At 47.3% G+C, this 144,179-nt stretch overlaps 3 protein-coding genes across 3 annotated transcripts in view; 1 reads left to right on the forward strand and 2 right to left on the reverse strand.

Annotated features, from left to right (window-relative positions):
* Positions 1-3,180: 3,180 nt before the first annotated feature.
* On the reverse strand, positions 3,181-20,298 carry LOC137324342 (interferon-inducible GTPase 5-like). Its single transcript, XM_067988531.1, has 4 exons — positions 16,788-20,298; positions 10,242-10,386; positions 8,696-8,764; positions 3,181-6,730 (listed from the first exon to the last, which is right to left on the reverse strand). Exon 4 carries the CDS (start codon positions 6,722-6,724, stop codon positions 5,498-5,500), a length of 1,227 nt encoding a protein of 408 aa, XP_067844632.1. The 5' UTR covers positions 6,725-6,730; positions 8,696-8,764; positions 10,242-10,386; positions 16,788-20,298; the 3' UTR covers positions 3,181-5,497.
* Positions 20,299-24,322: 4,024 nt separating this feature from the next.
* Positions 24,323-102,060, reverse strand: LOC137324288 (tripartite motif-containing protein 16-like). The gene is made up of 13 exons (XM_067988429.1): positions 101,998-102,060; positions 83,357-83,430; positions 80,374-80,721; positions 79,779-80,063; positions 53,326-53,417; positions 52,661-52,702; positions 51,505-51,700; positions 48,812-49,446; positions 45,857-45,952; positions 43,393-43,626; positions 38,596-38,767; positions 35,841-35,936; positions 24,323-26,620 (listed from the first exon to the last, which is right to left on the reverse strand). The coding sequence occupies exons 2-13, from the start codon at positions 83,424-83,426 to the stop codon at positions 26,091-26,093; spliced, it is 2,796 nt and encodes a 931-aa protein (XP_067844530.1). The 5' UTR covers positions 83,427-83,430; positions 101,998-102,060; the 3' UTR covers positions 24,323-26,090.
* A 25,092-nt stretch (positions 102,061-127,152) lies between these two features.
* The window catches only part of LOC137324344 (CD276 antigen-like), a 23,810-nt gene continuing 6,783 nt past the window's right edge, over positions 127,153-144,179 (forward strand). Inside the window, exons 1-3 of the mRNA XM_067988535.1 lie at positions 127,153-127,338; positions 129,037-129,098; positions 140,419-140,766. Coding sequence (XP_067844636.1) covers positions 129,038-129,098; positions 140,419-140,766 — 409 coding nt within the window. The 5' untranslated portion in view covers positions 127,153-127,338; position 129,037. The remainder of the gene's footprint in view (positions 127,339-129,036; positions 129,099-140,418; positions 140,767-144,179) is intronic.

The raw sequence follows: 144,179 nt of genomic DNA on the forward strand, positions 1-144,179 counted from the left end.
TTAGGGGGCAATTGTGGGTGTGTTGGGGGCGGGGGAGGTTCTGAAAATCGTGCAAATCCCGTTCGGGTTCAGAAGCCGGCTCCAACCCGCCGACTTCCGAGTTTCCCAGGGACCCACCTGTGTGCTCGCGGGTGACCCGAAAACGGAAGTCCCGCCGGCAATTAAAGCCAGCAGGGTGACAGTTAAAGAGCCAAATGTACCTCATTGAGGTCCTTGAGGCATTTTACCTGTGACAGAGTAAGTGATTAGAAAGATTTTTAAACTTACCTGGGCGGCTTGCCCATCGCTTCTGATTCACGCCGGGCGAAACCAGGCATGAAGGGCCGGATCAGGGAAAAAAAAACTAAAGAAATTAAATAAAAAAAACATGCAAGGAAGTGAAAACACTAAATGTCTTTGAAATCTGCTCCGATGTCCGATGTCTCCGGCTCCGATGTCCCCTTCTTCACCCTCCCGATGTCCCCCCGATCTTCCCCTTTCCTCCCCGATCTTCCCCTCTCCCCCCCCTCCCCCCCGTCTTCCCTTCCAGCTCTGGATGACGTCTCGCTCTCTCTCTTTCTCGCAAGCCCCCCAATCCCGTTGCAACTCCTGTCGGCAGCCAGTCCGTCAATCAGGCTAACTGCCGGGCGTGAAACCCGGAGAGGACGTTAATCATCATCGATCAACGTGCGATCGCGTCGGAAACGGTAAGTTTGGTTCATGCGGGTTTGCCACGCGCCCAATCGCCCCCCCGCTGCCGTCCCACCTCCCCCGCTAATATCGGGGCCACAGACACATAATCCAACTCACAAACTTGAACCAAACTCACTTGCTTTTGAACTGCAGCCATGGTACACTGTGATCAGATGGACAAACAGAAAGATAGCACGATTCATTCCGCTGTGTTCGGACTGCACAAGGACCCTGGTTCACATTAAATGAGCCCAGTCTCTTTCTAAGACTGAGAGCACCCTCATGCAGGCAGTGTAAATCAGCCCTTCCCAGTGACGTACCCCAGCTTTATAATCCATTTAGTGTGTAATTACTGCAGCCTCTTACACAGGGTGAGTCCTGCTGTGCTCAGAGGATTATAATGTGCTGATAGTGATGTCAGCGGACAATTGTTTACAGTGAGTGATGTCAGCGGCTATAGGTGAATAAAGCTGGCATCTTGTGTGGCCCGGACTGGTCTCTGGAGAGACCCCAGGCTGGCGCAGGAGGTGGAGAGGGGCATCTGTTGGTGTTCAACAGGTCACATTCCACAGCCACAAGTTTCAAGCTGCCTACTGTACAGTGGGCAAAATATTGCCACTTCAACTGAGTCTGACCTGTGCACAGCACGCCTTTAAATAATAATCTTTAAAAAAAATCAAGGCATAAGAGTGATCCATTTATCTGTCTGTTAATATTGGCCTGTTCTGTCACCTATAAACACTTCCTTTGGACATTACAGTGTGTCCACAGCCTTGCTGCAGTTGTAATTGCCTGTGCTGCCTGTAAGTGGTGCTGGAATAGGGTCTCCCATTTAGAGCACTGAGCCCTTTGTCACATTTTTCCTGTCACACGGATATGGTGGGTGTGGGGGTTCTGTTACTGGACCAGTAATCCACAGGCCTGGACTAGTAAACCAGTAGAACGCAAGTTCAAATCTCTCGATGGGTGGTTTGAGATTTAAGTGGGAGTGAATATTGGGTTGGACATATATCAGGCGGCCCATGTGAGATCACTTGTCCTGCACTACCACAGAGAAATTTACATAGAAATTTATTTCGATGAACCGCAAAGGCTTCCGTTCCCTAGATGTGAAGCTCATTGGTGATGACGGGCAGAGCTTCTACAGGTGAAGTCACCAGATTCAAGGAGATTCACAATGCTTTCCTGCTTCATCAGTCCAGTGTCTCAGCTCAACTCTGACAACAGAGGCAAAGGGCAGGACGGGCGAGAAGGAATACTCACTACTCCCAATGCTCACAATGCCTCTTCATGGGAAGAGTGAAGCACTACATGGAGACATGGAGAACAACAAGTTGCATTTATATAGCGCCTTTAAGGTAGTAAAACGTCCCAAGGCGCTTCACAGGAGTGATTATCAGACAGAATTTGACACCGAGCCACATAAGGAGATATTAGGACAGGTGACCTTGGTCAAAGAGGGAGGTTTTAAGGAGCGTCTTAAAGGAGGAGAGAGAGGCGGAGAGATTTAGGGAGGGAATTCCAGAGCTTAGAGCCTAAGATCCCATGACACTATTTCGAAGAAGAGCAAAGTTCTCCTCAGAGCCCTATCCCTCAAACAACATCACTAAAACAGATGATCTGGTCATTTATCACGTTGCTGTGTGTGGGATCTTGCTGTGCACAAATTGGCTGCTGCGTTTTCTACATTACAACAGTGACTATATTTCAAAAGTACTTCTTGGCTATAAAGCGCTTTGGGACGTCCTGTGGTTGTGAAAAGTGCGATAGAAATGCAAGTTCTTTCTTTAGATAATCTCAGAATTGGGTTTAGATAATTATAAGAACAATGTGAGGAGATAGGGCCAGAGTTAGTCAACTAAATACAACATTATACAGAAAACTACTGAGAGACGAGTTCACTATAACGTGAGGAATGCAGGATTCAGCAGCCTTGAGGACGGCTGTAGATAAGGATTGGGGACTTTAGTTACCACAGTTTCACGCCGAAACAGTCATGTGACGTCTCCTGAGTCAGTGTGACAGTTGCAGACAGAAACAGTACAAGTAGGTGTGTAACACGGAATATGGAATGAAACCTCCTGTTCAGTGAATTCAGCATTAGGAACAGTCAGGATTAGTGATGCGCCCAACCCCCCGATGAGCTAGCACAAACACGAAGGAGCGATTGGCCTCCTTCTGTGCCATAAATTCTCTGATTCGATGATTCTCCTACGGGTGAGTATATAGACGTATCGCTTGCTTGTATTACTCACTTGTACTGTCCAATAAAATCTCCGCCAAGTTGATCTGACCCCTGGCTCTCGAGCTTTTATTCACAGAGCGCGGTTCACTGCGGCAAAAATGTATCTACAGTCTGGGTAAATATGTATAGTGATCTCAGTAAACTGAAGAGGTGGATTACTGGACATCAGTAATGGTGTCAGTAATTTACATTCCCACCGATTCACACTCCGATCTGCCAACAAATTCCCGGTAAAGGATATTAACAATGGCAGAAGGCAACTATTGGTTTGTTGTGTGTCTGAACTTTATTGTTGATTCAAAAATACATCAGTTTTTCAGTTTACAAGCATAATAGAAAAGGTGGTAATTGAACAGTCATTACATATACTGGGGGACAGGTACCACGATATAATTGTACATAGGACGATATAGATGGGTTACATGTTCTAACTAAGGATTATTTTGTTAATTTGCCTTTTTTTATGTATAAAACATGTCTTAAAGAACCATAATTATCACCACCAAGTCTCATTCTTCTCACAGTTTCCCCTCTCCTTATCTCCTGACGGTATTGAGGGGGAGGGGGATGATTTTAACTCTGGTGGGCTGTGGGAGGAGGTCTCAAAGACCCCGGTCATGAGGCCCAAACCATTTTGAGGACCTTTCCATTCATTCCCATTCCCTGGCAGGGGTGTGAGTGATGAACCAGTGCTAACAGCCAGCTCACTGGTCGGTGGTGATGGGGGAGGGGGCGGGCGCTGGGAGTCCAGCAGCTCTGAGGTGGAGTCAGGCCAGAAATGTTATCCTCGGGGGAGGTAATCGCGGGGGGCGGGGGGACGGGGACGGGGGACGGGGACGGGCTGGCAGTGGGGCTCCATATCATGGTGTCCTGCCCAAGTGACCGATACCCATGTTAAACAGTAACAGTATCAGGCAGGAGAAGGCCATCTAACCCGAGGGGTGACCTTTGGCACTGTGTATCCACTGCTGACTGATCATGGGGTGCATCGCAGCCAGATCCAATTGTGTTTTCACTCAGTGTCAACACACCCACACTACTTTCAGCAGGGATTGGTGGACAGTGACCAGGAGCAGGGACCCGTGACAGCTTTTCTATTCTTAAACCCACTGGACAGTATGGGCAGTTAAAGCACCATTATCATTACCCCGCCAAATTAATTCAGTACAGATATCGTACTTCAATATCAGAATTCCAATATCAGAACTACAATCCCAGGATTATAATATCAGAAATTCAGTATCAGATCTAATATATGAGGCCAGAAGACCTGAATTATAATCTCAGACCACAGTATCAAAAATATAGAATCAGACAACCCACTCCTCGGGACACTGAGTAACTGACAGTCCTCGGGACATTGAGTGACGGACAGTGAGTGACGGACAGTCCTCGGGACACTGAGTAACTGACAGTCCTCGGGACATTGAGTGACGGACAGTGAGTGACGGACAGTCCTCGGGACACTGAGTAACTGACAGTCCTCGGGACATTGAGTGACGGACAGTGAGTGACGGACAGTCCTCGGGACACTGAGTAACTGACAGTCCTCGGGACATTGAGTGACGGACAGTGAGTGACGGACAGTCCTCGGGACAGTGAGTGACTGACAGTCCTCGGGACATTGAGTGACGGACAGTGAGTGACGGACAGTCCTCGGGACAGTGAGTGACGGACAGTCCTCGGGACATTGAGTGACGGACAGTGAGTGACGGACAGTCCTCGGGACAGTGAGTGACGGACAGTGAGTGACGGACAGTCCTCGGGACAGTGAGTGACGGACAGTCCTCGGGACATTGAGTGACGGACAGTGAGTGACGGACAGTCCTCGGGACATTGAGTGACGGACAGTGGGTAACGGACAGTCCTCGGGACAGTGAGTGACGGACAGTGAGTGACGGACAGTCCTCGGGACAGTGAGTGACGGACAGTGAGTGACGGACAGTCCTCGGGACAGTGAGTGACTGACAGTCCTCGGGACATTGAGTGACGGACAGTGAGTGACGGACAGTCCTCGGGACAGTGAGTGACGGACAGTCCTCGGGACATTGAGTGACGGACAGTGAGTAACGGACAGTCCTCGGGACAGTGAGTGACGGACAGTGAGTGACGGACAGTCCTCGGGACAGTGAGTGATGGACAGTGAGTGACGGACAGTCCTCGGGACAGTGAGTGACTGACAGTCCTCGGGACATTGAGTGACGGACAGTGAGTGACGGACAGTCCTCGGGACAGTGAGTGACGGACAGTCCTCGGGACATTGAGTGACGGACAGTGAGTAACGGACAGTCCTCGGGACAGTGAGTGACGGACAGTGAGTGACGGACAGTCCTCGGGACAGTGAGTAACTGACAGTCCTCGGGACATTGAGTGACGGACAGTGAGTAACGGACAGTCCTCGGGACAGTGAGTGACGGACAGTGAGTGACGGACAGTCCTCGGGACAGTGAGTAACTGACAGTCCTCGGGACATTGAGTGACGGACAGTGAGTAACGGACAGTCCTCGGGACAGTGAGTGACGGACAGTGAGTGACGGACAGTCCTCGGGACAGTGAGTAACAGACAGTCCTCAGCTACATTTACTGGTATTTTGGTTTGAGGGCCGTGGTTGAAGCAAGTTTCTGCGCATTGTGCAGCACTGTTTTTGCCGATTGCACAAATTGGTCCAGTGCTTCACTCAACATGAAGTAAGTCACCCCAAAGGACGATGCTGCCCCAAAGACAGAACCAACAATTGGCACAAAGTCGAGGGCCAGCTCGACTCCTGTCAGTGCCATTGCGATGCTGCTCCGTTTCAGCATGGTCATCACTAGGTCTTCATCTATGTCTCCGAGCACCCATGGATACTGAATGTTTGCTTGCAGGTCAGCCTCAGGTTTGCCCACCCTTTTGGCCACTTTTTGAATAGAGGCGCTATCCAGACCCAGAACGGCCCGCATGGACAGTAATCCTGAACCCATCAAGGCCAGATCACAAACCAAGGACAAGCCTGGGATTGGAACAGCACCAACACATCCAGAGATTGTAGCAAGAATGTGGATGAATACCTTCAAGGCCCTTTGTTTGCTTTCTATGACATCTATAGATGTGTTTGGGAGAGTGAGCAGAAACAAATTCTTCTTCATTTCTGGTAGCTCACGGTTCAGAACTTTTTTTAATTCGGGGAAATCGTACTTCTCAAACCCATTACTTGATAAGAGAAAGACATGAGGGTTTTTTATCCCCACCTTGTTCAATGAGCTGGTACAATATTCCCTGACATCCTGAAACATTTGCTCTTGGTTGTAACTGGCTTTCTTACTTTCTGTTAGGATAGCTTGGTCAATCTTGGAGCGCACAAAGTAGAAAGGTTTACCTGCCTTCTTCGCCTTTTCAGAGAGGATTGCATCGTTTTCTGAGAAGCAATTGTCAGAAACGATGATGCAGGTGTCGTACAGTGAGAAGTCCAACTGTTTCAGGTACTTTTTGGCTTTTTGCTTGACAGTACCGATCCCGGGGAGGTCCCAGTAGGTCACGTTGGGTAGACTGGGATGTGGGTAGGGGGTGGGTTTCATTGTGGTCTCAGTACAACCAGTCGGGGCAGCTCGCTTATCGTTTACACCCAGGCCTCTCAGTGCATTGATTAAACTTGATTTCCCTACACCTGCCTCACCCATCACTGCAATATCAAGCTTCACATTGTTAAACTCTTTTACTTTCTCCTCTATCTCTGATTTAACAGCTGTAAACCCGCCACGGCGATAAGTTATTGCCAGATGTTGAATATCTGTGGCACTGAAGTGCATGTGGGACCTAAACATATCCATCGATCCCTGAAAGGAAAAGGAAACAGTAAGCAGGAGTTCTACTTTATGAATTATTGATACCACACTGTGCCGAGCATTGATCAAATACAGTCAAAAACATCTCTTTAACTGTCAACCATGGGTGGGTCAGCCCGCTCCAGAGTTCACTGGGGGGTCATTTTAATTTTGGGCGATGGCGTAAAATGACTGACATGGAATTAGTCGCTCGTTATTGGCCACGCCCGATTCCCCCTCCCATTGACCTCAACAGAGAAGGAAATCAGACGCAGCCTATAGAATCATAGAATGATACAGCACAGAAGGAGGCCATTCGGCCCATCATATAATGGGCAGCCATTTCGATATCAGCCATTTTACACCATCGCCCAAAGTTAAAATCACCCCCAACAATCCTGGGCTCTTCAACTTTTCGTTCAGGTGCCTTAAGTCGGCTATCACTTTGGTTGCCCTTCCTCTGCACTGCCTCCAATTCCTGGATATTCTTGCAATAGTACGGTGACCGGAATTGTACACAGTTGATGTCAGTGGAAATGAAAATCGGCCAGTTGCTATATAATCTGCGGACAACCCGCAAAACCCGGGCAGTAAGTTGGAAATCTTCCCCTTTGGATTTTTCTGTTCTATCTAAGTTCCAGCCCTCCGCAGAAGCTTTCTTCTTATTCCCTGTCTTTCTCACCTTCTGGACTAATGGTTAAAATCTAAATGTATCACCACCCACATCATTTCAATGGTCATCAGGGTCCATATCCTTCCCATAAATCCACCCTGACCCTTCTTACCATGCCATGCCTATCCAGATGTTTCATTATCCTCTCTTTCGGGACAACATTACCCACAACAGAAGCTAAGCCCGTTGGCCTGTAATTTCCTGCGTTGTCTCCACGCCCCTTTTAGAAAGACAGATGTTCTGTCGGCTGGTTTCCAAAGATCAGGCACTACTTCCAAATCTAATGATTTCCTAAAGTCAGTGGGAGCCACATGACCAGTTGTGCTAGGCACTTCTTTCAGTGCCCTCGTCCGCAGTCCATCTGAACCTGATGCCTTTCTCCTCCTTTAACATCCTCAGCCCATCAGTGACTGCATTATCTAACATTTCGATTTACTTTTTAGCGGCTCCTCCTTCACCCCCTGAAATTCACCTTCCCGATGGGGGAGCTTATCCGTGAACAAGGAGAAATGTTCTGTGTTCCTATCCCTTGGTCATTTGATGTGGTGTCACCTTGGGGTCTTTTAATCAGCCCACATTTCCTTTTTTCAACTGCTTGTTGTGAATATATTTATTGAAATGCTCATCATTTCTTTTGCTGCTCCCTGCTTTTCTAATCTTAATTTCTAGTTCATCTTTCCTGATCAGTTTCTTAACCTCCTTTACCTGGTTTATATATAAGTTCAAAACAATGTATATCTGTACTACAGTACTAACATGGGATGGTATCTATATAATTTACATGTATTTCTGTACCACAGTGCAGATATAGGACGACCTGTATATAAATTACATGTACACCTGTACTACAGTACTGGCACGGGACTGCCTGTGTACAATTTACATGTACACCTGTACTACAGTACTGGCACGGATCTGCCTGTGTACAATTTACATGTACACCTGTACTACAGTACTGGCACGGAACTGCCTGTGTACAATTTACATGTACACCTGTACTACAGTACCAGCACGGGACTGCCTGTGTACAATTTACATGTACACCCGTACTACAGTACTGGCACGGAACTGCCTGTATATAATTTACATGTACACCTGTACTACAGTACTGGCACGGGACTGCCTGTGTACAATTTACATGTATACCTGTACTACAGTACTGGCACGGGACTGCCTGTGTACAATTTACATGTATACCTGTACTACAGTATAGACAGGATACAGGTGTACTTTTCAACCATCCCATTTTCATTTTTCCAGAACTATTAATATCACATCACTGAATGATGAACATTATCACTAACCTCTCGGTGTTCCTGCTGCTCTGGGATGCAGGGATATATAAGGACCAGTCTCAGGGTGTCAGGAGCAGGCTGAAAAAAGTCAATGCATCGAATTGATGTTTGGAAATATTCTGAGTGGAATCCGTTTAAACACTGAGAAAAGAAAGCTCGGATTTGGACTCAATTCTGCCCAGTTTCTGCCCCCCCACCGCTCTCTTCTCGAGGGCACTGATCCCTTGCTGGGGCCTGGTTCTGCCAGTGGCATGTACTCTCCAGTAGCCATTATTGACGTGCAAGCTTTGCCTGTAAGTGTGGGCAGACTATTTGACCATGGGAGGTGTTCACAGCCGAGTGCATTCACAACCTTATTCAAAAACCATGTCCTGCAGTGATCACTGGGCAGTGACTGGGAGGAGAAGGCTCAGGAAGCTGCCCCTTCCCCAAGGCTACAGGCCAATGATGCCTCTCCTATCACGGCCCCCGGTGGAGTACAGCTCACTCCACACAGACAAGGGATAAACCTGGGGACCTTCTGGCTCCGTTTGCCTCAATTACCCAAGAGGTGAACTTGCTGAGCCTGAGGGGAGCACCGTGGGATATTCCCCCGCATTTCACACTCAGCCGCTGCCTGGAATCTGGCTGCAGATTTGCTTTAATTAAAAGCCTCAAATCTCTTCAATGCTCCCCCCGCCCAGAGTCCCGATATCCTTTAGGAAAGTATCAGTGTAATCAGACTGCGAAATGGATGGGAAGGGAAATGGATGGGAAGGGCGAGACTCAGACACTCCAGTCGATCGCCACCGCACTGCCCCAAACAACTCACTCCTGACCAAATGTGTAACGGCAGCACTCAAAATAAATTCAGAGAAACGAGGATCGAGACAGATTCAGTCACTCAGAGTCCCGACAGTCGAGCAATCAACGACAGCTGAACCGCGGAAGAGTTTGAGAAACAAATAGAGAGAGAAAAGGACAGAGAGAGGGAGAGATACAGAGAGAGAAGGACAGAGAGAGGGAATGATTCAGAGAGAGGGAGAGATACAGAGAGAGAAGGACAGAGAGAGGGAGTGAGACAGAGAGAGAAGGACAGAGAGGGAGTGAGACAGAGGGGGAGTGACAGAGAGAGGGAGATACAGAGAGAGAAGGACAGAGAGAGGGAGAGATACAGAGAGAGAAGGACAGAGAGAGGGAGTGATACAGAAAGAGAAGGACACAGAGAGGGAGTGATACAGAGAGAGGGAGTGACAGAGAGAGGGAAATACAGAGAGAGGGAGTGACAGAGAGAGGGAGAGATACAGAGAGAGGGAGTGACAGAGAGAGGGAGTGATTCTGAGAGAGGGAGTGACAGAGAGAGGGAGATACAGAGAGAGGGAGTGACAGAGAGAGGGAGTGACAGAGAGAGGGAGATACAGAGAGAGGGAGTGATACTGAGAGAGGGAGATACAGAGTGAGGGAGTGATACAGAGAGAGGGAGATACAGAGAGAGGGAGTGACAGAGAGAGGGAGATGCAGAGAGAGGGAGTGACAGAGAGAGGGAGTGACAGAACGACACTCAGATGACCCATACCCCGAGATGCTCTCCTTTAATTTGAAGACTGCTCAGTTCCTGGGACACTCCGCTCTCCTCAGATTTCTGCGTATTTTATACACAGGCTGCACAGGATTAGGAAGCTTCCGGGCTTTGTGTAAACAGGATGTGGAGACGGACAACCCTGCAACATTCAACAGCAAGAAATATTGATCGAAATTAAAAACTGGAAAGCACCTTAATGTGGATAAGTGTGAAGTGATGCACTTTGGGAGGAACAACATGGCGAGGCGGTATAATCTAAATGGTCCTATTTTGAGGGGGGTGCAAGAGCAGAGGGACCTGGGGGGGCATAGTCACAAATCTTTGGTGGCAGGGCAACTTGATAAGGCAGTTAAGAAAGTGTATGGGATACTTGGCTTTGTAAATAGGGTTATTGAATACAAAAACATGGAAGTCATGCTAAATCTTTACACATCACTGGTTAGGCCTCAGCTGGAGTATTGTGTAAAATTCTGGGCACCGTACCTTAGGAAGGATGTTAAGGCCTTGGAGAGGGTACAGAGGAGGTTTACCAGGATGATACCACGGATGAGGGACTTCAGTTGTGCGGAGAGATTGGAGAAGCTGGGATTTTTCTCCTCAGAGCAGAGAAGGTTAAGGGGAGACCTAATAGAGGTATTCAAAAGAATGAAGGTGTTTGATAGAGCAAATAGGGAGAAACTGTTTCCTCTGGAAAGTGGGTCGGTAACCAGAGGTCATAGATTTAAAATAATTGGTAAAAAACTAGAGGGGAAATGGGAGAATGTTTTTCACACAGAGGGTTGTTAAGACCTGGGACACGCTACCTGAAAGGGTGGTGGAAGCAGATTCCAGAGGAACTTTCAAAAGGTAATTGGACATGTACTTGAAGAGGATTAATTTGTAGAGTTATGGGGAAAAAGCTGGGGTATGGGACTAAATTGGACAGCTCTTTCAAAGGCCAGCACAGGCACGATAGGCCAAATGGTCTCCTTCTGTACTGTAAGTCTCTAAGATTCAGCTTTTGTGGAAATGGAGAGAGTTTCGTTTTGCGTCTGAGGCTGAACCAGACTGTTCGCAACCTCAGCATCCTATTTGACTCTGAGCTGAGCTTCCGACCTCATATCCGCTCATCGGAACATAGGAACATAGAAACAGGAGGAGGCCATTCAGCCCCTCGAGCCTGCTCCGCCATTTGATAAGATCATGGCTGATCTGTGATCTAACTCCTTATACCTGCCTTTGGCCCATATCCCTTAATACCTTTGGTTGCCAAAAAGCTATCTATCTCAGATTTAAATTTAGCAATTGAGCTAGTATCAATTGCCATTTGCAGAAGAGAGTTCCAAACTTCTACCACCCTTTGTGTGTAGAAATGTTTTCTAATCTCACTCCTGAAAGGTCTGGCTCTAATTTTTAGACTGTGCCCCCTACTCCTAGAATCCCCAACCAGCGGAAATAGTTTCTCTCCATCCACCCTATCCGTTCCCCTTAATATCTTACAAACTTCGATCAGATCACCCCTTAACCTTCGAAACTCTAGAGAATACAACCCCAATTTGTGTAATCTCTCCTCGTAACATAACCCTTGAAGTCCGAATATCATTCTAGTAAACCTACGCTGCACTCCCTCCAAGGCCAATATGTCCTTCCGAAGGTGCGGTGCCCAGAACTGCTCACAGTGCTCCAGGTGCGGTCTAACCAGGGTTTTGTATAGCTGCAGCATAACTTCTGCCCCCTTGTACTCCAGTCCTCTAGATATAAAGGCCAGCATTCCATTTGCCTCATTGATTATTTTCTGCACCTGTTCATGACACTTCAATGATCTATGTACCTGAACTCCTAAGTCCCTTTGGACATCCACTGTTTTTAAATTTTTACCATTTAGAAAGTACCCTGTTCTATCCTTTTTTGATCCAAAGTGGATGACCTCACATTTGTCTACATTGAATTCCATTTGCCACAGTTTTGCCCATTCACATAATCTATCAATATCCCTTTGTAATTTTATGTTTTCATCTACACTGCTTAAAATGCCACCAATCTTTGTGTTATTGGCAAACTTAGATATGATACTTTCTATGCCTTCATCTAAGTCGTTAATAAATATTGTGAATAATTGAGGCCCCAAGACACATCCCTGCGGGACTCCACTAGTCACATCCTGCCAATGTGAGTACTTACCCATTATCCCTTTCGCCTTTCGCTCAGCCAACTTCCTAACCAAGTCCGTACTTTTCCCTCGATTCCATGGGCTTCTATCTTAGCTAACAGTCTCTTATGTGGGACCTTATCAAATGCCTTCTGGAAGTCCATATAAATAACATCCATTGACATTCCCCTGTCCACTACTTTAGTCATCTCTTCAAAAAATTCAATCAGGTTTGTCAGGCATGACCTACCTTTCACAAATCCATGCTGGCCCTCTCTGATTAACTGAAAATTCTCGAGGTGTTCAGTCACCCTATCCTTAATTATGGACTCCAGCATTTTCCCCACAACAGATGTTAGGCTAACTGGTCTATAATTCCCTGGTTTCCCTCTCTCTCCTTTCTTAAAAAGCGGAGTGACATGTGCAATTTTCCAATCTAGAGGGACAGTTCCTGAATCTAGAGAACTTCGAAAGATTATAGTTAGGGCATCTGCAATGTGCTCACCTACTTCCTTCAAAACCCTGGGATGGAAACCATCTGGTCCTGGGGATTTGTCACTCTTTAGTGCTATTATTTTCTTCATTACTGTTGCTTTACTTATGTTAATTTTATTGAGTCCCAGTCCCCGATTCAATATTAGTTTTCTTGGGATTTCCGGCATGCTATCCTCTTTTTCTAATGTAAATACTGACGCAAAGTAATTGTTCAACATGTCCGCCATTTCCCCATTGTCAATGACAATATCCCCACTTTCAGTTTTTAAGGGGCCAACACTGCTCCTGACCACTCTCTTTTTCCTAATATAACTGTAAACGTTCTTCGTATTGGTTTTGATATCCCTTGCGAGTTTCTTTTCATTCTCTCTTTTTGTAGCTCTTACTATCTGTTTTGTGATCCTTTGTTGATCTTTGTATCTTTCCCATTCGCCAGGATCTGTGCCATTTTTTGCCTTTTTGTATGCCCTTTCCTTGTGTCTTATACTGTCCCTTACCTCTTTAGTTGTCCATGGCTGTTTTTTTTGGCAAGTAGAGTTCTTGCCCCTCAGGGGTATAAACCGATTCTGTATCACGTTAAATGTTTCTTTAAACATTTCCCACTGATCATCAGTCGTTTTACCCATTAACAGATTTGCCCAGTTCACTGTGGACAGTCTCTGTCTCATCCCATTGAAGTCGGCCTTACCCAAGTCTGGAAAATTAGCAGCTGATTCACTTTTTTCCCTTTCAAACATTACATTGAACTCGATCATGTTATGATCACTATAGGACAGATGTTCACGCACAGTTAAGCCATTTACTAAATCTGGTTCATTACTCATTACTAAATCTAGTATGGCTTGCCCCCTTGTTGCCTCTGGGACATACTGCTGTTGAAAACTATCCCGGACACACTCAAGAAATTCACTACCTTTCTGACAGTTGCTAGTCTGCTTTTCCCAATCTATGTGAAGGTTAAAGTCCCCCATTAAGACCACTATGCCTTTCTTACACGCTTGTCTAATCTCTGCATTTATACAATCTAGCACTTCAGAGCTGCTGCCAGGGCTCCTATACACAACTCCCACTATAGTCTTAGATCCTTTCCTATTTCTCAATTCAACCCATAATGTCTCTGTTGGCTGCTTACCTCTCGTTATATCCCCCTTTGTCATTGAAGTGATTTCATCTCTAATCACTAAGGCTACTCCTCCCCTCTTCCATTTTCCCTATCTCTCCTGTCGACCTTATAACCCGGTATATTTAGTTCCCAATCCTGACCATCCTTCAGCTATGTCTCAGTAATAGCTATCATGTCATACCCTCCAATTTGAATTTGAACCTGTAGTTCATTTAATTTATTCCTTATACTCCGTGCATTTGTATATAGAACTCTTAGTTGGGCCACACACCCTAGCCTGACCTTCAGCTTTGATGCTGGGTTAATTGCCTTACGCCTTCTAGTTTTCAATTTATCTGTCGTGCCTAAAGTCCACTTTCTTTCTGCTGCTCTACGCTTTTCCCTTTCACTTGTCCTTGAACAACTGTTTGTACTATTTGTATTGTAAATTTCCCCTGGGTCTTCCCCTCTCTTGCTGCTCTCAACTTTACTCCCTTCTGACTCCCCGCTCAGGTTCCCATCCCCCTGCCACTCTAGTTTAAACCTTCCCCAACAGCACTAGCAAACACCCCCACGAGGACATTGGTCCCGGTCCTGCTCGGGTGTAACCCGTCCCGCTTGTACAGGTCCCACCTTCCCCAGAACCGGTCCCAATGTCCCAGGAATCTAAATCCCTCCCTGCAGCCACACATTCATCCGGTCTATTCTCCTGTTCCTATACTCACTGGCACGTGGCACTGGTAGTAATCCTCCATCACCAAGACCGCCTTCTTCCACCTCCGTAACATCGACCGTCTCCGCCCCTGCCTCATCTCATCTGCTGCTGAAACCCTCATCCATGCTTTTGTTGCCTCTGAATTCGACTATTCCAATGCTCTCCTGACCAGCCTCCCACCTTCTACCCCCCATGAACTTGAGATCATCCAAAACTCTGCTGCCCGTATCCTAACTCGTTCCAAGTCCCGTTCTCCCATCGCCCCTGTGCTCACTGACTACATTGGCTCCCGGTCCGGCAACGCCTCGATTTTAAAATTCTCATCCTGGTTTTCAAATCCCTCCATTTCCTCGTCCCTCACTATCTCTGTAACCTCCTCCAGCCCTACAACCCTTTGAGATCTCTGCGCTCCTCCAATTCTGGCCTCTTGCGCTCCCCAATTTTAATCGCTCCACCATTGGCAGCCGGGCCTTCAGCTGCCTACGTCCTAAGCTCTGGAATTCCCTCCCTAAACCTCTCCGCCTCTCGCTCCTCCTTTAAGGTGCTCTTCTTTGACCAAGCTTTTGGTCACCTGTACTAATATCTCCTTATGTGGCTTGCCATCAAATTTCATTTGATAATCGCTCCTGTGAAGCGTAATGCGACAGCTTACTATGTTTAAGGCGCTGTATAAGTGCAAGATGCTTTGTTGTTTTGTTAACAGACAGGTGACTTATGAAGAAAGAAATAAGAATTCAATATATTAAATAATGGGAAAATTAACAATTCTCAATTTAATGTTGTAAATCCTGAATTGTGAACAGTGACGGGTTAGATACAGAGTAAAGCTCCCTCTACACTGTCCCATCAAACACTCCCAGGGCTGGTACAGTACGGGTTAAATAGAGAGGAGGGTTCGAGGTGTGCGGGCAGCAGGCTTATAAAGATTGCTGGGGATGTGTCAGGGTGCAAGGCGTTATTGATGACAGTTAAGATGTGGTCTGGGTCACAAGTATTCCGGAGGGTCAGCACAGGAAGCGAATGTCTGTTTAACACTGTTACAATTTGGGCTGGGTTTCCAAACACTCTGAAGTTGTCTTCACAACAAAGAGGCATTTACTATAAACAGACCTGTGCATCGTGTGAACTGAAACTCAGGCTCTTATACGTGTTGTGAATCGGCTTACGTGGCACAGAAGTAACAATTAGCCTTTCACCTTGGCATTACACACTGGAGATCACATGGCATGTCTACCATGATCTCCTATTCACTCTGAAAGGCAAGAAAGCTCACACCGTCAGAGTGTTACATTCAGGATAAAAGTAACATTCAATTTTATTTACAAGTAAGATAATCAGACAAAAGCAGAAGTATACAGCAGAAAACCAGTTGTACAATACTTGACTTGCACAATACATAAATGGTTCCAAAACAACGTGGGTCTAAATCTTTCTTTGAGTAGGTCTTAACTGGATCTCAGACGATGATAATATGCGAGAAGCGATTCCGTGGGACCCCTGTTAACTGCCTCGTGTGGAACAGGCAGTGTGAAACAAGGGACCGGGGTCCCCAGAGCTGCTGTACATTTATATTCTTTGATGTTAAAGCAGGTTAATTGGAAGGTCAACCAAAATCTTCTCAATGATCAGGCAATTCCGATATTAACGATTTCTAGCAGTGATAAACTTGATCTCATCCAAAACTCTGCTGCCCGTATCCTAACTCACACCAAGTCCCATTCAGCCGTCACCCCTGTGCACGCTGACCTACATTGGCTCCCCGTCCGGGAACGCCTCAATTTGAAAATTCTCATCCTTGTGCAGCTGGAGTGTAGCTCCAACAAGACTCAAGAAACTCGACACCATCCAGGACAAAGCAAAGTTTTCAAATCCCTCCATGGCCTCTCCCCTCCCTATCTCTGTAACCTCCTCCAGTCCTACAACCCTCCCAAATCTCTGCGTTCCTCCAATTCTGGCTTATTGCGAATCCCCAATTTTAATCGCTCCACCATTGGTGCCCGTGCCTTCAGCTGCCTCATCCCCAAGCTCTGGAATTCCCTCCCTAAACCTCTTTGTCTTTCTACCTCTCTCTCCGCCTTTAAGAGGCTCCTTAAAACCTACCTCTTTGATTGTGCTTTTGGTCACCTGTCCCAATATCTCCTTACGTGGCTCGATGTGAAAGGAAGTTGGTTGTGGTTGTTGGAGGCTAATATCCTTGCGGGGACATTTGCTAGTTCTGTTGGGGAGGGTTTAAACTAGTATGGCAGGGGGATGGGAACCAAAGGGCAGGTACAGATAGGACAAATTCAGACCAGGAAACGGGAAGTAGAAAAGTAGTTAGTGACGTAGTTATTGACTCAGAAAGGCAAATGAAGCAAAGGTTAAATAGTGTTCAGCACAGGAATTTGACGGGGTTAAAGGGTATATACTTCAATGCAAGGAGTATTACAAACAAAGCAGATGAGCAAAGGGCACAGATTGACACAGGGCAGCATGATATCATTGCTATAACGGAAACCTGGCTCAAAGAGGGGGATAATTGGCAGCTCAATATCCCTGGATATAGAGTTTTCAGGCAGGATAGAGTGGGTGATAAAAAAGGAGGGGGGGTAGCATAATTGGTTAAAGAATCAATTACAGTTGTGAGAAGGGATGATATGCTAAATGGATCATCAATCGAAGCCATATGGGTTGAGCTAAGAAATAAAAAAGGGGCAGTCACACTACTAGGAGTGTACTATAGACCCCCGAATAGTGAAAGGGAGATAGAAGAACAAATATGTAGGCAAATTTCTGAGTGCAAAAATAAGAGAGTAATAATAGTCGGGGACTTCAACTACCCTAACATCAACTGGGATTCAAACAGTGTGAGGGGCACAGAGGGTGCAAAATTCTTGATCGGTGTCCAGGAGAACTTTTTTAGCCAGTACGTGACAAGCCCAACAAGAGGGGATGCAATTCTAGATTTAGTCCTGGGAAATGAAGATGGGCAAGTGGGTGAAGTGACAGTGGGTGACCATATTGGGGATAGTGACCACAATTCAGTTAGTTTTCGCATTATTATGGAAAAGGACAGAGTTAAATCAGGAGTAAACATTTTAAATTGGGGGAAGGCAAATTTTACAGAACTAAGAGGTGATTTGGCAGAAGTGGACTGGACACAACTACTTGAGGAGAAATCAGTGGCAAGCCAGTGGGAGGCACTAAAAAGTGAAATTCTACGGGTACAATGCAGACTCGTCCCCTCAAAGAAAAAGGGTGGCACTGTCAAATTTAGAGCCCCCTGGTTGTCTAGAAGTATACGGGGCAAGATAAAGCAGAAAAAGAAAGCTTATGACTGTCACAGAAAACTAAATACTGCAGAAAGCCTAGAGGAGTATAGAAAGTACAGGGATGACATAAAAAAGGAAATAAGGAGAGCAAAGAGAAGGCATGAAAAAATATTAGCCAGTAAGATTAAAGAAAACCCAAAGATGTTTTATCAGTACATTAAGAACAAGAGGATAGCTGAGGAAAAGGTGGGACCTATCAGGGATGATAAGGGTAACTTGTGTGTAGAAGCAGAGGATGTGGGTAGGGTTTTAAATGAATATTTTGTCTCCGTATTCACAAAGGAAAGGGATGATCCGGACATAGTAGTTCAAGAGGAGAGGTGTGAAATATTGGATAAGATAAACATAACGAGAGAGGAAGTACTAGAGAGACTGGAATCCTTGAAAGTTGATAAGTCACCAGGGCCGGATGGATTGTTTCCTAGGCTATTGAAGGAAGCCAGGGAGGAAATAGCGGATGCTCTGAGGATCATTTTCTAATCCTCACTAGATACAGGGGAGGTACCGGAGGACTGGAAGACTGCAAACATAGTACCATTGTTTAAAAAGGGTACGAGGGAAAGGCCGAACAATTATAGGCCGGTCAGTCTTACCTCGGTGGTGGGCAAATTATTAGAATCAATACTGAGAGATAGGATAAACTGTCACTTGGAAAGGCATGGTTTAATTAGGGATAGTCAGCATGGATTTGTTCAGGGAAGGTCATGCCTTACAAATCTGATTGAATTCTTTGAGGAAGTGACCAGGAGGATTGATGAGGGTAGTGCAGTGGATGTTGTCTACATGGATTTTAGTAAGGCATTTGACAAGGTCCCACATGGCAGACTGGTCAGAAAGGTAAATGCCCATGGGATACAGGGAAATGTGGCGAATTGGATCCAAAATTGGCTCAGTAACAGGAAACAAAGGGTAAAAGTCGATGGATGTCTTTGTGAATGGAAATCCATTTCCAGTGGTGTGCCACAGGGCTCAGTGTTGGGTCCCTTGCTGTTTGTGGTATATATTAATGATTTGGACTTGAATGTAGGGGGCATGATTGGCAAATTTGCAAAATTGGCCGTGTAGTTGATAGTGAAGAGGATAGCTGTAGACTCCAAGAAGATATCAATGGGTTGGTGGAGTGGGCGGAAAAGTGGCAAATGGAGTTCAACCCTGAGAAGTGTGAGGTAATGCACTTAGGGAGGGCAAACAGTAAAAGGGAATACGCAGTAAACGGGAATATATTGAGAGGGGTAGAGGAAGTGAGAGACCTTGGAGTGCATGTGCACAGGTCCTTGAAGGTGGCAGTACAGGTAGATAAGGTTGTGAAGAAGGCATACGGAATGCTCTCCGTTATTAGCTGAGGTATAGAATACAAAAGCAGGGATGTAATGATGGAACTGTATAAAACGCTGGTAAGGCCACAGCTGGAGTATTGTGCGCAGTTCTGGTCACCACATTACAGGAAGGACGTAATTGCTCTGGAGACAGTGCAGAGAAGATTTACAAGAATGTTGCCAGGACTTGAAAATTGCAGCTACGAGGAGAGATTGGATAGGCTGGGGTTGTTTTCCTTGGAGCAGAGGAGGCTGAGTGGAGACTTGATTGAGGTGTACAAAATTATGAGGGGCCCAGATAGAGTGGACAGGAAGTACCTGTTTCCCCTAGCGGAGAGTTCAAGAACTAGAGGACATAGATTTAAGCTGATTGGCGGAAGGATTAGAGGGGACATGAGGAAAAACTTTTTTTACCCAGAGGGTGGTGGGTGTAAGGAATTCACTGCCCGAATTGATGGTAGAGGCAGGGACCCTCAACTCTTAAAGTACCTGGACCTGCACCTAAAATGCTGTAAGCTGCAGGACCGGGTGCTGGAAGGTGGGATTAGAATGGGCACCTGGTTGCTCTTTGAGCCAACGCGGACACGATGGGCCGAATGGCCCACTTCTGTGCTGTATCTTTATGGTTCTATGGTTCTAAGTCACACACCATCCCGAGTTGTGAAGAAGGCATACGGAATGCTCTCTGTTATTAGCTGAGGTATAGAATACAAAAGCAGGATTGTAATGATGGAACTGTATAAAATGCTGGTAAAGCCACAGCTGGAGTATTGTGCACAGTTCTGGTCACCACATTACAGGAAGGACATAATTGCTCTGGAGAGAGTGCAAAGAAGGTTTGCGATGAGGACACATATACCGTTGGAAATATATCGCCGTTCCTTCATCGTCGCTGGGTCAAAATCCTGGAACTCCCTTCCTAACAGCACTGTGGGAGAACCTTCACCACACGGACTGCAGCGGTTCAAGAAGGCGGCTCACCACCACCTTCTCAAGGGCAATTAGGGATGGGCAATAAATGCCGGCCTCGCCAGCGATGCCCACATCCCATGAATGAATAAAAAAAACCCTTCTGGTAACATTCTGGTGAATCTGCACTGCTTTCCTTCCAAGGCCAATAATCCTTCCTCAGGTGCGGTGCCCAGAACTGTACACAGTATTCCAGATGTGGTCTAAGCAGAGCTTTGTATAGCTGTAGCAAAACTTCTTCCCCTTTATATTCTATCCCTCTAGATATAAAGGCTAACATTCCATTAGCCTTTTTGATTATTTTTTTGTACCTGATCACTACAGTTCAGTGATCTGTGTACACGGACCCCTAAATCTCTTTGGACCTCCACTATTCCGAGCTTTTCGCCATTTAAAAAATAATCGGATCAATCCTTTTTTGCTCCAAAATGGATGACCTCACACTGACCTGCGTTGAAATCCATCTCCGAGTTTTATCCACTCATTTAATCTATCAATGTCTCTTTGTAATTTTATGGTCCCGTCTACACTACTTACCATGCCACCAATCAGCAATTCTCATCGCCATCTTGGATATATGGCTCTCTATTGTGTTATCTAATCATTAATAAATATATTGAATAGTCGAGGCCCCAGCACAGATCCTTGAGGGACACCACCAGTGACTTCCTTCCAATTCAAGTACATCCCCATTATCCCTACTCTCTGTCTTCTACCGCCTAACCAATTTCCTAACCAGGTCGATAATTAGCCTTCAATTCCATATGGGTGCTGCTCACCCAGTGTACTTTGTAAATGAGTGACTATTCTTCCATCTTTACCTCATATCAAAGAATCTATCTCTCAAACATGCATTTTCCCCGTTGCTAACGTGCCTGACTCCAACACCTCCTTTTGGGGGTCTCTGAAAATGTATGTAAAGACATTGTCTAATATTCCAATAGACAGTTCCCCCTCATTGTGTCTCCTTAGCAGGGCTACAGGCAACTCAATCCACTTCATAGAAACAGGAGGAGGCCATTCGGGGCAACTAGGGGATGCCTAACATCCCTAGAACAAATTTTTCTTAAAATTCAGTTTTGGTCAGGGCTCCAACCTGTAGAGGGAACCAGAGATCAGATGAAAGTGAAAGCAGTAAAAATATAATGTGATTTCCCGGAATACAGAGGAATTCCTGGCCCCTCACTGTGGTGAAAAACAGATTATTTATACAACACAGGAAGGGAGTTGCTGGGAGTCAGCTGAGAGAGGGGCCTACAGCCTGAAGCGGACCAGGAACGAGCTCCAACCTGATCACACTCAACACCTCACTGACAGATCAGAGTTTTTAAACACTCCCGTAGCAGTAAACCATTCAACCCCTCAAATCTGTTCTGCCATTTAATTAGATCATGACTGATTTGCACCTTAACTCAATTTACCCGCCTTTGATCCATATCCCTCGATACCCTTACCCAACAAAAATCTGTCGATCTCAGTCCCACTAGCTCCAATTGACCCCCAGCATCCACAGCTTTTTGGGGGAGAGAATTACAGATTTCCACTCCCCTTTGTGTGAAGAAGTGCTTCCTGATTTCACCCCTGAATGACCTGGCTCTAATTTTAAGATTTTGCCCCCTTGTTCTGGATTTCCCACCAGAGGAAATAGTTTCTCTGTATTTACCCTATCGAATCCCTTTAACATTTTAAACACCTCAATTAGATCACCCCTTAACCTTCTAAACTCAAGGGAATACAAGCCTAGTCTTTGTAACCTTCCCTCCTAATTTAACCCTTTTAGAACATAAGAACAAGAAATAGGAGCAGGAGTAGGCCATTCTGCCCCTCGAGCCTGCTCCGCCATTCAATTAGATCATGGCTGATCTTCGACCTCAACTCCACTTTCCCGCCCAATCCCCACATCCCTTGATTCCCCTAGAGTCCAAAAATCTATCCATCTCAGCCTTGAATATATTCAACAACTCAGCATCCACAGCCCTCTGGGGTAGAGAATTCCAAAGATTCACAACCCTCTGAGTGAAGAAATTCCTCCTCATCTCAGTCTTGAATGGCCGACCCCTTATCCTGAGACTATGCCCCCTAGTTCTAGACTCTCTAGCCAGGGGAAACAATCTCTCAGCATCTACCCTGTCAAACCCTCTCAGAATCTTATATGTTTCAATGTGATCACCTCTCATTCTTTTAAACTCCAAAGATTATAGGCCCATTCTACTCAACCTCTCTTCATAGGTCAACCCTCTCATCCCAGGAATTAATCTAATGAACCTTCATTGCACTGCCTCCAAAGCCAGTATATCCTTCCTTAGATAAGGAGACCAAAACTGTACACAGCACTCCAGGTGTGGTCTCACCAGCACCCTATCTAATTGCAGCAAGACCTCCTTACTCTTATACTCCATCCCCCTTGCAATAAAGGCCAATATACCATTTGCTTTCCTAATTGCTTGTTGTACCTGCATATTAATTTTCTGTGATTCATGTACAAAGACACTCAAATCCCTCTGAATACCAACTCTTCTTAGTCTCTCACCTTTTAAAAAGTATTCTGCTTTTCTATTCTTCCTACCAAAGTGGATAACCTCACATTTCCCCACATTATACTCCAACTGCCACCTTCTTGCCCACTCACTTAACCTGTGCAGACTCTGTGTCCTCCTCACAGCTTACTTTCCCACCTGGCTTTGTATCATCAGCAAACTCGGTCCCTTCAACTAAGTCATTAATATAGATTGTAAATAGCTGAGGCCCAGGCACTGATCCTTGCGGCACCCCACTAGTTACAGCCTGCCAACCTGAAAATGACCCGTTTATTCCTACTCTCTGTTTTCTGTCCTTTAACCAATCCTCTATCCATGCTAATATGTTACCCCCAACCCCATGAGCCCTTATCTTGTGTAACAACCTTTTATGTGGCACCTTAGTGAATACCTTTTGAAAATCCAAATATACTCCATCCACTGGTTCCCCTTTATCTACCCTGCTAGTTACATCCTCAAAAAACCCTAATAAATTTGACAAACATTATTTCCCTTTTGTAATACCTTGTTGACTCTATATTAGCCATATTAGGCCCGGTATCATTCTGGTGAATCTGTGCTGCACCCCCTCCAAGGCCAATACATCCTTCCTGAGGTGCGGTGCCGAGAACTGAACCCAGTCTCCAGATGGGGGGTCTGACCAAGGCTCTGTAAAGCTGAAGCATCACTTCCTCCCCTTTGTATTACAGCCCCCTCGAGATAAAGGCATTAAACTTTTTGATTACTTTGTGTGCCCCACATTGCGTCAATCACTCCAGCTGTTGCAAGCATTAGGACAGGAATTTCCACACCTGGGAGGGAAGTACAGTTTGAGGGAGCATAGTAAGAATGAGGATGGGCAGGTTCAGGAGGCAGCAGAGAAACAACCTGAAACCGGCCGGACTGCAAGTCCCAGGCACCATTGATTCATAGAGTCCTTTGACTGTAGGCAAAAGACCCGATACAATACAGTACGAGGGCCAATATGGAGGGGTCCACTACTTGAGCCTTCTCTCACTGCTTCTGCTCCTCTTTATGATGCACTTTAAAAGATGGCCGCTCGCATTGCGTGACGCACTGCCGACCGGCTAAACTGTTGTATTTTGGGAGGGTCCAGCCGCATAAAGATCCACGGCTGATGCCACCTTCTCTGCAACACGCAGGGCAGCGCCAGTCCTGGAGGCGGTCTGCAGGTTTCCCTGGAGGGGACGGCACAGCTCCACAACTGCCTCCTTGGTGAACCTTAGTCCCCCGAGGCATGGCTCCTCCGACATCTGCGGGAATCTGTGCCTTGTATTTGGGTAGTCCAAATATCCATGTATTTTGGGTAGTCCCTTCTGCACCACACCCTCTTGTCATACAAGGGCACATTTCCTCATTTTCACACTCTCCAAAGGATCAAAGGAAGCCACTGTGGAACACCCAGGGTGTTGGAACAGTTCTCTAAGTCAGGCAAGGTGAAGTAACTTTGGGAGTGCAAAAATAGAGTTCTCTAAAAAGTAAACTAATGATTGGCCACAAAATTAACAACAAGGGCTGGTTCAGCACAGCAGAAACCCAAAGACAAACAAACAGTTTAACTTTAAGAGCTCTGGCTGCTGTGGCCACTGTTCCAGCTGTTTATGGAGCAGCAGAATGATGTAGCACCAATTGTATAAGTCAGTACACCCCAAATACATATTGTTATTAGTTCTGTACACGCCCCCGGTACATGATATTAACTCTGGACACGCCCCCGGTACATGATATTAACTCTGGACACGCCCCCGGTACATGATATTAACTCTGGACACGCCCCCAGTACATGATATTAACTCTGGACACGCCCCCAGTACATGATATTAACTCTGGACACGCCCCCAGTACATGATATTAACTCTGGACACGCCCCCAGTACATGATATTAACTCTGGACACGCCCCCGCTACATGATATTAACTCTGGACACGCCCCCGGTACATGATATTAATTCTGGACACGCCCCCGGTACATATCGCAATGAAGCCTAGTTAGAGCCCAAGAGCCCCTAATACAAGGTAAAATCTCCTGTGTTCTGAATGAGAATCTCTCTCTATTTCTCCCATCTTCCTCGTGCCCTCTCCGAGCTGATCTCATCCACCAGACCGACCTCCTGCTCTCTTGACCCCAGTCCCACTAAACTGCCGACCTCCTGACCTCCCGAACTGGCTCCCATGCTGGTGGACATTGTAAAATGTTTGCCTCTCCTCAGGTACGTCTACATTCGAGGAGCTATTTAATTGCAAACTGTTGCTGCTGAAAGGCAGCCTGCTCTGTGACTCAGTGTGAGCTTCCTGTGCTTCTACGCAGACCCAGTGGGAATCCTGGCGCCAGCGCAGAATCAGAGCAGAGATACGAGTCGCGGTTCCCCACTCTCTGTGCACCAGAGGCTGTACCAAGAGTGCAAGAGAGAGCAAAATTTCAGGCCCTCCATGAATTGCCTTGCAGTTCTGTAAATGTCCAGATGTGAAAAAAATTGCACCAGTGACAAAGTGTCTGCTAACATTCCATCCCTTCCTTGAATGAGTGACTGAGACTCGTTTAGCTCAACGATTCTGCTGAAACCCAACACTTTAGTGGGATCTTCCTGCACGGAAACATTGGCAGTACAAGCACGACACCTGCTGGTGAGGTGCTGAAATTGAGTCCATCCGACAGGCGAGTGAAGTCCAGGCCTGTTCCCACTCCACACAACTGTGCTCGTGCCCCTCTCGCCAACCAGGGGGATCAGTTCCGTATTCAACAACTTTCCACCGAGTCGCCTCTTTTTATTTGCTAAGTACAGCTTCACCTCAGCGTACAGGGTATTTGGTGTCAGCCGTGTCTCAGCGGGCAGCACTCTCGCCCCTAACTCAGGAGGTCTGTGGGTTCCAGCCCCATTCCAGAGACTTGAGTTCCTAATCCAGGCCGACACTCCCAGTGCAGTACTGAGGGAGTGCTGCACGGTCAGAGATGCCGTCTCTCAAATGAGATCTTAAACTGAGGCCCCGTCTGCCCTCTCAGGTGGACGTAAAAGATCCCACGGCCACTATTTCGAAGAAGAGCAGGGGGAGTTCTCCCTGGTGTTCTGGCCAATATTTATCCCTCAACCAACATCACTAAAAACAGAGTATCTGCTCATTATCTCGTTGCTGTTTGTGGGATCTTGCTGTGTGCAAGCTGGCTGCCGTGTTTCCTACATCACAACAGTGACCACACTTCAAAAGTACTTCATTGGCTGTAAAGTGCTTTGGGATATGGTGAAAGGTGCTATATAAATGCAGGTCTTTCACTCTATTCTGGGCAGATGCTGAGAGTTGTGTCGCAGTAAATCCAAAAGGCAGGGTGCATGGGCTCAGTGAAGATTGCTTGGAATTGGTGTATGAGGGAGATCTGGTCGGTGATGCCATAAAAGGAGAGTGTGCCAGCCAGGCAATTCAGGCACAGGCCTATCCTCCCGTACCTCCCCACCTGCAGCCGAGTCTCCTCATTCTTGTGCCAAGCCGACACGTTATTGTACCAGAATTCGACGCACCAGGAGAAATCGTTCCGCCCGAGGATGCAAGAATTGTCCGATCCTTTCCTCCTGATCCGCTTGTGAGTGACCCCGATCATAGCGTCCCCATCGTTCAGCTCCATCTCCCAGTAAAACTGGCCAGCACTAAAACTCTCCCTGCAGAGTACCTGGGAGCACAGGTCAAACCTCTCGGGGCACTGCTCATAGGCCTCGGACCGTGGGTAGGTGCTGGTCACCCGCTGGTTTCCGTCGCTCAGGGACAGCTCTCTCTGGACCGTGTTGGGGTCAAACGTTATCCGACAGGAATCTGCAGGAGACACAACAGGTCAGGCCTGTTAGGAATGGTGTATTTTGTAATATCGAGAATGGCTGCTGTCCTGGGTCTATATACGAACAATGACAAACAGGAAAAGACCCTCTGGTCCATCCAGCCTGTCCCACACAATCGTGATACCCTTGTGTATCACAATATATACACTCCCCACCCCACCCGAAACCAAGTGACCTCCTGCGAGCGACAAAAAAAGATATAAACCCAGGGCCAATTTAGGGGGAAAAAAATTGGGAAATTCCTCTCCGACACCCTTAGGTGATCGAAACTAGTCCAGGAGATCACACTGGCCCTGACTGACGTTATCAGGTATGAGGTGAGCTCCACCCCATCTAGAAACAGGTCCAGCTCTCGCTTGAATTAATTCAGCGAATCGGCGTCCAACGGACGAGCCGGCAGCCTGTTCCAGAGATCCGCCATTCGCTGGGAAAAGAAGAACCATCTCCTGACATCCCAGCGGTCCCAGCGGATTGGAAGGTAACAAATGTAACCCCGCTATTCAAGAAAGGAGGGAGAGAGAAAACAGGGAACTACAGGCCAGTTAGCCTGACATCAGTCGTCGGGAAAATGCTGGAATCTGTTATTAAGGGCATGGTCATGAGACACTTAGGAAATCACAACATGATCAGGCAGAGTCAACATGGTTTTATGAAAAGGAAATTGTGTTTGTCAAATTTATTGGAGTTTTTTGAGGATGTAACTAGCAGGGTAGATAAAGGGGAACTATTGGGTGTGAAGGGATTCGCAAAATTTCACATGTTCCCCCCACCCCGAAGATTTATTGGAGTTATTAAAGAAACCCTGGTGTGACTGTTTTAAAAAATCCAAGGTCTCTCAAAATGGCTGCAGTCAGACACATGGCCAAGGACTGGCAGATTTGAAATTGCATTTTTCAACAACTTGGCAGGTTTTCGTGTCTAGACAGGTTTCTTTAAACAATGCAGCTGCATTCTAGCCCTGAGGCAAGCTATCAACATGGCCGGCCAACACATCAAAATTCGAGCAGGAAGTGATCGCAGGACAAAAGGTGAACCATCAAGGTACATTCGGAACAATGGTAAAGCAGTTCGCAAACAGATCGATACAGGAAACGGCCATAATGTAAATGGGCCAGAGTTGGGGTCCTTTGTCTTACGTTTCGTGCTTAAATCAAACAATGAAGCAAGCTGATAAGGTATGAAAAAACCTGTTACCAAGAGGGTATAACTGAAGCTGCCCAGTATATTTCTGGCTAGTAGAGTAGCTGCTCTCTTCGCCTCTTGGCCCTATCCTGTCTGTCTGCTAGCAACTAAGAAGGAAGCCATCCAGTAAACCTCGCAACCACATGTCGACGGCAGCAGCAGGCACAGGGGCCAGGCCTTTTCATCTGTTTTCACCGGTGAGCATTAATTTTCTGGCTGCCACAAGACAACCTAGCATAAGTGTAAGGTTGGGGGTTAAGGGATATTGCTAAACTTGTGATTTTAGAATTTTCCCTCGATGTGTCTGTTTCTTTCAACCCGATAAGTGTAAGACTGTATTACATCCATAGCGATTTCTTTATCTTCTGTATTATACTGTTTACCTTGTGGTTTTAGTTTTCTTATTAATAAACATTGGTTTTCCTTGTACCAATCCACTGGTCTGTTTGTCTGTCTTTGTTACCACTCGATAAGTCCTCAGCTCAGAATCAGGAAGGGGTAAGCGATTCGCAACCGCACTGCGGGCAGGGCAGCTCAGGAAAAACATAACTGGCTGACCTATTATAAGCCCGAGAAACAGTAAAAAAAGAAACCCCTTACAGAAATGGCGAGTCAGGCAGGAGCTGAGGCGAAAGTGTGTAACAAGACAGACAGTGGTGCGGAGGAGGAATCCGCAATGGAGATAAGGTTGTCTGCCTATGTGTGCGGCAAGGTAAATATCGCGAAAAAGTGGGTGGGCGATATGTTAAAGGCCGAGCGTCCCATAGATGCAGCCATCCAGTGGACAGCAAGTAAACAGTATAAGAAAAGTATTGAGAAGGCGGTCTGGCTCTTGTGTTTTAAAAAGCAGGTCTTTGTACTGGACCGTGCTGTAGCAGTACAAGCAGCCAAGATTAAACAGTTGACCCTAGAGCTGCAGGAAAAGACAGCAGCGGAAGAGCAAGGGGTAGCAGCGCTCCAGGCAATTAGCCAAGAAAGGGCGCAGATGGCAAGGGACCACCAGGCAAAGGTAGAGCGCCTGGAATACCAGATCGCTGAGCTCAAAAGTAGCGCTGGAGGTAGAATGGAACACCTGGAATACCAGGTCAGAGAGGCGAGAGGCAGTGAGGTTTGGCTAATGGATAAGATCCACAGCCTCACGCAAGAATTAAAAGAGCAGGAGGAGAAAGTAGGCGAGGTAAAGGCAGCATATAAGCTGGCCTGCGCCCAGGGGTTTGAAGACGCAGATCATCGCCCCTGCAGGCAAGAAATAGAACGTTTGGGCATGGCCTTAGCGAGGGCGAAGGGCATGGTATGCCTCATTCGCCCAAAGGCGGGCCAGTCGGATTTTACCGGCAACCCAAGCAGGGAAGTCCCACAGGCAGCTCCCAGAACGACACTGGTTAGGGAACCAGAGGCTTCACGGCCACCACCCATAGCCCCGAGTTTTCAGGAGGTCTGGCAGCAAGTGGGGGTGGAGGATGAAGCATTAGGGGAGACCCAGCAATTCCTGGTAGATAGACCAGGACCGGGACCAGTGTACCCCCTCCGACAACAGAGGTACGGCCCGCCCGCCGATGGCGAGGACCTAGGGGCCATCCAGAACCAGTTTGTAGTGCCGCATGGCACCCCACAGCTCAGGGCCATGGTTAGCCATATCCCTAAGCTTACAGTGAGGGGAGACCCCTCTCTACACTTCCGTGAGATAGAGCAGGCAGCGTGCGTTAATGACTGCGATGAAGCAGAACAAGCAAAAATGCTGCTGTTTTCTCTGGGGGGTGACCTCCTCCAAACCTTATCAGATGAGTGCAAAAGGGGGCAGAAAGATTACGAGGAGTTAAAGGATGAGATATTGGAGGCTATGGGACTAAATGATGGGAGTCCGTTCGCCCGGGTGGGAAAAACGGTACAGCTCCCTGGGGAGTCCCCACAGGCTTTCGCAGACAGGCTGTGGCCAGTCTACCGGAGCGCATGCCCGGGAATGCCAGGGCGGACACTCCTGAACAGAGATCAATTAGCCCACTGGCTCCACTGTCTCATGACAAACTGCCTGCCCCAAATTCGAACACGAGCTGCGGCTTAGTTTGACCCCCGTAGCCCCCAGACCACCGAGGAAACGGTGATCCGCCAGCTCACGATAGCATTTAAAAATATCAGGGGTATCGAGATGCCCCAACCCAAGGGGAAAGTCCACGGGGTTAAATCAGGGGCCCAGCATAAAAGGGAATGGCACCAGGAAGGGAATCGTCCCGTCCAGGCTAAGTTAAACTGCTTTGGGTGCGGGAAGAACGGCCACTGGCGGAAAGATTGTAAAAACCCCTGGAAGGATACCAAGGGAAAGAATCCCACCGCCCCAGCCCAAAAGGCAGCGACGGGGGAGGCAGAGACAGGAACTGCCCCCGCTGCCATGGAGTCATTTTTTGAGGCCATGCGATCTTTTATGGCCAGCCAGGGAAGAATAGCAGCCACTACTGGTGTGGTAGCTCCCTCAGCCCCCCCTGACGATGCCCCGCTATGACTAGAGAAGAAAGCGCAGATCGGCCAGCAGGAAGTTAAATTCCTGGGCCTGACCGTCCGCGCAGGGGAAAGAGCCATAGACAAGGCTAGGAGGGAAGCGGCCCAAGAGCTACCAGTTCCCAGTACTGTGGAGGTGAAAAAGCAGGCAGCTGGGATCCAACCCGAGGTTAGAAATCCCCAGCTCCCAGCAGCTCCCAGCTCACAGGCAGCACCTGCAGGGGCAGTCAGGGGAGGAGTCACCCAGACCCCTGTCCAAACCACTCCCCCTCTCTTCTGGGACTCAGGTGGGGAGGAGGAGGAGCTCGAGGCAGGTAGCCCCGCCCCCGACCCAGGTTTTGAACCTGGAGAGGAAGACTCTCAGCAACAGGCAGCAAACAGCAGGGGGTTGCCTGTCCCCAGCTCAGACTTGGGAAGGGAGGAGCCACAAGGGAAAAGTCCCCAGCCAGCGAGGACTGTGATCCACAGCAAGGGTCCGCTCGCCAGGGTAGCCCCACCAACAGCACTTCCTAGGAGGTCCCCTCGGACACCCCAGCCAAGGAAGGCATGGTCGCCGGCTCCCCAGTTTAAAAGGGCTACCTCCCGTGCTAAAGTTAAGTCGAAAGACAGAGGTCCTCAGCCAGCAGTCGCGGGCTGTGAGGGACCGGAAGTAAAGCTCAGTACAGCCAAGCCGCAGGGAGCAGCCTGCAGCAGTCCTGACAGAATTTGAGCTGGCCGCTCGGAGACGGGCGGCGGATGTATATAACTTTAGCAGTTAAGTTTGTAGTTTTAAGTTAAGATGTATAGGTTTATTATAAGGTGTGGAACCGTAATGTAATTTTAAGATGGAACCGTTCCAGTGTTGTCAACGTGAGCCGAGGTCCAGGGACCCGCTCACACTTCACCCAAGCCAGGCAGCCGACATGGGGCCCGGCCAGATGTTTTTATCTCTTACAGGGAATGTTCGGAGGCGTGATCCTGCTCGCCCTGTCTGGGCTGAGCCTCGCGAGAAGGGGCGATACCGAGGACCACCACATCTTCGGATGAGCCCTCTGAAAGGAGATGTTAAATTTTATCAGTTTGATTTTTCAGACGGTGACAGAACCAGACTAAACACCCACGAGCTTTTGGACGGGATTGGGAGACAAAGAAGGGGTGTTTTTAACGATGTCTTAACTGGTTTTAACACGGGGTCTCCTGTCATCAACAGCTGAGATGACATCGAGCTGCAGACCCAGATTAATGGTTTAAAAATGCAATTAAAGACAGGGTGGAGAACATTGGTGTCATTCAGGGGGGTGCACACGTTCGTTTCACAGCGGTCCCACCCTACGTCATAAAGTGGGAGCATGGTATGACTGGTACTGACCTCTCGGGGTGCCAGAGCCGGGGATCACACATAATCCTGTGTCCCCAGCACTTGAACGCCTATTCAAAACCGCAGTGCGGGTTCAGAGCTGCTGACGCGAAGCCTATAAACTGCACCATGGAAGCCATGGCACAAGGCCATGTTCCCCCACAGGTGGCGTATATAGGAGGTGGGACATATTGCATCACCACAGCAGCGTCTCACTACCAGCACGGTCAGCACAGCTGGTGTGCGGTGAGTGACAGCAGTTTCTGCTTTAAACCCCAGGCAGAAGTTCAAGTGGCACAGATACGAATTGTCCCCATCCCTGAACCATCCACTGTTCACCCCACTGTGAAAGAGAATTTCACCAACCTCCAAAAGTATGTAGCCCACTTCGGCTATCAGATTCCCCCCTCTCCCAGAACACCTCGTTAAATTATTAAAAGCAGTAGGGGTGTCCCAAAAACACTTTTACACGCTGGAACAGAAGACTGTCCAGATAGGGGCCGATATTCTGAGTATTACGACCCCACCCTGGTGGGACATCTTTGAGAATATAGAGGTCCCCTCCTGGATTCGTCTGGCATCACACGTGCTAGTAATCTGTCAGCTCGGGATCGTCCTCTACCTGGTTTGCGTCCAGTGTAGGAATAGGGGTCTCGAGGTAGTAGTTAGAACACAAAGGGTATGGAAGGACCAGTATGCTCGGGTAGACGAAACACCCGTGTGAGTTCGGGGACGCATCCCTTGCGAGCGATGGCAGCCTGCTTCATTATTTTAATAAAGATGGTCCCTTCCGTTTGTTGTTTTCAATAAAGTAATGTTTACGTTTTGATGTTATTTTGAATAAAGATTGTTCATTGTTGTGTTGTATAGTATGCGAAATACTGTTTCATCCCAAGTGGTGCAGGGGTATTTGGACCCCTCCGTGCTGGGATTGTTGTAATTCAACCTTGTTTTCGATCCGAATACCTGCCATACACTGGGGTTCTCTCCAAGTAAGGGAATGTATGTGTCGAGGGATTAGGGATAGGTAAATAAAGGGGAAGGTTGTTTGCGACAGTCAGAAATCTTTGCTCACCTTGCATGGACACTTCAAGCAAGTTTAAGTATCCACAGGGGGGAGTGAAGGGATTCGCAAAATTTCACATGTTCCCCCCACCCCGAAGATTTATTGGAGTTATTAAAGAAACCCTGGTGTGACTGTTTTAAAAAATCCAAGGTCTCTCAAAATGGCTGCAGTCAGACACATGGCCAAGGACTGGCAGATTTGAAATTGCATTTTTCAACAACTTGGCAGGTTTTCGTGTCTAGACAGGTTTCTTTAAACAATGCAGCTGCATTCTAGCCCTGAGGCAAGCTATCAACATGGCCGGCCAACACATCAAAATTCGAGCAGGAAGTGATCGCAGGACAAAAGGTGAACCATCAAGGTACATTCGGAACAATGGTAAAGCAGTTAGCATACAGATCGATACAGGAAACGGCCATAATGTAAATGGGCCAGAGATGGGGTCCTTTGTCTTACGTTTTGTGCTTAAATCAAACAATGAAGCAAGCTGATAAGGTATGAAAAAACCTGTTACCAAGAGGGTATAACTGAAGCTGCCCAGTATATTTCTGGCTAGTAGAGTAGCTGCTCTCTTCGCCTCTTGGCCCTATCCTGTCTGTCTGCTAGCAACTAAGAAGGAAGCCATCCAGTAAACCTCGCAACCACATGTCGACGGCAGCAGCAGGCACAGGGGCCAGGCCTTTTCATCTGTTTTCACCGGTGAGCATTAATTTTCTGGCTGCCACAAGACAACCTAGCATAAGTGTAAGGTTGGGGGTTAAGGAATATTGCTAAACTTGTGATTTTAGAATTTTCCCTCGATGTGTCTGTTTCTTTCAACCCGATAAGTGTAAGACTGTATTACATCCATAGCGATTTCTTTATCTTCTGTATTATACTGTTTACCTTGTGGTTTTAGTTTTCTTATTAATAAACATTGGTTTTCCTTGTACCAATCCACTGGTCTGTTTGTCTGTCTTTGTTACCACTCGATAAGTCCTCAGCTCAGAATCAGGAAGGGGTAAGCGATTCGCAACCGCACTGCGGGCAGGGCAGCTCAGGAAAAACATAACTGGCTGACCTATTATAAGCCCGAGAAACAGTAAAAAAAGAAACCCCTTACAGTGTTCCCATTGGTGGAAGGGTCAAGAACCAGAGGGCATAGATTTAAGGTGATTGACAAAAGACCAAAGGGGACATGAGGGAAAACTTTTTTACACAGCGAGTGGTTAGGATCTGGAATGCACTGCCCGAGGGGGTGGTGGAGGCAGATTCAATCATGGCCTTCAAAAGGGAACTGGATAAGTACTTGAAGGAAAAAAATTGCAGGGCTAAGGGGAAAGGGCGGGGGAGTGGGACTAGCTGGATTGCTCTTGCATGGAGCCAGCGTGGACTTGATGGGCTGAATGGCGTCCTTCCGTGCTATAACCTTTCTATGATTCTATGTAGTATATTTGGATTTTCAAAAGGCATTCGATAAGGTGCCACATAAAAGGTTGTTACGCAAGATTAGGGCTCATGGGGTTGGGGGTAATATATTAGAATGGATAGAGAATTGGTTAACGGACAGAAAACAGAGAGTAGGAATAAACGGGTCATTCTCAGGTTGGCAGGCTGTAACTAGTGGGCCGCCACAAGGATCAGTGCTTGGGCCTCAGCTATTTACAATCTATATTAATGACTTAGATGAAGGGACTGAGTGTAATGTATCCAAGTTTGATGATATAAAGTTAGGTGGGAAAGTAAGCAAAGGGATATAGACAGGTTAAGTGAGTGGGCAAGAAGGTGGCAGATGGAGTATAATGTGGGGAAATGTGAGGTTATTCACTTTGGTAGGAAGAATAGAAAAACAGAATATTTTTAAATCATAGAATCATCTGCAAATTTTGAAATTGTGCCCTGTACACCCAAGTCATTAATATATCAGGAAAAGCAGTGGTCCTAGTACCGACCCCTGGGGAACACCACTGTTCACCTCCGGTCTGAAAAACAACCCTTCACCACTACTCTCTGTTTCGTCACTTAGCCAATTCTGTATCCATGCTGCCACTGTCCCTTTTATTCCATGGGCTTCAATTTTGCTGACAAGCCTATTATACGGCACTTTATCAAACGCCTTTTGGAAGTCCATATACACCACATCCACCGCACTGCCCTCATCGACCCTCTCTGTTACCTCATCAAGTGACTACACTTCAAAAGTACTTCATTGGCTGTGAAGCGCTTTGGGACGTCCTGAGAATGTAAAAGGCACAAGTATTTCAGTGCCTTGCAAGTTAACTGAGGAGAATGGGGAATCCAGGACAATCGCAGCCCGGGGGTGGGGGGGGTGGTTATTGGGAAGGGAGTGGGGAAAGCCTGGGGCAGAGGAGGTCTAAGGATTCCTTGTTGGGCTGGGGAAGCGCTCCTGCTCCTCATGGCCCACAAAGAACCTTTAAAATGTTTTTTTAAAACAAACTGACCTGGGCTTGATTTGGCCTCAGTCTTGTTTGCCGTGAGCTCTGGCGGCCACCGCCAGCACCGTGCGCGATTCGTGCATCACCGCTCCCGATAACCGGGGGCGATCGGAGCAGGAACACAATGGATTACACACACCCCCCCCCCCCCCCTCGTTATTTAAACCCTGACACCCCTCCCCACACACACCAATCGGCCCCATGTGGACAGGGCGAAAATCAGGACAAAATAAGCACTAACAGGACCAGAGTTGTCTGGGGTTGGTAAACTGGATGGCAGATCTCCGTGGGTCAAAGCTGTGGTCTCTGGTATTTAACCCTGAGCTGTGACATCCCACTGCACACTCCATGGGCCTTGGAGTAACTGATCATACGTGTGTGTGTAGACATATCTCCCCCGCACCTCCCCCTCCCCCCGCACCTCCCCCTCCCCCTCCCCTCCCCGTCCCTCCATCTCCCCTCCCCTTCTCCCACCCAGCCCTGCCTCAGCCCCTCACTCTCCCCTGCCCCTCCCCCTCCCCGCCCCTCCACCGCATCTCCCCCCTCCCCCGCCCCTCCCCCTCCACCCGCATCTCCCCCGCACCTCCCCCTCTCCCCGCATCTCCCCCGCCCCTCCCTCTCCCCCTCCCCCTCCCCACGGTGCGAGTCAGGTAAACCAATATGGAAATGATTGGACGTTACTTACATTTCAGGAGGTCCTCCCTGTTCTTTATTGCGGGAAGGACTCGCTGTTCCTGGGGGTCCACAGGGAGGGAGGGGCCTGAACTTATCACTTCTTTGTCTGTGAACACATCAGAAGCCGTGGGTCACACCAGGGACAGGGACTCCGAGATTAATTACTTATTTTACTCAATTCTGTAATAAATTATCAGCTGCTCAGGGAACTTTGAAAAGCGTTTGAAACTTGATGTGGTTAGTGAGGTTTTACAAAGTGAGGCTGTCAGCGTTCTTCATCTTTTAACCATGATTCTCCACCCCTGCACCTTGTGTTAGTATCACAACTCCCAGAGCAGGTACAGCACGGGTTAGACACAGAGTAAAGCTCCCTCTACACTGTCCTATCAAACACTCCCAGGGCAGGTACAGCACGGGTTAGACACAGAGTAAAGCTCCCTCGACACTGTCCTATCAAACACTCCCAGGGCAGGTACAGCACGGGTTAGACACAGAGTAAAGCTCCCTCGACACTGTCCTATCAAACACTCCCAGGGCAGGTACAGCACGGGTTAGATACAGAGTAAAGCTCCCTCGACACTGTCCGATCAAACACTCCCAGGGCAGGTACAGCACGGGTTAGACACAGAGTAAAGCTCCCTCGACACTGTCCTATTAAACACTCCCAGGGCAGGTACAGCACGGGTTAGACACAGAGTAAAGCTCCCTCGACACTGTCCTATCAAACACTCCCAGGGCAGGTACAGGGTTAGATACAGAGTAAAGCTCCATCTACACTGTCCCGTCAAACACTCCCAGGGCAGGTACAGGGTTAGACACAGAGTAAAGCTCCCTCGACACTGTCCTATCAAACACTCCCAGGGCAGGTACAGGGTTAGATACAGAGTAAAGCTCCATCTACACTGTCCCGTCAAACACTCCCAGGGCAGGTACAGGGTTAGATACAGAGTAAAGCTCCCTCTACACTGTCCCATCAAACACTCCCAGGGCAGGTACAGGGTTAGATACAGAGTAAAGCTCCCTCTACACTGTCCCATCAAACACTCCCAGGGCAGGGACAGCACGGGTTAGATACAGAGTAAAGCTCCCTCTACACTGTCCTATCAAACACTCCCAGGGCAGGTACAGCACGGGTTAGATACAGAGTAAAGCTCCCTCTACACTGTCCCATCAAACACTCCCAGGGCAGGTACAGCACATGTTAGATACAGAGTAAAGCTCCATCCACAATGACCCTCTACCTCAGTCATGTGATGTTTGTACGTCCCAAATGAACCATCATAATGGCCTGAGTGAGAATTTTTAATTGAGTGACAATTAGTGCAGGATTATGATCAATTTTGTGCAGTGGATTTGGTCCTAGTGAAAATTGGATTGCAATAACACAGACTGGTTTCATTTCGAACTCCACCTGGGAACCCAGAGAAGAGACTTTCATTCTATTTGTCTGGCTGGATTCAATCCAAGTCCTGGAGATAAAGGGCGGGGTTGTGACCGACGAGACCACCCACTGTCTCTGGAAAGAAATCCCTTAATAAACTTGCAAAACATAGAAACATAGAAAATAGGAGTAGGAGTAGGCCATTCGGCCCTTCGAGCCTGCTCCGCCATTCAATATGATCATGGCTGATCCTCTATCTCAATACCATATTCCCGCTCTCTCCCCATACCCCTTGATGCCTTTTGTGTCTAGAAATCTATCTAGCTCCTTCTTAAATATATTCAGTGAATTGGCCTCCACAGCCTTCTGTGGTAGAGAATTCCACAGGTTCACCACCCTCTGAGTGAAGAAATTTCTCCTCATCTCAGTCCTAAATATCCTACTCCGTATCCTGAGACTGTGACCCCTTGTTCTAGACCCCCCAGCCAGGGGAAACATCCTCCCTGCATCCAGTCTGTCTAGCCCTGTCAGAATTTTATATGTTTCAATGAGATCCCCTCTCATTCCTCTGAACTCGAGTGAATACAGGCCGAGTCGACCCAATCTCTCCTCATACGACAGTCCTGCCATCCCAGGAATCAGTCTGGTGAACCTTTGCTGCACTCCCTCTATGGCAAGTATATCCTTTCTTAGGTGAGGAGACCAAAACTGCTCACAATATTCCAGGTGTGGAGGATGAAATTAGTGTCTCCATGCATCTGTAAACCAGGGTTTTGCTCCAAATGGTTTCCCAGTGATTCTTCAGGAATGTGACCATTTATGGATATTGGGTTGGGACAATATCGAGCTTGGTTATTGGTGGACTCCCATGGTTGAACAAACGGCCAGCATTTCCCTACCCATTTCCCAACCCATAATTAAACATGAAGATTGGTGAGGTTTGAAGGGTCAGTGTCTCTTTTGGATCCATTCCGTAATATTTGGGGAGGAAACTAGAGGAGAATAAAAGGGACAGATCCTGATGGTGAGACTCTCTCTTTAAGCCAGATTTCCTCTTCCGATAGTGATGCTCCCTTTGTAAAAGGGATCCTAATTGATCAACTCTCTTTAAACAGGGCCCTGATGGTAAGAGTTCCTCTAAACAGGGTCCTGATGGTAAGACTCCCTCTAGACAGGGCCCTGATGGTAAGACTCCCTCCTAATGGAGCCAGTAATTGAAAGAGGTCCCAATGGCTAAAATGCAAAGGTCTACGCGCAAACCAACCTACGTACAAGCAGTCAGTTGCGGAGATCTGATAATTATTCATACAAGGATTAAATTAGCCCTCAGCAATTTGTACAACGTGCTTTATTTAAGATATAAAGAGAGCAACTGCTAACCAACCTGTGGAAATCATATTCTCCAGATTCTTCATCCAGGCAGATTGGAAATGCTCTTTGATAAGAGTTGAAAGTCTTGCAACAGCTCTCTCGACCATGCCAAGTTTTGCGCCCAGGCCTAATGTTGAAGGTGGTGAGGTGGGATTCTCTGCGATTTCATTAAAAGTCAGATATTCCTGAGAATGACAGCCAGGTGGGAAAAGTTAAGATGTAGCTTGATTCATCGGTCTGAGCTAAATCATAGAATCATAGAAATTTACATAGCAAAAGGAGGACATTCGGCCCATCGTGTCCGTGCCGGCTGAAAAAGAGCTATCCAGCTTAATCCCACTTTTCAGCACTTGGTCCGTATCCCTGTGGGTTGCGGCACTCCAGGTGCACATCCAGGTACTTTTTAAATGAGTTGAGGGTTTCTGCCTCTACCACCCTTTCAGGCAGTGAGTTCCAGACCTCCACCACCCTCGAGTGAAAACATTTCTCCTCAGCTCCCCTCTAATCCTTCTACCAATCACTTTAAATCTGTGCCCCCTGGTTATTGACCTCTCTGCTAAGGGAAAAAGATCCTTCCCATCCTCTCTATCTAGTCCTGTCATAATTTTATACACCTCAATTAAATCTCCCCTCAGCTTCCATTGTTCCAAAGAAAACAACCCCAGCCTATCCAATCTTTTCTCATAGCTAAATTTCTCCAGTCCTGGCAACATTCTCATAAATCTCCTCTGCACCCTCTCTAGTGCAATCACATCCTTCCTGTAATGTGATGACCAGAACTGTACGCAGTACTCAAGCTGTGGCCTAACTAGTGTTTTATACAGTTCCAGCATAACCTCCCTGCTCTTATAGAATCATAGAATCATAGAAGTTACAACATGGAAACAGGCCCTTCGGCCCAACATGTCCATGTCGCCCAGTTTATACCACTAAGCTAGTCCCAATTTCCTGCACTTGGCCCATATCCCTCTATACCCATCTTACCCATGTAACTGTCCAAATGCTTTTTAAAAGACAAAATTGTACCCGCCTCTACTACTGCCTCTGGCAGCTCGTTCCAGACACTCACCACCCTTTGAGTGAAAAAATTGCCCCTCTGGACCCTTTTGTATCTCTCCCCTCTCACCTTAAATCTATGTCCCCTCGTTATAGACTCCCCTACCTTTGGGAAAAGATTTTGACTATCGACCTTATCTATGCCCCTCATTATTTTATAGACTTCTATAAGATCACCCCTTAACCTCCTACTCTCCAGGGAAAAAAGTCCCAGTCGATCTAACCTCTCCCTATAAGTCAAACCATCAAGTCCCGGTAGCATCCTAGTAAATCTTTTCTGCACTCTTTCTAATTTAATAATATCCTTTCTATAATAGGGTGACCAGAACTGTACACAGTACTCCAAGTGTGGCCTCACCAATGCCCTGTACAACGTCAACAAGACATCCCAACTCCTGCATTCAATGTTCTGACCAATGAAACCAAGCATGCCGAATGCCTTCTTCACCACCCTATCCACCTGTGACTCCACTTTCAAGGAGCTATGAATCTGTACTCCTAGATCTCTTTGTTCTATAACTCTCCCCAACGCCCTACCATTAACGGAGTAGGTCCTGGCCCGATTCGATCTACCAAAATGCATCACCTCACATTTATCTAAATTAAACTCCATCTGCCATTCATCGGCCCACTGGCCCAATTGATCAAGATCCCGTTGCAATCCCAGATAACCTTCTTCACTGTCCACAATGCCACCAATCTTGGTGTCATCTGCAAACTTACTACCCATGCCTCCTAAATTCTCATCCAAATCATTAATATAAATAACAAATAACAGCGGACCCAGCACCGATCCCTGAGGCACACCGCTGGACACAGGCATCCAGTTTGAAAAACAACCCTCTACAACCACCCTCTGTCTTCTGTCGTCAAGCCAATTTTGTATCCAATTGGCTACCTCACCTTGGATCCCATGAGATTTAACCTTATGTAACAACCTACCATGCGGTACCTTGTCAAATGCTTTGCTGAAGTCCATGTAGACCACGTCTACTGCACAGCCCTCATCTATCTTCTTGGTTACCCCTTCAAAAAACTCAATCAAATTCGTGAGACATGATTTTCCTCTCACAAAACCATGCTGACTGTTCCTAATCAGTCCCTGCCTCTCCAAATGCCTGTAGATCCTGTCCCTCAGAATACCCTCTAACAACTTACCCACTACAGATGTCAGGCTCACTGGTCTGTAGTTCCCAGGCTTTTCCCTGCCGCCCTTCTTAAACAAAGGCACAACATTTGCTACCCTCCAATCTTCAGGCACCTCACCTGTAGCGGTGGATGATTCAAATATCTCTGCTAGGGGACCCGCAATTTCCTCCCTAACCTCCCATAACGTCCTGGGATACATTTCATCAGGTCCCGGAGATTTATCTACCTTGATGCGCGTTAAGACTTCCAGCACCTTCCTCTCTGTAATATGTACACTCCTCAAGACATCACTATTTATTTCCCCAAGTTCCCTAACATCCATGCCTTTCTCAACCGTAAATACCGATGTGAAATATTCATTCAGGATCTCACCCATTTCTTGTGGTTCCGCACATAGATGACCTTGTTGATCCTTAAGAGGCCCTACTCTCTCCCTAGTTACCCTTTTGCCCTTTATGTATTTGTAGAAGCTCTTTGGATTCACCTTTGCCTGATCTGCCAAAGCAATCTCATATCCCCTTTTTGCCCTCCTGATTTCTCTCTTAACTCTACTCCGGCAATCTCTATACTCTTCAAGGGATCCACTTGATCCCAGCTGCCTATGCATGTCATATGCCTCCTTCTTCTTTTTGACTAGTGCCTCAATCTCCCGAGTCATCCAAGGTTCCCTACTTCTACCAGCCTTGCCCTTCACTTTATAAGGAATGTGCTTACCCTGAACCCTGGTTAACACACTTTTGAAAGCCTCCCACTTACCAGACGTCCCTTTGCCTGCCAACAGACTCTCCCAATCAACTTCTGAAAGTTCCTGTCTAATACCATCAAAATTGGCCTTTCCCCAATTTAGAATTTTAACTTTTGGGCCAGACCTATCCTTCTCCATAGCTATCTTAAAACTAATGGAATTATGATCACTTGTCCCAAAGTGATCCCTCACCAACACTTCTGTCACCTGCCCTTCCTTATTTCCCAAGAGGAGGTCAAGTTTTGCCCCCTCTCTAGTCGGGCCATCCACATACTGAATGAGAAATTCCTCCTGAATACACTCAACAAATTTCTCTCCATCCAAGCCCCTAATGCTATGGCTGTCCCAGTCAATGTTGGGAAAGTTAAAGTCCCCTACTATTACCACCCTATTTTTCTTGCAGCTGTCTGTAATCTCCTTACATATTTGCTCCTCAATTTCCCGTTGACTATTTGAGGGTCTATAGTACAATCCTATCAAAGTGATCTCTCCCTTCTTATTTTTCAGTTCTACCCATATAGACTCAGTGGGCGAACCCTCGGATATATCCCCTCTCACTACTATTCTATGCCTCGGCTAATAAAGGAAAGTATCCCACATGCCTTCTTAACCACCTTATCTACCCATCCTGCTACCTTCAGGGATCTGTGGACATGCACTCCAAGGTCCCTTTGTTCCTCTACACCTCTCAGTATCCTCCCATTTATTGTGTATTCCCTTGCCTTGTTTGCCCTCCCCAAATGCATTACCTCACACTTCTCCGGATTGAACTCCATTTGCCACTTTTCTGCCCACCCAACCAGTCCATTGATATCTTCCTGCAGTCTACAGCTTTCCTCCTCACTATCAACCACATGGCCAACTTTTGTATCATCTGCAAACTTCTTAATCATGCCTCCTACATTTAAGTCTAAATAATTAATATGTATCACAAAAAGCAGGGGACCCAGTACTGAGCCCTGCGGAACCCCACTGGAAACAGCCTTCCAGGCACAAATACTTTGAGTTATTTGCTGGAAAGGTCCCCATCTGAGTAGAAGGTAAACAATCAAACCGTGCGTGCCAAGGACGTCCTGAACAATGCCTGCCTCGACTTTGCCCTGAGCTGTCAATATTAGCCAAACTGCAATTTAATGTATGTGTCGCCCAGTGGGCAGCTCTCTCACCTCTGAGTCTGAAGGTTGTTGGTTCAAGTCCCTCTCCAGTGACTAAGAGATTTGGGGCTGGTATTCCCAGTGCCGTACTGAGGGAGTGCTGCACTGTTGGAGGTGCCGACTTTTAGATGAGACGTTAAACCGAGACCCCCGTCTGCCCTCTTTTAGGTCTTTAAAGATCCCATGGCACTATTCAGAGACGAGCAGGGGAGTTCTCCCCGGTGTCCTGGGGCCTATATTTATCCCTCAACCAACATCACTAAAACTGATTATCTGGTCATTTATCACATTGCTGTTTGTGGGATCTTGCTGTGCGCAAATTGGCAGCCGTGTTTCCTACATTACAACAGTGACTACTCTTCAAAAGTACTTCATTGGCTGTAAAGCTCGTTGGGACGACCAGAGGTCGTGAAAGGCGCTATATAAATGCAAATACTTGCTTTTAAATATTTGTGTTATCATCTTCCAATGAATCCCTCTAGAAATTATTTATTTGATAATGAAGGCATGTGGGTGGCTCCGCCCCCTCCCAGTGTGATGTAATTTAGGAGGCGGGGCTGCCGGGCTCTCCTGTTGTTGTATTTGCACCAGGCTTCTTCTGCTGGACACAAGTGTCGTAACATAATATAAACTAACACCCCACACACACCACCCCTTGCTCCCCCCACCCTGCCCCTTGTATTTGTACAACTACTGACCACCTCACCTGTGAGATGTAGATGTTGTCATTGGTCTTTGAGAGAGCCTCCAGCCGCACCTTCTCCTGTCTCAGCTCCGTCCATTTCTGCTCCAGTTCTTTCTTGGCACTGTTGGCCTGGTTCAGCTCCGCTCGCGCCTCCCTCTCTATATACTCGATGACTTCCCTCTGCGCCTTCTCCACTGCGCACAGTAACTCAGTGAACCTGCTCACAGTCTCGCCCTTCAGCCTTCGGGCAAATTCCTGTGGAGGAGAGGGATAGGACAATCTATTGGATCTCTCAAAGCGTGTGCTTTGGAATGGTGGCGTGTGGGGCCAGAGTGATGGGAGGGCTGAGCGTGTGCTTTGCACGGTCTGAGGAAGTGCAGTGGATGCCAGACATTAACCCACAGGGAGAGATGCTGGACCAGAGTCGGTTCTGTTCAAAGCTACACAACTTCCTGCCAACCAGTCACTCGCCCCCGGTCGGTGTTAACCATCTCCTGTCAACTGGTCACTCACCGCCAGTCAGTGTTAGACACCTTCAATCAATTGGTTAATTACCCTCCCCACCCCGTCCCACCCCACATCAGTCAGTCACCTCCCACTGACCATCCTGATTTCAAAGACTCTGTCTATCCGGTTCATGAGCTGCCCCTTCATTGGATGAGCCAGTCCAGATGTGGCAGCTGTCTCACAAACTAATCTTGGATCACCCAGTATCACTCACTCCCAGTGACCGGTCAGTCCCGCCCTGGTCAGTATCACTCACTCCCAGTGACTGATCAGTTGCGCCCTGGTCAGTATCACTCACTCCCAGTGACTGGTCAGTCCCGCCATGGTCAGTATCACTCACTCCCAGTGACCGGTCAGTCCTGCCCTGGTCAGTATCACTCACTCCCACTGACCGGTCAGTAATTCCCCTGGTCAGTATCACTCACTCCCAGCAATCGGTCAGTAATCCCCCTGGTCAGTATCACTCACTCCCAGTGACCGGTCGGTCCCGCCCTAGTCAGTATCACTCACTCCCAGCAATCTGTCTGTTCCACCCTGGTCAGTATCACTCACTCCCAGTGACCAGTCAGTGATCCCCCTGGTCAGTGTCACTCACTCCCAGTGACCGGTCAGTGATCCCCCTGGTCAGTGTCACTCACTCCCAGTGACCGGTCAGTGATCTCCCTGGTCAGTGTCACTCACTCCCAGTGACCGGTCAGTAATCCCCCTGGTCAGTGTCACTCACTCCCAGTGACCGGTCAGTAATCCCCCTGGTCAGTGTCACTCTCCCAGTGACCGGTCAGTAATCCCCCTGGTCAGTGTCACTCACTCCCAGTGACTGGTCAGTAATCCCCCTGGTCAGTGTCACTCTCCCAGTGACCGGTCAGTAATCTCCCTGGTCAGTGTCACTCACTCCCAGTGACCGGTCAGTGATCCCCCTGGTCAGTGTCACTCACTCCCAGTGACCGGTCAGTGATCCTCCTGGTCAGTTTCATGCTTCTCCTAGGGCCTGGCCAAAGATCACGTCACCACCCTCTGAATTGCCACTTCCTGGGCCACTGAGGACCGGGAAGAGCAAAGCAAATAAAGGATTCCAGATCCTCTGGGATTTAGGACAGTATCCCAGAGAAACAATTTTTTTTTATTTGTTCATGGGATGTGGGCGTCGCTGGCGAGACCAGCATTTATTGCCCATCCCTAATTGCCCTTGAGAAGGTGGTGGTGAGCCGCCTTCTTGAACCGCTGCAGTCCGTGTGGTGAAGATTCTCCCACAGTGCTGTTAAGAAGGGAGTTCCAGGATTTTGACCCAGCGACGATGAAGGAACGGCGATATATTTCCAAGTCAGGATGGTGTGTGACTTGGAGGGGAACGTGCAGGTGGTGTTGTTTCCATGTGCCTGCTGCTCCCTTGTCCTTCTAGATGGTAGAGGTCGCGGGTTTGGGAGGTGCTGTCGAAGAAGCCTTGGCGAGTTGCTGCAGTGCATCCTGTAGATGGTACACACTGCAGCCACAGTGCGCCGGTGAAGGGAGTGAATGTTTAGGGTGGTGGATTGGGTGCCAATCAAACGGGCTGCTTTGTCCTGGATGGTGTCGAGCTTCCTGAGTGTTGTTGGAGCTGCACTCATCCAGGCAGATTCCCTCATACACTGAGCTCTTGATCTCAGCTGTGAATGAGGGGAGGCTTTGAAATCACCACCATTAAGAGAGCAAAATCAACTGGTGACCTGTGCAGCTCCAAAGAGGCCTGGATATCAGGACGGACAGAGGGCCTGAGAGTGAGGACGGACAGAGGGCCTGAGAGTGAGGACGGACAGAGGGCCTGAGAGTGAGGACGGACAGAGGGCCTGAGAGTGAGGACGGACAGAGGGCCATCCCTGCTCTCCCCCTCACAATGGCGGCTGCTTGACCTATTTGGAGGTTTTCAAAATGGGGATCCTGTTAGAGGATTTATAAAATGTGCCTATGAGACAACCACTTGCCCAGGTTTCCAGCTGCTCACCTCAATGGAATCGATGTTTTGTTTCCATTTTCCAATCTCATCGCCCGTGCTCTGCAGGTGTCTCTGTAATTCTGTCTTCCTTTCCATGATTTGTTTCTGTACAAAAATAAAATATAACTTCACCCACAGATACTCATCCCCCCTCATTGGCAGGAATCCCCCCTTCACTGGCATTGCGACAAATCACATGATAATCTGTATTAGTTGAAGGATAAATATTGGCCATGACACTGGGGAGAACTTCGCTGCTCTTCCAATAGAGCCAGGGGACCTTTTACGTCCAACTGAGAGGGCAGACGGGGCCTCGGTTTAACGTTTCATCTGAAAGATGCCATTGGCACTGCACAACTGGCACTGCACAACTGGCACTGCACATCACCAGCAATGCACATTTTTTTTTATTTGTTCACGGGATGTGGGCGTCGCTGGCGAGGCCGGCATTTATTGCCCATCCCTAATTGCCCTCGAGAAGGTGGTGATGAGCCGCCTTCTTGAACCGCTGCAGTCCGTGTGGTGACGGTTCTCCCACAGTGCTGTTAGGAAGGGAGTTCCAGGATTTTGACCCAGCGACAATGAAGGAACGGCGATATATTTCCAAGTCGGGATGGTGTGTGACTTGGAGGGGAACGTGCAGGTGGTGTTGTTCCCATGTGCCTGCTGCTCTTGTCCTTCTAGGTGGTAGAGGTCGCGGGTTTGGGAGGTGCTGTCGAAGGAGCCTTGGCTGTACAACAACAACAACTTGCATTTATACAGCACCTTTAACATAGTAAAGTATCCGAAGGTGCTTCACAGGAGCGATTTTCAAACAAAATTGTCACTGAGCCACATAAGGAGATATTAGGACAGGTGACCAAAAGCTTAGTCAGAGAGGTAGGTTTTGAGGAGCGACTTAAAGGAGGAGAGAGAGCCGGAGAGGGGGAGAAATTTGGGGAGGGAATTCCAGAGCTTAGGGCCTAGACAGCTGAAGGCACGGCTGTCAATGGTGGAGTGATTAAAATCAGGGATATACAGCACTGGCACATGTGAATATAAAATCATAGAATGGTTACAGCACAGAAGAAGGCCATTCAGCCCATCAAGTCCGTGCCAGCCCTATGCAAGAGCAATCCAGCTAGTCCCACTCCCCCGCCCTTTCCCCATAGCCCTGCAAATGTTTTCCTTTCAAGTACTTATCCAGTTCCCTTTTGAAGGCCATGATTGAATCTGCCTCCACCACCCCCTCGGGCAGTGCATTCCAGATCCTAACCACTCGCTGTGTAAAAAAGTTTTTCCTCATGTCACCTTTGGTTCTTTTGCCAATCACCTTAAATCGATTTCCTCTAGTTCTTGACCCTTCCGCCAATGGGAACAGTTTCTCTCTATCTACTCTGTCTAGACCTTTCATGATTTTGAATACCTCTATAGTTAGATTTACTCAAAACTCATCACTGACCTATGTCTCTCCATCCTGCGCTCCACCCCAAATCTGGGATATTTGCTTTATATAAACTCCCTTCTCTGTTTCTTTAATCAGGGACACCTGTGACCACTTATTTGGAGCCCAGATGGCTGCCACCATCCACTCCCATTGGTCTAGTGCCCTATAACAGCAGGATTGGATGGACATTTCATCACAAACCCTCCTCCTCGGTACAATCGAGTGCCGGTGATCTCCCAAACTGTCCGCCCTCGAAATATAATCAGCGTTTTGATGTTTCTTTCCCCATATCGCAGTCCCACACCCACCCTCCTCTCCCTGACCCCTCCCCAGGTCCCAGTCCCATACCCACCCTCCTCTCCCTGACCCCTCCCCAGGTCCCAGTCCCACACCCACCCTCCTCTCCCTGACCCCTCCCCAGGTCCCAGTCCATACCCACCCTCCTCTCCCTGACCCCTCCCCAGGTCCCAGTCCCACACCCACCCTCCTCTCCCTGACCCCTCCCCAGGTCCCAGTCCCAGACCCACCCTCCTCTCCCCGACCCCTCCCCAGGTCCCAGTCCCAGACCCACCCTCCTCTCCCTGACCCCTCCCCAGGTCCCAGTCCCAGACCCACCCTCCTCTCCCTGACCCCTCCCCAGGTCCCGGTCCCCCCCCGACCCCCTCCCCAGGTCCCAGTCCCCCCCCTGACCTCTCCCCAGGTCCCAGTCCCACACCCACCCTCCTCTCCCTGACCCCTCCCCAGGTCCCAATCCCCCCCTGACCCCTCCCCAGGTCCCAGTCCCCCCCCTGACCCCTCCCCAGGTCCCAATCCCCCCCTGACCCCTCCCCAGGCCCCAGTCAGCGCCTCCCCCCGACCCCTCCCCAGGTCCCAGTCCCCCCCCTGACCCCTCCCCAGGTCCCAGTCCCTCACCCACCCTCCTCCCCCCGGACCCCTCCCCAGGTCCCAGTCCCCCCCCCTGACCCCTCCCCAGGTCCCAGTCCCACACCCACCCTCCTCTCCCTGACCCCTCCCCAGCTCCCAGTCCCCCCCCCTGACCCCTCCCCAGGTCCCAATCCCCCCCTGACCCCTCCCCAGGCCCCAGTCCCCCCCTCCCCCCGACCCCTCCCCAGGTCCCAGTCCCCCCCCTGACCCCTCCCCAGGTCCCAGTCCCCCCCCTGACCCCTCCCCAGGTCCCAGTCCCCCCCCTGACCCCTCCCCAGGTCCCAGTCCCCCCCCTGACCCCTCCCCAGGTCCCAGTCCCCCCCCCTGACCCCTCCCCAGGTCCCAGTCCCCTCCCCAGGTCCCAGTCCTCCCCCTGACCCCTCCCCAGGTCCCAGTCCCCCCCCCCTGACCCCTCCCCAGGTCCCAGTCCCCCCCCCCTGACCCCTCCCCAGGTCCCAGTCCTCCCCCTGACCCCTCCCCTGGCCCCAGTCCTCCCCCTGACCCCTCCCCTGGCCCCAGTCCTCCCCCCCTGACCCCTCCCCAGGTCCCAGTCCCCTCCCCAGGTCCCAGTCCTCCCCCTGACCCCTCCCCAGGTCCCAGTCCACCCCCCTCACCTTTCTATATTCCGCCTCCTCGTCCACGGTAATGATTTCGTGGTCCCCGTGCTCCCTGAGAGCGCAGACCCAACACATGCACCTGCGGTCGGTGCGGCAGTACGACTCCAGGGGCTTCCTGTGCTTGTGGCACCTCCTCTGAGCCAGGTCCCTGACCGGCTCGGTGAGGCGGTGGTCCCGGAACGCCGAGCTGTCCCGGTGTGGCCTCAGGTGCCCCTCGCAGTACGAGGTCAGGCAAACCAGGCAGGACTTGACTGCCTTCAGCTTACGGTCCTGGGGGCAGGAGTCGCAGGGCACGTCCTGGGGGGCAGCCAGGGTCTGAGAGCCGGGCCGGGGGTCGGTCTGGAGGAAATCCTCCACTATCTTAGACAGGACTGTGTTCTTGCCCAGCGAGGGTCGGGGGCTGAAGCATCTCCGGCAGTTTGGGCAGCTGTAGATGCCTGGACTCAGATGCTGGTGGTCCCAATTCTTCCTGATGCAGTCCTGGCAGAAGCTGTGGCCGCAGGGCAGGGTGGCGGGGTCCCTGAAGAAGTCCAGGCAGATGTTACAGCACAGGTTGTCCTCAGAGACGGTGAGAGTGGAGGTGGCCATTCCTCCCGTCCAGCTCCCCAGGAATCTCCCACAGCCCCGGCGCCCTGTTCAAAGCGCCAGACAACTGTCGGATTTCAAAGAAACTGAAAATGAAACTGACTCGGACTGCCCCTTATACCAGAACTTGGGTTATTTATAACGAAACCCCCCATCGTTTCCTCTCATGCCTCAACAGACCAGCCGACGTGTGCGGTTTTTTTTTCAAACTGCCTGCAGTGCAAGTGTCTTGTTTTAAAAGTGGAAACACCGACCCTCAATCTCGCCACCAAAAAATGCTCATTTCTCACAATTCGTGTGGTGAGCTGCAGAATGGACCTGCGGCATTTACACAAGCGTTTGTGTGTGTGTGAGTCTGTGTCTCTGTGTTTGTGTGTCTGTGTATGTTTGTGTTTGTGTGCGTTTGTGTCTTTGTGTGTCTGTGTGTCTGTATGTCTGTGTGTGTTTGTGTCTGTGTTTGTGTTTGTGTATGTTTGTGTCTGTGTCTGTGTCTGTGTTTGTGTATGTTTGTGTCTGTGTCTGTGTCTGTGTCTGTGTTTGTGTATGTTTGTGTGCGTTTGTGTGAAGTGTGCCTTTTCTTAAATAAAACCATAAGGAGACACTAGGTTGCCCCAGTGTCATAGAATCATAGCATGGCTACAGCACAGAAGGAGGCCATTTGGTCCATCGAGCCTGTGCTGGCTCTTTGTAAGAGCAATCCAGGTAGTCCCACTCCCCACTCTTTCCCCGTAGCCCTGCAAATTTTTCCCTTCAAGTATTTATCCAATTCCTTTTTGAAAGCCATGATTGAATCTGCTTCCATCGCCCTATTTTTTATTCACTCATGGGATGTGGGCATCGCTGGCGAGGCCGGCATTTATTGCCCATCCCTAATTGCCTCTTGAGAAGGTGGTGGTGAGCCGCCTTCTTGAACCATTGCAGTCCGTGAAGATTCTCCCACAGCGCTGTTAGGAAGGGAGTTCCAGGATTTTGACCCAGTGACGATGAAGGAACGGCGATATATTTCCAAGTCGGGATGGTGTGTGACTTGGAGGGGAACGTGCAGGTTGGTGTTGTTCCCATGTGCCTGCTGCTCTTGTCCTTCTAGGTGGTAGAGGTCGCAGGTTCGGGAGGTGCTGTCGAAGAAGCCTTGGCGAGTTGCTGCAGTGCATCCTGTGGATGGTACACACTGCAGCCACGGTGCGCCGGTGGTGAAGGGAGTGAATGTTTAGGGTGGTGGATGGGGTGCCAATCAAGCGGGCTGCTTTGTCCTGGATGGTGTCGAGCTTCTTGAGTGTTGTTGGAGCTGCACTCATCCAGGCAAGTGGAGAGTATTCCATCACACTCCTGACTTGTGCCTTGTAGATGGTGGAAAGGCTTTGGGGAGTCAGGAGGTGAGTCACTCGCCGCAGAATACCCAGCCTCAGACCTGCTCTTTATGTGGCAGGTCCAGTTAAGTTTCTGATCAATGGTGACCCCCAGGATGTTGATGGTGGGGGATTCGGCGATGGTAATGCCGTTGAATGTCAAGGAGAGGTGGTTAGACTCTCTCTTGTTGGAGATGATCATTGCCTCCGACTTGTCTGGTGCGAATGTTATTTGCAAGCTTATGACAGCATTCGAAAACAGGTCCAACTTGAACTAAAGATTATGTGTGACACCTTTCATGCGTTGACAGCACCTCCCAAACCCACGACCTCTACCACCTAGAAGGACAAGGGCAGCAGGCACATGGGAACAACACCACCTGCATGTTCCCCTCCAAGTCACACACCATCCCGACTTGGAAATATATTGCCGTTCCTTCATCGTCGCTGGGTCAAAATCCTGGAACTCCCTTCCTAACAGCACTGTGGGAGAACCTTCACCACACGGACTGCAGCGGTTCAAGAAGGCGGCTCATCACCACCTTAGAGAGTCATAGAGTTATACAGCACGGATAGAGGCCCTTCGGCCCATCGTGTCCGCGCCGGCCATCAGCCCTGTCTACTCTAATCCCATACTCTAATCCCATACTCCAGCATTTGGTCCGTAGCCTTGTATGCTATGGCATTTCAAGTGCTCATCCAAATGCTTCTTGAATGTCTCAAGAGCAATTAGGGATGGGCAATAAATGCCGGCCTCACCAGCGACGCCCACATTCCGTGAATGAATTTTAAAAAAGATGCTTTCCTGAAAGACAACTGGATCCTCTAACTGCAGCTCATGCGTGATTGCAGCGTTGCAGTTAGATGGCCCCTCCAGATATGAGGACACTGTGCAAGGTGTTTGGTGCATTCTGTGACATTTGTATAAAATCTTAGCGCTCAGATACCAGCCGTCCTTCACAAACAAGACCCAGATATTCCAATCCCAGGACTCCCCAGCCAATAAATGCCAGCAGTGTCCTCCACTGCCATCACCGCATCCTGATGCTCACCTATGGAGGTCAATACGCTAGTGTAACCTCCAAAATCTGACCATTCAAATCTCCTGGCTTGGCAGTACCATGCTGGTGCTTGTAATGGGTGACGGGAGTGACACTGGTTGCTGGAAGGACTCAAATTATAACTGCAGCGAGAATTTTGATGACTGTACACTCAGCCTGTGGTCAGAGATGTAAAAAGTTACTGTTATAAGGAAGTTAGAAGGGCATCAGATATGTCGACTCTTCGGAATACGATGATGCGCAGAATAACCACGACAGGGAAATTCTAGTCATTGTATCTCTTGAATGGGGAATATGATAATTACTGAATGAGTCACAGGCTGGAATCTAATCGAGGGGTTCAGATGGTTTATATATAGAATAATGGATACCCGGGAGTGAGTTACAGCCTGGAATCTAATCGAGGGATTCAGGGGGTTTATATATAGAATAACAGATACCCAGGAGTGAGTTACAGACTGAAATCTAATCGAGGGGTCCGGGGGGTTTATATATAGAATAATGGATATCTGGGAGTGAGTTACAGACTGGAATCTAATCGAGGGGTTCAGGGGGTTTATATATAGAATAATGGATATCTGGGAGTGAGTTACAGACTGGAATCTAATCGAGGGGTTCAGGTGGTTTATATATAGAATAATGGATATCTGGGAGTGAGTTACTGGCTGGAATCTAATCAAGGGGTTCAGGGGGTTTATATATAGAATAATGGAGTGAAGTATTAATGGATTACTCACTCTACCTTTACTTGGGTTTGAGCCAGATGACAGCTTACCCTCTCTGCTGCCTGTGGGGGATTTATGCGTAATGTACTTGGGCAATTTCAAATCAGTTCCTCATATAAACTAACTTACATAATTCACAACAGCTGACAAACAGCTTTCAACAAGCTGAGGCTGCAACAAAAAAGCGGAGAATTCATAAGGCAACGTGCAACTAAAAACATTGCTGAATAAAGCTTCATGACAGAGGACACTGTTTCACAGTGATTGGATATTTTAATTGCTTTTCATTACATTGGATTTCAGGAATTTTATTCGTGTTATTGCATCACATTCTGTGACTTAGTTTGTTTTTCTGTGAAAGCTGAAACCCAGTGATTTCACCTAGAACAGGCGAAAATAATTAGTTATACTTGGGAATGCAGTGAGACATGAGCTGACATCAGCTGGAGCAATATCAATAAAACAGCTGTTACAGGGGGAAAAAACACGGGTCATAAAACTTTTGAAAGGGATGGTGAGTTCTGATGGAGCAACATTTATATTCTATTGGGGGGCCCAGGGTCATGCTGCCCCCAAGGAAATGTTAAGACTTTTTTGTACTTTCTGGCATTCTGATGTGTGCGGTGATTCAGTTTTTGAAGGCGGATTGATGGTGAGTAGAATGCATTAGATCCACAGGTGAGTCTAGCAACAACCTGTGAAAATAATTAATTTCAGCGATGCCCAGAGCAGGTAAACCGAGATCATCCCTTACAATTCAATTCAATGCAGCGTGGATGAAGATATCAAATCGGATGGGTGATAGTGGACAATCTGGTCAGACTCCACTTTTGAGTGAGATAGATTGTAGTGAGTCTCCCATTCATCTTCGCGCAGATCTTGGGAGCTAGAATAGATAAATCCAAGAGTTGGCCACATCCTCCCAAAGCTTCCAGCTTCTCCATGACGGGAGGACGAGGCATGAAGCTGAAAGCCTCGCAACAAGCGGTGTACATGTTCCCCACGCAACAAGCGGTGTACATGTTCCCCTCGCAACAAGCGGTGTACATGTTCCCCTCGCAACAAGCGGTGTACATGATCCCCTCGCAACAAGCGGTGTACATGATCCCCTCGCAACAAGCGGTGTACATGTTCCCCACACAAGCGGTGTACATGTTCCCCTCGCAACAAGCGGTGTACATGTTCCCCACACAAGCGGTGTACATGTTCCCCACACAAGCGGTGTACATGTTCCCCACACAACAAGCGGTGTACATGTTCCCCTCGCAACAAGCGGTGTACATGTTCCCCACGCAACAAGCGGTGTACATGTTCCCCACGCAACAAGCGGTGTACATGTTCCCCTCGCAACAAGCGGTGTACATGTTCCCCACGCAACAAGCGGTGTACATGTTCCCCTCGCAACAAGCGGTGTACATGTTCCCCACGCAACAAGCGGTGTACATGTTCCCCTCGCAACAAGCGGTGTACATGTTCCCCACGCAACAAGCGGTGTACATGTTCCCCTCGCAACAAGCGGTGTACATGTTCCCCTCGCAACAAGCGGTGTACATGTTCCCCTCGCAACAAGCGGTGTACATAAGAACATAAGAACATAAGAAATTGGAGCAGGAGTAGGCCAATCGGCCCCTCGAGCCTGCTCCGCCATTCAATAAGATCATGGCTGATCTGATCCCAACCACAAATCTAAAGAACACAAGAAGTCGGAGCAGGACCCGGCCACATAGCCCCTGGGCCCTCTCCGCCACCCACAGGGCATTGACCGATCCGAACTCAGCTTCATGTCCAATTTCCTGCCCGCTCCCCATAACCCCTAATTCCCTTTACTTCTAGGAAACTGTCTATTTCTGTTTTAAATTTATCTAATGATGTAGCTTCCACAGCTTCCTGGGGCAGCAAATTCCACAGACCTACCACCCTCTGAGTGAAGAAGTTTCTCCTCATCTCAGTTTTGAAAGAGCAGCCCCTTATTCTAAGATTATGCCCCCTAGTTCTAGTTTCACCCATCTTTGGGAACATCCTTACTGCATCCACCCGATCAAGACCCTTCACAATCTTATATGTTTCAATAAGATCGCCTCTCATTCTTCTGAACTCCAATGAGTAGAGTCCCAATCTACTCAACCTCTCCTCATATGTCCGCCCCCTCATCCCTGGGATTAACCGAGTGAACCTTCTTTGTACTGCCTCGAGAGCAAGTATGTCTTTTCTTAAGTATGGAGACCAAAACTGTATGCAGTATTCCAGGTGCGGTCTCACCAATACCTTATATAACTGCAGCAATACCTCCTTGTTTTTATATTCTATCCCCCTAGCAATAAAAGCCAACATTCCGTTGGCTTTCTTGATCACCTGCTGCACCTGCATACCAACTTTTTGATTTTCTTGCACTAGGACCCCCAGATCCCTTTGTACTGCAGTACTTTCCAGTCTCTCGCCATTAAGAAAATAACTTGCTCTCTGATTTTTCCTGCCAAAGTGCATAACCTCACATTTTCCAATATTATATTGCATCTGCCAAATCTCCGCCCACTCACCCAGCCTGTCTATATCCCCTTGCAGGTTTTTTATGTCCTCCTCACTCTCTACTTTCCCTCCCATCTTTGTATCATCTGCAAATTTTGATATGTTGCACTCGGTCCCCTCCTCCAAATCGTTAATATAGATTGTAAAGAGTTGGGGACCCAGCACCGACCCCTGTGGAACACCACTGGTTACTGGTTGCCAGTCCGAAAATGAACCATTTATCCCAACTCTCTGCTTCCTGTTTGATAACCAATCCTCCACCCATGCCAGAATATTACCCCCAATCCCGTGATTTTTTATCTTAAGTAATAATCTTTTATGTGGCACCTTGTCGAATGCCTTCTGGAAGTCTAAATACACTACGTCCACTGGTTCCCCTTTATCCACCCTATACGTTATATCCTCGAAGAACTCAAGCAAATTTGTCAGACATGACTTCCCCTTCATAAAGCCATGCTGACTTTGTCCTATTAAATTATGCTTATCTAAATGTTCCGTTACTGTCTCCTTAATAATAGACTCCAAAATTTTACCCACCACAGATGTTAAGCTAACTGGCCTATAATTTCCAGCCTTCTGCCTACTACCCTTTTTAAATAACGGTGTTACATTAGCAGTTTTCCAATCTGCCGGGACCTCTCCTGAGTCCAGGGAATTTTGGAAAACTATCACCAAAGCATCCACAATCCCTACTGCCACTTCCCTCAAGACCCTAGGATGGAAGCCATCAGGTCCAGGGGATTTATCCGCCTTGAGTCCCATTATTTTACTGAGTACCATCTCTTGAGTGATTTTAATCGTATTTAGCTCCTCCCCCCCGAGAGTCCCCTGTTTGTCCAGTGTTGGGATATTCTTAGTGTCCTCTACTGTAAAGACTGAAACAAAATATTTGTTCAGCATTTTTGCCATCTCCATGTTTCCCACCATTAATTTCCCGGTCTCATCCTCTAAGGGACCTATGTTTGCCTTAGCCACCCTTTTTCTTTTTATATAACTATAGAAACTCTTGCTATCTGTTTTTATATTTTTTGCTAATTTCTTTTCATAATCTAACTTCCCTTTCTTAATCAATCCTTTAGTTACTTTTTGCTGTCTTTTGAAGAATTCCCAATCTTCTATCCTCCCACTAAGTTTGGCTACCTTATATGTCCTTGTTTTTAGTCGGATACTATCCTTGATTTCTTTACTTAGCCACGGGTGGCTGTCATTTCTTTTACACCCTTTTTTCCTCAGTGGAATATATTTATTTTGAAAGTTGTAAAATAACTCCCTAAATGAACACCACTGCTCATGTACCGTCTTACCCTTTAATCTATTTTCCCAGTCCACTTTAATCAATTCCGCTCTCATACCATCATAGTCTCCTTTATTCAAGCTCAGTACGCTTGTTTGAGAATCAACCTTCTCACCCTCTAATTGGATATGGAATTCAACCATGTTGTGGTCACTCATTCCAAGGGGATCCTTAACTAGGACATTATTAATTAATCCTGACTCATTACACAGGACCAGGTCCAAGGTTGCCTGCCCCCTTGTAGGATCAGTTACATACTGCTCAAGAAATCCATCCCTGATGCACTCAATGAACTCGTCCTCAAGGCTGCTCTGCCCAATTTGATTTGTCCAGTTAATATGATAATTAAAATCCCCCATAATTATGGCTGTTCCCTTATTACATGCCCCGACTATCTCCTGATTAATACTTCTTCCAGCAGAGTTGCAACTATTAGGAGGCCTATATACTACGCCCACTAATGTTTTTTTTCCCTTATTATTCCTTATCTCCACCCAAACTGTTTCATTATCTTGATGCTTTGTCCCAATATCATTTCTCTGTATTACAGTGATTCCTTCCTTTATTAACATAGCCACCCCACCTCCCCTTCCTTCCTGCCTGTCCTTCCTGATTGTTAAATACCCTGGCATATTTAATTCCCAGTCGTTGTCACCCTGCAGCCATGTTTCTGTAATGGCCACAAGATCATACCCATACGTAGTTATTTGTGCCGTTAACTCGTCCATTTTATTACGAATGCTACGTGCATTCAGATAAAGAACTTTCAAATCTGTTTTGTGACGCTTAGTTCCTGCTTTTTCCTTTTTTAACACTTTACCTATTACTCCATACCTTCTGTCCCTTCCTGTTACGCTTTCCTCTCTCTCCCTGCTCAGGTTCCCAACCCCCTGCCACTTTAGTTTAAACCCTCCCCAACAGCACTAGCAAACACTCCTCCTAGGACAGCGGTCCCGGCCCTGCCCAGGTGCAGACCGTCCGGTTTGTACTGGTCCCACCTCCCCCAGAACCGTTTCCAGTGTCCCAGGAATTTGAATCCCTCCCCCTTGCACCATTCCTCTAGCCACGTATTCATTTGAAATATCCTCCTATTTCTACTCTGACTAGCACGTGGCACTGGCAGCAATCCTGAGATTACTACCTTTGAGGTCCTATTTTTTAATTTACCTCCTAACTCCCTATGTTCCCCTGGCGCTGTACAACATTCTGCAATCTCATAAACCCACAATCTGTCACACACATTGTTCACAAGAGCAGAATACAGGCTGGATACAATATAAACCATTTGAACCCTTGGTGTGACACTGCCCTGTGACACATTCCTCTCTGTGTGTTATCCTGTATACAATGGGCGGTAAATTGCTCGGAGCAGTGAACCAGCAATGTTTGCCGCTCCATAGATTTGTACCCACACACTAACTTAGCGTGGTCTTTAATGCGGGCACTTTCTCTAATAGGAAGCGGAGACGAGGCCAGCGTTAGCCCCAACAAAGTTCGGACCCACGAGAGATCGACAGGCCTCAATCTCTCCACTCGACCAGTCAGATTGCAGCATCCTTGAAAAGCCGCGAAGGGTCAAAACAAGCTGCCACGTAAAAACCAGGAAGTGAAAACTGCAACAATCAAATCACTCGTAATGGAAGCAGTTATAGACAGCAAAAAAAGATGGTAAGAAATAATCAAATTAAATAAAAGAGACAGAAGGAAAAAGTAAAAAGAAACATTTTTTTCAATTTAAAGAAAACATTTTTAATGACCAAAAACTATTAAAGTAAGGAGTAATGAGAGTCCACATTTTTAAAAGTTAATTTTTAGTTGTTTGGCTATCATTAAGACTTACCACGCTGTTAAAATTTAGTTAAACCTGGTATTTTTAAGCGGACCTGTTTTGTGGCGATATTAGTTAATTTCCAGCTGGGCAAAAGAGCAAGTTGGTGCAGGTCCCTTGATTCTGCTGATTGCAGCTGGCGATATCCCTTTAAGTCGAAGCTGGCAGATCGCCGGGCGAACCAGGAAGAGCAAATTCCGGATTTCCGTGTTTGTCTGCACGTGTGTGAACACCAAAATTTGCTCTTTCATTTGGCCACTAACAACGGTGAGCGCTGTTGAGCTCACTTTTTTTAAAAAGCAATTTCTGGCTCATTATAAACCATCTGAACCCCTCGATGTGACACTACCCTGTGACATACCCCTTGCTGTGTGTTATCCCGTACACAATATAAACCAACTGAACCCTCCGATGTGTCATACTATAGCTAAGAACATAAGAAATAGGAGCAGGAGTAGGCCGTACGGCCCCTCAAGTCTGCTGCATTGTTCAATAAGATCATGGCTGATCTTCAACCTCAACTCCACTTTCCCGCCTGATCCCCATATCCCCTGATCCCCTTAGATTTCAAAAATCTATTGATCTCAGCCTTGAATATACTCAACGACTGAGCATCCACAGCCCTCTGGGGTAGAGAATTCCAAAGATTCACAACCCTCTGAGTGAAGAACATCCAAATTAAGAGCAGGAGTAGGCCATTCGGCCCCTCGAGCTTGCTCTGCCATTTGATAAGATCATGGCTGATCTGATTGTGACCTCAACCCTACTTTCCCATCTACCTACTATAACCTTTGATTCCCTTGTTAATCAGGAATCTAACTCAGCCTTAAAAATATTCAATGACCCTGACTCCACCGCTCTCTGGGGAAGGGAGTTCCACAGACTCACGACCCTCTGAGAGAAAAAAATTCTCCTCATCTCCGTCTTAAATGGGAGAACCGTTATTTTTAAACTGTGGCCCCTGGTTCTAGTGTCTCTCACAAGGGGAAACATCCTCTCAGCATCTACCCCTTCTAGTCCCCTCAGGATTTTATATGTTTCAATAAGATCACCTCTCATTCTTCTAAACTCCAGTGTATACAGGCCCAACCTGTCCAACCTTTCCTCATAAGATAACCCCCTCATCCCAGGAATCAGTTGAGTGAACCTTCTCTGAACCGCCTCCAAAACCAATTATGTCCTTTCTTAAATAAGGAGACCAAAACTGCACACAGTATTCCAGATTATGGTCTCACCATTGCCCTGTACAATTGTAGCAAAACATCTCTACTTTTATATTCCATTCCCCTTGCAATAAATGACAGCATTCCATTTGCCTTCCTTATCATTTGCTGTACCTGCATACTAACCTTTTGTGATTCATGTACTGGGACACCCAGATCCCTCTGTACCTCAGAGTTCTGTAATCTCTCTCCATTTAAATAATATACTGCTTTTCTATTCCTCCTGCCAAAGTGGACACGTTCACATTTTCCCACATTATACGCCATCTGCCAACTTTTTGCCCACTCACTTAACCTATCTATATCCCTTTGCAGACTCCTTATGTCCTCTTCACAACTTACTTTCCTACCTACCTTTGTGTCATGAGCAAATTTAGCAACCATACATTCGGTCCCTTCATCTAAATCATTGATTATAGATTGTAAATAGTTGAGGCCCAAGTACTGATCTCTGTGGCACTCCACTCATTACATATTGCCAACCTGAAAATGACCCATTTATGCCTACTCTGTTTCCTGTTAGCTAACCCATCCTTTATCCATGCGAATGTGTTACCCCCTACACCATGAGCCCTTATTTTGTGTAGTAGCCTTTGATGTGGCACCTTGTCAAATGCCTTCTGGAAATCCAAGAACACTACATCCACAGCATCCCCTTTATCCACGTTGCTTGTTACTTCCTCAAAGAATTCTAATAAATTAGTCAAACACAATTTCCCTTTCACAAAGCCGTGTTGACTCTGGCTGATTGCATTGAGATTTTCTAAGTGCCCTGCTATAACCTCCTTAATAATAGATTCTAGCATTTTCCCTATGACAGATGTTAAGGTAACTGGCCTGTAGTTTCCTACTTTCTGTCTCCCTCCTTTCTTGAATAGGAGTTACAGTCACTATTTTCCAATCTGAAGGGACCCTTCCAGGATCGAGGGAATTTTGGAAATTTAGTATCAATGCATCGACTATCTCTGCAGCCACTTCTTTTAAGACCCTGGGATGAAGGACCTGGGGACTTGTCGGCTTTTAGTTCTAATATTTTTTTCAGAACCCTTTCCCTGGTGATTGTAAATGTTTTAAGTTCCTCCTGCCCGATTCACAATTATTTCTGTCACGTTATTTGTATCCTCTGCAGTGAAGACGGACGCAAAATATCAGATAAGGCGGAGAATAAGGAAATGGCGGATCAATTCATCTGCAATTTCCTTATTCTCCATTATTAGCTCCCTAGACTCACCTTCTAGAGGACCAACGCTCACTTTACTTACTTTTTTCCCATCTTAAATACCTGTAGAAACTCTTACTATCTGTTTTAATATTTCTAATGAGCTTTCTCTCGTACTCTACTTTCTCCCTCATTATTATTCTTTCAGTCATTCTTTGCTGTTTTTTTTATATTCTGTCCAATCATCTGACCTGTCACTAATGCTTTTTCTTTAAATTTGACACCATCTTTAACTTCCTTAGTTAGCCACAGTGCTACATCCTTCCCCTGGAGTCTTTCTTTCTTACTGGAATGTATCTTTGCGGAGTGTTATTAAATATTTGCCACTGCACCTCTACTGACCAATCCCTTAACCTAATTTCCCAGTTCACTTTAGCCAGCTCTGTCTTCATGCCCTCATAATTGCCCTGATTTAAGTTTAAAACATTAGACTTAGACCTACTCTTCTCTCCCTCAAACTGAATGCAAAGTTCAATCATATTGTGATCACTGCTACCTGGAGGCTCCTTTACAATGAGGTCATTAATTAATCCTGGCTCATTACACATTACCAGATCTAGAATAGCCTGCTCTCTTGTTGGCTCTAGAACATGCTGCTCTAAGAAACTGTCCTGAAAGCACTCTATGACCTCATCTTCCAGGCTACCTTTGCCAATCAGATTCTTCCAATCTATATGTAGATTAAAATCACCCATGATTATCGCTGTTCCTTTCTCACAAGCCCCCATTATTTCTTCCTGTAAACCGTGTCCTACAGTGTGGTTACTGTTACGGGGCATATGAACTACTCCCATAAGTGACTTCTTGCCTTTACTATTTCTTATCTCTACCCAAACTGATTCTTTATCTTGGTCTTTAGAACTAAGGTCATTTCTCTCTATTATACTCACATCATCCTTAATTATCAGAGCGACCCCTCCACCTTCTCCTAGATTCCTGTCCTTCCGAAATGTCAAGTACCCTTGAATATTCAGGTTCCAACCTTTGGAAATTCCTCCTCATTTCAGTCCTAAATGTCCGACTCCTTATCCTGAGACTACACCCCGAAGTTCTAGACTCTCCAGCCAGGGGAAACAGCCTCTCAGCATCTACCCTGTCAAGCCCTCTCAGAATCTTATATATTTCAATGAGATCACCTCTCAGTCTTCTAAACTCCAGAGAGTATAGGCCCATTCTACTCAACCTCTCCTCATAGGAAAACATTCTCATTCCAGGAATTAATCCAGTGAACCTTCGTTGCACCACCTCTAAGGCAAGTATATCCTTCCTTAGATAAGGAGACCAAAACTGTACACAGTACTCCAGGTGTGGTCTCACTAAGGCCCTGTACAATTATAGCAAGACTTGCTATTCTTGTACTCCAACCCACTTGCAATAAAGGCCAACATATCATTTGCCTTCCTAATTGCTCGTTGTACCTGCCTGTTAACTTTTTGTGTTTTGTGTACGAGGACGTCCAAATCCCTCTGAACACCAACATTTAATAGTTTCTCACCATTTAAAAAAAAATTCTGTTTTTCTATTCTTCCTACCAAAGTGAATAACCTCACAATTCCCCACATTATACTCCATCTGCTTTGTATCGTCAGCAAACTTGGATACATTACGCTCAGTCCTTTCATCTAAGTCATTAATATAGATTGTAAATAGCTGAGGCCCAATCCTTGCGGCACCCCACTAGTTACAGCCTGCCAACCCGAAAATGACCCGTTTATCCCTACTCTCTGTTTTCTGTCCGTTAACCAATCCTCTATCCATGCTAATATATTACCCCCAATCCCATGACCCCTTATCTTGTGTAATAACCTTATATGTGGCACCTTGTTGAATGCCTTTTGAAAATCCACGGGTTCCCCTTTATCTACCCTGCTAGTTATATCCTCAAAAAACTCTAATAGATTTGTCAAACACAATTTCCCTTTCATAAAATCATGTTGACTCTGCCCACATAGAATGTACAGAAACAGGCCATTCGGCCCAACTGGTCTATGCTGGTATTTATGCTCCACAGGAGCCTCCTCCCTCCCTACTTCATCTCACCCTATCAGCATATCCTTCTATTCCTTTCTCCCTCATGTGTTTATCCAGCTTCCCCTTAATTGCATCTATGCTAATCACCTCAACTACTGCTTGTGGTAACGAGTTCCCCATTCTAACATCTTTCTGGGTAAAGAATTTTCTCCTGAATTCCCTATTGGATTTGTTAGAGACTATCTTATATTTATGGCCCCTAGTTTTGGTCTCCCCCACAAGTGGAAACATCTTCTCTACGTTTACCCTATCAAACCCCTTTATAATTTTAAAGACCTCCAGTAGGTCACCCCTCAGTTTTCTCTTTTCTAGAGATAAAAGCCCCAGCCTGTCCAGTCTTTCCTGATAGTTGAAAAGACCTACTGGTTGTGGGCTGAGTACTCCTGCTCCTCCTGGCTCCACAGATACTGTTTAAAAAAAAACAAAATTTGCCACCCACCTGTCGTTGGCAGCCATGAGGGGCCGCTGATGAATCCTGAGCGGGATATGCCCGACACTTGCCCTGCTTATCGCTGACAAACCTCTCGATGGGGTCCTTCCACCAGCGTTAGGTCCCCAAGTTCCATATTTTAGGGGCCTAACGCCTGTCATAGAATCATAGAAAATTTACGGCACAGAAGGAGGCCATTCGGCCCATCGTGTCCACGCCTGGTGAGATACGAGCCACCCAGCCTAATCCCACTTCCCCGCACTTGGTCCGTAGCCCCACAGGTCACGGCTCTTCAGGTGCACATCCAGGTATTTTTTAAATGAGTTGAGGGTTTCTGTCTCTACCTCCCTCTCAGGCAGTGAGTTCCAGACCCCCACCACCCTCTGGGTGAAAAAAAAAATCCTAATTTCCACTCTAATCCTTCTACCAATCACTTTAAATCTATGCCCCCTGGTTATTGACCCCTCCGCTAAGGGAAATAGGTCCTCCCTATCCTCTCTATCTGGGCCCCTCATAATTTTATACACCTCAATTAAATCTCCCCTCAGCCTCTTCTGTTCCAAGGAAAACACCCCCAGCCTATCCAATCTGTCATCATAGCTAAAATTCTCCAGTCCTGGCAACATCCTCGTAAATCTCCTCTGTACCCTCTCTAGTGCAATCACATCCTTCCTGTAATGGGGTGACCAGAACTGTACTCAGTACTCAAGCTGTGGCCTAACTAGTGTTTTATACAGTTCCAGCATAACATCCCTGCTCTTATATTCTATGCCTCAGCTAATAAAGGAAAGTATCCCGTATGCCTTCTTAACCACCTTATCTACCTGTCCTGCTACCTTCAGGGATCTGTGGACATGCACTCCAAAGTCCCTCACTTCGTATACACCTCTCCGTATCAGAGCGGAGCTACAGGCGGGAGCGGACCTGGGAGAGAGTGCAGGACTCGGAGACTACTAAAGGCCCAGGCTCGAAGGCCGACCCGCACTCTGAGCGGAGCTACAGGCGGGAGCGGGCCTGGGAGAGAGCGCAGGACTCGGAGACTACTAAAGGCCCAGGCTCGAGGGCCTACCCGCACTCGGAGCGGAGCTACAGGCGGGAGCGGACCTGGGAGAGAGTGCGGGACTCGGAGACTACTAAAGGCCCAGGCTCGAAGGCCGACCCGCACTCGGAGCGGCAGAGAGGCAATTGGTGAAAAAACAAGGAGTGACGTCACTCCAGGTCGGTGATTGGCTGGTGAGCATTAGTTTTTTTTCTCTGAGTTAGGAAATTGGGTAAAATTGAATTAAAAGCTAGAATCGTAAAACTACTAGCTCATTAAAATTAAAGCTTAAACTACTTAACTAGAGTAATATAACCAAAAATAACCGTATTTGAGGCTTAATTTGTTTTTGCTTGGCAGGGCAGCTCAGACCCGTTGAATGCACGACCTGTGCCACGTGGGAACTCCAGGACGCTTCCCGTGTCCTGGACAACCACAGGTGCAGGAAGTGTCGTCAGCTGGAGGAGCTCGAGCTCGGGTTTCGGACCTTGAGCAGCGGCTGGCGTCACTGCGGTGCATCCGCGAGGCAGAGAGCTACGTGGATAGCAGGTTTCAGGAGGTGGTCACCCCGCAGATTAAGAGAGTGCAGGCAGAGAGGGACTGGGTGACCGCCAGACAGACAAGGAGGACCAGGAGGGTAGTGCAGGAGTCCCCTGAGGGCATCTCACTTTCCAACCAGTGTTCAGTTCTGGGTACTAGTGGGGCGGGGGGGGGGAGGGTTCCTCTGGGGAGTGCAGCCAGAGCCAAGACCACAGCACCATGGGTGGCTCAGCTGTACAGGCGGGGAGGAGGAGAAAGGTCGAGAGAGCAATAGTGATAGGGGATTCCATGGTTAGGGGAGCAGACAGGCGTTTCTGTGGCCGCAAACGTGATTCCAGGATGGTATGTTACCTCCCTGGTGCCAGGGTCATGGATGTCACTGAGCAGCTGCAGGACATTCTGAAGGGGGAGGGTGAACAGCCAGAGGTCATGGATAATATCAGTACCAACAACATAGGTAAAAAGAGGGATGAGGTCCTGCCAGGTGAATTTAAGGAGTTCGGAAATAAATTAAAAAGCAGGACCTCAAAGGTAATGATCTCAGGATTACTCCCAGTGCCACGTGCTGGTGTGTATAGGAACAGGAGAATAGACCAGGTGAATGCGTGGCTGCAGGGATGGTGCAGGAGGGAGGGATTTAGATTCCTGAGGAATTGGGACCTGTACAAGCCGGATGGGTTGCACCTCAACAGATCCGGGACTAATATCCTCGCGGGGGTGTTTGCTGGTGCTATTGGGGAAGGTTTAAACTAGAGTGGCAGGGGGATGGGAACGTGAGCAGGGAGTCAGAAGGGAGTAAAGTTGAGAGCAGCAAGAGAGGGGAAGACCCAGGGGAAATTTACAATACAAATAGTACAAACAGTTGTTCAAGAACAAGTGAAAGGGAAAAGCGTAGAGCAGCAGAAAGAAAGTGTACTTTAGGCACTACAGATAAAGTGAAAACTAGAAGGTGTAAGGCGATTAACCCAGCATCAAAGCTGAAGGTCAGGCTAGGGTGTGTGGCCCAACTAAGAGTTCTATATACAAATGCACGGAGTATAAGGAATAAATTAAATGAACTACAAGTTCAAATTCAAATTGGAGGGAATGACATGATAGCTATTACTTTAATGTTGGCTGCCAGTCTATTCTCATACGCTCTCTTTGTCCCTCTTATTTCCTTTTTCACTTCTCCTCTGAACTTTCTATATTCAGCCTGGTTCTCACATGTAATATCTGTCATATGCCCCTTTTTTCTGCTTCATCTTACTCTCTATCTCTTTCGTCATCCAGGGAGCTCTGGCTTTAGTTGCCCTACCTTTCCCCCTCATGGGAATGTACCTAGACTGTACCTGATCCATCTCCTCTTTAAAGGCCGCCCACTGTTCGATTACAATTTTGTCCGCCAATCTTTGATTCCAATTTACCCGGACCAGATCTGTTCTCATCCTACTGAAATTAGCCCTCCTTCAATTAAGTAATTTTGCTCAATATTGCTCCTTGTCCTTTTCTATAACTAATCTAAACCTTATGATACTATGGTCACTGTTCCCTAAATGTTCCCCCACTGACAATTGCTCCACTTGACCCACCTCATTCCCTAGAACCAAGTCCAGCAATGCCTCCTTCCTCATCGGGCCGGAAACAAGAAAGTTCTTCTGAACACACTTCAGAAATTCCTCCCCCTCTTTGCCCTTTACACTATTACAGTCCCAGTCTATATTAGGATAGTTGAAGTCCCTCATTATCACTGCTCTATAGTTCTTGAACCTCTCTGTAATTTGCCTGCAAATTTGCTCCTCTATATCCTTCCCACTAGTTGGTGGCCTATAGAATACACCCAGTAGTGTAATGGAACCTCGATTGTTTCTTAACTCTAACCAAATAGATTCTGTCCTTGACCCCTCCAGGACATCCTCTCTCTCCAGCACTAGAATATTCTCCTTAATCAATACGACCAGTCATCACTAACCACCACCACCCCCCCTCCTTTCTTTCCTTCCCTATCTTCCCTGAACACCTTGCATCCAGGAATATTTAGTACCCTATCCTGCCCTTTTTTAAGCCAGGTCTCTGTTATCGCCACTACATCATATTCCCATGTGACTATCCTGCAGCTCACCAACCTTATTCACAACACTTCATGCATTTACACACTTGCACTCTGAACCTATCTTAGACCTTCTCGTATTCTCTCTTAGTCTGATCCCACCTAATGCTGCACTATTTTTTATTCTAGTGCTATGTCTCCCAATCCTTTGTGCACCTTGTTTCTCCTTCGTAATGCTACATCCTGGTGCCCACCCCCCTGCCAAATTAGTTTAAACCCCCCACCAGTGAACCTCCCCGTGAGGACACTGGTCCCAGCTCTGTTGAGGTGCAACCCCATCCGTCTTTAACAGGTCCCTCCTGCCCCAGAATTGGTCTCAATGCCCCAAGAATCTGAAGCCCACCCTATTGCATCATGTCTCCAGCCACGCATTAACCTACCTTATCTTCCTATTTCTGTACTCACTAGCGCGTGGCACTGGGAGTAATCCGGGGATTACTGTCTTTGAGGTCCTGCTTTTTAAACTTCTTCCCTAGCTCCTGAAACTCCAGTCGCAGAACCTCATCTCTTTTCTTTCCTATGTCGTTGGTACCCACATAGACCATGACTTCTGTCTGTTCCCCTCCCCCCGCGCGCCCTGCAGAATGTTATGCACCCAGGAGGATGATAGATGGATAGATAGCTCTGGTACCCAACATGCCCAGATCCTCACATCCAGGAAATAGATGGATGGATAGATAGCTTGCTACTGCATACAACTGAACAGAAAAACATCCCAGAAGCTCACATGCTACTCGAGGGAGCTTTAACCTCCATGTAACCTGTTATGTGGCAGTGTTTGATGAGGCAACAGGCAGGGAGCTTTCTCATACAGGAGGAAAAGGCAATTTTTCCACAATGATTGGGGAGCTTTATATTTTGCTCAATGCAGACCATTGACAAATAAGCTCAGGCCAGGTGCTAATTACTGTGCACCCTGGTACAGGTTAAGACTTGAGAACTGGCAGAAACCAAAGCATAGGATAATATTGATGCTGCTGAAAGTTCATCTTCAATATTGTGCAACAAGGCTCTGGAACCAATACGCCTCCATGAAACTGGGACCAAGAATCGACCAGGACCATTTTATTGCTTCACTGTCGTACTCAAATGTATAAATATTTTAACATAACATTTTGATTCTTACACACTTTTAATATTCCTCAACATTTTCTGATTCACAGCTAATGCGTCAAATTAACTTGTCTATAGAAAACACAATAAATATTAGAATGTTAATAACATTTCCCAAAAATTGCACCTAAATCTGCTTTACTACAATTCAACAACCGGTGCTGATTGCTATAATTTATTTCAAGGCACAACAGATTACTGTTGAAGACAACTAACAACAGGTGTTCAATAAATCTGACCATGATGGCATCAGAGAGCACTGGAAGACTTGGAGACTGTAGTGTCAACCAGTCACCAAATTCCCACCATCTAATACATGATCCATCAACCCTGGGTCAGCAAATAACGGTTAACTGCATAAAGAAGGAAGAGGTCCGAGTTATGGAATTGTCCAGGGATGTGTTCCACAAGCATGTGTCAAGCTTTCCCGTTGGCATCCCATACGCACTTTTCACCAAGTGCCACCAACATAAACATGGAAGCTCAAAACATTCACTAACCGACGTGGTACTACTAGTTACCGGCATAGAGAAGGGGCTGCTCAGGAACATCCCATTAGAGATGGCACTCCTGTATAGGGTGAGCCATCCTCACCTACTGCAGAGGTCTGCTTGGTTCTGGTGTAGACCAACTCTAGGTGAGGATGACTCTGCAGAGCTACAATAGTCCATCAGTTCGAGACCTCATTGAATTGCATACAGTAGCAATTAGGCTTAGCTTTCTTATACATTCCTAGTTTTACAGCTTTTCCAATCATTGCTTGGTCCACTTTAGCTTGGAGCCAAGCCACCTAACTCAAGAAAGCTTGGTACTCTTGTATACAGTTGGGGTGAACGTATAACCCCATGTTCAACCTTTCAACAATTACTGACGTGGTCTCCCCAATGATGAACCATAACACGTCACTGATCTTCAGCCCACCACTGCTTATCTTTCAGATTATGATGGTGCAGAGATTGGTGTGATCAGCATAGACATCACTTTTGATGACATTCACCTGGCCAATGAATACAACAGAATAGGAGCCAAGTGAACGTTCCTCAGGCACTCGCACATACAGGGGTTGCTCGAAGGTGACTATCCCCATGATCATAACCTGATAGTTCTCCATTCTCGGTCATGTCCTATTTATTCAGTGCATCAGCTATGCCACAAGAAGCCAATCTCCAAACCAAGCTGACATTCTGTACCCCAATCAAATATCAAGGTGCATGCATCTGTGTTGGACGTCAATCAGCCCATTTCTAAACTGGAGACTGACTGTAAAACAAAGCAAACTATTTCCTCTGGAGTGAAATTGGAAACGAGCTGAGCCAGTAATCACGACTGAAATGTTGGGCTCAGCCACTGTGGTTTTCATGAGATTAGTCACAATTAGCAAGAAACACATTGACCTTTAGTTAATCAGGATATGACTCCGATCCTTGTGACTGGTGAGCCCGGTCTGATTCAGTAATATTACCCAATTATATTGGATGCAGTGCCACCATGGTCATTCAATGACCAACAAGGATGTGATTCAAGCCCTTGGCCGGCCTAGCTCACTGATTATGCTTAGACTTCAACAGCTTGCTTTGGGGCCAGCTCTTGGATTTAACATATGGCCATCAACAACTCCACCTTTTCCATGTAGTGTGTGACTCAGTTTTTTCCAAGGCAGGATCTGGATTCAATGTTGGAATGGCAGTCTTGGCAAAACTTCAAAGCAGCAGAAATTAACTATTTTCCTCTGGCAAAATAACAGGAGTATGTTGGCTTGAAAGTATACACTTGTGAAGGAAATACTGTCCATTACATCAAGGAGAACACAACTTCTTTAAGGGGGGATTGAAACGAATCTATTATTAGATTACACTTCCAATTCCTTACCAGCCACAGGGAGCCCTTGATATGAGAATCCTGTCCTATGACTGAGCATTAAAGGGTTTAAGGCAGCTCCGTGATTAATATGAAATAGGAACTCTTACAAATGCTGCCAAAGCTGCATGGATGTATCCTCACCCTAAATAAGTCAACGTACAGTTCATTCAAAACAGGCATCTGCTGTTAAAGTGTAGTCAGGATTGGGTTATTGTAGAAAAGATCCAGAATGGCTGTGTGCAGATGGGACGGTCTGTCCGGGAAAAGGGTCACAGGAATGATGAAGGATCTGACAAGCTGAGGACAGCAGTGTCAGGTGGCTCGAATAGGGGGAAGTCACTGCACTCACACAAGCTCAGATATTTCCTTTGCTCAAACAGGCAACTGCAGTTAAAGCTTCACCTCCGTACAGTCAGTAAGCAGGAGCATTCACTGCGCTCCAGTCCTTGTAACCTCAACTCACCGTTGAGAGGATGTCGAAGAGTCTTCCATTTGATTGTGAGGCCTTTACGACTCACTTACCTGTCCCGTTTGTGGCATCCGGCCCTTACACGCGCGGCTGTGAGCTCCCCCAGCACCGTACAGTCACAGCGCTATCCTGGGATTCACAGAGGCTGTCTCCCTCCAGGCTTGTGCAGTATGAACAGGGAGGGTTTAATTCAACACTCAGTAGGTGAGCAGCTGGAGCACAGACTGAGCCACAGTGCACAGAAACAGCGAGATGAGAAACTGCAACAGGAGGAAACAAGGGGGACTGAATGGCCTCACGGTATTAAGCATATAAAACATTGCTGCATTTAAATTGCACGTAAAAGTGCAATGAGATAGCCCTACAGCATATGAAGACATGACAGCCTCACAGTGTGCAATGTGTAATGCAACACAGAGGCACAGCCTTGCACCAGACATGACATGCAGCAGAGCAGGGCATGGGGACAGTTAACAAACTGGAACTTATTGAAGGTAAATCCAAATGAACAGAGTGCTTATTTACTGGAGAACAGCAGGCACAATCTGTAGCACAGCCAGAAGAGTATTAGTAAAAACAGGAGAGGGCAGGAAATGAAGCAACACTGCAGGAAGCTACAGGATGAGGCTTCCAGGACAGTCCAAGCACTGCATTCCAGGCTCCTCATTCCCAACAGACAAGGACCAGCACAGTGCACGAGGAGCCTGGAATTCCCGGTCCAGCACAGTGCACGAGGAGCCTGGAATTCCCGGACCAGCACAGTGCACGAGGAGCCTGGAATTCCCGGACCAGCACAGTGCACGAGGAGCCTGGAATTCCCGGACCAGCACAGTGCACGAGGAGCCTGGAATTCCCGGACCAGCACAGTGAATGAGAAGCCTGGAATTCCAGGACCAGCACAGTGCACGAGGAGCCTGGAATTCCAGGACCAGCACAGTGAATGAGGAGCCTGGAATTCCAGGACCAGCACAGTGCACGAGGAGCCTGGAATTCCAGGACCAGCACAGTGCACGAGGAGCCTGGAATTCGAGGACCAGCACAGTGCACGAGGAGCCTGGAATTCGAGGACCAGCACAGTGAATGAGGAGCCTGGAATTCCAGGACCAGCACATTGCACGAGGAGCCTGGAATTCCCGGACCAGCACAGTGAATGAGGAGCCTGGAATTCCAGGACCAGCACAGTGAACGAGGAGCCTGGAATTCCAGGACCAGCACATTGCACGAGGAGCCTGGAATTCCCGGACCAGCACAGTGAATGAGGAGCCTGGAATTCCCGGACCAGCACAGTGAATGAGGAACCTGGAATTCCCGGACCAGCACAGTGCACGAGGAGCCTGGAATTCCAGGACCAGCACAGTGAATGAGAAGCCTGGAATTCCAGGACCAGCACAGTGAATGAGAAGCCTGGAATTCCAGGACCAGCACAGTGAATGAGAAGCCTGGAATTCCAGGACCAGCACAGTGGGAAAGTGAGAAGCCTGGAATTCCAGGACCAGCACAGTGGGAAAGTGAGAAGCCTGGAATTCCAGGACCAGCACAGTGGGGAAAGTGAGAAGCCTGGAATTCCAGGACCAGCACAGTGGGGAAAGTGAGAAGCCTGGAATTCCAGGACCAGCACAGTGGGGAAAGTGAGAAGCCTGGAATTCCAGGACCAGCACAGTGGGGAAAGTGAGAAGCCTGGAATTCCCGGACCAGCACAGTGGGGAAAGTGAGAAGCCTGGAATTCCCGGACCAGCACAGTGGGGAAAGTGAGAAGCGTGCATTTCAGGGAAAAAAAAGTTACAAAGAACACAAAAGTAGAGAACACTGAGAGGGAGATTTTTGCAATCTACACAAGTTGCCTCCTCCTCTTCACACACAGTATGAATTACAAAGTGGAAAAGACATTCATGAAATCACATTTTAAACACATTGTTTGCACTATTGTGGACCCCACATCCTGTTTTAAACAGAGAGCTTCATGTGTTTTCCTGCAATCCTTCTGTTCTATTAAAATGCCTGTTGTTGTTCTTGGAGTTATTGTCTCCCTCTCGCCCACCCCCCTCTGGGGGTAACCAATAACTGTTTAACAATATGTGAAAGAGTTCTAGTGCAGGGTACAGCAGTGTAGTGGTTATGTTAATGGATTAGTAATCCAGAGAATGTGAGTTCCAATCTCACCATGGCAGTTTGAGAATTTGAATTCGGTATAAAAAAAAAATCTGGTCTCAGTAAAAGTGACCATGAAGCTGTCTGATTGTCATAAAAACACAACTGGTTCACTGATGAAACCTGCCGTCCTTACCCGGTCTGGGCCTACATGTGACTCCAGTCCCACACCAACATGGTTGACTCTTAACTGCCCTCTGAAGTGGCCTTGCAAGTTACTCAATTGTTCAAGGAGAAGGCTCACCACCATCTTCTTAGGCCAACTGGGGATAAATGCAACCTTGCCAGGGATGCCCAAGTCTTGAGAATTTTTTTTAAAGAAAATAAAACTTAGTGTTTAGCAATCCATCAAAACAGATTAGTAATCTAAAGTGTGTTAAGACTGGGATCTGGATAAGTTGGGATGGTGGATTTATGAGTGGACCAATGCAAGGTAATGAGACTTGGGAAGGAAATAAACAGGGAGAATATAAACTGAGCAGCTTTAGGCTACATGGCACAATGTAGAGAATGATCTGAGGTATCGATAGGCAGCTCACCAAAACCAACAATGGCAAGGAAAACTAACCGGAACTTGGGTTAGAGTGCAAATTCCAGGAGGTGATAAGTGTCTGGATGGATGTTTTTTTCTACATTAAGGTGCTATATAATGCAAGTTATTGTCGTACAAGGCACTGGTACAGCCATACCTGGAGTACTGGGTACAATTCTGGTCACCGTATTACAGCGAGGATACCCAGCCATTAGAGTGAGTGCAGTAAAGGACAACCAAAGTGATACCCGGCTTAAGGCATCGGAGCTATGAAGAGATTGAAGAGCCTGGGATTGTTTACTTTGGAGAAGGTTCTAGGATGGGGTGGGGTGGAGGGGAGAATATTAGTTAAGGAAAGAGTTAAGTTAAACCCCAATACACGTTCAAGATCACCACAAACTCTAGAACCAGGGGACACGGTCTCAAACGTAGGAGACGGAAGGTGCACAAACAGTTTAAGTTTAACACCTTCACGCAGAGGGTGGTGAATGGGATATCCGGGGAGAAGGAGAGAGAGTGGAATTGGGTAGATATTTGAGGGAGTGGACGATTTGCAGGTTTTAGTTATTGAGTCTGGCTGGACGGACTGCAGCATCCCCATGTTCTAATGATCATTGCAATGAAATAACGACCAAGGCCAGAAATATACTTTGGAAGAGCAAACTTTGGGCTGCAGAAGAGGACAATAAACGGAGATTATATTGAGGTAGCAATAGAAAGTGAAGCAGAAATTAAGGAAGGTTTTTTTTTCTTAAAGGTCACTTTAACTATATCCCTTTGAGGAAACTAGCAAGACCAAGACAGCCATGGCTGAACATACAGGTGAAATATAACTTAAAAGGCTAACAAATATTTTAACAGATATAAAGAGAATGGTAGTCAGGAGTGGAAAAGATAGAAAGAATGAATTTGCATTTATATAGCACCTTTCCAGCCCTCTGGATGTCTCAAAGCACTTTAAAGCCAATGAATTACTCTATGTCTAACGTAGGAAATACAGCAGCCAATTTGCTCACAGCAAGGTCCCACAAACAGTAACGAGATAAATGATCAATCAATCTGCTTTCTGTGATGTTGTTTGAGGGATAAATATTGGCCAGGACAACGTGGAGAACTCTCCTGCTCTTCTTCAAAATAGTGACATGGGATCTTTTACACTCACCTGAGAGGGCAGGTGGGGCCTCGGTTTAACATCTCATCTGAAAGACGGCACCTCTGACAGTGCAGCACTCCCTCAGTACTACACAGAAGTGGATTATGTCACTAAGAGTGAGGAGAGGGGTTAGGAAAACACTTCTTCATGCACAGCTGTTGGAACGTGCAATGCTTTGCCGCAGGAAGTCCTTTAGGTGGAGATCACTGCATCTTTTAGGGGAACAGTAGATAAATGTGTGAAGCAGAGGAAGCTACAAGGCTTTAGGGAGAGAGCAGAACGGTAAGATTAGTTTTGGATTGGTCTAGCACAGGCTGGCCTCCTACTGTGCAATAAAAACTTTTATGGATTAGATTCCCACAGTAAGGAAAGATGAAGATAATCTAATACTTACGGAATGAAGCACTGTGGCTCTCTGGGACAATGGGAACTTCACTTCAGAAAATGAAATGTTCAGGACCGAGTGATAGGTTAATGTTGGACCTCTATCCTGGAGCTAGGCAGGGTAATCTTGGGGAGGGAGAATTTCCTCCCCTAATTTCTTCAGAGTTTGACGAGCTTATTCCCCTCCCTTGGGACATTAAATAAGTTGGGTAGAGTCCACAACAGTGCAAATCATGCATGGCCCATTGTAACTGGATGGTTCAAATGGACTTTTCCCAGTGGATTGACAAAATGGTAAGGCATCACATGCTAAACCTGCATGCTAGTTATAAAATGGAAATTCACCAGTTAGCACAAATCACATCTTTCGAGTTGCAGAATCCCTGATTGTAAAGCAAGTCAGGTTTGAATTTCGCTGCGATATGCAGGTTTAACATTAAAACTCTTACACACACAGCATTAGGGCCACACTGTATAGTGCAAAACAAGCTCATTTAAAAAATGGCACTGGTTTCTCTGAAGGGCTGCGCTCAGCAAGGTCGAGCGCTGGAACCCAGTTGGCTCTGGTGTCTTCTAATAGGAAAGAGAACGAGTCCTTGTTGTGTACAGGGTAGAATGAAGTCCTTTTCTCCCACTCCAGCTCGGCCTATGTTTACACTAGGTATATCCTTTAAACCAAAAAAAGTCTTCAGTGGTACAGACAGTCGCACGGGGGGAACCTGGGAACGAGAACAGGGTTTAATAGTCAGCTCGGTTTCAACATAAGGGATTGGGAAGAGTCTCAATACAGGAAATTGGAATATGGATTGTGTATGGACAGCACTGAGAGGGTTAATTTTTACTCAAAGTCCCTCACAGAACATCCACGATATATAAAATTTGTTTCCTTGTATACAATAGACAGAAGCAGGAATCAAACAGCGAGAACCCAAGAATCATGGAACGAGAAAACTGCTAATCAAACCTATTCTGTCCACAGACCTTGACAATGGACTCGATCCCACCCATTTAATCTCACCACAGACACTCCAGGACGCCCAAAGGTAAATCCAGCAACTAATCTACTTAGCTTTACAACCAGTCTGACACTTTAAGAAATTACTGCATTCAATTCTGGGCAACGCACCTCAGGAGGGATATATTGGCCTTGGAGGGGGTGCAGCACAGATTCACCAGAATGATACCGGGGATAAAAGGGTTTAATTATGAGGCAGGTTGGATAGACTCGGTTTGTATTCCCTTGAGTAGAGAAGGTTGTGGTGTTTAAAATGATAAAGGGAATCGATAGGGTAGATAGAGAGAAACCATTTCCTCTATTGGGAGAGTCCAGAACAAGGGGGCATAACCTTAAAATTAGAGCTCGGCCGTTTAGGAGTGAAATCAGGAAGCACTTCTTCACACAAAGAGTAGTAGAAATCTGGAACTCTCTCCCCCAAAAGGCTGCGGATACTGGAGGTCATTTGGAGCTTTCAAAACTGAGATCGTTAAGATTTTTGTTAGGCGAGGGTATGGAAGAATATGGAGCAAAGGCGGATAAATGGGGTTGAGGTGCAGATCAGCCATGATCTGATTGAATGGCGGAGCAGGGTCTGAATGGCCACCTCCTGTTGCTATGTAACAGGGTCGAGGGGCTGAATGGCCACCTCCTGTTGCTATGTAACAGGGTCGAGGGGCTGAATGGCCTCCTCCCGTTGCTATGTAACAGGGTCGAGGGGCTGAATGGCCTCCTCCTGTTGCTATGAGCAGCCCGTGTTACTGAACAGGTGACTGGGAGGACATGGAATACTCACTCCAGATACCCACACGTACCTTTTCCCCCTCGCTACCAACTCCAATAAACCGAAACAGCTAAAATCACAGAACAGACAATGGTCCCGGCTGCACCAGCTGCGATATGCCAAGGCGATCCTGGAACTGGGGGGAGGGGGGTAGAAAAGAGAGTGAGAAAACAAAAGCATTCTTATGTTAATTTGCCATTAAACACAGAAGTTCTTGTGCAGCCGTGGGCAGTGCAGCGGTTAAATCGTTAGTGACCAATAGGTATTCAAATCAATACAAAGTCATTCCCGCCGTGACCAAGACTCCGTTTCCATGCTGGTTGGGATGAGGTACTTCAGTCTGTGGCCTGGTCACCAGGGGGCACTCCTGGCCGTAGCAGAGAGCCTCACCAGACATGGTCAAATCTCACCTCGGTACAAGTGTCCCCGGGGCTGATCGGCAAGCCTGATTAGCGGGCGGAGGGAGTGACAAGAGAATTGGCGCTTTTCATCGCTCGGATCCAAACTGTGCCCCAGAAGTGTCTGCCCACTAACAGCCACACTAAAAAAAAATGAGTTTAAAACGCTGAACATCTTCTTCAATCCAAGCGGTTTTTTGGAGTGAACATTCCTCTTTCTGGAAAGAGGCGCAGTCTTTGAACAAAGAAAAGTATTTGGCACGTACAGACGACAGGCTGCCAAACGCAACAGGATGTAAACAGTGTACAAAAAATGTCACTGCGTCATTTACAAGCTGCCTCATTGCAACAAAGATGATTTATTTATTTATTTTTAAGACACACCCACAGCCCCCCGGGCTGAATTCCCACTGGGATTTTCCCACGGTGCAGCTGTAACCTTGGCGGACACTCCCCTCTACGCACAGTGAGCTGAGAATTCATCCCCCTCCCACTCCCCGCTTACAGGCAGCATCTCAAAACTGTCATTCTCTCGACCTCACTCAACCTCTACCTCTTCGAACAAGCTACAGCTTTTATTATTTTAATTTATCGATTAATTTATATTATTTTCATTATTCATTTATTTTTATATTATTTTAAAGCTTCATCCAAAACTCTGCTGCCCGTATCCTAACTCGCACCGAGTCCCATCTTGCGGGTCCCCTAGCAGAGATATTTGAATCATCGACAGCTACAGGTGAGGTGCCTGAAGAATGGAGGGTAGCAAATGTTATGCCTTTGTTTAAGAAGGGCGGCAGGGAAAAGCCTGGGAACTACAGACCGGTGAGCCTGATATCTGTAGTGGGTAAGTTGTTAGAGGGTATTCTGAGAGACAGGATCTACCGGCATTTGGAGAGGCAGGGACTGATTAGGAACAGTCAGCATGGTTTTGTGAGAGGAAAATCATGTCTCACGAATTTGATTGAGTTTTTTGAAGGGGTAACCAAGAAGATAGATGAGGGCTGTGCAGTAGACGTGGTTTACATGGACTTCAGCAAAGCCTTTGACAAGGTACTGCATGGTAGGTTGTTACATAAGGTTAAATCTCATGGGATCCAAGGTGAGGTAGCCAATTGGATACAAAATTGGCTTGACGACAGAAGACAGAGGGTGGTTGTAGAGGGTTGTTTTTCAAACTGGAGGCCTGTGTCCAGCGGTGTGCCTCAGGGATCGGTGCTGGGTCCGCTGTTATTTGTTATTTATATTAATGATTTGGATGAGAATTTAGGAGGCATGGTTAGTAAGTTTGCAGATGACACCAAGATTGGTGGCATTGTGGACAGTGAAGAAGGTTATCTAGGATTGCAACGGGATCTTGATAAATTGGGCCAGTGGGCCGATGAATGGCAGATGGAGTTTAATTTAGATAAATGTGAGGTGATGCATTTTGGGAGATCCAATTGGGCCAGGACCTACTCCCTTAATGGTAGGGCGTTGGGGAGAGTTATAGAACAAAGAGATCTAGGAGTACAGGTTCATAGCTCCTTGAAAGTGGAGTCACAGGTGGATAGGGTGGTGAAGAAGGCATTCGGCATGCTTGGTTTCATTGGTCAGAACATTGAATACAGGAGTTGGGATGTCTTGTTGAAGTTGTACATGACATTAGTTAGGCCACACTTGGAATACTGTGTACAGTTCTGGTCACTCTATTATAGAAAGGATATTATTAAACTAGAAAGAGTGCAGAAAAGATTTACTAGGATGCTACCGGGACTTGATGGTTTGACTTACAGGGAGAGGTTAGACAGACTGGGACTTTTTTCCCTGGAGAGTAGGAGGTTAAGGGGTGATCTTATAGAAGTCTATAAAATAATGAGGGGCATAGATAAGGTCGATAGTCAAAATCTTTTCCCAAAGGTCGGGGAGTCTATAACGAGGGGACATAGATTTAAGGTGAGAGGGGAGAGATACAAAAGGGTCCAGAGGGGCAATTTTTTCACTCAAAGGGTGGTGAGTGTCTGGAACGAGCTGCCAGAGGCTGTAGTAGAGGCGGGTACAATTTTGTCTTTTAAAAAGCATTTGGACAGTTACATGGGTAAGATGGGTACAGAGGGATATGGGCCGAGTGCAGGCAATTGGGACTAGCTTAGTGGTATAAACTGGGCGACATGGACATGTTGGGCCGAAGGGCCTGTTTCCATGTTGTAACTTCTATGATTCTATGATTCTATGATCACCCCTGTGCTCGCTGACCTACATTGGTTCCTGGTCCGGGAACGCCTCAATTTAAAAATTCTCATCCACGTTTTCAAATCCCTCCATGGCCTCGCCTCTCCCTATCTCTGTAACCTCCTCCAGCCCTACAACCCTCCGAGATCCTGCTCTCCTCCGACTCTGACCTCTTGTGCATCTTCCACTTCCTTCACTCCACCATTGGCGGCCTTGCCTTCAGCTGCTAAGGCTCTAAGCTCTCCCCCCTGTTCTCCCTCTGACCCCCATCCCCTTCCCCCCTGCACCCTCCCCCGTTTCCCCTCTGCACGCCCCCCCCACTTCCCCCTCTGCTTGGATCTTCTCCAAAACAGTAAAGTTGGGATTGGTGGGATTCAGTCAGAGATTACAGGAAAAAAGATACACGTTCCAACAATGCCCCCTCCCCCCTGCAAAAAAAACACACTCCTTACTGTCATCTATGCCCAGTGACTACACTGTAGGAAAAGGAGGCCATTCAGCCCGTTGAGCCTGCTCTGCCATTCAAATAGATCATGTTTGATCTGTATCGTTACTCCATACCCCTCGATACCCTTTGTCCTTCTCACATCTAAAGTGGATGATCTCACACTTCCCCACATTGAACTCCATCTGCCATAGTTTTGCCCACTCACTGAATTTGTTTATGTCCCTTTGCAACTTCTTGCTCCCATCTATACAACTTACTGTGCCTCCGAACTTAGTGTCATCAGCAAACTTAGTCATACAACTCTCCATTCCTTCTGGGCTTTTGTACCTTGAACCATTAGCAGGAGGCTCTTCCAACACCCTAGGGATCATAACATGTGAATCAACAACAGTCACCAGACTCTGCTTTGATGCAACCTTCACTAAAAGGGATTACAGTCGCTGAAGGAAACTGCACAGAAGGCAGACACGACCTAAACCAACAAGTTATATCATTTCAGACGCAGTTAATGTTGGACTTTGTTTCCATACTCACTCAGAACAACAAAGACAAATGAAACTGCTTCATTCAAGTATCGGTCCATCACAGTGCAGGTGTAATTGCTGATAGGTCCATGGTCCAGCCCGAGAGTGCTCCTCACTCCAACAATCCCGTCCGTACCGTTGGTTTGCTCCGTGTGTGCATATTCCGTCAGGTTCACACCCAGCCCGTTTTCCCAGGTCACGGTCGGTTCTGGGTACCATCCGAATGACTCGCAGACCAGCACCGGGAGGCCCTGCTCCGTGACGTGTGAGTGGATAACTGGCTGCTCTCCGACAGCTGCAAGGGAAGAATGAACATCTGTAACTGAGCCAGCATCAACCGAGAAACCCCCCACCTCCAGCGACCCCTTTAACACGGGCCCCGCCCACCCCTTCCACACGGGCCCCGCCCCCCCTTCGACACGGGCCCCGCCCACCCCGCCACCCCTTTAACATGGGGAAGGTAAAGTTCAGTACTGGTTAAGTACAGACCAGGTAAAGTTCAGTACTGGTTAATGCTGCTGGTTATTGGACTGATAACGAGTTTCCAGGAACCACAAGAGTTTATCGATCACAATAGGAAGGACAGGTTATGTGCTGGACTCTACCTCTTACTCCTAATACAACCGTGGTCTCGTTACTTTGTGATCGGCTGGTGACACAGAGTCTGTAGATTCCCGAATCAGACAGAGTCACGTTCCTCAGTCTCAGGGACACGTTCCCTTCAGGGATCTCACTGTCAAAGACCTCGGCTCTGTTTCGGTAGCTGGGACCCTGCTCTCCCAGGCCGCTCTGGCTCGTTGTGTAATTGTAGACTATCCCCATTGTATCCACCTTCGTCCAGCTGAACGTGATGGTGCTGGGTTCACCTTGGGAATCGAAACGGCAATGGACGACCAGATCATCTCCAACCTTCGCTGTGACTTGGCCCTTCGCACATTTCACCTTAATAAGACCTGTAACAAATATTACAGAGTGGATCACCGCATTTACACAAGTCACTTCTCAGTTCTGATCAGCACCCCTGACATTAACAAGTGTGAGGGAGTTGGATTAACATCAGGAGAGGTACAGTCAGTAACACAGGGCGCTGGGGGAGAGGGGTTACTGAGTGACAGTGTGAGGGAGAGGGATTAACATCAGTGGAGATACAGTCAGTAACACAGGGAGCTGGGGGGAGAGGGGTTACTGAGTGACAGTGTGAGGGAGATGGATTAACATCAGTAGAGATACAGTCAGTAACACAGGGCGCTGGGGGGAGAGGGGTTACTGAGTGACAGTGTGAGGGAGAGGGATTAACATCAGTAGAGATACAGTCAGTAACACAGGGCGCTGGGGGGAGAGGGGTTACTGAGAGACAGTGTGAGGGAGCTGGATTAACATCAGTAGAGATACAGTCAGTAACACAGGGCGCTGGGGGAGAGGGGTTACTGAGAGACAGTGTGAGGGAGCTGGATTAACATCAGTAGAGATACAGTCAGTAACACAGGGCGCTGGGGGGAGAGGGGTTACTGAGAGACAGTGTGAGGGAGAGGGATTAACATCAGTAGAGATACAGTCAGTAACACAGGGCGCTGGGGGGAGAGGGGTTACTGAGTGACAGTGTGAGGGAGCTGGATTAACATCAGTAGAGATACAATGTTCTGAACAAAGGTGCAGAGCTACTAAACCCACATATCCCTCTCACACACACACTGCCTGCTCTCCTGCCCACCCTCCAACTCTCTCAAAGTATGCTCATCCTTTACGGGACACAGAGAATTCGATGAGAACCAACAAACTCACACATACGCCAAGAGCATCTCAGTAGGAGTACCAATCTTTCAATTGGGTTTAAAAACATAATCTGCTTGGATGCACATCACTCAAAAATCAGGCGGGCGGGCGGGCGCGCACAGGCGGGCGGGCGGGCGCGCACAGGCGGGCGGGCGGGCGCGCACAGGCGGGCGGGCGCACACGGGCGGGCGGGCGGGCGCACACGGGCGGGCGGGCGGGCGCACACGGGCGGGCGGGCGGGCGCACACGGGCGGGCGGGCGGGCGCACACGGGCGGGCGGGCGCACACGGGCGGGCGGGCGGGCGCACACGGGCGGGCGGGCGGGCGCACACGGGCGGGCGGGCGGGCGCACACGGGCGGGCGGGCGGGCTCACACGGGCGGGCGGGCGGGCTCACACGGGCGGGCGGGCGCACACAGGCGGGCGGGCGGGCGCACACAGGCGGGCGGGCGGGCGCACACAGGCGGGCGGGCGGGCGCACACAGGCGGGCGGGCGCACACAGGCGAGCGGGCGGGCGCACACAGGCGGGCAGCGGGCCCACACAGGCGGGCGGGCGCACACAAGCGGGCGGGCGCACACAGGCGGGCGGGCGGGCCCACACAGGCGGGCGGGCGGGCGCACAAAGGCGGGCAGGCGGGCGGACACAGGCGGGCGGGCGCACACAGGCGGGCGGGCGGGGGGGCGCACACAGGCGGGCGGGCGGGGGGGCGCACACAGGCGGGCGGGCGCACAGAGGGGGGCGGGCGGGCGGGCGCACACAGGCGGGCGGGCGGGCGCACACAGGCGGGCGGGCGGGCGCACACAGGCGGGCGGGCGGGCGCACACAGGCGGGCGGGCGCACACAGGCGGGCGGGCGCACACAGGCAGGCGGGCGCACACAGGCGGGCGGGCGGGTGCACACAGGCGGGCGGGCGCACACAGGCGGGCGGGCGGGCGCACACAGGCGGGCGCACACAGGCGGGCGGGCGGGCGCACACAGGCGGGCGGGCGCACACAGGCGGGCGGGCGCGCACAGGCGGGCGCGCACAGGCGGGCGGGCGGGCGCGCACAGGCGGGCGGGCGCGCACAGGCGGGCGGGCGCACTCAGGCGGGCGGGCGCACTCAGGCGGGCGGGCGGGCGCACTCAGGCGGGCGGGCGCGCTCAGGCGGGCGGGCGCGCACAGGCGGGCGGGCGCGCACAGGCGGGCGGGCGCGCACAGGCGGGCGGGCGGGCGCACACAGGCGGGCGGGCCCACACAGGCGGGCGGGCGGGCCCACACAGGCGGGCGGGCGGGCCCACACAGGCGGGCGGGCGGGCGGGCGCACACAGGCGGGCGGGTGCGCACAGGCGGGCGGGCGCGCACAGGCGGGCGGGCGCGCACAGGCGGGCGGGCGGGCGCGCACAGGCGGGCGGGCGGGCGCGCACAGGCGGGCGGGCGCGCACAGGCGGGCGGGCGGGCGCGCACAGGCGGGCGGGCGGGCGCGCACAGGCGGGCGGGCGGGCGCGCACAGGCGGGCGGGCGCACACAGGCGGGCGGGCTGGCGCACACAGGCGGGCGGGCGGGCGCACACAGGCGGGCGGGCGGGCGCACACAGGCGGGCGGGCGGGCGCACACAGGCGGGCGGGCGGGCGCACACAGGCGGGCGGGCGCACACAGGCGGGCGGGCGGGCGCGCGCACACAGGCGGGCGGGCGGGCGCGCGCACACAGGCGGGCGGGCGGGCGCGCGCACACAGGCGGGCGGGCGCGCACAGGCGGGCGGGCGGGCGCGCGCACACAGGCGGGCGGGCGGGCGCACACAGGCGGGCGGGCGGGCGCGCGCACACAGGCTCTTACCATCAGTAATGCCCCAAGCAGCAGCCAGTAATATGACAAAAGGAGCGATTGGAGCAAGGAGCCGATTCATTCTGCTAAAAGAAGAGATGAAAAGTTATCGAAGAAACAGAAAACCTTTGGCCAGAGTCACCCTGACACCAGCATGTCACTGCCATTCAGGCATTTCTTCTCGGTCTGCCATGGAAATGAGAGAGTACAATTCTCCATTTAATTAACCGGAAAGATCACAAGCAGAAAGCTGTAAGTCATTCAACTTAGAAAAAGGACAAACAAACACTAATGGAAACTAAAAAGGTCCAATTGTCACTAGGTCTGTAATCACATACAAGACAACCCTAACTTAAAATAAATACATTTAAACAGCTCAATTCTGCTCCCCCCATCCCTGTATTCTCCCTGCTCCCTGATTGGTCCCATTCTTTATCACCCTCTTTAAGAAAAATAAAAATAAAAAATGTTTTAACTTGATTTTCTCCCTTATCTAATTTCCTGAAAACACCGTGAAACTTTGCAATTTTTTTTTATTCGTTCATGGGATGTGGGTGTCGCTGGCGAGGCCGGCATTTATTGCCCATCCCTAATTGCCCTTGAGAAGGTGGTGGTGAGCCGCCTTCTTGAACCGCTGCAGTCCGTGTGGTGACGGTTCTCCCACAGTGCTGTTAGGAAGGGAGTTCCAGGATTTTGACCCAGCGACAATGAAGGAACGGCGATATATTTCCAAGTCGGGATGGTGTGTGACTTGGAGGGGAACGTGCAGGTGGTGTTGTTCCCATGCGCCTGCTGCCCTTGTCCTTCTAGGTGGTAGAGGTCGCGGGTTTGGGAGGTGCTGTCGAAGAAGCCTTGGCGAGTTGCTGCAGTGCATCCTGTGGATGGTGCACACTGCAGCCACAGTGCGCCGGTGGTGAAGGGAGTGAATGTTTAGGGTGGTGGATGGGGTGCCAATCAAGCGGGCTGCTTTATCTTGGATGGTGTCGAGCTTCTTGAGTGTTGTTGGAGCTGCACTCATCCAGGCAAGTGGAGAGTATTCCATCACACTCCTGACTTGTGCCTTGTAGATGGTGGAAAGGCTTTGGGGAGTCAGGAGGTGAGTCACTCGCCGCAGAATACCCAGCCTCTGACCTGCTCTTGTAGCCACAGTATTTATATGGCTGGTCCAGTTAAGTTTCTGGTCAATGGTGACCCCCAGGATGTTGATGGTGGGGGATTCGGCGATGGTAATGCCGTTGAATGTCAAGGGGAGGTGGTTCGACTCTCTCTTGTTGGAGATGGTCATTGCCTGGCACTTATCTGGCGCGAATGTTACTTGCCACTTATCAGCCCAAGCCTGGATGTTGTCCAGGTCTTGCTGCATGCAGGCTCGGACTGCTTCATTATCTGAGGGGTTGCGAATGGAACTGAACACTGTGCAGTCATCAGCGAACATCCCCATTTCTGACCTTATGATGGAGGGAAGGTCATTGATGAAGCAGCTGAAGATGGTTGGGCCGAGGACACTGCCCTGAGGAACTCCTGCAGCAATGCCCTGGGGCTGAGATGATTGGCCTCCAACAACCACTACCATCTTCCTTTGTGCTAGGTATGACTCCAGGCACTGGAGAGTTTTCCCCCTGATTCCCATTGACTTCAATTTTACTCGGGCTCCTTGGTGCCACACTCGGTCAAATGCTGCCTTGATGTCAAGGGCAGTCACTCTCACCTCACCTCTGGAATTCAGCTCTTTTGTCCATGTTTGGACCAAGGCTGTAATGAGGTCTGGAGCCGAGTGGTCCTGGCGGAACCCAAACTGAGCATCGGTGAGCAGGTTATTGGTGAGTAAGTGCCGCTTGATAGCACTGTCGACGACACCTTCCATCACTTTGCTGATGATTGAGAGTAGATTGATGGGGCGGTAATTGGCCGGATTGGATTTGTCCTGCTTTTTGTGGACAGGACATACCTGGGCAATTTTCCACATTGTCGGGTGGATGCCAGTGTTGTAGCTGTACTGGAACAGCTTGGCTAGAGGCGCAGCTAGTTCTGGAGCACAAGTCTTCAGCACTACAGCTGGGATGTTGTCAGGGCCCATAGCCTTTGCTGTATCCAGTGCACTCAGCCGTTTCTTGATATCACGTGGAGTGAATCGAATTGGCCGAAGACTGGCTTCCGTGATGGTGGGGATATCGGGAGGAGGCTGAGATGGATTATCCGCTTGGCACTTCTGGCTGAAGATGGTTGCAAACGCTTCAGCCTTGTCTTTTGCACTCACGTGCTGGACTCCGCCATCATTGAGGATGGGGATGTTTGCAGAGCCTCCTCCTCCCGTTAGTTGTTTAATTGTCCACCACCATTCACGACTGGATGTGGCAGGACTGCAGAGCTTTGATCTGATCCGTTGGTTGTGGAATCGCTTAGCTCTGTCTATAGCATGTTGCTTCCGCTGTTTAGCGTGCATGTCGTCCTGAGTTGTAGCTTCACCAGGTTGGCACCTCATTTTTAGGTACGCCTGGTGCTGCTCCTGGCATGCTCTTCTACACTCCTCATTGAACCAGGGTTGATCCCCTGGCTTGTTGGTAATGGTAGAGTGAGGAATATGCCAGGCCATGAGGTTACAGATTGTGCTGGAATACAATTCTGCTGCTGCTGATGGCCCACAGCGCCTCATGGATGCCCAGTTTTGAGCTGCTAGATCTGTTCTGAATCTATCCCATTTCGCACGGTGGTAGTGCCACACAACACGTTGGATGGTGTCCTCAGTGCGAAGACGGGATTTCATCTCCACGAGGACTGTGCGGTGGTCACTCCTACCAATACTGTCATGGACAGATGCATTTGCGACAGGTAGATTGGTGAGGACGAGGTCAAGTAAGTTTTTCCCTCGTGTTGGTTTGCTCACCACCTGCCGCAGGCCCAGTCTAGCAGCTATGTCCTTCAGGACTCGGCCAGCTCGGTCAGTAGTGGTGCTACCGAGCCACTCTTGGTGATGGACATTGAAGTCCCCCACCCAGAGTACATTTTGTGCCCTTGCTACCCTCAGTGCTTCCTCCAAGTGGTGTTCAACATGGAGGAGGACTGATTCATCAGCTGAGGGAGGACGGTAGGTGGTAATCAGCAGGAGGTTTCCTTGCCCATGTTTGACCTGATGCCATGAGATTTCATGGGGTCCAGAGTCAATGTTGAGGACTCCCAGGGCCACTCCCTCCTTGACTGTATATCACTGTACCGCCACCTCTGGTGGGTCTGTCCTGCCGGGACGTTGGCTGAAAGGTATGATTCTGTGAGTATGGCTATGCCAGGCTGTTGCTTGACTAGTCAGTGGGACAGCTCTCCCAATTTTGGCACAAGTCCCCAGATGTTAGTAAGGAGGACCTTGCAGGGTCGACTGGGCTTGGTGTTTTGCCATTGTCGTGTCCGGTGCCTAGTGGTCCGATGCCGGGTGGTCCGTCCGGTTTTATTCTTATTATGACTTTTCGTAGCGAGATTTTACAACTGAGTGGCTTGCTTGGCCATTTCAGAGGGCAATTAAGAATCAACCACATTGCTGTGGGTCTGGAGTCACATATAGGCCAGACCGGGTAAGGGCAGCAGGCATTAGTGAACCAGATGGGTTTTTACGACAATCCGGTAATTTCATGGCCATCATTACTGATACTAGTATTTTAATTCCAGATTTTTTAATTTAATTAATTGAATTTAAATTCGCCAGCTGCCGTGGCGGGATTTGAACTCATGACTCTGGATTTTAGTCCAGGCCTCTGGATTACTAGCCCAGTAACATAACCACTATGCTACCGTACCCGGTCTGATAACATCCCCTGATAGATAGTAATCCAGAGAACCCGAGTTCAAATTCTACCAATTACAGTTTAGAGAATTGGAACTCAGTCTAAAAGAAAAGCTGAAAAGGTAGAATTAGTAAAAGTGACCGTGGAGCTGTTGGATTTTTGTAAAAACCCAACTGGTTCACTGGTGTCCTTTAGGGAAGGAAACCATAAGACCATGAGAGATAGTGGAGCAGGATTGGCCACTTGGCCCTTCGAGCCTGCTCCGCCATTTAATGAGATCATGGCCAATCTGATTTTTACCTCAACTCCACTTTCCCGCCTTTTCCCCACATCCTTTGACTGAACCTGCCGTCCTTACCCGGTCTGGACCTATAGGTGACTCCAGTCCCCACACCAACATGGTCGACTTTTAACTGCCCTCTGAAATGGCCCAGCGAGCCACTCAGTCGTATCAAACCGATACCAGCGATTCAGGAAGAAGGCGGCCCACCACCACCTTCTCAGGGCAACTAGGGATGGGCAATAAACGTCAGCCTCGCCAGCAACGCCCGCATCCCGACAATGAATAAATCAAGTGGGGTCTCTCAACCTACTCACAGACCAGTGTTGAGAAGAGAGTCCCAATGACAAACAGGACCCATCTCTACCCACAGTGTATAGGATGTTTGAAATAGTTAGCATAGTTTTCAAAAGCAGAAGGTCATGCCTCTTCGCAGCAGTAACCAAGTTAAGCACACAAGTGCTATTTCTGTGGATATAAACAGCTTGTATTTTCAGAAGGCATTTGATAAGAGGGCTGTGTATCACAGTTCGACAGATAAAGCCTCGTGGAACTGATGGTGAGTTAGCGAGTTGAATCAGGAAACAGCGTGCTTGTTTATTACAGATTGGTCATGGGCACAGGCCAGTGACCAGTAGTGGTGATCACAAAAGCAAATCCCACAAAGGTGGCCAGCGGCTGCTCCTCTGCAGGGACACCGCATCTGGCCAAACTGAACTATCTAAAAGGTTCAACACAAACATTAATCTCAAGAACAAATCAGACGCAATTAAACAGCGAATGTCATTAAAAGCACCTGGTGAACCGGTAGATACCTTGCAGCAGTACTCAAAGGGTCACACATACACACGAGAGGCAGCGAGCGAGAGAGCGAGAGGCAGCAAGCGAGAAAGAAAGAAAAGGAAAGACAATCAGAGACCCCAACCTGACATTACGGACCATTGGCTGTAAACGTTAGCTCCGTCAGGTGGGGCAACCTGCTCAGCTTTCATAAGAGGTACTCAGAAAGAGTGAAAAGTTAAAAGAGTCAAATAATAAGACAGGGGCTGCAGTAGCAGCACTGCACATGGTTGTGAAAAATAGGAAAGTGGCTGTGTAACTGCAGACCTAATGACATAGGAACAGGAGGAGGCCATTCAGCCCCTCGATCCTGTTCCATCATTCAACTAGATCATGGCTGATCTGTACCCTAACTCCATCTTCCTGCCTTGGTTCCATATCCCTTGCTACCCTTACCCAACAAAACTCTTATCAATCTCAGTTTTGAAATGTTCAATTGACCCCCAGCCTCAACAGCCTTTTGGAGGGGGGGGGGGGGGGTGGGGGGAGAACTAGTGTTCCAGATTTGCACTACCCTTTGTGTGAAGAAGTGCTTCCTGACGTCACGCCTGAACGGCCGAGCTCTAATTTTAAGGTCGGACACACTTGACAAATGGAATTCAACTGATCAGCTCAATGGTGAAAACCAAAAGCTACAAACACGTCCTCACCGACCACTCTCACCGCACGGTAAACACGTCCTCACCGACCGCTCTCACCGCACGGTAAACACGTCCTCACCGACCGCTCTCACCGCACGGTAAACACGTCCTCACCGACCACTCTCACCGCACAGTAAACACGTCCTCACCGACCGCTCTCGCCGCACAGTAAACAGGTCCTCACCGACCGCTCTCACCGCACGGTAAACACGTCCTCACCGACCGCTCTCACCGCACGGTAAACACGTCCTCACCGACCGCTCTCACCGCACAGTAAACACGTCCTCACCGACCACTCTCACCGCACAGTAAACACGTCCTCACCGACCGCTCTCACCGCACGGTAAACACGTCCTCACCGACCACTCTCACCGCACGGTAAACACGTCCTCACCGACCACTCTCACCGCACAGTAAACACGTCCTCACCGACCGCTCTCACCACACAGTAAACACGTCCTCACCGACCACTCTCGCCGCACGGTAAACACGTCCTCACCGACCACTCTCGCCGCACGGTAAACACGTCCTCACCGACCGCTCTCACCGCACGGTAAACACGTCCTCACCGACCACTCTCACCGCACGGTAAACACGTCCTCACCGACCGCTCTCACCGCACGGTAAACACGTCCTCACCGACCGCTCTCACCGCACGGTAAACACGTCCTCACCGACCACTCTCACCGCACGGTAAACACGTCCTCACCGATCGCTCTCGCCGCACGGTAAACACGTCCTCACCGACCACTCTCACCGCACAGTAAACGTGACCTGATGAGCAAATAAGACAACACGATTCTGATGAAATCGAGTCAACTACAAAAAACACCCCATGAATAGCAATGACAAATATGGACTTAGGACCCAACATTCCACATCTGTTTACAAGGAACAAACACCGATTGTACAGTTACTGATATCCACCTGGTACAGGGTCTTGTCTTTCAAAACCCAAAGAACTGATTGCCATCAAAAACAAACTAATAAAAAAGACCACGAGATTGGTCGGGAATTATTAAAATGGAACCAACCAGGGTAATTCAGGCATCAGAATCGACTCCCACAAATCAGTACAAGCGGCCTAATTCCCTAGAAGATCAAGGGCAGCGGGTGAATGGGAACACCATCACCTCCCTCCAAATCACACTATCCCGACTCGGACATATATCACCGTTCCTTCATCGTCGCTGGGTCAAAATCCTGGAGCTCCCGATCTAACAGCACTGTGGGAGAACCTTCACCACACGGACTGCAGCGGTTCAAGAAGAAGGCTCCCCACCATCTACCCAAGGGGCAAATAGGGATGGGCAATGAATGCCGGCCTTGTCAATGACACCCACATCCCCAGAACGAATAAAAATAAAAATCCCAACTCCGGGCAATTCTGTGCTCTGCAAGGCCGATTTTTAAAAAAGATTTTGGCTCGCTCACAGAGGTTCCAAACTGATTTAATTACGGTATTCATTTCCAATTAATAAAAGTCTTTGAACTCACTACTGCTCTGCCCATCATTCGCTATTTCCTTTTGTTTCTATAGTTACTACTCTCAAGTTTCCCACTTATACTATGAATCATTTTAGCTTCCATTTTAGACTAGTTGACCTCCCTTGGCACAGATAATGGAAAGAACTTGCATTTGTTTAGTGCCTTTCACATCCTCAGGACGTCCCAAAGCACTTTACAGCCAATGATGTAATTTTAAACTGTAATCACTGTTGAAATATAGGGAAACATGGCAGCCATGTGGCGCACAGCAAGATCCCACACACAACAATGAGTTCAATGAACACAATCAGTTTTTTAAAAAAAAACTGATGTAATTTGAGGGATAAATATTGGCCCAGGACACCGGGGTGAGAACTCCCCTGCTCTTCTTCGAATAGTGCCATAGGATCCTTTACATCTGCCCAAAGGGCCAGACGGGGCCTCAGTTTAAAGTCTTATCTGTAATACTTAGCCGCCAGCCTGGTCTGTCTGTACAGGTGTTACCCACTGGGCAGCGTTATCAATTGCCTTCGAGGCCAAACCCAGTTGAACTGCTGCTCGTTGACGGAAGTTCACAGATTGTCAAGTCAACAAAAACAGTGCGTCTTCATTCCTCTTTTTTAAAGAATACTTTCGATACCCTCAAAAACTCCACATAATTTGTTCGTAATTAATAATGTCGCCATTTTGTTCTCCTCCATTCCATAGTGGAGTTGGGACCATCATCTCCAAATTCTGTCCCTAACTGGACACCAACTGCGGCCAAAAGGCCAATGTTTACAGCCAGTTGTCAGACAGAACGTTAAAGCTTGGGATAAAAATAAAACCAAGGCAGCTAGAAAATCCAGGTCAGAACAAGGACGAATGATCACACCTGATACAACAGCCCAACTTTCCCCTTTCAGCAGCTGACTGACATGTTGGGAGTTTCCAGCACTTTTCGCTTTTACATTAACATTTGACCTCAGTGGGTTCAAGTTCCACTTCAGAGACGTCAGCACATAATCCAGGTTGATGTTGCAGTGTAGTACGGAGGGAGACACAAAAAAATAACCAAGGGTCCAATGAGAGTGAGGAACTTAAAGTAATTAAGATTGGTAAAGAAAAAATACTGGAGAAATTAATGGGACTAAAAGCCGACAACTCCCCTGGACCTGATGGGCTACATCCGAGGGTTCTAAAAGAGGTGGCTGCAGAGATAGCGGATGCATTGGTTGTGATGTTCCAGAATTCCCTAGATTCTAGAACAGTCCCCGTGGATTGGAAGGTAACAAATGTAACCCCGCTATTCAAGAAAGGAGGGAGAGAGAAAACAGGGAACTACAGGCCAGTTAGCCTGACATCAGTAGATGGGAAAACGCTAGAATCTATTATTAAGGACATAGTAACAGGGCACTTAGAAAATCATAATATGATTAGACAGGGTCAACATATTTTTATGAAAGGGAAATCATGTTTGTCTAATTTATTAGTTTTTTGCAGGATGTAACTAGCAGGATAGGTAAAGAGGAACCAGTGGATGTCGTATATTTGGATTTTCAAAAGGCATTCGATAAGTTGCCACACAAGAGGTTGTGACATAAGATTAGGGCCCATGGGGTTGGGGTAATATATGAGCATGGACAGAAAACAGAGAGTAGGGATAAACAGGTCATTCTCAGGTTGGCAGGCTGTAACTAGTGGGGTGCTGCAAGGATCAGTGCTTGGGCCTCAGCTATTTACAATCTATATTAATAACTTAGATGAAGGGACCGAGTGTAATGTATCCAAGTTTGCTGATGATACAAAGCTAGGTGGGAAAGTAAGCTGTGAGGAGGACACAAAGAGTCTGCAGAGGGATATAGATAGGTTAAGTGAGTGGGCAAGAAGGTGGCAGATGGAGTATAATGTGGAGAAATGTGAAATTATCCACTTTGGTAGGAAGAATAGAAAAGCAGAATATTTTTTAAAAGGTGAGAGAGTAAGAAATGTTGGTATTCAGAGGGATTTGGGTGTCTTTGTACATGAATCACAGAAAGTTAATATGCAGGTTCAACAAGCAATTAGGAAAGCAAATGGTATGTTAGCCTTTATTGCAAGGGGGATGGAGTATAAGAGTAAGGAGGTCTTGCTGCAATTATATAGGACTCTGGTGAGACACACTTGGAGTACTGTGTACAGCTTTGGTCTTCTTACCTAAGGAAGGATATACTTGCCTTAGAGGCGGTGCAACAAAGGTTCACTGGGATGAGAGGGTTGTCCTAAGAGAAGAGATTGAGTAAAATGGGCCTATATTCTCTGGTGTTTAGAAGAATGAGAGATGATCTCATTGAAACATAAAAAATTCTGAGAGGGCTTGACATGGTAGATGCTGAGAGATTGTTTCCCCTGGCTGGAGAGTCTAGAACTATGGGTCATCATCTCAAGGGGTCGGCCATTTAGGACTGAGATGAGGAGAAATTTCTTCACTCAGGGTTGCGAATCTTTGGAATTCTCTACCCCAGAGGGCTGTGGATGCTCAGTCGTTGAGTATATTCAAGACTGAGATCGATAGATTGTTGGACACTAAGGGAATCAAAGGATTTGGGGATCAGGCGGGAAAGTGGAGTTGAGGTAGAAGATCAGCCATGATCTTATTAAATGGCAGAGCAGGCTCGAAGGGCCATATGGCCTACTCCTGCTCCTATTTCTTATGTTATTAGATGCTGCACTGTCATAGATGCTCTCTTTCGGATGAGACGTTAAACCGAGGCCCCGTCTGCCCCCTCAGGTGGACGTAGAAGATCCCACGAAACTATTTTGAAGAACAGCAGGGGAGTCCTCCCCAGTGTCCCAGCCAATATTTATCGCTCAACCAACATCACAGATCATCTGCTGATTTATCACATTACTGTTTGTGGGATCTTGCTGTGCACAAATTGGCTGCCGCATTTCCTACATTATAAGTGACTACACTTCAAAAGAACTTCCTTGGCTGTAAAGCGCTTTGGGATGTCCTGAGGTCACGAAAGGTGTGATATAAATGTTAGTCTTTATTTTTCTTGGTGGAACAATTAGGTCAAATTCTGACATTGCTTTATAGGCTGCAGCCCACAGCCATTCTCGAAATGATTATCGCTCAGTGATAGGAGCCCAGGGGGTGAATATCGCAAGATGCAAAAGGAGAGTGCATTCAATAGAAATAAGGACAAAAATACTCAAAATATAAAACAAAATGAGCTGGGACTGGCATAACTCCTTCTCATTTAGCCGTCCAATCCCGAATTTAAATCCCACCTTGGGCAGTTTGAGAATTTCAATTCAGTTAAAAAAAAAAGTCCGGAAATAAAAAGCTGGCATTAGTAAGTGATCATGAAGCTGTGGGATTGTCATAAAAACCCAACTGGTTCACTAGTGTCCTTTAGGGAAGGAAACCTGCCGTTCTTACCCAGTCTGGCCTATATGTGACTCCAGTCCCACAACAATGTGGTTAACTATTAACTGCCCCCAGAAGTGGCCCAGCAAGCCACTCGGTTTGTATCAAATCACTACAAAGAACACCACACGGACTGCAGCAGTTCAAGGTGGCCCATCACCACCGTCTCAGGGCAACTCGGGATGTGCAATAAATGCCAGCCTTGCCAGCTACTCCTTTCTACCCAACTAGAAAGACCCAAACTCCTGAACCGTGGCCGTGCTGATACAGGGAAGAAAGTCCTAATGACAGCCACAAATCCTCAAACCAAGTTGCACAGATTAGGGACAGAAATATTTAGGGCATCCAGGCAAACCACAAAATAAACTCTTTCCAATGAACTTGGATAATCACAAATAAAATCACAAGTCACAGCACGATCGTTGCTAAGTTCTTAATTACAGATGAACTGCTCAACACTCACCAAACAAAACAATCCATTCAGAGCACAGTACAAGGAGTAACACACACATGCAGTGCGAAGAGATTAACTCGCAAATCTTACTCACACGGTGCGTCAGCAAATTTTCAGAATGCAAAATCCTTCCTCCAAAAACAACTCCCTTATCGTTGTATCATGTGACTACTGGGAGGGCAGAAGGCGAACTAGACGGGCCTCGGTCTTTTCTCATCTAGCAATCCCTACGTTCCTAAACTATCAGCTGAGAAAACAGCATGATCCAAATTTCTTTGTTTCCCTCCAATCTCCCGTGTCAACCAGGGCTGGCATTAGAAATCTATAATCAATGAGCAGCAACAATTGAACTCAGTAAAAGTTTCACTGTCCCTCTATATATATATATATATATACACACACACACTGAAAACAGTAGTGAAGTGACACCATTTTATATAACTAGTAAACACCTCACCTATATTGTCACCACACCTATATCGTCACCACAATTCACATCTGCATAACTAGCTTGCTGTCCGTGCCACTTTAATTGATCTTCTGTGCAGTACCGCTCTTTGGCTTGTGTCCTCAGTGTAAACAGGCTAGCACAAAATGAATGAGTCTCAACTAAACGATTCTCTCTCACTCTCGTGACACCGGACGCGTAAAACAGGCTCCAGATTAATGCTGTGTCATTTAGCTCCTTTTTAAAAATGAGCTAGATAAATATTTTTTCCGGTGTGGACAGACATGATTAAACACTCCAGGGAACAATGCCATTCCTGAGCCACTGGGATCACAACGGGTGTCATCCGTGAAATGCAACTAGTCAAGGTTGAACAATGCAGGCAAAGCTCTGCTGAAGCCTGGACGAGTTTAACCAGAGAGGAGCTGCGGCAGGTGGGACAATTTGCTCGTGTGGAGGGTGAACGCGACACGGACTGTCTCCCTGTTGTAACTTTTATGCATTTACCGGGAACAGTCTGCTTCTATCTACCCTGTCCCATCCTTTCATCATTTTAAACACTTTGATCACATCGCCCTGCAATCTGCGTTGTTCTAACAAAAACAAAACCAATTTTTAAGTCGTTCTTTGTATTTAAATTTCCTCACACCGGCAGCAACCTAGTGAATCTGTGTTGTACCTGCTCGAAAGCCACAAAATCTTTCCTCTAGTGTGAACTCCAGTACAGCATACAGTGCCCTAACTGTGGTCTCAAGGTTTTATAAAGGCTCATCATTACCTCATGGCATTTATATTCCATACTTCCTTTGTAATAAAACATAGAATTCCATTTGCTTTTAAAAATATATATATATATAAAAGGAGGTTTACCACCCCGAGGTGCTCCCTTTAATGTCCTGTGAATCTGTACCCCCAAATCCTTCTGCTCTTCCACATTACTGCTATTCACAGTATAATTACTGCTGTTTTTTTTAAAAATCAAAATGCAACAACTCAGACTTCTGAGCCCGTTCCCTCGTCTCATCAATATCGCCTTGCAAATTCCTTTGATCTTCTAAAGAACTAACTTTACATATACTTCTACATAATGCAACTCTACTTCCTATTCTAACATCATTTGCAAATTTCAACACCACTCCCTCTCGACCTATATCCAAATCATTGACGTACTCAGTGAGCAGAAGTGACCCCAGAGCTGAACCCTGTGGAACACCACTCCCCACTTCCAACCACTCTGAGAGACTGCCCTCAATTCCTACTCCGATTTCTCCCTTCTAACCAGTTTTTAATCCAGTTTGCTATCCTCCCCCTAATTCCAACCCCTTAATCTTCTCTAGTAATCTCCCGTGTAGTACCTTGTCAAAGGTCTTCCTGAAGTCCATGTAAACTACATCCACTGTTACCTCCTCAAAGAATTCCATCAGGTTTCACAAGCACAATTATCCCTTCGAAAATCTGTATCTATTTCTAACTATTTTCTCTTTTGATCAATTTCATCTTTAAAGGCTCTAAAATGTTCCCTACCACAGATGCTAAGTTGACTGGCCTGTAATTACCCAATTAGCTGTGTCGCCTTTCAAAATAAAATTGTGTGGTTATTCACCTTCCTTGGGAAATTTCTCAAGAGTCCACAGTGGTTCAGGCTGCACGGGTACAGAGCGAGTCGACCGTTAAAGTGGTAGCACTCTCGCCTCTGAGTCAGGAGGTCATGGGGTCAAGTGGTTAGGATCTGGAATGCGCTGCCCGAGGGGATGCTGGAGGCAGATTCAATCACGGCCTTCAAAAGGGAACTGGCTAAGTATTTGAAAGGAAAAAATTTGCAGGGCTACAGGGAAAGGGCGGGGGAGTGGGACTAGCTGGATTGCTCTTGCATAGAGCCGGCGCGGACCCGATGGGCCGAATGGCCTCCTTCCGTGCTGTAACCTTTCGAAGATTCTTGATACTCAAGGCTACAATCCAGACTGACACTTGAGTGCAGTACTGAGGGAGTGCTGCACTGTCGGAGGTGCCGTCTTTCGGATGAGATGTTAAACCGAGGCCCCGTCTGCCCTCTCAGCTGGACATAAAAGATCCCATGGCACTATTGCGAAGACGACCAGAGGAGTTCTCCCCAGCATGACCGACAGTTCGCTGCAGTACTGAGGGAGCGCTGTCTCCCTCAACCAACATTACTAAAACAGATTGTCTGGTCCCAATTCTTGCGGTATTATAGAGGCAAAAACAGGCCAGACCTCCGTAAGTTAAAAGGCGCAATCATGCTGCAAGGAAAACACTCTGCAGTCATGCAAATGCAACATGCAAAGTAAAAGAAATGGAGCAGAAAGCCAACCAAAAGCAACTAGAATACAGGGTTCAGTCACAAGCTTCTTAGAGACAGAGGGGCCTCCAGGCAACAATGTTCAGGAAGGATTGCAACGGCAATTTCTTTCAAGTCACTATGTTAGAAGCAGTACTACTTTGGTTACTGAGAAAACAAATGTGGCATTTTCAGACAATATTTTTGGGACATCATTGACTCTGCTTCCAGAATTACACCTCAAATTACAACACGGGAACAGGCCGCTCAGCCCAACCGGTCCGTGTTGTGTTCATCATACACTTTGCAGTAGTTCTAATCCCATGTGCCCACCCTATTCCCATATTCCTTTATTCCCCCTTTCCTTCAACCACCTGTCTAACCCATTCTTAAAAGTTGACGTGATCTCTGCGTCAATCACTAAGTCCACAGTGAATTCCACAGCCTCACATTCCTGTGTAAAAAGTTTCTCCTGCTCTCCATCCTAAATCTCTTACATTTAATCTTGTATCTATGGCCCCATAGCCATTGGAAACAGACTGTTTCTATCTACTCTGTCCCACCCCTTTGTAATTTTAAACACCCTATTAAATCAACCCGTAATCTCCTTTCTTCTATTGAAAACAGCCACAATTTTCCAAGTCTTTCTTTGTATTTCCCAATATCAGGCAGCATTCCAATGAATCGGCACTGAACCATCTCCATTACCTCAATGCCCTTCATATAGGGTGGAGGCCAAAACTGCACACTATACTCCAACTGAGGTCGTACTAAGGTTTTATATAGATTTCCCTACATTACAACTCCTTCATTGGCTGTAAAGCGCTTTGGGACGTCCTGAGGTCGTGAAAGGCACTATATAAACACAAGTTCTTTCTTTCTAGATTCACTATTACAACTCTACTTTTATATTTATACCTGCCTTAGAGGTGGTGCATTGAAGGTTCATTAGATTGATTCTTGGGATGAGACGGTTGTCCTACGAGGAAAGATTGAGTAGAATGGGCCTATATTCTCTGGAGTTTAGAAGAATGAGAGGTGATCTCATTGAAACATATAAGATTCTAAGAAGGCTTGACAGGGTAGATGCTGAGAGGATGTTTCCCCTGGCTGGAGAGTCTAGAACTTGGGGATGTAGTCTCAGGATAAGGGGTCGGACATTTAGGACTGAGATGAGGAGAAATTTCTTCACTTAGAGGGTCGTGAATATTTGGAATTCTCTACCCCAGAGGGCTGTGGATGCTCAGTCGTTGAGTATATTTAAGACTGAGATCATAGATTTTTGGACTCCAGGGGAATCAAGGGATATGGGGATCGGGCGGGAAAGTGGAGTTGAGGTCGAAGATCAGCCATGATCTTATTGAATGGCGGAGCAGGCTCAAGGGGTCGTATGGCCTACTTCTGCTCCTATTTCTTATGTTCTCCCATCATAAAACCCAGTATAACATTTGATTTTTTTTTTAAATGACCGTATCCACTTGAGGTGCTGCTTATAAGGTCTTGTGAACCTGGATGGCCAAATCCCTCTGCTCTTCCACATCACCCAGCTTTCCCCAGAATATAATTACTACTCTTTTTTTAAGAAAATGGGTATTACATTGGCTACTCTCCACTCTCAATAGACCCCCGAAATATAATTTCTGGGTCCTCTGCCATTGATTTCCCATTTCCCTCAGGATCCTTGGGTGTATCCTATCACATCCTGGCACTTTGTCCTCCTCTAGTTTAAGTAACCTCGCTAAAGCTTTCTTTCATTTACTGTACCTCACATCTCTCTCGACTCGTTCAGGATTTACCTCCCCTCCCCCCAAGATCCTCTTTTGTAAATAATTAAAGTACTTAAGCACCCTACCAATTTCTGTGCATTCTCCATTAACTCCGCTCTGGGATCCCACCTCATTATCAATTCTCTGTTTTAACATGATATATTTCAAATAGCCGTCACGAGCACGATGGGCCGAATGGCCTCCTTCTGTGCTGTAAGAATCTATGATTCTATTTGTACAATACTTTAACTGTTAGTTATAATATTTTGAGATTCTTTTCTCATTCATCTTCATTGCTTTCCTAATCCCTCTCTTAACCTTTTCTTTCATACCTGTAGACCCCATATGCAACCTTCTTCAATTTTAGGTGGTTAACTTTGAAGTAATCTCTCTCCTCTTCTAAAAAAAAGGTATATATTTATTCTGCAACATTGCAATTTCCTTTTAAAAATATCCCATTGCTGCTCCAGTCCTGTGAGCCAATTTTTCTTTCCACCCCAGCGAGTTTACGCCTCACTTTTCCAAAATCTGCCCCATTCCAATCTGCTGCCCTTGTTTTTGTACTAACTTTATCCCTTTCTATTTGGACTTTAAACCCCATCACTGTGGTTACTTACACCTAAAGTTTAATTCATCTGCATGATCTATTTTGTTACTTGTAACTAGATCTAGCAATGTCCCTCCCCTGTAGGTATATGAACATACTGCTGGAGAAAAAAGTCCTGCACACATGCGAGGAATCCCATTCCCTTTTCTCTGTTTACTCTGTCCCAGTGAATGGTAATTAAAATCGCCTAAAATTATACTGTAATTCCTATTAATCTCACTGATTTCTTTCTCCATTTCTCTCCCACAGTTAGGGACGCCTCGCCTCGTCCACAGCGCCTCCACTGACAGCCCTCCCTCGTCTCTGCCCACAGCCCGCTGCCCCCCTCCATCTCCAGCCACCCCACGCCGTTCCCCCCGTCTGACCACCTCAGCACCCTCCTGCCTCTGACCACCCCCGACCCTCAGTCCCCCACCCCCGTCTCCAACCACCCCCGACCCTCAGTCCCCCCCCATCTCCGACCACCCCCACCTGTCTCTGACCAACCCTCAGCCCCCCCCCACCTCCAAACACCCCCACCCCTCAGCCCCCCCGTCTCCGACCAACCCCACCCCTCCATCCGACAACCCCCACCCCTCAGCCCCCCATCTCCGAACACCCCCAACCTCTGTCTCCGACCATCCCCACTCCCGAGCCCCCCCATGTACAACCACAGCAACCCCCGAGCTTATATTAGTGCTATATTAAAACTATATCTTCCTGTGGCATAAATGCTTCTAATTCCCCCGGTTAGAATCATAGAATGGTTACAACACAGGAGGCCATTCAGCCCATCGAGCCTGTGCCGGCTCTCTACAAGAGCAATCCAGCTGGTCCCATTCCCCCGTAGCCCTGCAAATTTTTTCCCACACCGAGTGTTACACTTTCTTTTTTTCTGTTCGTATCTAACCTCACTATGAAGCACTGTGGGAGATCCTGAGGACATGAAAGGTGTTATATAAATGCAAGTTTTTCCTTTAATTTGTGTGTACAGGCTAACACCACGTACCTTCAACTGATTTAATTTTCTGCTTATAACTGATTGATTTGATTTCCCTCCTCTACTCCCTTTATTCCTTCTGTATACTATCCTTCTTACTAATTTCTTTTTATTGATGTACTTCTCATCTATTTCTACCTTCTCTATTTGATCTTTCTGACTGCTTTTAATTTCTCTGCCCTCTTCATTCTTCTTTAAATGACTCATCACTTTCCCCATTTACTTGTTTTGCCAGATTAACTGGGGTGCAGCCCCTCCTTACACAATGGCTCCCATCTTCCCCGCAATCAGTGCCAAGGACGCAAAAAACAGAAACCCTCTTCCTGACACCACCGCTTTAGCCAGGCATCGAGCTCCCTACTCGTCCCTGGCCCAGCACATGGCCGGGGGAGTAAACCTGCAGGATTTGACCACAACTCCCAACATGGTCGCTTGGCTGGACCACTTTGCAGAATGATGCTTCTGTAACCCGACATAAGGTGCAACGACAGGTCTCCTCACCCATTACCCCATTTAAACTGTATTTTCTGTAAGTCCTCCAAGGTTCCAGTTTGAACCAGACCTCCTCCCCCTGAAGATAGGGCCCACTTGTTCTCGTTGGGTGCCATTCAATGTCACATTGATGGACATGTAACCTCCCCACTCGTTGCCAATGCAGCGACCACTTGCTCACTCCACACGCACATAAACGGCGCCATCCTTTGCTACTTCCCTAATGTGACGTGAGCTGTTCCACTTGCACCAACTGACCTCAACGCAAAAGCCACGTACAGCCGAAGCGTTACTTTTGTAATTTCCTTTTTTGTCGCCGCAAAAAAGATTTCTCGGCACAAAAAAATGGGTGCAAAGCGTCGACCTGTAACAGTATTCCTATCCGCTGTGCAAAGAGAAGAGGGAGGGGGGGGGGGTCACATTTCACAACATTGCAAAGCCCTGGGGGGGGGGGGGGTCACATTTCGCAACATTGCAAAGCCCTGGGGGGGGGGGGGGGTCACATTTTGCAACATTGCAAAGCCCTGGGGGGGGGGTCACATTTCGCAACATTGCAAAGCCCTGGGGGGGGGGGGGTCACATTTCGCAACATTGCAAAGCCCTAGGGGGGGGGGTCACATTTTGCAACATTGCAAAGCCCTGGGGGGGGTCACATTTTGCAACATTGCAAAGTCCTGGGGGGGGGCACCTTTTGCAACATTGCAAAGCCCTGGGGGGGGGGGGTCACATTTTGCAACATTGCAAAGCACTGAGGGGGGGGGGGTGTCACATTTTGCAACATTGCAAAGCCCTGGAGGTGGGGGGGGGGTCACATTTTGCAACATTGCAAAGCCCTGAAAGGTGTGTGTGGGGGGGGGGGGGGGTCACATTTTGCAACATTGCAAAGCACTGAGGGGGGGGGTGTCACATTTTGCAACATTGCAAAGCCCTGAAGGGGGGGTGGGGTCACATTTTGCAACATTGCAAAGCCCTGAAGCGGGGGGCGGGGGGGGGGGGTGTCACATTTTGCAACAAATGCCCTGCGTGAGGAAAAGGGGGGGGGGCTTAAAACAGCGGCTCTGAAGCGTCTGCCAATCGGTTAGGGGAACACGGAGGAGGCAATTAATAAATCAATACAATTAATGGGAAAGGGGGGGGGGGGAACTGCCGGACCGCAGGGGGCACGGAACCCGCCCGCCCTCACTCACTCACTCACCTGGCCGGTCCCCGGGGCGCGCGCGGCCGCCGCTCACCTGGACCCCCGCCGCCGCGCCCGCCGCCGCCGCGCACGCGCACGTCGCGCCTCACACCCCGCCCCGCCCCTCCCTCCTCCCTCCCGGGTCCGCAGCGGCCGGCGCGCGCACCCAACAACCGGCCACCCAATCAGCCGGGCCGGGAGCAGCACCAATTTGCATATGTCCCCTCCCCGCCCCAATCACGTCAGCGTTTAAAACCCTCCAACCCGATTGGTCGGGGGGGGGGGCGGGACCGTCAGTCAAGCCGGCGGCCTATGTCCAATGATAGGCTGGCGCCTGGTCCCCTCACGGCCCCGCCCATCGTCCTAGAAGCGCCGGCTCTGCGACGGATTGGTCCTCGGGGCCGCTGCTTGTGCTCGGAGCCCCATCGCCGGGATTCCCCCCCCTCCCCCCCCTCTCCTCTCCCTGCAGCTTCAGGTAAATATCTCCAGCATTCTTCCCCGGGGTTCATTCTCTCTGTGGGGGGTGGGGGGGGTGGGTGTGTGGGGGTGGGGGGTGGGTGTGTGGGGTTATTTTGTTTAAAGAGGGAGAGGCTGTGGAGGTTGCATCTTTTCCAATGGGGTTTCCTCCACTCGCTGCACAACTGGTTCCAACCTGTTCTCTCTGGTTGTGTATTTAAGGAAAGTACTGAGTGTGATCACTTCTGTCACACTTAAACAGGATGTGACCGTCGCAGAATGTTTCTGCAGTGACATTAGTACCGGTACGTTGGACACTAAATCTCTTTTTTTTAAAAAAAAAATCAAAAAAAAAATCTCTTTTAAACAAAAAAAAAATGTGAATCCAGTTACAAATTCACTTTTTTTTGTTGCAGATTTGTATCTCTAAAATGCCATTTTGTAATGTCGTTATTGGACATTAAAATGAGCAACTTTCATGATGGCACTGGGCGATTTTTGTTTTTTTTTATTTATATGTAAATCCCCCCCCCCCTCAGTGCTGCACCAAGATGTCCACCTAAAGAAAGAAAGATTTGCATTTATTTAGCACTTTTGTTGAAACGTATATGATTCTGAGGGGGGCTTGACTGGGTAGATGCAGGGAGGCTGTTGTCCCCCTGGCCGGAGAGTCCAGAACTCGGGGGCATAGTCTCAGGATAAGGGGACGGCCATTTAGGACTGAGATGAGGAGGAATTTCTTCACACAGAGGGTTGTGAATCTTTGGAATTCTCTACCCCAGAGGGCTGTGGATGCTCGGTCGTTGAGTATATTAAAGACTGAGATCGATAGATTTTTGGACTCTAGGGGAATCAAGGGATGTGGGGATCGGGCGGGAAAGTGGAGTTGAGGTTGAAGATCAGCCGTGATCTTATTGCATGGTGGAGCAGGCTCAAGGGGCAGTATGGCCTACTCCTGCTCCTATTTCTTGTGTTCTTTTCATGACCTCAGGATGTCCACAAGCGATTTACAGCCAATGAAGTACTTTTGAAGTGTAGTTATTGTTGTTGTAATGTAGGAAACCTGGCAGCCAATTTGTGTGCAGCAAGATCCCACAAACAGCAATGTGATAAATGACCAGATAATCTTGTTTTAGTGATGTTGGTCGAGGGATAAGCAAGACACCTGGGAGAACTCTCCTGCTGTTCTTCGAATAGTGTCTCACGATCTTTTACGTCCACCTAAGAGGGCAGACGGGGCCTCGGCTTAATGTCTCATCTGAAAGACGGCACCTCCAACAGAGATGGAGATATCTGGTTTATATCAGTCGTGACTGAGTCCCTTCCCACAGCTGTACATATTTGATTCTTCTCCCCTTTACTTTCTTGTACTGTTTCGACAGCTTAGCAGTAACCAGGCTACCTATTCTGCTGTAACAGCCTCCAATATGTCTCAAAGTTCAAAACTAGCAAAAGCAAGAATAATAATGACTGTAAGCCTATGGCACATGAGAAAAGTATTTGCCTGAGCTTGTAACTGAAAAGGCTGGTATACACAACACTTGGATTGTTCTTGGGATGTTTGGCATACTGGGAAGGCTATAATTCAGTGCCCATTTCTAGTTACCCTGTTAAGTATTTGTTTGTACAACTGAGTAGTTCAGTAAGACTCAACCACATAATGTGGATTAGAGTCACCTGAGTCACGTACACCAGATTTGATTGAATTAGTTGGGTTTTCACGCCAATCATGGCAGCTTTCCTGGTCACGGTTTCATTTATCGAATTCAATTTTATAACTTGTATGGTGTGATTTGAACCCACGACCTATGGGCTGCTGGTCCAGTAACATAACCATGACACTACTCTACCCTGAATACCAAATTTATATTGGAAAAGATTCATTCTGGTTAATGTCAGCTACCTTTGCACTTCACAACTGATAGATCTTTAATCTTTTAAAAAAGGAAATAAGAACATCAATTGGATGTTCAACAGATTTATCGCTTCTCAAAACTGTCACTGTCCCACATCCAACAACCCCCTCCCTCCTGCTTTAAGTTCAGAGGCAGTCTACTGCCACCAGACCCAGTTCACTGAGTTACTGTACCCAATCCAACTCCCCACCCTTTCACAGAGACACTGCCTCTGCTCCCTCCTGCCCCTCAATTCAGCGTGACGTTCTTCTCTCCTTCCAACCCGGGACTCTTCCATGACCCCAATTCAAGCTGGCACTATTCTTCCTGCTCCCACTCGAGCTTGTATTCTTCTTCCTGTGCTCTCCGCGTTCAATATGGCACCTTTCTTCCCCCACCTCAAGTTAATGCTAACACTTTGTTTCCTCCCTCACGCCAGAGTGCCGCTCCCACCTTCTCTTTCCTCCCCTCCCACCCCACAAAGTTTCTTCCCCTTCCCTTTCCAATTCATTGCCATCCATTCCCCCTTCCCTCTTCCCATCGTTGCCATTGACTTTCCCTTCCTCGGTGCCATCCACTCCACCCCCTCAGCTCCAACTCCTACCTGAGAGCTGCAGCTCACGCAAGTCCTTCTGGCAGCTGCACACTGGAGGCGGGAAATCCTATTGCGAGAATTGCCACGTACAGTAAGCAGTGGCTGGGACCTCTCCTATTAGCAGCAGGATGAATGGGAGTGGTCCTGAGTGGACAGGGAGGAGGGAGGGAGAGAGAGAGATCCCGTCCAATTGATATTTGTCAGACAATGCTAATGTCGATCTGACCACAAATGCTGACTGTCACTGTTAACGTGAAACACCGACCTTTGAGCCTACACTGATGTCGTGGCTAATTACCTGTTTTCTTCCAGTTTGCAAACTCCCCCACATGGAGCCAACAGGAGTGAAAGTTTAAAAAGAAGGAAAAGAGAGAGAAAAAACAGTAAAGGGGGGAGAGAGAGAAGCAGAAAAGTAGGAGAGCATGAACAAGGAAAGAGAAATAGAAGAGGGGAAAGGAGGAGAATGGAGGTTAAAGAGGAAGAAATGAGGGCAGAGGGAAAGTGAGAGAGACAAGGAAAAGAGAAGCAAGAGAAAAAGAAGGGGGAAAAGGAACTGGACGGCCAGGATGGAAGGATGAGAGTGAGAGAAGATAATGAGGGGGGGAGCAGAGAGAGACCAGGTCAGGAGGGAGGGAGAGTCAGAAGGTAAGGAGGGAGAGAAAATGAGGAAGATGATAGGGGAGAAAGAGAGAGACAAGGTAAGGATGAGAGTGAGAGAGGAACAAAGGGTAGGACGAGAGAGAGAGAGAGAGAGAGATGTGTGTGTATATATAGAAGGGAAGGAGAAGGAAGACAGGATGGGACAGCTATTTTTAAAATTTTGAGAACTGCTCAATTAGATATTTTTTACTTCTGCTTACTGTTGAGGATGACGTGCTGGATAAGGAAATACGGGCTTGGAAAGTATAAAAATGAAACCTAATTTTGTTGAAGCAAAATTATAAGTCCCATATCGTGTTAAACTAATTTTAACCCTTTTAAATTAGCTTTAAATAAACAGAGCATTTATACGTAAAGATTCAGGAGACTGGGAATTTTGAAATAACTGAGTGTTGAGATCGAGAGTGCTGCTCGCCTCCCCGCCCTCTGATACCTCCGTGCAGAACTTCCTTGAATCCACTCGATTGTCTGGAGGCCTTTCTGGTTCTCGAGCTGAAACCATTGTCCCCTCTCACCATTGGTCATTGTGACTTTTACTTTCAGTGAACTGATGGGGGGTGGGTTTCGGAGCTTGTTCGACATTCTTCATAAGAACAATATTTTCTACTTTCAGAGAAGGTTCTTTGACATTTTTTTGCGTCCATCTTCCCATCAAACAAGGAGCAGGCTCAGACACTATAAACAGGCTTTGTGTAGGTTCCTGAACGTGTTGCTGAAGATGATTTTAGATGCCTCAAACTCAGAACGAGTGATCGACAAGGGAATACATTTCGGGGAGAGTGGTGCAGGCTAAAACCTGGAAACATTGAAGAAACAGTGATGTTTTATGGGGAACCTGAGTGTGTTTCTGGGTTAAGATGGATCAAATGTCCTCCCCATCTATAATTGCAATCTCTTTAGCAGGTCTGTCCCTCGCAGGTCTCAGGATCTCTTCTTTTTTTCTCCAGTGCAGAGTGTGAAATTTAATACTGAAGGGTGTGTTGATCAATACTTCTGCTGGTAAAGCACCATCTGAGCTGTGTGGAGTTGCTCAGTAGTTTCTGAGATACTTTACTGCTCTTGGCTTTAGGTTTTCCCTTTGCAACTTCACTAATGACTTGAGGCCAATGAAGAGCTATCTCCCAATGTGAAAAACCAAGATAGTCCGCCAATAAAGCAAATTCAGTACAGTTGAAGGTGAGCTGCCAGCGACGCCCACATCCCATGAACGATTAAATTTTTAAAAACGGTAGAAAACCATCTTCTGAAAGGATTTTGTTGAGCTTTTGAATAACAGCTTGAGCCAGGATTGTTATTGTCCAGCACTACTTTGGAATTGCTATTTTTTTTTTGCCATGTGGAGGTAAATCAGTCTTGGAGAGAACAATTAGTGCGTGTTTCAGCCATTGACCCACTATCAGTCTCTTGGCCGTTCTGATCATTAGCTGGAGATATCTCTTCATTGGCCTCAGGTCATTAGCTGGAGTCAGAGATCAGATTTTGCTGTATTTGGATTTCGTCCAGTGTCGTGGCTCTTAGAATCAGATTTGAGGATTAAAAAGAACATCGGGCCTTGTGCAAATCAGCTACTGACAGATTGTTGCGACGTCTCGAGAGAGAATCTGCAAAATTATTGCTTTCTGATGGATCAACCGTTTGGTCATCATGAACTTGCGGGTTCAGTAGGCGTAATTCAATACCAGTTGGTGGCTTAGCTGGAGGATTGATCCAATAGTTTCAGGGGCTTGTGGCTGATGAGAGTGGGAGCATTGTGACTGTACAAGTACAAATAAAAGACGTAGAAAACTCCAGAACCGTAGCAAAATACTGCGGATGCTGGAAATCTGAAATAAAAACAAAAATGCTGGAAAACACTCAGCAGGCCAGGCAGCGTCTGTGGAGAGAGAAACAGAGTTAACGTTTCAGGTCGATGGCCTTTCATCAGAATTGTAAGAAGTTGAAGATTTAATGGTTTATAAGCAGGTACAGAGCCAGCGGAGGAGGAGGAGGTTGGAAAGAAAAAAAGGGAAGGCCTGTGATAGAGTGGTGGGCAGGAGTGATTGCATGACAAAAGGGAAATTTCCAGACCATAGCAAGGCCTCCTCTTTTCAGTTTGAGTGAATTTCTGTTCCATGGGTGAAACTACCCTTGCTGGTGTATGTGATTATGGAGATATGGTCCTCCTGGTGCAGATCCAGCCGAATGATACCGGGGCATAAAGGGTTAAATTTATGAGGACAGGTTGCATAGACTTGGCTTGTATTCCCTTGAGTTTAGAAGGTTGAGGGCTGATCTAATCGAGGTGTTTAAAATGGGAAAGGCATTCGATAGGGTAGATACAGAGAAACCATTTCCTCTGGTGCGGGAATCCAGGACAAGAGGGCACAGCCTCAAAATCAGAGCATTTATTCACGCAGAGGGTAGTGAAATCGATCTGCACGAGAGGAAACATTAATAACACATTTAACGCAAAAGGATTTCTTTGTCCTGGGGTGTCAGAAGCCTTGGATTAGTATAATTGTACACGTTTACCTATTCTTCAGGTCCATTGCTCCACATCACAGTAGTGCGATGAGACTCAGTGGAGCTAAAGCACGATGTTACAGCCATCAAAGACAGTTAAAAGATTCTGAAAAGGTTGCTAAGAGTTTGGACCTTTTTATCCTTTTCCCCCAGTGGTTTATAATGACCTGTAAGTCAAGCAAGGTATTGTTGAAGTCTCTTGATTCTGTGTAATCGTATTCCTAGTAGCTTTGACTTGAATGACGCAGGCTGATGCGAGATTATTTTCTGCCCTTCAGAATGGAAAGAAGTGCGTGTGTACGATCTCTTTGATATCCGGCACAGAATATTGCAGTAAATGTATACTTGTTAATTGTCTCGCACATTGCTACCGACTGCATGAGTACAGTTATTAGCTTGAGACCATAGGAGATGTGAGTTTGCCTAGGGACACGGACTTATGTTGAGAATACTATTCAAAAGAGTTGGGACTGCACAAAAAATTCCAAAACCTGCATAATGGCACGTTTCAGGTAAACTATTTCCTCTGGTGAGGGATCCAGAATGATGGGGCACAATCTTAAAATTAGAGCGAGGCCATTTAGGAGTGCAATCAGGAGGTACTTTTTCACACAGTCTGGAACTTCCTCCCCTAAAAGGCTATGGATGAGACAAAGAACTTACGTTTATATGGCACCATTCATGACCTCAGGACGTCCCGAAGCGCTTTACAGCCAATGAAGTACTTTTGAAGTGTAGTCACTGCTGTAATATAGAATGCTAGGTCAATTGAAATTTTCAAGACTGAGAGCGATAGATTTTTGTTAGATAATGGAACAAAGGCAGTTAATGGAGATGAGGTAACTATCAACCGTGATCTGATTGAATGGCGGGACAGGCTCGAGGGACTGAATGAATGGCCTACTCCTGTTCCTCTGTTCCACAGTGTCATCTTTCACATCCATGGCTCCAACTTGAAATACTTGGATTGCTATAGCACCGTTATTGTCCTCCGAACATTCCAAAACTCTTCACAACATCCCAAACTACTTCACAATTATGAATTATTTTTGAAGTGTAGTCGCGGTTGTTTTGTAGGTTGTTCAGCAGCTAGTTTGCATTCGTTCAGCAGCTAGTTTGCGCTCAGCAAGGCCTCACAAACAGCAAATGAGGTAAATGACCAGTTAACTTGCTTTGTTGGCGTTTGGTTGAGGGAGGAATGTTGGCCAGGACACCGGGAGAGGATTTAAAACTGTAATGGGAGTTGTCTGCTGGCCTCCTGAAGTGGCAGAATGTATTAATTCAGAGATTAGAGAGGCTTGTAGCAAAAGCAGAGTTGTTTTAATGGGAGACTTGAATTTTCATATAGATTGGGAAGAGCAGAGTAGCTCAAGCCAGAAAATAAGTGAATTTCTTGAGTACATTCAAGATGGTTCTAGAACATGTTGCTCCAGAAAACTAAGAGCGCAGACCATACTAGATTTAGTAACTAGCCAGGCTTCGATAAATGTTCCCTTGTTGTTAGATTATTAACTAACAGTGATCATAATATGAAAGGAGAAACATAGCACAGTTACTAAGATTCTAGATTTTGGTATGGCTAACCTGAACGGGATGAGACAGAGACTGACAGCAAACTGGTCAAAATTGTTATCGGGTAAAACTACAGATGAACAGTGGGAGGTTTCAAAAAATAATTTAGCTTAATACGGGACCAGTATGTACCCCTAAAGGGCAAGATCTCTACTTAACAAATAGAACAGCCATGGTCAACAAGAGGTGAGGGATTACATAAAACTAAAGGAAAATACATACAAAAGTGCAAAGAATAGTGTAGGTCTAGGGGACTGGGAGAGATTTAAAGAACAGCAAAGGAAGACAAAAAAGATAGAACTGCTAAAAGGAATAGGAAAAGAAACTTGCGAGAGATATCAAGATTAACACAAAAAGTTTTATAATTATATTAGAAAAAGGGCAGTCAAGGGCAATGTGGGCCCTTTTAAAAACAGACGCAGGTAATATTGCAAATGAAAGTAAGGAGATGGCAGACTTGTTGAATAATTACTTTGCCTCAGTCTTCACAGTGGAGGAAGAGGAGAATATACCCGACATTCCAGGGAAACTAATAATGAGTCAAGGACTGGAACTCATTAAAATTAATATAGGCTAGAAAACAGTATTAGAAAAATAACAGTACTAAAGACTGACCAATCCCTGGGACCCAATGGTTTCCACCCCAGGGTTGTAAAGGAAGTAGGGGAGGAAATCACAGATGCTTTAACCATAATCTTCCAAAGCTCTCGATTCAGGAATTATCCCTTTTTAGATTGAAACATTGCAAATGTAACTCCATTATTTAAGAAAGGTGAGAGAGAGAAACCAGGAAATTATAGATCTGTTAGTCTAAAAGCTGTTGTGGGGAAGTTATTGGAATCTATAATTAAGGACAGAGCGACTGAGCACTTAGAGAAATTTGAGCTGATTAGAGAGGGCCGACAAGGATTTGTTATGGGTAGGCCGTCTCTAATGAACCTGATTGAATTTTTTGAGGAAGTAACTAAAGTACTCCAGGGGCATGTCAATGGATGTAGCTTATACGGACTTCCAGAAGGCATTTGAAAAGGTTCCACATAAGAGACTGTTAGCTGAAATTAAAGCTCATAGAATTGAAGGCAAATTATTGACCTGGTTAGGAGATTGGTTAGGCGGTAGAAGACAGAGAGTAGGGATAATGGGATGTACGTGAATTGGAAGGAAGTCACTGGTGGTGTCCCTCAAGGATCTGTGCTGGGGCTTCAACTATTCACTATATTTATTAATGACTTGGATAACACAATAGAGAGCCAAATATCCAAGTTTGCCGATGACGATTGCTGATTGGTGGCATGGTAAGTAGTGTAGACAGGAGCGTAAAATTACAAAGAGACACTGATAGATTAAATGAGAGGGCAATACTGTGGCAGATGGAATTCAATGCAGGTAGGTGTGAGGTCATCCATTTTGGACCAAAAAAGGATTGATCCGATTATTTTTTAAATGGTGACAGGCTCGGCACAGTGGAGGTCCAAAGAGATTTAGGGGTCCGTGTACACAGATCACTGAACTGTAGTGATCAGGTACAAAAAATAATCAAAAAGACCAATGGAATGTTAGCTTTTATATCTAGAGGGATAGAATATAAAGGGGAAGAAGTTTTGCTACAGCTATACAAAGCTCTGCTTAGACCACATCTGGAATACTGTGTACAGTTCTGGGCACTGCACCTGAGGAAGGATTATTGGCCTTGGAAGGGGTGCAGCACAGATTCACCAGAATGTTACCAGGGCACCAAGGGTTAGATTATAATGAGAGATTACATAAACTAGGCTTGTACTCCCTGGAATATAGAAGGTTAAGGGGTGATTTGATTGAGGTTTTTAGGATTTTGAAAGGAATTGATCGGGTAGTTAGAGAGAAACTTTTTCTGCCGGTGGGGGAATCTAGGACAAGGGGACATAACCTTAAAATCAGAGCCAGGCCATTCAGGAGAGAAGTTAGGAGACACTTCTTCACACAAAGGGTGGTAGAAGTGTGGAACTCTCTCCCACAAAAAGCAGTAGATGCTAGCTCAATCAATAATTTTAAATCTGAGATTGGTAGATTTTTGCTAGCCGAGGGTGTTGAGGGATATGGAACCAAGGCAGGAGTTGGAAGTAGGATACAGATCAGCCATGATCTCATTGAATGGCAGAACAGGGGCTGAATGACTTCCTTTGTTCCTATGGGAGAGCTCCCTCAAGTTCTTTGGGACGAAGTCCCATTGAGATAAGCAGATGGTTTAGTGCCTCAATCCGAGAGATGGCACCTCCAACGTTGCAGCACTAGAGTGTCAGCCTAGATAATGTGCACAAGTCTCTGTAGTGGGGCTTGAACCCATGATGATCTGACTCGGAGGGAAGAGTGCAACCTAGTGAGCCAAGACTGACACTTGGCATATCACAAGTCACTGCACTCAAAGTAATACAAAAATATGATGTGTGAGCCATCCCAGAGTGCGGCTGTATAGTCACGTGACTAATGAATTGAACAGAACAAGTTTTTTTTTCCTGAGACAGAGATAGAAAAATAAAGAAACACAATTTGAGACGATAAATAAATTGCCAGGAGAATTTGATTAAGGGATTAAATGACAGAAGGTTAGTATTATCCTGATTACAAATTTAATATTTGTATCCGAACTCGCACCAAGTCCCGTTCACCCATCGCCCCCTGTGCTCGCTGACCTACATCAGATCTCGGTCCACCAACTCCTCAAAGTTAAAATTCTCATCCTGTGTTCAGATCCCTCCATGGCCTCACCCCTCCCTTTCTCTGTAACCTCCTCCAGCCCTACAACCCTCAGAGATCTCTACGATCCTCCAATTCTGGCCTCTTGCGTATCCCCGATTTTCATCGCTCCTCCATTGGCGGCCGTGCCTTCAGCTGCCCAGGCCCGAAGCTCTGGAATTCCCTCCCTAAACCTCTCCGCCTCTCTACCTCTCTCTCCTCCTTAAAGACTATCCTTAAAACCTACCTCTTTGTCCAAGCTTTTGGTCGCCTATTCTAATGTTTCATTCTTTGGCTCAGTGTCAATTTTTGCCTGATTACACTCCTGGTGAAGTGCCTTGGGATGTTTTACTACGTTGAAGGTGCTATATAAATGCAAGCTGTTTTTGTTAATTGTGTGTCACGAGGAGTTTTAAAATGGTGGTTGTTATTTAAGAAAAATTAAACAAGGATAATAAGGTAGGAACAAAAGAGCGTATGGAAAAAATATAATCCAGTGGGATCCTGTTCGTCAGTGTAATTTGTGGGAAATCACACATGTCGCACTGCACTGGAAAATACAAGTTCAGCACAGAAACAGACTGACAGTACAATGAAATATTTACACATGCAGTAAAGTTAAAATAAAAATCCACAAATGCCACGAATCTGAAATAAAAATAGATGTACACAGCAGTTGAGTCACTGTCTATAAAAAGAAAGAAACAGGTTATTGAGGTTTTGAGTGTTGAAAAATTCCATTAGAACTGTGAACTGAAAAGCTAGATATGCATGTTAAAGCTAGACATTCATTGTAGTAATGTTGAAAAAATACAGAGAAAAGGAGTGGAGGGGGTTAGGCGAGTGGGGCTATCAGCTGAGAAGAGGAAAAATAGGTCAACACTAATGACCCTTATAGGAAGGAAACCTGCCATCCTTACCCAGTCTGGCCTATATGTGACTGCAGTCCCACACCAATGTGGGTGACTCTGACGTAGCCTAGCAAGTCACTCAGTTGTATCAAATTACTTACTATCAGTGGTTCAAGAAGGAGGCCCACCACCACCTTCTCAGGGCAGCTGGGGATGGGCAATAAATGGCGGCCTTGCCGGTGATGCCCACCTCCCGAGAATTAATTAAATAAAACACCGGGGGCATCATCATCGTCTTCGGTTGGCTATCGCCGCCATCCCGTGACTGCTGTCCACACCTCCTTTTAAGGCAGGAAGCTGAAGCCTGATGAGTTTGGGACTGTCCGCGCTGGCTCTTTTGTTGACTCGCTGCGTAAGGCATCTGGGTTGCCCCTTGCAGGTGTGGACCCTGTTGGCCAATTCAAGGATTAGCTCGTCTGCCTTTTGATGGCGATTTCTCCATCGAGGGTACCCCCCCCCCCCGGCCAAGGTGCTCAACTGCCCAAAGCCATTGGCGCTTTCTGGAGGGGCCCAGGTTACTTCACCGCTGCCTGGCACTCAGGGTTGACCAGCCACAGGTGGTAACAGGCATAACCTCTCAGTTCTGGTATCATGCATATCAGGAAAGACTGAACAGGCTGGGGCTCGTGTCTGTAGAAAAGAGAGGGCTGAGGGGGTGACCTGATAGCGGTCTTTAAAATTATGAAAGGGTTTGATAGGGAAGACGTAGGGAAGATTTTTCCACTTGCGGGGGAGACCAAAACGAGGGGCCATAAATATAAGATAGTCACTAATAAATCCAATAGAGAATTCAGGAGAAACTTCTTCACCCAGAGAGTGGTTAGAATGTGGAACTCGCTACACAAAGGAGTAGTTGAGGTGAATAGTGTAGATGGATTTAAGGGGAAGCTGGATAAACACATGAGGGAGAAAGGAATAGAAGGATAGGTTGATAGGGAGGCTTGTGTGGAGCATAAACACCAGCATCGAGCAGTTCTGCCAAATGGCCGGTTTCTGTGCTGTAAATTCTCTGTAATGTCATTATGGTATTGGGTTTTAACACCTGATCAGACACCAGGCATAGACTCCCACCAGTGCTTTGTTCTAATTAAGGTCCTTTACCCCATCCCCAGACACTGACAGACCCACATCACAAGCTGCCCTCGCTGTAGCTAAATTCTGACTTTACTTAAATAATGTTGCTCAGACCAGAGGACCGAAGGGTGCCCCGGTATTAGCCGGAGGTACTGTTCACAAAGTTTGCGTTAAGCTTCTTTGGAACAGTACAGAGAGGTCAGAGGGGGAAGGGGGAGTTTTAAAGTCGCGAGGCTTTACAGGGGAGATCGGGGTCATTCATACTTGCAAAGAGAAAGGTGTTCAGCAAAGCCCAACCTTTGGTCCGTCTCCCCAGTGTAGAGGAGGCCTCACTGTGAGAAGCGAATACACGATACTGGGTTGAAGGAAGTGCACATGAATTGCTGTCTCGCTCAGAAGGAACGTTTGGGGCCCTGGATGGTGGTTTGGGAGGAGGTGAATGTGCAGATGCTGCATCTCCTGGAAGGTGCCAGGGGAAGGAGAGCAAGAAGTGGGAGTGGTGGAAAAGTGAACAAGGACATCGGGGAGGGGCCAGTTCCTCCAGAAACAGAGTGGGGTGGAGGAAATATGCCTTGGTGGTGGCATTGTGTTGCAGATGGCAGAGATGCAAGATGCGCAACCTCTTCTCATCCAACTGTCCTGGGCCCCAAACACTCCTTCCATGTATGACAGCACTTCACGTGTCCTTTCTCTATTCTAGTACACCGTATTCAAAGCTCACTGTGCAGTCTCCTCCTGGAGTACTGCGTACAGTTTTGGTGCCCTTATTTAAGGAAGGACATACTTGCATTGGAGGCAGTTCAGAGAAGGTTCACTAAGTTGATTCCGGATATGGAAGGGTTGTCTTATGAGGAAAGATTGAGCAGGTTGGGTCATTGGAGTTTAGAAGAATGAGAGGAGATCTTATTGAAACATACAAGATTCTGAGGGGATGTTACCCCTCATGGGGGAATCTAAAACTAGGGGGCATAGTTTCAGAATAAGGGGTTTGCCCGTTTAAGACGGAAATGAGGAGGAATTTCTTCTCCCAGAGGGTTGTGAACCTTTGGAATTCTTTACCCCAAAAAGCTGTGGAGGCTGAGTCATTGAATACATTCAAGGCTGAGTTAGACAAATTTTTGATCAGCAAGGGAGTCAAAGGATATGGGGAAAGGGCGGGAAAGTGGAGTTGAGGTAAAAATCAGATCAGCCACGATCTCATTAAATGGCGGAGCAGGCTCGAGGGGCCGAACGGCCTACTCCTGCTCCTATCTCTTATGGTCTTACTTTGTGATTGGGCTTCTCAATGTAAGTGACTGCTTTTGCTGAACATCTCAGTTCCCCCTTTCTGATCCCCCTGCTCACTCCCACTCTCACCTTCCACTATTTGCACATTCTCTCCATTACCGTACTGACTATTTTCTATATAACGTAAGAACTTGCCTTTAATTAGTGTCTTTTGCGACCTCAGGACATCCCAAAGCACTTCACAACCAATGATGTACTTTTGAAGTGTAGTCACTTCAAATGTAGGAAACGCAGCAGCCAGTTTGTGCACAGCAAGATCCCACTAACAGCAATGTGATCAATGACCAGGTAATCTGTTTTTAGTGATGTTGGTTGAGGGATAAATATTGACCAGGAAGTCGGGGGAGAACTTTTGAAATAGTGCTATGGGATCTTTTATGTCCACGTGAGAGGTCTCCTCTGAAAGACGGCACCTCTGACAGTGCAGCACTCCCTCGGTACTGGCACCAGGTGTGTCAGCCTAGATTATGGGCTCAAGTCTCTGGAGTGGGAATTGAACCCACAACCTTCTGACTCAGATTACGAGAGTGCTGCCCACTGAGCCACGGCTGACACCTTGTTCTCTAACAGTCTGCTATTTGCACCCACTCATTCCCTCGCCATGACCAGCGTATCCGTTGACTCTCCCTGTCCTTTCCCTCGTGCTCTATTTTTCCAAACTTACTAAAATAAAAAGGTTTAACTTTCAGTCTTCAGTTCTGATGAAGGGTTACACACCCAGAATGTTAATAATAGGCCTTTGCTCTTTACAGACATTGGCTCAGCTGTGGTGTATTTCTAGCATTTTCTGTTTTTATTTAAACACACACACACACACACACACACACACACACACACCAGGCGGAGAGGATCAGTTAGTTCAGTTCAGAATGGTGGTGTTCAGGTAATGGCTTCTGATTGCAATGAACAAGAGGAGTCCACAAGGGACAAACAGATTCCCCATTATTTTCAATTTTAAGAAATGATTGCGTGTGTGTGTGTGCCTGTGCGCGCCCGTGTGTGAGTGATTTTAATTTCTAGCTTCGGGACATCAGTACACTTGAAGTGTATGGATATCAATTTGCTCCAACCCCCTCCGCCCCCAGGATTCAAATACGAGATGGAAGTTAAAGTTGGTTGAAAGTCATGCAGCTTGAAGTGGAAGGCGGGGCTCGAAGCTAGGTATTCCCAGCAGGTCTCCATCCGTTTCTCATTCCCCACCAGTACGTCAGCTGTTTTAATGGCAGTTATTTTTATTTTTGGAGGCGAGCGCGCTGCGTTACTAGTGCTCACCTTGCTCGCACCTGTGGCGTTGTCCTGGGAATGGAAAGGATCAGAACAGATTGAGGCACAGCAGTGAGGAGCTACACAGGAAATTGCAAAGCTGGTCCCGTGCCCAGCTCTCAGGTCGTAGGTTGGACACTCCCCTTTTACAGGACTGACCAAAACAAGGGCAACAGGTAAAAGTCGGAAACGTCTGACTTTCAAACTGATGCGATAATTAGCTCCAAAAGCTGAAAAGAATTGAAAGGTGCTCCATAATTCTCTCGGTCAGGCTATGACAGCGTTGTCCAATACATTGGTCGCCAGCCACATGTGGCCAAACGGGAATCCAGATGTGGCTAATCGCATTTCCGATTAGTAAATAAAAAATGTGTAACAGACACCGTGGTTGGGTCGTGTGATCTCAATACTCATTCGCGTGGCAAATGTATGTGAATTTTAACCTTTTTGTGCATTTGTTGGTAAAATGAAAAGCAGAGTGCACAAGTGTTGATCATTGTGGCTGCTTTTCCTTCCTTGGTTCCTGACTGGTGGTAAATGTTTGTTCAGTAAATAGCCACGTGTGAAGTACAGTTACCCTGTATTGTGAGTGTGTGTGAGGTGTTTATCACTAAAATTAGTGCATGTAGCTAAAATGGTGTCACTGTAGCCACAATTGTGGCTAGTCAGCGATTTTCTATTGGACAACACTGGGCTGTGAAAAGGCTTTAGAAGGACAAAAGGCTAGAAAACAACTTCAAAATGGAGAAAGACACGATACTGAGGTGATTCCTCGAATGGGTGCTCCCATGATGACCAGTGTTCACGGGGAGCACTGGTCAGAAAAGCACGGGACAGTGACCAGTGATTTTCCATTTATTGTGTGGACCCCGCACTCCCTGCTAGTGTCAATCGGGAGTCAGCCCTACTGTACCAGAAGTTCGCATTGAGTTCGATTGGATCAGTGTGGAACCTAAGGATGGAAAGGTCAGATGGAAAATGAAAGATGAAGTTTGCCGAGTCACAAGGAGGTCAGGATCATTCTTGAAGACAGAATGGTTGCATGGGCAAAGATGTCACTTGATTAGCATTTGGTTTCCCTAAATATAGTGAATATTGACAGCCAGCCCAGATCTGTTGAAGTAAAATCAAGTCTCACAAACTTGATTGAGTTCTTTCGATGAAGTAACGGAGAGGGTTGATGAGGGTAGTGCGGTTGATGTTGTGTATATGGACTTACAAAAGGCATTTGATAAAGTACCACATAATAGACTTGTTAGCAAAATTAAAGGATGTGGGATTAAAGGGACAGTGGCAGCGTGGATACAAAATTGGTTACGGGACAGAAAGCAGAGAGTAGTGGTGAACGGTTGTTTTTCAGGCTGGAGGGAAATATACAGTGGTGTTCCCCAGGGGTCAGTATTAGGACTGCTGCTCTTTTTGATATATATTAATGACCTGGACTTGGGGATAGAGGGTATAATTTCAAAGTTTGCAGATGACACGAAATTCGGAAATGTTGTAAACAGTGAGGAGGATAGTAACAGGCTTCAGGAGAACAGAGACAGACTGGCGTAATTGGCAGACACACGGCAGATGAAATTTAACACAGGTGTGAATTGATCTATTTTGGTAGGAAGAATGAGAAGAGGCAAATATAACCAAATGGTACAATTTTAAAGGGGATGCAGGAACCGAGAGACCTGGGGGTGTATGTGCATAAATCTTTGAAGGTGGCAGGACAAATTGATATGGCTGTTTTTTGAAAAAAGCATACGGGCTCCTTCTATTTATAAATAGGCATTTAGTACAAAAGCAAGGAAGTTGTGCTGAATCTCATAAAACAGAGGTTGGGCCTCAGCTTGAATATTGGCCAATTCTGGGCACTACACTTTCGGAACGATGTCAAGCCCTTGGAGAGGGTGCAGAGGAGATTTACTAGAATGGTACCAGGGATGAGGGACTTCAGATATGTGGAGAGACTGGAGAAGCTGGGATTGTTCTCCTTAGAGCCGAGAAGATTAAGGGGAGATTTAATAGAGGTGCTCAAAATCATGAGGGGTTTTGATAAAGCGGATTCAATAATAACTTTCAAAAGGGAATTGGATAAATACTTGAAGGGGGGAGAACATTTTAGGGCCATGGGGAAAGAGCAAGGAAGTGGGACTAATTGGATAGCTCTTTGAAAGAGCTAGCATGGGCACGATGGATTGAATGGCCTCCTTCTGTACTGTATGATTCTACAAATATGGAGTTGGGAGAATCTAATAGTCTGAAAGGTTTTGTGAAAGTTTGTTTCCACTGGCTGAGGAATCAGTAACAAGGGGACAGAAACTGAGGATTATCACAAGAAGAATGAAGAATTGTTGTTTCTACAGACGGTTATTGGAACATGGAATGCTTTACCACTACTGTTTGTTGAGATGTAGACTGTGATATTATTTAAAAGGGAATTGGACAACTATATGAAAGAAATAAAAGCATATGGAGAGAGAAATGGGATTGGAGTAAATGGCTCCAGTTGAAGAGCTAGCACTGGCACAGGTGTGATGGGCCGAATGGTCTCCTTATGTGCTGCAATCTCTAGGGTGTCGGAGGACTGAGTTCTGAGGAAAGGTGAGAAATATTTGGACTATTCGCCCTTGAAAGGAAACACATGAGAGAGACCCTTGGAAATATGTGAGATTCTTTTATTCATATTGGAAAGTGAGTATTGCTGGAGAAGCTGACTTTTATTGCCCCTTCCCAGTTGCCCTGAGAAGGTGGTGGTGGGTCTTCTACCTTTTTGTAGTGGTTTTGATGCAATTGAGTGGCTTGCTAGGCCACTTCCGATAGCAGTTAAAAGACAACCACATTGGTGTGGGGCTGGAGTCACATATAGGCACGGACCGGGTAAGGACATTAATGAACCAGTTGGGTTTTTTACGACAATCCAACAGCTTTTCATGGTCACTTTCACTGATACCAGCTTTTTATTTCCAGATTTTCTTTAGACCGAATTCAAATTCTCAAACTGCCATGGTGGGATTTGAACTCACGTTCACTAGTTTACTAGTCAAGTAGCATAACCACTAGGCCACAGTATCCACCAAGTGGTATAGATACCAAGTTGTTCAGGAAAGGTTGATCACTATTTTAAATTACACTGACTGCGGGACACGGAGACTTAGGTGCAAACTAATAAAAGACAAGTTCAGGACCGTGATCAGGAAGTACCTTTTCACACAGAATGATCAATATCTAGATTGGCCTCTGGATGGATGAATGAAGGGTGGTAAAAGCTGTTGAATCAATCAAGAAGCAATTGAATGCTGTGACGGAGGATTGGATGGTACTATAGAAGGATGAACTAGATGGGCTGCATGGCCTCCTCCATCTGTACATATTCTTATGACATCCATCAATTGTAAACAAGTTAACCTGGTTTCATTAGATTTTTAAACAACTTTAATTTATGTAGCGGCTTTAACGTAGTAAAACGTCCCAAGGCGCTTCATTATCAGACAAAATTTGACACCGAGCCACATAATGAGATATTAGGACAGGTGACCAAAAGCTTGGTCAAAGAGGTAGGTTTTAAGGAGCGTCTTAAAGGAGTAGAGAGGTATGGGGAGGGAATTCCGGAACTTAGGGCCTAGGCAGCTGAAGGCACGGCCGCCAATGGTGGGGCGAAGGGAATTGGGGATGCACAAGAGGCCAGAATTGGAGGAACGCAGAGATTGCCAAGGGTTGGAGGTTACAGAGATAGGGAGAAGTGAGGCCATGGAGGGATTTGAACACAAGGATGGGAATTTTAAATTTGAGGGGTTGCCGGACCGGGAGCCAATGTAGGTCAGCAAGTAACGAGTGATGGGCGGCCTCTATCATTGTCTAGAAGTTATCACATCCGCATTGAAAAGAGAGGCTGAACCGTCAAACTCTCCATCCATATGGAGACTTGGATGATGCTTTTTATCTGTAGACATTTTTCTGAAGTAAATATGAATGAAGAATACACGAATTGTAGATAAAGATAAAAGAAAACACAAACAATAATCTGTGTATATTGATAGTATTTACCTTTAAAAGCAGAATTGGACATTTTTTTTCATTGAGTGGCGAGGGAAGGTCAAAGGTGATGTGGTTCCATTACCGGAAAGGTCCTTGTTACTGTATTTAGCATATTGTATATGTCACAGGCCCTCTCGTAAGCATCTAACCTTCAGATAATGGAAGAATAAACACTCTTATCAGACAGTGGTTTAGGCTATAAATTAAGGAACAGATTTATTAAAAGTAACAGATAAGCAGTAGTCAGGCACAGTACAGAAGGTCGCACTATTTGTACAGAACTTTTAACCCGCTCCCTCCTTGGACATGAAAATAATAATAGACACAACACTTCGCGACCTTTAAACTTGGACTTGGATGGTAACTTGACTATTGCAATGCTCTCCTGGCCGGCCTCCCACCTTCCACTCTCCATAAACTTGAAGTCATCCAAAACTCTGCTGCCTGTATCCTGACTCGCACCAAGTCCTGTTCACCCATCGCCCCGTGCTCACTGACATCCATTAGCTCCCGGTCCAGCAAAGTCTCAATTTTTAAAATTCTCATCCTCGTGTTCAAATCCCTCGATGGCTTTCTCTTTCCCCCCCCCCACATCTCTGTAACCTCCTCCAGCCCTACAACTCTCCGAGATCTCTGCGTTCCTCCAATTCTTGCCCCTCGTGCATTCCCCACTTTCTTTGCCCCACCGTTGGTGGCCGTGCCTTCAGCTGTCTGGGCCCCAAGCTCGGGAATTCCCTCCCTAATTCTCTCCGCCTCTCCTTCTTTAAGACGCTCCTTAAAACCTACCTCTTTGACCAAGCTTATCTCTTTTTACGTGGCAATTTCTGTCTGATTTACGCTCCTGTGAAGCGCCTTGGGATGTCTTACTACATTAAATGTGCTATATAAATGCAGGTTGTTGTAACTCTGTCACGTGGGGATTGATATCCGCTATACACCACCTCCACATAGCGCTGCGCTGCAGAGACGCTGAAACCCTGCCAGGCCCCCTTTGATCTCGAGGCCAGAGAGTAAATGTCAAACTAATTTGAACACCGTTATACAGAAGGAAAGCTGGACTAAATCACCTATCCACGGGGCTGATAACTCAGCAGGTTATCAGGCTTCGCAAATAGAACATATTAACTCATTAAGGCTCTTTAGACGTAAACAGTAAATGCTGGAAAAGCTGAGCAAGTTGGCCAGCATCTGCGGAGAAAGAGACAGAGGTAACGTTTCAGGTCGATGGCCTTTCATCAGAACTGGAAGATGTTGGAGTTAACAGTTTTTAAGTAAGTACAGAGCCAGGGGAGGGGAGGAAAGAACAAAAGGGAAGGTCTGTGATAGGGTGGAGGGCACTAGTGTTTAAATGATGAAAGGGATGATGGTGCAAGGCGAGCAGGGTGGGAATGGGACAGGTTGGGAAACAAGAGATGGGTCTAGAGGAGTTGTAAATGGCAACAGCAGAACCATAACCAAAAGCTGCCCACTAATAAATATATATCCGCTGCACACAGTGCAGTCTCCTCTATATTGGGGAGATTAAAAGCAGATTGGGTGATCACTTTGCCGAACTCCTCCGCTCTGTCCGCAGGTGTGACCCTGACCTGCCGGTCGCTTGCCATTTTAATTCGCTGTCCCGCTCCCACTCTGACCCTTCTGTCCTCGGCCTCTTACACTGTTCCAATGAAGCTCGAGGATCAGCACCTCATCTTTCGATTGGGCTCTTTACAACCTTCCGGACTCAACACTGATTTCAATAACTTCAGATCAGAACCACTGCTCCCATTTTTTCGGTCAGCAGGTGCTGGTAATGGTTCTGCTGCTGCCATTTACAGCTCCTCCTAGACCCATCTTTTGTTTCCTGTCCCATTCCCACCCTCCTTGCCTTGCACCATCATCCCTTTTGTCATTTAATCACTCCTGCCCTCCACCCTATCACAGACCTTCCCTTTTTGTTCTTTCCTCCCCTCTTTTTCTCCCCCCCCCACCCCCCTTCCCTGCCTCTGAAATTACTTAAAAACTGTTTAATCTTAACTTCTTCCAGTTCTGACAAAAGGTCTTCGACCTGAAATATTAACTCTGTTTCTTTCTCCACAGATGCTGCCTCACTTGCTGAGCCTCTCCAGCATTTTACTGTTTTTAATTTCAGATTTCCAGCATGCATTTTGCTTTTGAAGGCTCTTTAGACTCTTGATTCAAGTGATCAGTTGCAGAGAAAGCAAGTAAACAAGTTTATAAAATAGCACCTTCTCATTGCACCAGGTTTCTGAGTGTCCTGATGGTGTTTCAGTTAGACTGGTAGTTGCAGTAAGACAAATTTAAAGTGACCAGACATTCAAAATGTGATAAAATTCCAATTCATCACAGAAGACTGCAGACAGATTCCAATCATTGTAAATGGGGCTAACTAATTCACAACGTACAGAGAGGTTGGTGAGAGTGTGTTATACAGACAATGGACAGATTAAATATTCACAAGGTTCCTGGGTACTTCCTTAAAAAATTAAAGGAAAGATTCAGTGATGGTTTGTTTAATATTTTTCAGAGCATAAAAAGACCTTGCATTTATATGGCACCTTTCACGACATCCCAAAATGCTTCACAGCCAATGAAGTACATTTGAAATGTAGTCACTGTTGTAATGTAGGAAACGCGGCTGCCAATTTGTGCACAGCAAGATCCCACAAACAGCAGTGTGATAATGATAATCTATTTTTAGTGATGTTTGTTGAGGGATAAATATTGGCCAAGATACCGGGGAGAACTCCCCTGCTCTTCTTCAGAATAGTGGCCATGGGATCTTTTACGCCCACCTGAGGGCAGACGGAGCCTCAGTTTAATGTCTCATCTGAAAGACGGCACCTCCGACAGTGCAGCACTCTCTCAGTACTGTACTGGAGTGTCGGCCTAGGACTGGAACATAGTAAATGTTAGGGCCTATTCCCTGATTGGGATTAAAAAGTGGCCCACGCTCCAGGGCACACTAGTGCTGGTTGTGTGAAAGCCTGAGCTCACTAGATTCCTCAGTGTCAGGGAGTTTAAATACTTTGCTTACGCTTCCTGTATGTTTTTTGCACTTGAGCAGGGAGCTGTTGCTTTTGGGCAAACAAGCCTACATTGACCTCCTTCATTCATCAGATATCTGCCTGATCTGGCAAATGTGGCTTGGGGTGTCGGCCGAGGCTCAGTGGGCAGCACTCTCGCCTCTGGGTCAGAAGTTTATGTGTTCAAGTCCCACTCCAGTGACTTGAGCACATAATCCAGGCTGATACTCCCACTGCAGTGCTGAGGGAGCGCCGCACTGTCGGAGGGTCAGTACTGAGGGAGTGCTGCACTGTTGGAGGTGCTGTCTTTCAGATGAGACATTAAACTGAGGCCCCAACTGCCCTCTCAGGTGGAGATTAAAAAAATCCCACAGCACTATTCGAAGAGTGGGAGTTCTCCCCAATGCCCTGGTCAATATTTATCCCTCAACCAACATCACTAAAACAGATTATCTGGTCATTATCACATTGCTGTTTGTGTGACCTTGGGGCAAATTGGCTGCTGCGTTTCCTACATTACAACAGTGACCACACTCCAAAAGTACTTCATTGGCTGTAAAGTGCTTTGTGACATTATGAGGTTACGAAGGGTGTTATATAAATGCAAATTCTTTAGAGACAGATCTGTAACTACCCAAACCAGGAAAAGTTGGTCTTGGCTTAATATTTATAGAATGATACAGCATAGAAGGAGGCCATTTGGCCCTTCGCTACTGTGTCGGCTCTTTGAAAGAGCTAGCTTATTAGTCCCTTTCCCCATAGCCCTGTAAATTTTTCCCCTTCAAGTATTTATCCAATTCCCTTTTGAAGGTTATTATTGAATCTGCTTCCACCGCCCTTTCAGGCAGCGCATTCCAGATCATAACAACTGGCTGCGTAATTTTTTTCCCTCATCTCGCCTCTGGTTCTTTTTCCAATTATCTTAAATCTGTGTCCTCTGGTCACTGACCCTCCTGCCACTGGAAACAGTTTCTCCTTATTTACTCTAACAAAACTGTTCACGATTTTGAACACCTCTATTAAATCTCCCCTTAACCTTCTCTGCTCCAAAGAGATCAATCCCAGCTTCTCCAGTCTCTCCACATAACTGAAGTCCCTCATCCTGGGTCCCATTCTAGTAAATCTCCTCTGCACCCTTTCCGAGGCCTTGACATCCTTCCAAAAGTATGGTGTCCAGAATTGGACACACTAATCCATTTGGGACCTAACCAGTGTTTTATAAAGGTTTAGCATAACCTCCTTGCTTTCGAACTCTATGCCTCTAATTTACAAAGCTGAGGTGTGCACTCAGCACTCCTTCTGTATGTACTGCACTGCGAGTGTCGGCCTGGATTTTGTGCTCAAGTCTTTGGAGTGGGAGTTGAACCCACGACCTTCAGACCCAAAGACGAGCACTACCACTGAGCCACGGCTGACACTCCAAGCCACAACTGGCATTGACTCTTCGTGGCTCTCACTGAATGTTCAGCCCTGTCCAAAGCACCTGTGTTGATGCAGCTCTCCTAGAATAAGATTAAAAAACCTAAACTGAGAGTTTGGAATCTGGTGGGGGGGCAGCGACTGTTGGGTCTTTTTGAGTGGGTGAGCTAAGATCATTCAGTAGCCTTCTCTGTCCACATTTATCTTGTAAGATGCAGTTGTCTACAGCTGTTACTGATGCATTATATACCTTAAAGCAAAGTGGTTGTTACTTTAGTTCCAACAAGTTTAGACATTAAAGTGTCAGCCTTGGCACTCTTGCCTCTGAGTCAGAAGGTTGTGGGTTCAAGCCCAGCTCCTGACACTCGAGCACATAATCCAGGCTGACACATCAGTGCAGTTCTGAGGGAGTGCTGCACTGTCGAAGGTGCTGTCTTTTGGATGAGACGTTAAACTGAGGCCCCGTCTTCCCTTTCGGGTGGATGTAAAATAATCCCATGGCACTATTCAAAGAAGAGCCGGGGAGTTCTCCTTGGTGTCCTGGTCAATGTTTAGCTCTCAGCCAACCTCACTAAAAACAAATTATCTGGTCATCTATCCCTTTGCTGTTGGTGGGATCTTGCTGTGCACAAATTGGCTGCCACGTTTCCTAAATTACAACAATGACTACACTTCAAAAGTACTTCACTGGCTGTAGGGATGTCCTGGGGTTGTGAAAAGCTTTGTATAAATGCAACTTCTCTCTTTAACTGGACTACACACGCATGGTATGCAACGCACACTCTCTAAGGAGTAATTTTGGTGTGAGAGACGATATTAGGGGTCCCTGCCCACTGGCTATGCAGATCGGAAAGTGGCGAGTGCATCGCCCCTGATTTCCCATCGATGCACAATGCCAGAGGGCCAGGTTTCCTGCCATCAGAGTCTGCAGAATATTATCCCGTGAATATTTAGTCTATATAAAACCAAATACACTTTTAGGAAATTGTACAAGAAATGGGAAAGCAGAGTCAAAGGACTGTAATTCTTTCGGGCTGCAGGTTTTGCACTCTATATTGGTCCTCCTATGTTTTGTAAATAAAATAAAAGAATGTGTTTTTACATCGGAGGTCTCGAGTTGGATCGGCGCCGACTTAAAGCAGGGGTTATCCTGAGGTCACTCGTAGGGTGGGTTGGTCCTTTTGGCGGGTCATTTTACAGTGCAGTACCAGGCCGCTTGGTACTGGAATTATCCGGTGAACAGCGAAAACAACTTGTGCAATCCGAGGGCATATTCGGCGTTAGTTTGACCTATGTAGGGGCTAACGGTACACTGGTTCCCCAGGGAATGCTGACCCTGTGGAATATGCAGGTACATTTCATAGTCAAATTTATTGCAATACAGTGCGAGTTATTTAAGGATTAACGGCAGCAAAATATGCTGCTACAGCCCAAACATAAAAAGCGGCAGCTGGTTGTACTTCATTTATTGGCTATCCGCCAGCAAAAGTGTTTTTTTTACTCTAAACTTTGTGGATAGCAGTTTATTTTTTTATTCTCCAATAAATGCAGCATTAGACACGCCGTGCATTAAAGGGGTAAATGTTTAACTGCATTTTAACGATATTCACCCCCCCCCCCCCCCCAATGTTTGGAAAAAGTTTCATCTGGTGTTTTTGACCTGGTTTAAATTGGGTAGAGGGACTTTGCCGCCTATGCCCCGCCCCTTCCCCGCTCCGGGGGTGGGGGGTGATTGGCATCTCGGCCGACCAGTGACGGCTGGAGCCGGTGACTGTGTGCACCAATCAGAGCAGGGAGCTGTTTGTGATTGACGGGCCTCATTCACAAGTCGCCTGCGCCGTACCGGCTTTTGGATACAGTGTGGCCGGGATTGGATACAGTGTGGCCGGGATTGGATACAGTGTGGCCAAGGGGCCCAGCAGCTGCTACTTTGTAACCAGCACCGGCTACCGCAGCGGGTGAGTTACAGGGAGACCGAATCCCCGGGGGTTAACCAGCTTCCTGGGTCTCTCTCTCTCTCTCTCTTCCCCCCCCCCCCCGCCAACTCCTCCGCTTGTTTTGACGCTGTGATTCCCAGAACAGGCTGTTATCTGACGGGCAGGGTGTGTCTGTGAGCTGCTGACATGGTTTCAATTGAAATATTATGTATTTTATGTATAAAATGAGGATGTGGAGCTGCTCAGCTGGCTTTCTTGTGTGTCTTTTGGCAACTTTCCTGTGCAGTCGGCAGCACCTCCTGTTTTGGTTGTGTTTGTCTGTCCCGCACTCTCGGATGTTTTAGGTAGTTGCCGCTCACCGATCCCGTTATCGGAGTGTTTAAAATGTTAAAAGGAGTTGATGGGTAGATACAAAGAAAATGTTTCCTCTGGTGGGCAAGTTAAGAACAAGGGGGCATAACCTTAAAATTAGAGCTGGGCCGTTCGGGGGTGATGTCAGGAACCACTTCTTCACACAAAGGGCAGTGGTAATCTGGAACTCTCCTCTCCTCCCCCCCCCCCCCCCCCGGAAAAAAATCTGGGGATCATTTGGAGCTTTCAAGACTGAGATCGATTAGATTTTTGTTGGGTAAGGATATGGAAGGATATGGATCAAAGGCGGGTAAATGGAGTTGAGGTGCAGATCAGTCATGATCCAATTGAACGGCGGAACGTATAAAATTGAAGGGCAGGAAAAGACCAGCTGGTCAATCAAGCCTGTCCCACACACCATGATGGCCAGAGCATCGTGACCAGACATTCCCCCTGCAGCCATGTAAGCTCCTGGGAGAGGGAAAAAGCCCGTAGCCAATAAAGGGAAAAATACTCTGGAAAATGCCTTTCCAAACCCCTCAGGCGATCGAAACCAGTCCAGGAGATCACATAGACCAGGTGTTCTCTGTTCCTGTGCTGGGATCTGGGAGCGATTTCATGTAGGCGCATTCCGCGTCCCGCATCTTTTACACGGAAGGTTATGGTTGGTGTTTCCCTTGCAGATGGGAAGGTGATTCTGTGGGTGGTTTCTCTGTCTCTTGCTGACGTTGTGCTGTTTTAACAACAGCTAGCACTTGCATAGCAGGGAGATGTCTGTGTCACAGCACTTTACAATAAGGGGGAAAGCGACAAATCGTAGGCACGATCAACGAGAGTTTTTTGAAAGCAGGGAAGGGAAGGCGTGTGAAGCAGGTACTGGATGTCAGAGGGCAGGAGTGTAGTGGGTGCCGGGGCTGGGGTGGAGGAAGTGAGGGACGAGGAGAAGGTCAGTATTGTGTGTCAGCTGTGACTCAGTGGGTATGAGTCACGGCCTCTGAGTCAGAAGGTCAAGGGTTCAAGGTCCACTCCCGAGATTTGGGCACAAAATCCAGCTGACGCTCCCAGGGAGTGCCTTGTGTTTTAGATGAGTTCGTGGGGGGTGGGAGACCAGGTTCAAGGGATTTGGAGCAGTTGAGTGTTGGAAGGGAGTGTGTTGCATGTTTGGAGTGACTGTCCCCCTCGCACGGGGAAGGGGGTACTGCACACACATCTGGAATTGGGGGGGGGTAGTTGAAACAGTTATTCTAACGTGTGTGCGTGGGCTTACTGTAGAGGAGGGTGGACAATCTCTGCCGGTTATTAGTCTAGCTATGTAGTTTTGTAGGAAATTTAATTCATAGTTTTTTTTAAAATTCTTTTTTTGTTTAGAATGAATTACTTGCTCCATTCACTCGTCGTGATACTGACTGCAGCTGAAATGACCACAGCGGGTAAGTGGATTTGTGGTTTGTTATAAAGACTTTACCCCTCTTTTTCCCCCACTCCTCCTTTCCCCCCCCCCCCCCCCCCCCAATGTGCCTGGTGGTCGATTGGAAACACTCAGGTATACTGTAGTGTGCATTGGTTGTGTATGAGTGCACGAGGGACACTGCACCAGGTTGTGAAACAGGACAAAAGAACAAATGTTTCACAGCTACATTTTTTTTTAGTTACAATGTTGCGTGCAACTGATTTCGATACAATTAACATCGTCACATGATCACGTGGATTTAAATACTTGAAAAGGAAAAATTTACAGGGGTACGGGGAAAGAGCGGGGGAGTGGGACTAATTGGATAGCTCTTTCAAAGAGCCAGCACGGACACAATGGGCCGAGTGGCCACCTCCTGTGCTGTACAATTCTACATAAAATTTTGCAGCACAGCAACAGGCCATTCGGCCCAACAGGTCCATGCCGGTGTTTATGCTCCACACGAGCCTCCTCCCTCCCTACTTCATCTCACCCTATCAGCATATCCTTCTATTCCTTTCTCCCTCATGTGTTTATCTAGCTTCCCCTTAAATCCTTCGATGCTATTCACCCCAACTACTCCTTGTGGTAGCGGATTCTATAACTCGACCATTTCTTCTTTTCCTCCTCGTTGAATTAATTACTCCACCACTGGGGGTTTTCCTCACCTCATGTCTGGGTATGTTATAGACTCGGTGGAGATTGATTGCTATGAACAGCCAATAACTCCTTTATTGTTGTATCATGTGAGTACCGGGATGGTAGAAGGCGAACTCGATGGACTTGGGTCTACGATCGGCCAGCACTTACTGTTGCTGCTATGGAGTTTAATCAGCTAATATGGTGCAGAGAGCACTAGTAAGCTTCCCACTGCTGGTCCAACCAGGGCTACCGTACCTGCAGGGTTTTGACTTGCAGAGTACTTGGAGCTGACTGAAAAGAATTGACTGGGTGCCCCTAATTGGGCAGGCTGGCTGGTCACTCATCAGTGCCCTGGAGTACTGCCAGTTTGCCTGGCTCTGATATTTGATTATCAATCCCACAGCAGAAGGTCTCAGTCCTCCATCATCAGCTGTGTCGCCTCGAAGCCAACGTAGTTCCAAAGAGACCCCTTAACTGGGGTCATCCTCATCTCCAGCAGGAGGATGGTCACCAGTTCATCAGTAGATGATGTACAAGTGTGGGTTTGAGCCTTTGTGAGGCGGGTTGCAGAAACCAGGAACTCCCCAAAAGCGTCACCGCTTGCGATTATAATGTAGGTGAGCGTTCCTTGCGACGAGCACGGGCACACCCCATACGTAGGAACAGGAGGAGGCCATTCAGCCCCTCGAGCCAGTTCCACCATTCAATGAGATCATGGCTTATCTGTATCTTAAATCCATCTACCTGCCTTGGTTCCATATCCCTCAATACCCTTACCTAATAAAAAATCTATCAATCTCAATTTTGAAATTTTCAATTGACTCCCAGCCCCCCCCCCCCCCCCCCCAGTCTCAGCAGCTTTTTTGGGGGAGAGAGTTCCAAATTTCCACTACCCTTTGTGTGAAGAAGTACTTTCTGACATCACCCCTGAACAGTCTGGCTCTAATTTCAAGGTTCTAGATTCCCCCACCAGAGGAAATAATTTCTCTCGAACCTCCTTCTCAAATCCTTTCAATCATTTTAAACACCTCAGAAACCCCAAGCTGGAGTATCAGCAGCAGCATGTGTCTGCAGTCACTGAGGTAAAGTCCTGGAGGAGTCTTGTCTGTGGAACTAGACCATTGCGTAAAGACCATCAGACTACTGTCCTTTTAATTCAGGAGCTTTTTCCTGATCTGTTAGATCCCACGTTAAGAAGTCCCCTCCCCGGTACTTGTCCGTCAGTGCAGAGAAAACATTCCCCACTTCTCCCCGCTACACGCAGACTTCTCCCTTAGCTCACAGGTAGCCTGTTTCTTTAACTGGCAGCTAATACAGCCACCTTCAGTGGAGAGGGATTAGTGGGATGGAAAAATCCAATTGCGCCATCGTAATATAAAATAGTCACTGAATTAATTGAATCATTACAACTTCTCGTGAACAGCTCAGCTGAACGGGTTCAAACTGGCTGCCTGTGCCTCACTGGGTACAGTACTGTAGAAAAACATGACTCAAACTGTTCTCAAAGCCGATTATCTTCCTCCATTGGGGGATTAAATAAATCAAATAAAACTTTTTTTAAAGTTATTTACCTCCCTCGAGATTTAATAGTCTGTGAAATTTCTCCCAAGATTACATGAAAATCCTCTCATAATAACTTAGCTACAATCCCTAAAGGGAGTTTGGGACTGTTTATTCAGGATGGGGAATAAGTGAAGCCTTGTTGGCATCGCTCATATCCTGGGAATTATTTTTTTTCAAATCCGGTAAATGGGTCAGTGAGGTTCACAACGTTCTGCTCCCCACTCCGTCCTCTTCTGAGATGGCCGTGTCCTCGTGGTCGTGGGATTATCCTGCACATTCAAAGGTTATTATGGAGCAGATCCTGGGCCATCCGGCTCGTAGGAAGCAGCAAGAAAGATTTACAAGGATGAGAGGTTATACCTATCAGGAAAGGCTGAACAGGCTGGGGCTCTTTTCTCTAGAGAAGAGGGGTGACCTGATCGAGGTCTTTAAAATCATGTAGGGGTTCGATGAGGTCGATGTAGAGAAGATGTCTCCACTTGTGGGGGAGACAAAAAGTAAGGGCCTTAAATATAAGATAGTCAGTAATAAATCCAGTAGGGAATTCAGGAGAAACTTCTTTACCCAGAGAGTGGTGAGAATGAGGAACTCGCTAACACAAGTGGTTGAGGCGAATAGTGTAGATGCATTTAAGGGGAAGTTCGATAAACACATGAGGGAGAAAGGAGTAGAAGGATATGCTGATAGGGTGAGATGAAGTAGGGAGGGAGGAGGTTCGTGTGGAGCATAAACACCGGCATTGACTAGTTGGGCCGAATGGCCTGTTTCTGTGCTGTACATTCCATGTAAGGAGATTCTTTGGCTCATTTGATTCCATCTTTCTGGAATACCGACCCTGCCATCTTCCTATTTGTACCAGCTAACTGTTTCTTAAAACAAGTCCAGTGTCCTGGCCTTGAACACCCTTCCTGGCAACGTTGCTCCAGTTGCTGACCACCCTCTGTGTAAAGAGATACTTCAGGTGCCTGTCCTAAATGCTCCCTTCGTGACTCTGAACCTTGACCTTTTTTGACTTGCTGTCCTGGCAAAACCTGAGTGTATATGATGAAAAGCTGAGGTTCCATTACAGATCCCTGGTGAACATCACTTGTCACACTCCACCAATCAAAGTACATTCCCTTTATCCCTACTCTCTGTCTCCTACCTCCCAACCAATTACCATCCCATGTCCTAAGGTTACCTCCAATTCCATGTGCTCTCTTGTGCGGAACCTTATCAAATGCCTTCTGGAGGTCGGTGTGTACACCCTCTGTAGACGCTCCCCTAGCCACGTAATTAGTGGCATCCTTTTAAAATTCAATTACATTCGTTAGGCATGACCTACCCTTCACAAATCCATGCTGACCCTCTTTAATCAGTTCATATTTGTCCATGTCACTCTGTCCCTGATGATAGATTCCAGTACCTTCCCCACAACTGACATTAAACTGACAGGTCTGTAGTTACATGGTTTCTCCCTCCCTCCCTTCTTAAATAATGAAGTGACATTTGCAATGTCCCAGTCCAAAGGCATAATTCCCGAATCTAGAGAGCTTTGGAAAAGTATGACTAACGCATCTGCAATTTTCTCACTGATTTTATTTTAATACCCTAGTGTGGAAACCGTCAGGTCCTGGAGATTTGTATACCTTAAGTCCCATTATTTTCTTCATTACCATTATTTTACTTGTATTAATTGCAATAAGTTCCTCCCCTTGACTTATTTTTAGGTTCCCTTGTACTGCTGGTATTTTGTTCTGTTCCTCCACTGAGACAATGGATACGAAGTATTCAATTAACAAGTCTACCATGTCCTTCTTACCATTTTAAAGTCTCCTCTGCATCTGTCTTTAATAGAACCACATTCCCCCTTACTACTCTCTTTCTTTCTCTTACTTTGATATCTCTTGCAAGTTTTTGTTCATATTCCCTTTTGTACCTCTTACTACTTTTTGTATTCTGTTTTTTATATATCTAACTCTCCCAGGATGCTGGATTTCTACTTTACCTTGCATTTGTGTAAGCCTTTTCTTTTAGCTTAATACTGTCTCTTACCTTGTTTGTTGACCATGTTTGCTTAAATGCACAAATGGAGCTTTTTCCTTTTCAGGGGCATGTACTATACCGAACACTTCCCACATTTTGTCTGTAGGTTTACCCATAACAATTCAGCCCAGTTTACTGCGGTCGATTTATTTCTCATCCCATCAAAGTCCGCCTTCCTTAAATTTAAAACCTTGGTTTGTGACCCTTGCTTCTTCCTAATATCAAATTGAATCATATTATGGTCACTATTTGCAAAATGTTCCCTTACAGTCAGGGAAGAGAGATCTATGTTGCCTAACTGTAATAGCAGATTGTACGGTTGTCATAAACAGCCACGCAGATAAGATTCATGTGCATAAGATAGGTTGCTGGCTGCAAATTATAGAGCAATGTAAATAGTTTTTTTCTGAGCTGGGTGGTACTGTCTTGCAGTCAGGTTTTATTTAGATGCAAAATGACATAGTCAAGAACCAGAACGATTCAGACCTGCCAAACACAGATGTAACTTAATCTCCCCCCCCCCCCCCCCAAGTACTCCAGACAACTGAATGTAACCTGCAATGAGCCACACTTAAAGTTAATCACCACTGGGGACTGTCATCCTGGGTTGTTTGCGACTTGCTGGCTTGTGTGTGCTCTGTAGGGTTGATTTTACACATCGGATGGGAATGCAACCATGGAGGTGAGTAAGCAGCATATCGTTTTTCTCTACTGGATGGCCGTGCCATGGTAGGGAGGGAGGGAGGGAGGAGCTTCTAGAGGAGAAGGTAAAGAAACACTGTGCTTGTGAAATGCAAGAAAGAACTTGCATTTATATAGCGCCTTTTACAACCTCAGGAGGTCCCAAAGTGCTTCACAGCCAACAAAATACTTTTGAAGTGTAGTCACTGTTCTAATGCAAGGAAAAGCAGCAGCCAATTTCCACACAGCAAGCTCCCACAAACAGCAATGAGACAATGTTCAGATAATCTGTTTTAGTGATGTTGTTTGAGAGATAAATATTTACCGAGGACAACTTCCCTGCTCTTCTTCCAAATAGTGCCGTGGGATCTTACACGTCCACCTGAGAGGGCAGACGGGGCCTCGGTTTAACGCCTCATCCAAAAGACGGCACTTCTGACAGTGCAGTACTGCCAGCCTAGATTTTGTGCTCCAGTCTCTCGAGTGGAGCTCACGACCCTCTGACTCGGAGGCAAGTCATGGCGGCACCTGCCAGTACTGTCTCGGGAGGACTGCTGTGCTGACCTGATTCACGTCCCTTTTACCCCGTTGCTTCTGGTGGCACAGAGGGACTTCGTTAGTATAAACAGGGCCGTGTATCTGAATCCACAGGTACAGGACACCACCGAGCTTCTGCTTCCTGACTCTGAAGGCAACGTGTTTCTGACTGGAAGTGTTAAACGGTACTGAGGGGGTTCAGCCCTCTCGCTTTCCTCTCCCCAGTACGAGCCAGCAATGTGTTTCAAATATCCTATATAGACCCCGTTCCCCCAAAACCAGAAAATAAAGTTGCAACTGTGCACGCACAGGATCGCGTGCAGGTGTCGATGGGAATCCATGCATAACAAGAGTGGCATAACCGAACTGGAGCAGAGTATAAGAGGAATTAGTCCAGATCCAATACGCTTCCCTTGTGAGATGGAAAGGAAATCAAAACTAACTTCCACCGTATTGGGATTAGGAAGCTACCCAGGGGCGAGGGTAGTTTCCTGTATCCTGTCCTTTCAACGTGAGGTTCCTCTGAGGTCGGGAATGTTTGGCCTCCCCTTGCTCCCATGCCTTTCAATCTCCGAACCACCCAGTTAGGGTAACTGACCGAATTCAGGGGCACTTGCTTTGTTCCCAGTGTGAGGAATGTCGATCCCACGTAGCTCCTGCAAGGGGTCAGATTCTCACATTGTGCCCGTTGGCTACTTTTGTTTACTGGGGTTGGTCGAGAGTCTCTTGGGTCCTACTCCTGGCTCCAAAAATTCAGTATAAAAAAGGAAAGGAAAAATTTGCAGGGCTACGGGGAAAGAGAAGGGGAGTGGGACTAATCGCGCCAGACAAGTGCCAAGCAATGACCGTCTCCAACAAGAGAGAGTCTGACCACCTCCCCTTAACATTCAACGGCATTACCATTGCCGAATCCCCCACCTTCAACATCCTGGGGGTCACCATTGACCAGAAGCTTAACTGGACCAGCCCCATAAATACCGTGGCTACAAGAGCAGGTCAGAGGCTGGGTATTCTGTGGCGAGTGACTCACCTCCTGACTCCCCAGAGCCTTTCCACCATCTCCAAGGCACAAGGCAGGAGTGTGATGGAATACTCTCCACTTGCCTGGATGAGTGCAGCTCCAACAACACTCAAGAAGCTCGACACCATCCAGGACAAAGCAGCCCGCTTGATTGGCACCCCATCCACCACCCTAAACATTCACTCCCTTCACCACCGGCGCACCGTGGCTGCAATGTGTACCATCCACAAGATGCACTGCAGCAACTCGCCAAGGCTCCTTCGACAGCACCTCCTAAACTTGCGACCTCTACCACCTAGAAGGACAAGGACAGCAGGCACATGGGAACAACACCACCTGCACATTCCCCTCCAAGTCACACACCATCCTGACTTGGAAATATATCGCCGTTCCTTCATCGTCGCTGGGTCAAAATCCTGGAACTCCCTTCCTAACAGCACTGTGGGAGAACCTTCACCACACGGACTGCAGCGGTTCAAGAAGGTGGCTCACCACCACCTTCTCAAGGGCAGTTAGGGATGGGCAATAAATTCTGGCCTTGACAGCGACACCCACATCCCATGAACGAATTTTTTTTAAAAAAAATTGGAAAACTCTTTCAAAGAGCCGGCATTGGCTCGATGGGCCGAATGGTCTCCTCGTACGTTGAATGATTCTAAGATGCCTCTATGAACAGTGTCACCAAGCTGCACCCGTAATAATAAGCTAGATGATGAAACCCACCAGTCTAACCCAAACCCTGCCTCTCTAATCCTTTCTGCGGGTAGCCTGAGCTAGGGTCTGGAGATTCTAAGATGCCTCTATGAAAATTGCGCTGTTAGATGAGCACCTGGACAGGGCGTCCTCATGGCATTGGCTGTGGTATGGAAGCACATGGTATGAATTCCTAACTTGTTTGTAAAGGTATGTATTATTATGTAATATTATTTACATTTTAATGATCAGAATGGGCTGACTAGCTCATTGTTAATTTTTCTCCCCTTCAGTCCGTTCCTATAGGCGGTTCTTTGACTCAGACTGTCAGATTATCTAACCTGCTGGTGCTGCCGGTCTCTCTCTCTCAGTGATGGAGAGTTGGATGGAGGCTGAGCTGTTCAAGCAGTCTAAAGCACAAGGGTCAAAGGCTCCGTTCTGCAGTTCTAACAGAGCCCTTCCCCACGTGTGCTGTGGATACTGGGAAATGCCCGGTTCCATATTCCATTCTCTTGAACTCTCTTCCAGCAGAGCAAGGAAGGGATTTGGGGGGCGGGGGGGCTGTACCTAATGGAACTGTGAATTGCTGATACAGTCAAGGGACAAGCAAGACAAAGGAGAGAATCGGACTGTCTCGGGCAGTCGATTGGTATGTATAATCTTCTTCCCCTTCTCCTCAAACACAGGGAGCATTGAGAACTGGTGCTGCCTCTTTTCTCTCACTGTCTGCTCCTGAACTACATCTAACAAGAACTGTGCAGGATTGGAGGGGGTTAAAGGCCAGAACAGGGGACCCCTGCCAAGCCAGGATTGTCAAAGGCAGAAGAAGAGAAATGTGCACCTCACACTACAGCTACAAAGCCGGGTAGGCGTTGGGCTCCAGACCCTAGCTCAGACTGCCCGCAGAAAGGATTAGAGAGCCAGGGTTTGGGTTAGACTGGTGGGTTTCATTATCTAGCTTATTATTATGGGTGCAGCTTGGTGACACTGTTCAGTGTCGGATTGTTTTACATTGTGTATGTACTTTAGAATCTGCCATGTTCGGTGGTCTAGTGGTTCTGTTACTGGACTCGTGATCCAGAGAGCGTGAGTTCAAATCCCGCCATGGCAGTTTGAGAATTTGAATTCAGTTCAAATTAAATCTGGAAATTAAAAGCTGGTATCAGTAAAAGTGACCATGAAGCTGTCGGATTGGTTCACTTCATTGGCCCAACTGGTTCACTTATATCTTTTAGGGAAGGAAACCTGCCGTCCTTACCCGGTCTGAGCCCATATGTGACTCCAGTCCCACACCAACGTGGTTGACTCTTAACTGCCCTCCGAAGTGGCTGAGCAAACCACTCAGTTGTATCGAAAAGCCATTACAAGAATTCCTTCTCTGCGGGAGCCCCTTGACCACACGGACTGCAGCGGCTCAAGAAAAGGGCAGCTCACCACCACCTTCTCAGTCAACTAGGGATGGGCAGTAAACCCCGAACCTGTCGGCGACGCCCACATCCTGAGAATGAATAACAAATTGCATCAGATAATGATGGGAGAGGGCCTGTGTCACAAGTAAAGTTGTGTGTGGGGAGTGACTTCAGAGTGGTGGGGACTGGGGTTTTCATGGAATAGACGGAGTAAGTGAATGTGATTCTGGCCATGGAAGCTAGGACTATAAATTTGGGGCTGGGAATGGGGCACAGAGATCCTGGTACCCTGCAAATGGGGGAGTGATTGTAAAACTTAGCAGGTTGGTAATTGAGTGCAAAAGCCAATGACTGGTACTGGGGCTGGTGCAGTGAGTTGGAATGTAAATGGTGGCGAGTGGGAGAGAGAGGCGGGGCAGTGGTCTGTACATAAATATTGAGGCTGGGGTGGGGGGAGCCCCCAGTGTACTGGAGATGGGGGTCAAAGTGAGTCCAGGGAGGGAGGTTGGTAATGGAGCAACATCGGGGGATTGGGCTGAAGAGGGAATTACAGAAATGGTGACTTACAGCTGTCTGGGGAGGAGAGACCACACAAGTGACTTTTTCAAAATATATTCCAAAAAGGATGTGTCTCAGTCTTAACCTTTTCCCCTCAATCCGTGCAATGGTGTGTTCTTTCCCCTCTCTCTTTCTCTGTGTGTCACTCTCTTGGGTTCTTTCCCCTCTCTCTTTCTCTGTGTGTCACTCTCTTGGGTTCTTTCCCCTCTCTCTTTCTCTGTGTGTCACTCTCTTGGGTTCTTTTTCTGTTCCTCGTTTCCTGCCAGCAGCTGTAGTGGAGTCAGAGCCCATAATAGCTTTTAAACATGAAAAATGGATGGAAACTTGGAAAATAAAAATGCCAGCGGATACGGGGAAAGGGCAGTGGACAGTTCTTTTTGAGCTGGCACAGACACAATGGGTGGAATTACCTGTGTGTAAAATTCTATGCTTTGCAAACAAGATAACCAGTGATTTCCAAATCACTTGCCTTGTGATACCATGCGTCTCTGCTCAATCATTGCCTGGTCTCGGCATTCCCCTTTCACTAGTATCAGTGCTGGAGGACTCGACTGACAGATTTCTCTGCACGGCACCTTGCTCAATATGACCAGAAAGAAAATATTGGGCAGCACTGAAATCTCACCCTGACCCTTCAGATTTTCGGTTTGGAAATTCGGGTGCGACCGTGTGGGAATTCAAAACTGCTTTTTAGATTGTAAAAAAAATCGAGGAAGCTGTCTTGCTTCTGAGCGCCATCTAGAGTTCAAAACACTTTACAATTTTTATCTCTTGGACTTTATTCCCGCTCCAGCACTGGTAAGGGAGTCGGTTTCTTATGTTTTTGCCCCCTCCGTCTGCATTTCACAAATAAAAGTCTCAAAATATTGTCAAACCCTTGAGCTGTGTCTCGTTTGTTGGCCTGGTTTTTTTTTTGGAGGGGGTGGCGGGTGAAAGCAAACGGTTGAAGTTTTCTCGTCTGTCGGTGGATCAGCAGAGTTAATGAAGTTGCACCAGCGTTTTGGTCTCGATCCAGATCAGCCCTCTGCGGATAGAATATTCCAAAAGCAAACGTTCGCTGTCCGGTTTCCAATCTGAAATTAACCAGCTGGCCAATTGTAAAAGGCGGATTAACCAGTTCAGAGCAGTGTGCTTGCAATTTAAAGTACGAGTGCTGCTCGATAGCTGAGTGTATAAATATTGGGTCAGTGCTGAACCACACGGACCAGGACAGTCCCCGATTTGATCTCTGCTTTGGTTGGGATGCCACGATAGTCCCTGCTCTATGGAAGTGAAAATTCACCAAAGTTCCTATACTCTCTGGAGTTTAGACGAATGACAGGTGATCTCATTGAAATCCCATATAAGATTATGAGTGGACGTAACAGGGTAGACGCTGAGAGATTGTTTCCCCTGGCTGGAGAGTCTAGAACTAGGGGGCATAGTCTCAGGATAAGGGGTCGGCCATTTAGGGCCGAGATGAGGAGGAATTTCTTCACTCAGGGTTGTGAATCTTTGGAATTCTCTACCCCAGAGGGTTATGGCTGCTGAGTCATTGAATATATTCAAGATAGATGGATAGATTTTTGGATTTTATGGGAATCGAGGAATTTGGGGATTGGGCAGGAAAGTGGAGTTGAGGTCGAAGATCAGCCACAATCTCATAGAAACACAGAAAATAGGAGCAAGAGTAGGCCATTCGGCCCTTCGGGCCTGCTCCGCCATTCAAAATGATCATGGCTGATCGTCTAACTCAGTACCCTGTTCCCACTTTTTCCCCATATCCCTTGATCCCTTTAGCATTAAGAAATATATCTATCTCCTTCTTGAATACATCTAATGACTTGGCCTCCACTGCCTTCTGTGGTAGAGAATTCCACAGGTTCACCACCCTCTGAGTGAAGAAATTTCTCCTCATCTCGGTTCTAAATGGCCGACCCCGTATCCTGAGACTGTGACCCCTGGTTCTGGACTCCCCAGCCATCGGGAACATCCTCCCTGCATCCAGTCTGTCTAGTCCTGTTAGAATTTTATATGTTTCGATGAGAATTGAATGGCGGAACAGGCTCGAGGGGCTGAGTGGCCTCCTCCTGTTCCAATTAAGGGTTCTGAACACATTGTACGGTGCAGTTTGGAGCTGTGCATTGACTATAGCATTGCAGTAATGCACTGTCGAATATCTCGATTTGCAGGTCGAGTCAAAGTGAAATGCAAAGAGGAGCAGGTCACGGCCAAGGCCGGAGAAGATGACATCATCCAGTGTCGATTTTATTCTGGAGGTAAGGCTGGCAGCGTCGCTTTCGTTTGGAAGAGGGCGGATACGAAGGGGATAGTCTACAATTACACAACGAGCCAGAGCGGCCTGGGAGAGCAGGATCCCAGCTACCGAGACAGAGCCGAAGTCTTTGACAGTGAGATCCCTGAAGGGAACGTGTCCCTGAGACTGAGGAACGTGACTCTGTCTGATTCGGGAATCTACAGACTCTATGTCGCCAGCCGATCACAAAACTCTGAGGCACAGGTCTTTCTCAGTATAAGAGGTAAGACTAGAAGACTCTCCTTTCACTGTCTCAAATAAAATAAATTAATTGCTTCTTTCAGCAACTCTTGTGCAGGTGTCAGTCTGATCATGATTGGAGCAAAGCAGTGTTTAAACTTGGATACTAAAAGCATTTTTATAAAGATATATATATATAAAAAAAATTAAATCCTGTCCTGGGCTTTGTTTGTGTTCCCTCCCCTCAATCTGCGCCCAGTATCTTTTCACAGCAGCACAGGCGAGTCCAGGAAATCATCGTGTGTGGGATTGGGATCATGGCCTGAGACCCTTTGCTATTACTTGTGGTCGTATGTCAGAGCTCTAACACAATGTGCCACATTGCTGCCTCCTTATTCATCAATGCTTTTTTAAAGCAGAAGGGATCTGGAGAGGAGTACTTTCAACTGGAAGTATTCCTGCTCCCATCTTGACAAGGTAATTTAAAACATGTGCGATGCCTTGTGCCTCGGAACGCGTTGTGTCTGTCGTCTGGTTGGACTGATAAAAGTAAAGTATAATCAGTACCCTCATTGTCATAAGTTGCACATCTGATCAGAAAGGTTTTATGCTCGTTGCAGAATATTAACACTCATTGTTAACCAGGGACTAGGAGCCTGGCTGCTCTCTGGATAGAATTGTTATTTTTTCTTTAGTATCCTCTCCATTCTGGGGGACGTGGGGTGACGCTGGCAAGGCCGGCATTTATTTCCCATCCCCTAATTGCCCTGAGAAGGGGGTGGTAACTGAGTAACTCGCTGGGCCATTTCAGAGGGCAGCGAAGAGTCAACCACGTTGGTGTGGGACTGGAGTCACGTATGGGCCCAGACTGGGTAAGGACAACAGGTTTCCTTCCCTAAAGGACATTAGTGAACCGGTTGGGTTTTTACAACAATCCGACAGCTTCATGGTCACTTTTACTGAGACCAGATTTTTATTTCCAGATTTTCTTTTTAATCTTAATTCAAATTCTCAAAATGTCCCATAGTGGGATTTGAACACTCATTCTCTGAATTACTAATCCAGGTTTCTGGATTATTAGTCCAATAACATAACCACAACACCACCGTATCCCAGTAGTGGGAGGAGAATGAAGTTTTAGTTTGAATATCCTTTCTTCTCACACCTAAATGCTGCGGTGTTGTTTAGTTTTCTATTCTTTCTGCCTATCTTGCTCATTGCAGATTTGATCGTGAGGCCCTATTGGAAATTTAGTCACAAGACTGTCCTTCCTTTCCTTGCATCTGAATTGCTGCGACTGTATATTGACCCCATTGGTTTTGATTTGGTCCCTTTCAACAACAACTTTTTTTATATAGCGCCATTAACGTAGTAAAACGTCCCCAGGAGCGCAATCAGAAAATTAAAACTGAGCCAAAGAGGGAGATGTTAGGTGACCAAAAGCTTGGTTAAAGAGGTAGGTTTCATGGAGAGTCTTAAAAGGAGGAGAGAGAGGTTTAAGGAGGGAATTCCAGAACTGAGGGTCTAGACAGCTGAAGGCACGGCCGCCAATGGTGGGGCGGAGTTAATAGAGGATGCACAAGAGGCCAGAATTGGAGGAGCGCAAAGTTCTTGGAGGGTTGGGGCAAGGCCACGGAGGGATGAGAATTTTAAATTTGAGGCGTTGCCGGACTGGGAGCCGATGTAGGTCAGCGAGCACAGGGGGTGATGGGTGAACGGGACTTGGTGCGAGTTAGGATACGGGCAGCAGAGTTTTGGATAAGCTCAAGTTTATGGAGGGTGGAAGATGGGAAGCCGGCAAGGGGAGCATTGGAATAATCCAGTCTGGAGGCAACAAAAGCCTGGGTGAGGGTTTCATCAGCAGATGGGCTGAGGCAGGGGCGGAGTCAGGCGACATGGAAGTAGGTAGTCTTAGTGATGGAGAGGATATGGGGTCAAACCTGTGCTGCTTACCTACTGTGCTTTTTACACTGTGCAGTAATCATAGAATGGTTACGGCATAGAAGGAGGCTATTCGGTCCATTGAGCCAGTGCTGTTTTTGTAAGAGCAATTCAGTTAGTCCCATTCCCCCGCTTTTTCCCCGGAGCCCTGCAATTTTTTTCCCTTCAAGTATTTATCCAATTCCTTTTTGAATGCTGCGATTGCATCTGCTTCCACCGCCTTTTCAGGCAGCACATTCCAGATCACAATTACTTGCTGCATTTTTAAAAAAAGTTTCCTCATGTCGTCTTTGGTTCTTTTGCCAATCACCTTAAATCTGTGTCCTCTGGTTCTCGACCCTTCCGTCAATGGGAACAGTTTCTCTTTATTTACTTCATCTAAACCCTTCATGATTTTGAATACCTCTATCAAATCTCCTCTCAACCTTCTCTGCTCTAAGGAAAACAACCCCAGCTTCTCCAATCTATCCACGTAACTGAAGGCCCTCATCCCTGGGACCGTTCTAGTAAATCTCTTCTGCATCCTCTCTAAGGCCTTTATATCCTTCCTAAAGTGCAGTTCCCAGAACTGGACACAATACTCCAGTTGTGGCCAAACCAGTGTTTTATAAAGGATCAACGTAACTACCTTGCTTTTTACTCTATGCCTCTATTTATAAAGCCCAGGATCCCATATGCTTTTTTAACCACTTTCTCAACATGTGCTGCCACCTTCAAAGATTTGTGCACATATACCCCCAGATCTCTCTGTTCCTGTACCCACTTCAGAATTGTATCATTTAGTTTATATTGCCTCTCCTTGTTCTTCCTGCCAAAATGTATCACTTCGCACTTCTCTGCGTTAAATTTCATCTGCCACGTGTCTGCCCATTCCACCAGCCTGTCTATATCCTCTTGAAGTCTATCACTATCCTCCTCACTGTTTACTACCCTTCCAAGTTTTGTGTCATCTGCAAATTTTGAAATTGTGCCCTGTACATCCATATATACATAACATATATCAAAAAAAGCAGTGGTCCTAGGACCGACCCCTGGGGAACACCATTGTAAACCTCCCTCCAGTTCGCAAAACAACTGTTCACCACTACTTTGTTTCCTGTCACTTAGCCAAGTTTGTATCCATGCTGCCACTGCCTACTTTTATTCCATGGGCTTCAATTTTGCTGACAAGCCTATTATGTGGCACTTTGTCAAACACCTTTTGAAAGTCCATATACACAACATCAACCGCATTGCCCTCATCGACCCTCCCTGTTACCTCATCAAAAAACTCTCCTATCAAGTTAGTTAAACACGATTTGCCTTTAACAAATCAGTGTTGACTTTCCCTAATCAATCCACACTCGTCCAAGTGACTATTAATTCTGTCCCGGATTATCGTTTCTAAAAGCTTCCCCGCCACTGAGGTTAAACTGACTGGCCTGTAGTTGCTGGGTTTATCCTTACACCCTCTTTTGAACAAGGGTGTAACATTTGCAATTCTCCAGTCCTCTGGCACCACCCCTGTATCTAAGG

Source organism: Heptranchias perlo, chromosome 8, assembly GCF_035084215.1.
Source record: "Heptranchias perlo isolate sHepPer1 chromosome 8, sHepPer1.hap1, whole genome shotgun sequence".
NCBI classification, from domain to species: Eukaryota; Metazoa; Chordata; class Chondrichthyes; order Hexanchiformes; family Hexanchidae; genus Heptranchias; species Heptranchias perlo.

What these genes read in the sequence shown, in the direction of transcription:
- LOC137324288 (XM_067988429.1), bottom strand. Translation starts at nt 83,426, where the DNA reads ATGAATCGGCTCCTTGCTCCAATCGCTCCTTTTGTCATATTACTGGCT. An exon ending in GGAGAATATGATTTCCACAG is followed by an intron (nt 35,937 to 38,595) that starts GTTGGTTAGCAG and finishes ATGTGTTCACAG; the next exon opens with ACAAAGAAGTGATAAGTTCA. An exon ending in CAGGGAGGACCTCCTGAAAT is followed by an intron (nt 26,621 to 35,840) that starts GTAAGTAACGTC and finishes TGTCTCCTGCAG; the next exon opens with ATTCCTGTCGGATAACGTTT.
- LOC137324342 (XM_067988531.1), bottom strand. Translation starts at nt 6,724, where the DNA reads ATGGATATGTTTAGGTCCCACATGCACTTCAGTGCCACAGATATTCAA.